General features: G+C 51.2%; 2 protein-coding genes across 2 annotated transcripts; both read left to right on the plus strand.

Moving 5' to 3' along the window:
- Positions 1-15,074: 15,074 nt before the first annotated feature.
- Positions 15,075-62,385, plus strand: ITGAM (integrin subunit alpha M; the record flags this gene model as incomplete). Its single annotated transcript, XM_081090309.1, has 31 exons — positions 15,075-15,102; positions 15,204-15,309; positions 16,271-16,321; positions 16,652-16,755; positions 17,056-17,126; positions 17,275-17,392; positions 26,405-26,535; positions 26,973-27,118; positions 28,234-28,387; positions 29,278-29,428; positions 34,948-35,021; positions 37,135-37,264; positions 37,494-37,636; positions 49,670-49,810; positions 49,902-50,111; positions 52,813-52,943; positions 53,022-53,185; positions 55,408-55,562; positions 55,653-55,784; positions 55,934-56,007; positions 56,227-56,368; positions 56,460-56,579; positions 57,392-57,471; positions 58,247-58,330; positions 58,689-58,764; positions 59,529-59,636; positions 59,813-59,896; positions 60,022-60,135; positions 60,215-60,316; positions 60,559-60,669; positions 61,330-62,385. 31 exons carry the CDS (start codon positions 15,075-15,077, stop codon positions 61,411-61,413), a joined length of 3,519 nt encoding a protein of 1,172 aa, XP_080946435.1. The 3' UTR covers positions 61,414-62,385.
- Positions 62,386-77,077: 14,692 nt separating this feature from the next.
- Positions 77,078-99,378, plus strand: LOC308518167 (integrin alpha-X-like). The gene is made up of 30 exons (XM_081089748.1): positions 77,078-77,123; positions 77,695-77,797; positions 78,650-78,753; positions 79,047-79,117; positions 79,256-79,370; positions 81,730-81,860; positions 81,954-82,099; positions 82,327-82,480; positions 82,785-82,935; positions 83,335-83,408; positions 87,209-87,341; positions 87,484-87,626; positions 87,793-87,933; positions 88,028-88,234; positions 90,115-90,245; positions 90,364-90,521; positions 90,625-90,779; positions 92,315-92,446; positions 92,533-92,606; positions 92,821-92,962; positions 94,693-94,800; positions 94,883-94,962; positions 95,050-95,133; positions 96,617-96,695; positions 96,797-96,904; positions 97,012-97,095; positions 97,328-97,441; positions 97,591-97,692; positions 97,958-98,068; positions 98,892-99,378. The coding sequence occupies exons 1-30, from the start codon at positions 77,087-77,089 to the stop codon at positions 98,988-98,990; spliced, it is 3,471 nt and encodes a 1,156-aa protein (XP_080945874.1). The 5' UTR covers positions 77,078-77,086; the 3' UTR covers positions 98,991-99,378.
- Positions 99,379-116,281: the final 16,903 nt, after the last annotated feature.

Below are 116,281 nucleotides of genomic sequence, written 5' to 3' on the forward strand. Positions count from 1 at the left end.
ACCACCCAGGGCCAGCCCGAGGCGCAGGCAAGCCTCAAATGGCAGCTGCCCATCCAACGCCCGAGGTGCAGGCAAGCCTCAGATGGAAGCTGCCCATCTGCCCAGGGCTGCTCGAGGCTCAGGTAACCAGGGCTGGCCAAGGCTTGTGCTGCTGGCAGTGGCAGCAGTAGAGGTGTGATGGGGTATAGCCTTCCCCTGATTACTGTGTCGCCTCCTGCCCCTGAGGGCTCTCAGACTGTGAGAGGGGGCAGGCCGGGCTGAGGGCCCCTCACTCCAGTGCATGAATTTTCATGCACTGGGTCTCTAGTATTCACATAATTAAAGTGCCAGAAGGAGAAAAAAGTGAGCAAGGGACAGAGAAAGTGTTTGAAGAAATAATGGGAGAAAACTCCCCTAATCTGGTGGAGGAAAAAATCACAAAAGTCCAGAAGGCACAGGGAGTCCAAAGCAAGAAGAACCCAAACAGGTCCATGCCCAGACATCATAATTAAAGACCAAGAGAGAATCTTAAAGGCAGCAAGAGAAAAGCAAACTGTTACCTACAAAGGAGTTCCCATAAGGCTGTCAGCTGATTTCTCATCAAAAACTCTGTAGGCCAGAGGGACTGGCATGAAGTATTCAAGGTAATGAAAAGCAAGGGTCTGAAACCAAGATTATATATCCAGCAAGGCTATCATTCAAAAATAGATGGTGAAATAAAGAGCTTCCCAGACAAAAAAAAGGCTAAAGGAGTTTATCACCATCAAACCAGCACTACAAGAAATGCTACAGGGACTGCTGAATGAGAAGAGGAAATTATCTCTCTCTCTCTCTCTCTCTCTCTCTCTCTCTCTCTCTCTCTATATATATATATATATATATGTATATATATATGTATGTACATATGTATGTACATATATGTATATATATGTACATATATATATATATATATATATATATAGAGAGAGAGAGAGAGAGAGAGAGAGAGACAGAGACAGAGAAGAAAAAATAGGCATACAGAATTAAAATGGCAATAAATAAGTACCAACCTTAACTGTAAATGGATTAAATGCTCCAATCAAAAGACATAGGGTAGCTGAATGGATACAAAAACATGACCCAACTATATTCTGTCTACAAGAGACCTACCTCAAGACAAATGACTCACACATGGTGAGAGTGGAGGAATGAAAAAAACTTTTTCAGGCAAATGGAAAAGAAAAAAAACTGGGGTAGCAATACTCATATCTGACAAAATAGACTTCAGAATGAAGGCCATCACAAAAGACAACAAAAGTCACTACATAATACTAAAGGGATCGATCTAACAAGTGAATATAACCCTAGTAAACATATATGCACCCAATATAAGAACACCTAAATATATAGAAAAACTTCTAGAGGACTTTAAGGGAGAGATTGACAGCAATACAGTTAGAGTAGGGGACTTTAACACCCCATTGACTTCACTGGATAGATCCTCCAGAAAAAGAATTAACAAGAAAACAGTGGCTCTAAATGACACACTGGATCATATAGATTTAATTGACATTTATAGAACACTTTAGCCCCAAGCTGCAGAATATACATTCTTCTCAAGTGCACATGGTCATTCACAAAGATAGATCACATGTTAGGACACAAAACAAGTCTTTATAAGTTCAAGAAGATTGAAATCATATCAAGCATCTTCTTAGATTACGAAGGAAAGAAATTAGAAATCAACTATAGCAGTGGTCGGCAAACTGTGGCTTGCGAGCCACACACGGCTCTTTGGCCCCTTGAGTGTGGCTCTTCCACAAAATACCACATGCAGGCACGCACGTACAGTGCAATCGGAACTTCATGACCCATGCACAGAAGTTGGTATTTTGTGGAAGAGCCACACTCAAGGGGTCAAAGAGCCACATGTGGCTTGCAGGCTGCAGTTTGCTGACCACTGAACTATAGTAAAAATACTCAAAAACATTCAAGCACATGGAGGCTAAATAGCATATTATTTCTAAAAAATATACTTTTATTGATTTCCAAGAGGAAGGGAGAGGGAGAGAGAGATAGAAACATCAATGTTGAGAGAGAATTATTGATTGGCTGACTCCTACATGCCTCACACTGGGGATCCAGCTCTCAATCAGGGCATGTGCCCTGACTGGGAATTGAACCATGAACTCCTGGTTCATAGGTTGACGTTTAACCTCTGCGCCACACCAGCCAGGCTAAATCGCATGTTATTAAACAATGAATGGATTATCAATGAGATCAATCAATAAATAAAAACTTCTGGAAACAAATGAAAATGAACACACAGCAACCCAATCTCAGCAAAAGCAGTCCTGAGAGTGAAGTTCATAGCACTACAGGCCTACCTCAAAAAACAAGAAAAATTAACAATATACTACTTAACTCTACAACTTAAAGAATTAGAAAGGGAACAACAAGAAAAGCCCAGAGTAAGCAGAAGGAAGGAAATAATAAAAATTAGAGCAGAAATAAATGACACTGAGACTATACAAACAAACAAACAACATATCAATGAAACCAAGAGCTGGTTCTTTGAAAAGATAAACAAGATTGATGAACCATTAGCCAGACTCATCAAGAAACAATGGGAGAGGAACCAATAAAATAAAACCAGAAACGAAAACAGAGAGGTAACAATTGACACCACAGAAATACAAAGGATTGTAAGAAAATACTATGAACAACTATATGCCAACAAGCTGGACAATATGGATGAAATGGACAAATTCTTAGAAAAATACAACCTCCCAAAACTAAATCAGGAGGAATCAGAAAACTTGAATGGGCCAATAACAACTGATGAAATAGGAGCAGTAATAAAAAAAAAACAAAAAACACCTCTCAGCAAACAAAAGCCCTGCTCCAGATGGCTTCACAGGGGAGTTTTACCAAACATTTAAAGAACTAACACCCATACTCCTCAAACTATTCCAAAAAATGCCAGAGGAAGGAACACTTCCAAGCTCTTTTTATGAGGCCAGCATTTTCCTAATTCCAAATAGACACTACAAAGAAAGAGATTTACAGGCCAATATCCCTGATGAACATAGATGCTAAAATCCTCAACAAAATATTAGCAAATTGCATTTAGCATTATATTAAAAAGATCACACACCATGACCAAGTGGGATTTATTCCATGGATGCAAGGCTGGTACAATATTCACAAATTAATAAATGTGATACATCATATAAGCAAATTGAAAGACAAAAATCACATGATCATATCAATAGACACTGAAAAAGCATCAACAAAATCCAACACCCATTTTTTAAAAAAATATATATTTCATTGACTTTTTACAGAGAGGAAGGGAGAGGGATAGAGAGCTAGAAACATCCATGAGAGAGAAACATTGATCAGCTGCTGCTGCACACCCCCTACTGGGGATGTGCCCACAGCCAAAGTACATGCCCTTGACCAGAATTGAACCTGGGACCCTTCAGTTCGCAGGCCAGCGCTCTATCCACTGAGCCAAACCGGTCAGGGACTAACACCCATTTTTGATAAAAACTCTCAGCAAAGTGGGAATAGAGGGAGCATACATCAACATAATAAAGGCCATATATGACAACCCTGCAGCCAACATCATACTCACTGGGCAAAAACTAAAACCATTTCCCCTAAGAACAGGAACAAGACAGGGATGTCTGCTTTTACCACTCTTATTCAACTTAGTACAGGAAGTCCTAGCAACAGTGATAAGACAAGCAGAAATAAAAGGCATCCAAATTGGAAAGGAGGAAGTAAAACTCTCATTATTCACAGATGACATGATATTATATGTAGAAAACATAAAGACTCCACCAAAAAAAAGTACTAGATTTAATAAATGAATTTGGCAATGTAGCAGGATATAAAATCAACACTAAAAAATCGATGGCTTTTTTATACACCAATAACGAATTATCAGAAAGTGAAACTAGCTTGGCCAGCGTGACTCAGTGGTTGAACATGGACCTATGAAGCTGGAGGTCACAGTTTGATTCCCGGTCAAGTCACATGCCTGGGTTGTAGGCTCGATCTGCAGTGTGGGGTGTGCAGGAGGCAGCCAATCAGTGATTCTCTCTCATCATTGACATTTCTATCTCTCTCCTCTTCCTTCCTCTCTGAAATTAATAAAAAAATTTTAAAAAGTGAGAAAGAAAAAATAAAGTGAAACTAAACAAACAATCCCATTTATCATTGCAGCAAAAAAAATTAAGATACTTAGGAATACACTTAATCAAGGAGGTGAAAGACTTGTACTCAGAAAACTACAGGAAAAAAGATAGAGGAAGACGTAAACAAGTGGAAGAATATACCGTGTTCTTGGATTGGCAGAATCAACATCATTAAAATGTTCTTACTACCCAAGACAATCTGCAGATTCAATACAATTCTTATTAAAATACCAACAACATATTTCACAGATCTAGAACAAATACTCCAAAAATTTATATGGAACCAAAAATAGCCACACAATATTGAGAAAGAAGAACAAAGTCGGAGGAATCACAATGCTGAGATATCAAGTTATACTACAAAGCCACTGTCATCAAAACAGCCTGGTACTGGCACAAGAACAGGCATTTAGATCAAAGGAACAGAACAGAGACCCCAGAAATTGGCCCACATCATTATTCTCAATTAATATTTGATACAGGAGCATGAACATACAATGGAGTTAAGACAGTCTCTTTAATAAATGGTGTTGGGAAAACTGGACAGATAACATGCAAAAAAATGAAACTAGACCACCAACTTACACCAGACACAAGAATAAACTCAAAATGGATAAAAGACTTAAATGTAAGTTGGGAAACCTTAAAAATCCTAGAAGAAACCATAGGCAGCAAAATCTCAGACATCTCTCATAGCAATGTGTTTACAGATACATCTCCTAGGGCAAAGGCAACTAAGGAGAAAATAAACAAATGGGACTACATCAAAATAAAAAGCTTCTGCACAGCAAAAGAAACCATCAACAAAACGAAAAGGGAGCCCACTGTATGGGAGAACATATTTGGCAATATACATCTGATAAAGGATTAATATCCAAAATATATAAGGAATTCATACAATTTAACAAAAGAAAGACAAACAATCCAATAAAAAAAAATGGGCAAAGGACCTAAATAGACACTTCTCTAAAGTGGACATACAGGTGGCCAAGAGACATATGAAAAAAATGCTCAAAGTCACTGATCATCAGAGAGATGTAAATCAAAACAACAATGAAGTATCACCGCACACCTGTCAGAATGGCTATCATCAACAAATTAATAAATGACAAATGTTTGCAAGGATGTGAAGAAATGGGAAGCCTAGTGCTGGAGACACCCTTCTGGAGCAAGACTTGCTTCAGTGGGGCTTTGGTGCTCACTGAGTCAGCCCCCTGAGTGTGTCCCTTATGGATCTGAGGAGTTGTAATCTGGATGGTCCACTCTGACCACTGGGTACACTGGATCTTGGATCTCTAAGGAGGTGCTAATTTAGCCTCTGCCTAAGGCTACCCAGCAGGAGCGATGGAGAGATCTGCAGATTCCTTTTCTTTGTTTAGAGTTTGGAGGTGCCTAAATGAGTCCCAGCTGTGAAGCAATGCAAGCTGCTGTGGGGCATTGGGCCTTCTTTTTGGATGTTCTGGGTCTCTCTGACCCAGCTGCAGTTAGTTAGGTAATTTTAGATTGCAAAGGGCTAGGGCATTCACATGCAAAAGCCTCTGCACACAGCTTGGGTGGGGCAGGGTCTCAGGGAATCAACACAGCAGAGCAAACAGCTATGGCTGATCCCCAGTCCTGCCCTAAGAGGACCTGGGTCTTACTGTTCTGTGGTAATCACTGCAAGTGCTTCTGAGAGAAAGCTGCCCCCGAGTTCTGCCCAATACCAGACAGTCCAGTTTCTCCCTGTATGAGTCTGGGTCCCCAGAGACTCGCCTGGAACTGGAGTTCAGAGCAGTCAGGAGCTTGAGTCTCCCTCCTGATTGAAAAAGACAGCTGTGTCCTCAGTTGCCGGCCCTTTCCGAGTGCGCCTCCATACCTCTGCACTTTACTTCCACTTTGCACCTTCTCTGCATCTCAGTGTGCTTTTCTCTTTCCTTCTAGTTGTAGAATTTCCACTCGGCCAGCCTTCCTGTGGTTCTGGATGATGTCCATTTTGTCTTTTAGTTGTTTTTTTGAAGTGGTTGTGTGAGGCAGCAATTTCTGGTGTTTACCTATGCCACCATCTTGGTTTTCTCCAACATTGTTTTTCTTTTAGCACTTTGAATATATCATCCCATTGCCTTCTGGTCTCCAAAATTTCTGATGAGAAATCTGATTGAGGATCCCTTGTATGTGATGATTCACTTTTTCCTTTCTGCTTTCAAGACTCTCTCTTTGTCTTTGTCTCTCAACAGTTCGATTATAATATGTCTTGGTATGGGTCTCTTTGACTTCATCTTACTTGGAGGTTGTTGGGATTCTGTAATATTTATACTTATGTTTTTCATAAAATTTGGGAAGATTTAAGCCATTATTTCTTCAAATGATTTCTCTGACCCTCTGTTCCCCCCTCTCTTCTTCTGGCACTCTCACAATGTATATGTTAGTCTGTTTGATGGTCCCTTAGGCTCTTTTTACTTTTCTTCAATCTCTTTTCTTTCTTTCTTTCTTTCTTTCTTTCTTTCTTTCTTTCTTTCTTTCTTCCTTCCTTCCTTCCTTCCTTTCTTTCTTTCTTTCTTTCCTTCTTTCTTTTCCTACTCAGTAACCTCAATTGTTCTATTTTTAATTTTTCAGACTCACTTTTTGGAATGCTCAAATCTGCCTTAGAATCCTTTTTGTAAATTTTTCTTTTATTTATTTTCTTTTATTGTTCACACAAAGAAAATTTATTAGCATAAAACAATAATTTGAGGAGTCCTGCTCACAGATAGTGACTATAGTGGCTCCCCTTACTATGGGTTCTGTTGGAGAGGGAGGGGATAACATCCTTAATCTGTCCGATCTTTATTCCTGAGCGAGCAAGGGCTCTGAGAGTTGATTTGGCCCTGGCTCAGGGGTGTGAATCCTATTTATTCCTGCAGCCTTGAGTTTATGTAGAGGCCAGTGATGCCCAGGTGTTTGCACCTCTGGGTCACGTTCTAAGCAGCCAACATGGCAGAATATGGAGAGGAATCATCTCATTCAGCCTTTATCTTCATCCTACCAGTCACATGGCAGATGGTTGCCTTATCAGAAAGATCAGTGACATGGGCAAAAGTATCATTGAAGGCTGCAAAGATGTGGAGAAGACTAAATATATTTTATTCTTCAACCACCTACAGTTTGAGGCTGATGACCTGTTCTTCCTTCTTTTCCTCCCCCTTGCAAGGTGCCATTTCTGTGTGTCTTCTCCAGACTCCATCACCAGAAGAATTTTTTATTTCATTTAGGTAATTTTCAGCTCTAGAATTCCTTTTGGTTTCTTTGTAGGTATACCTTTTATTGATATTTGTATTTTGTTCTTACATCATTTTCTTGACTTTCTCAATGTCTTCCTTTTTGAGCAGCTTTAAGAGCGCCTTTTTAAAGTCTTTGTCTAGTAGGTCTGCTATCTGGTCTTTCTCAGGAATGTTTTCTTTTATTTTCTTTTCCTTTGAATATACCATAATTTCATTTTTCTTTGTATGCCTTGTGATTTTTTGTTGTTGAAAATAAGATATTTGAATCTAATAATATACTAATTCTGGATATCATATTCTTCCCTTCCCCAGGGTTTGCTGTTATTTGTTTTGTTTTACTTTGCTTTTTTTTTTTTTAAAAAAAAAAATTGTTATATGCTAACTCTGTGTTAGGGATTAGCCTGAGATCTTAAGGTCTTAACATCTTAGGGTAGGTGTAGTTTACTTCTTAAATTCTTGTGTATGCTTTTGAATGTACTAGGTCTTAACTGTCTGGCTCCCAAAAGGGGGGGGGGGAGAGAAAAATGAAAGAGGGGAACAAATACACCAGTCATTTAAATCTCTTGAAAATTGCTTCACCCAGAGGTGAAACAACTTTTACAATGGAGGCGGGGACAACAATGGCTGTCTGTCTCTGTGTTTGGATCTCTGAGATAAAAGGTTGTAATCAACAGAGCACTGAGCCCCAATATTTTGGGGATGGGGTTGTACTGCCCGCTCTGGTTTCTGCAAGCTGCATGCAAACTGCTGTTGGATTGCATGCAGAGCTTCCTGACATGAGATTGGGGGGAGTGGGGATTGGTAGCTGCTACAGTGCTAAAAGCTGACATAGACTAAAATTAATTTTGAAGAGACTCCAGAGCTCCTAAATAGTTACATCAGACCAAGTCTGCTAGTACAATTGCGGTCTAGGTGGGAAGAAGGACTCCTGGTGCTTCCTAATTTCCCCAGAATTCTTCCTCTAAATCAATTATTCATTTCTTGGGAGGGGGTGGTTTCTATTATGAACCAGGCACTGTCCTGTGCACTGGAAATAGAATGATGAGCAAGACAGACAAAAAAAAAAAATCTCTGCTCTCATAGAGCTTATATACTCTGGTAGGGAAGTCAGACAATAGATAAACTAAATAAAAACAATAGACCTTCATGTAAGTGCTGTGAAAAAATATTTGAGTATCTGTAGCAGACACTGTGGTTGCCTCATTTATGTCCCATCAGTGTTCCACATTTTTTTTTAAAGTCTTATTGATTTCAGAGAGGAAGGGAAAGGGAGAGAGAGATAGAAACACCAATGATGAGAAAGAATCATTGATCGGCTGCCTCTTGCATGCACCCTACTGTGGTTTGAATCCACAACCTGGGCCCCTGACCGGGAATCGACCTCAATCACTGAGCCACTCTGGCTGGGCAGGGTTCGACATTTTTCTGCAAGCTGGCCTGGTTTCTAGCATCCAGTAGTACCTGAAACTGATTGTTGAGGGCTCTTTTTGGCCCCTGGAGCCTCCTCTGCTGTTGGGAGCCATTAGAGATATTGGCTTAAACAAAGCCATCTTAAGAACTATAAGTTTCTGGTTCATCCAGAAACTCCTAATTACCAGAAACCACCTGTGTCTTGCAAATTGGCCAACAGTTAAAGATAAACTACCCTCACACAGCCTCTAAATCACACATCTCCACTGATAAGCACACAGCCATCCAAAGCCTGCTAAAGCACACATCTCCGCTGATAAGCACAGCCATCAGGAGCCTAATAAATCTCTAGTAATAGGTTACTGCCCATAGACCCCTTTACCCACCCCCCGTCCCTAAAACAGTATATATCCTGCCGCTGTGAGAATAAAGTTTGAGGCTTGATCAGGACTTGTCTTGCCTCCATTTCTTCGTGTCCCTTGTTTGTCTCATTCTCCTAGGGTGTCTCTTCGTTCCCCCGTTGCTGTCCCGCGGGTCGGGACACTCTGCCTGGGTGCGGGGCAGGCTGGTAGCACCAGAGAATGAAGGCTTCACCAGGAAGCACTCCTTACCTAAGAGCTGATATGAGTTGTGGATAAGAATCTGGCCCCCTTGCCCGTCACTCAGGAGGATAATGCTGAGGCTGGCTCTCAGAGTTCCTTAATGATTGGAGCTCCAATCGTCCTTGGTAGTAACTCGTTTCATCACACATCTTTTATGGGTTCCTTCCTGTCTTCTCTTCACCACCAGTGCTTCCCCAAATAAACTACTTGCACTTGAATCCTTGTCTCGGGTCCATTTGTAGAGGAACTCAAGCTAAGATTTTTATCAAGAGTAGGGGTAGGGGTTGGGTGGAAGAGAATGACTGGAAGCCTATAGAAAGGTGCCCACCTGTCATCACTTGGTCAGGTGCACACCCCCTTGTTGGTTGTTGAGAAAGGCTCTGCAGGTTGGATAGCCATTCTGAGACGTTTTTCCTGGGCCTTTACAAATAGTGGGCCCTTGGGCAAGGAGGACCACAGTGTCTGAGCAATAGCAGCCTCCTGTGGTGATCAGAGTGTAAACGCTTTTACCAGAAAACCGCCAGCTTATCCACTAAACTGCTCCTCACATCCTGGGGTGTCCTCTCATCCTGGGCCCACGGCCTTATTTCTCTTTCCTCAGCCCTATTCCTGCTAAAGCCCTTTTCCTGCTAACACATACAGGTACTCTGTTTTAAACTATTCACTGGTGCTTTTCTTTTCTTTTTGATCATAAAATTCATTCATCTTTTTTGTATAAAAGCTTTACATACTAAAGATATGTAGGAGAAAACTAAAATCATCCAGTAGCCAGACTCAAGTTGACTACAGACTCTTTAACGCACCTCCCATTGAGATGTGAATCTGTGTTCCCTCTCTTTGAATGTGGATGAGCTCTGGATGGCTTGACTAATAGAATACGGTGGCGGTGACTCTGTGATGGCTTCCAGATCAGAACCTTAAGAGACTGGAAACTTTCAATCCTTGTCTCTTGGAGCGCTTGCTATTAAAATCTAACCATGGTGCTGTGAGAAGCCCATGACGCAGAGGTCACACGGAGGTACTCCAGGTGGTAGCCCCAACTGAGCTCCCTGTCTGCAGCCAGCACCAACTACTGGCAGTGCGAGCGACCCATTAGGAAAGTCTAGTCCAACGGAACCTTGGGTGACTCCAGCCCATCACTATCTCACTGCAACGTGAGATCCTTCAGTGGGAACTTTGAGGCCAAACAGTCCACAGGACCATGAGACAATAATAAGTTGCTCTTTTAAGTCACTAAGATTAGGCGTGCTTTGCTACACAGCAATAGATGACTGGGACACACCCACGACCCTACCATCCAGAGAGAATCCCTATTAACGTTTTGGGTTTCCCACACATGCATATTTTTGAACAGGTAATTTTTAAAACAAAAACGTATGGATTGTTCTTTTTTCAGAGAACAAACGTTTATTTGTTTTGGTTATTAAGAAAGGAGAACTAGAAAACCAAGATGGTGGCATAGGTAAACACCTGAGTTTGCTGCTTTGAACAACCACTTCAAAAATACAACTAAAATACGGAACGGACATCATCCAGAACCACAGGAAGACTGGCTGAGTGGAAATTCTACAACTAGAAGGAAAGAGAAAAGCATACTGAGACTCAGAGGAGGTGCAGTGCGGAAGTAAAATACAAAGGTGCGGAGGTGCATGCGGAGGGGGCTGGCGGCTGAGGACACGATTGTCTTTTTCAATCGGGAGGGAGTCTCAAGCTCTGAGCTCCAGTTCTGGGCGAGTCTCTGGGGACCCAGACTTATACGGGAGAAACGAGACTGTCTGGCACCGGTCGGAACTCGAGGGCAGCTTTCTCTTGGAGGCACTCTCAGCCATTGCCGGGACCTCTGAAGGCAGGACTGAGAGCAGCCATACTGCTCGCTCCGCCCGCCCTGTTGATCCCCTGGGACCCTGTCCGGCCCAAGCCCTGCACAGAGGCTTTTGCATATGAAAGGTCTGGCCCTTTGTAATCTGAAAAGTACTTAATAAACTGCAGCTGCCCAAAGGCCCCAGGGCAACTTGCATCGCTTTACAGCTGGCTTCTGCTCAGTAGCCTCAGGCAGAGGCTAGATTAATTAGCACCTCCTTAGATCCAAGAGACAGTGTACCCAGTGGTCAGAGTGGGACCATCCAATTACAACTCCTCAGATCCATAAGGGACACACTCAGGGGGCAGACTCAGTGAGCACCAAAGCCCCACTGAAGCAAGTCTTGCCCCATACGGATGTCTCCAGCACGGAACTTCTCCTGCCGTAGACACAGCTGATTCTCACAGCCAATTGGCCTGGTGGTCAATTCCTCCCAGTGTTACCTACAACAATCAAGGCTTAACTACAACAAGACTGTGCACACAGCCCACAAGGGGGTGCACCAAGAGTGTCTACCTCAGGTAATTGGGGAGGCTGAGCCACTGGGCTCTATAGTACACTTAGCACTGAAAGCCACTCTATTGACACAGCGAAGCATAAAAAATGCTGAGACAAAGAAACAGGACACAAATGACAGAAATTAAGGAAAGCAAACTACTGGATATAGAGTTCAAAACCACACTTTTAAGGTTTTTCAAGAAGTTTCTAGAAACTGCTGGTAAACTTAATGAGACCCTCAAGAAATCTAATGAGACCCTTGATGTTGTGATAAAGGACCAACTAGAAATTAAGCATACACTGACTGAAATAAAGAATATTATACAGACTCCCAATAGCAGGCTAGAGGATTGCAAGAATCAAGTCAAAGATGTGAAATACAACGAAGCAAAAAACACCCAACCAGAAAAGCAAAATGAAAAAAGAATCCAAAAATACGAAGATAGTGTAAGGAGCCTCTGGGACAGCTTCAAGTGTACCAACATCCGAATTATAGGGGTGCCAGAAGAAGAGAGAGAGCAAGATATTGAAAACCTATTTGAAGAAATAATGACAGAAAACTTCCCCTACCTGGTGAAAGAAATAGATTTACAAGTCCAGGAAGCGCAGAGAATCCCAAACAAAAGGAATCCAAAGAGGACCACACCAAGACACATCATAATTAAAATGCCAAGAGCAAAAGACAAAGAGAGAATCCTAAAAGCAGCAAGAGAAAGAAAGTCAGTTACCTACAAGGGAGTACCCATACGACTGTCAGCTGATTTCTCAACAGAAACTTTGTAGGCCAGAAGGGAGTTGCAAGAAATATTCAAAGTGATGAATACCAAGAACCTACAACCAAGATTACTTTATCCAGCAAAGCTATCATTCAGATTTGAAGGTCAGATAAAGAGCTTCACAGATAAGAAAAAGCTAAAGGAGTTCATCACCACCAAACCAGTATTATATGAAATGCTGAAAGGTATCCTTTAAGAAGAGGAAGTAGAAGAAAAAGGTAATGTTACAAATTATGAACACCAAATACACATCTATCAACAAGGAAATCTAAAAATCAAGTGAATAAATAATCTGATGAACAGAATGAACTGGTGATTATAATGGAATCAGGGACATTGAAAGGGAATGGACTGACTATTCTTGGGGGGAAAAGGGGTGTGAGGGGTGCAGGAAGAGACTGGACAATAATTGAGCACCTATGGATGAGGACAGTGGGTGGGGAGTGAGGGCGGAGGGTGGGGTGGGAACTGGGTGGAGGGGAGTTATGGGGGGGGAAAAGGAGGAACAAATGTAATAATCTGAACAATAAAGATTTAATTAAAAAAATAAATAAATAAAAGGAAAAAAAAGGAAAAAAGAAAAAACAAGAAAGGAGAACTAGGGCCAAGGGAAAATGTGTAGGAGATAAAATGAAAGAAATCTTTGTCTTGGGGGTTACATTAGCAGTCACATTCAAGTTCCAGTTTGGTGTTCCCTATATTTCATGATAGGACGCTCCCGTGTCTTTGAACCAGAAGCAGAAGTGACGGATGGAGCATGAGGACATATCCCAGGTGAGGCACCATTCAGCCACTCCTCTGCTGGTGGGTGTTGAGGCTGGTCCAGTGTTTCAGGATGAAAAGCAATGCTGCAACACACCAGCTCACACAACTGCTTTGATTGTACTTCTCAGCTATTTCTTAAGATAAATTCTTAGAAGTGAAAATTCCTGGGCAAAGGGTTTGAGTTATTTTTCTTTTCTTAAACAAAGTAATATAGGTCTCTCTGTGTCTGAGCTGTCCTTATGGATGGCTACAAAGGAGGGCAATTCTGGCTGAAGGGTGCTCCTGTCTCCTTGGGCAGGAGGGCAGGGCATTTTGCAAAGCGTGCTTTCAGGGAGACCCAGGGGGTGGCCTCCCACACTTGGGGGGCCCGTGTTAATGTGCAGAACACACGTTCCAGGAGGCAGGCCCTGAGCCTACTTGGCTCGCTTTTCACCATGCTTTCACAAGCCTAGAAGCTGGTGGGCAAACCACACCTTTGAAATAGTGACCTTTCTGGTTTGGGCTAGGAAGCTGGGGGGTGGGGGGAGGGAGCGGAGTGTGGCCACAGGAGGGAGGTCAAGGAGGCTTTGTACTCACTAAGCCCCGCCCTCTTCCTTTGAGTCTCTAGCATATTTCTGCTCCTACTACTTCTCTTTTTATGTCCTTCCTGGCTTTGGTGATGCCCACAGTCACAGGCTCCTGCTCCCTCCAGCCATGACTCCAGGAATCTTTCTCTTAACAGGTGAGCCAGGGGCCTGGGGCGGGGGGGAGGTGCTTAGGGTGAGGAGGAGGGGACCTTAAGAGTCTGCGAGTAGAGAGAAGAGGTGCAGAATACCAAGGGGTCAGATTGGAGAGAGACAAAGAGGATTTGGGGAAGGATAAGAGATTCACGAAGGAGCGGAGAGTAGAGCTAGACCAAGATGAGATGAGCAGAGAAGACTGGATGAAGGACTGAATCCGTAGGCTGTGCAAGGGGGTTGGCTGGCCCCTCTGCTGCACAGAGGAGGAACCTGAGACTAGAGAGGTGAAGCACAGCAGGTACTGGATGCTCTTCTCAGAGTGTTTCTTCTTGGATCCCACCTCACCACCACTTTGCCTGCAGTTCTGTTTTCTCCGGACCCAGGTCTAAATGTTTGTGGAATGACGGATGGATCAAATGATTTAAGTTTGTTTTCTTTCATGCCTGTGTTTTGTGGTGAACGAGCCAAAAACCGGGAATGAAATGCTTGAGAGTTGCATGGGAAGGAAATTGCCTAACCGAGATTTAGGAACTTGATCTTGGGCAAATCAGCAGGGTGGGAGCATAGGGTGGGGCTCAGAGAGGGGCGGGAAGCACCCCTGGTTGGTGGGCTAGGCCGGGGGTCAGCCACTGAGGTGAATGGGCATAAGTCAAGGGTTCCGCCACCGACATGTATGGCCTGTGAGCCTTGGGTTGCAGATGGACATTTATAATTGCTTCATGCTCGGGAACACTAATTTAATCCCAGTGAAGTGAGAAATGTCATCTCCCCCAAAGAATTCCCTTTGTGTCATTAGCAAATTTGTATAACAAAAAGTGTACTAAGTTATTATATTTTGAATCTCCTCAATGAAAAATCTGTGGGAATGCATTTGCTCTCTTGTATATGAGTACCTACCTATATAATACTTGTAAGTACATAACATACATTATATAAGTATATAATATACCCTACTTGCCTGTGGGCCCACAGAGCCTAACATTTTTACTATCGGTCCTTTGTGGGAAGAGGGTGCTGAGCTCTGGCCCAGGCTCTCAGAGCTGCATGTGGGAGCCCCACATCTTCGTGCTGGGTGGGGGTGGATCCCACAGGAAGACGCACGGAGCAGGAGGACGTACTGCTTCCTTCACTATGTCCTTCTCTCCTGACCCTCACCCTCTGTTCTCCCTCCAGCCTTGGCCTTATGTCATGGGTTCAACCTGGACACCGAAAACCCCGTGATCTTTCAAGAGAATGCGAGGAGCTTCGGGCAGAGCGTGGTCCAGATTGAGGGGTCCCGGTAAGGGCCACTGTGGAGCTCCCTGCCTCCCGCGCTTTCCCTCTAAGATGCATCCCTGAGACCCCCCTCCCCCATTTCCTTTGTTTTTTTAAATTTTGTTTTTCTTGATTTATATTCCGAATAGTTAATCCCAAAGAGTGCGATAGTGAAAAATCTCCCGCACTCCTTTCTCCCAGTTCCTATCCCAGGAGGGTTTAAACGTTTTGTTCCCAATTACAGTTTACATTCAATGTTATTTTGTATTAGTTTCTGGTGTACAGCAGATACCAGCATAGAGGTTAGATAATCATATACTTTATAAAGGGCTTTCCTGATAGTGCCAGTACCCGCTGGCACCACACACAGCTATTATATGTCTCTATGCTGTACTTTACATCCCGTGACTATTCTGCATCTACCAATTTGTACGTACTCTCTTTACTATTTCTAGCCAGTCCCTCACCCTCCTGCCCCTCTGGCAGCCATTAGTCTGTTCTCTGTTTCTGTGAGTCTATTTCAGTTTTGTTTGTTTAATTGTTTTGTTCTTTAGATTCCACATGTAAGTGGAATCATATGGTATTTGTCTTTCTCTGACTGACTTATTTCACTTAGCATAATGCCCTCTAGGTCTATCCATGCTGCCGCAAATGGTAGGATTTCATTCTTTTTTATGGCCAAGTAATATTCCATTGTATGTATGGACCACAATTTTTTATTCACTGGTCTATTGATGGGCCCTTGGGTTGCTTCTATAGCTTGGCTGTCATGAGTAAATAATGCTGCAATGAACATAGTGGTGCATATATTGTTTTGAATCAGTATTTTGGGGTTCTTCTGACATATACCCAGAAATGGAATCGCTGGTCATAAGCCAATTACATTTTAAATGTTTTGAGGACCCCCCCTCCATACTGCTTTTCACACCACTGACTCCGACCACATAACCCGTCCAGCTCCTGTGGCCACACGCTTCTCACGAAAGGCAGAAGTTTGCGGCCATCGCCCAGGTCAGCGAGCAGAATTCTGGCAGCCGGTTAGTGGGAAACAGATGCCCAGCTTCGTGCTGAGCAGCCGCCACCTCTGGGTGCCACGAGAAGAGCGAATTGAACCATTTTTAAATAACCTATTTGGTGTGTGTCCTTCCCACGCTGAGATTTAAAATTTTCCCACTTTTTCTTTGTTGAGCGTCCTGGCCCTAGGAATTGGAGAACCTGTGTGGATTGGCTCCCACTCCACCCCCCCCCCGCCCCCCCCCCGTCCCTCCCCCCCTCCCCGGTCAGGACTTCTTCCCTGGCCTCCTTCTCTCTCCACGTGTCCACTTCCTCGGGTTCCTGCAGCGACCTGTGCCCAACTCTCCCCGCAGGGTGGTGGTGGGAGCCCCCCAGGAGATAAAGACGGCCAATCAGACGGGAGGCCTCTACCAGTGTGACTACAGCACATCGGCCTGTGAGCCCATCCAGCTGCAGGGTGAGCCCCACCCCTCCCTCAGCCCCGGGGCCCTGCTGTGCATATCCCTGCACTTGCCAGGCATTCCCTTCGCTCCCTTTGTTCTGGGGGGAGGGTCTGTGGTTGGGGCCCCTCTCGGGTCAGCTCCCAGCCTCTCCCAGCCCAGGCACCCTCAGGCACTCTTTTCATATTCTTTTCCCACAACCTGGTGCCCCCTTGACCTGCCCGCGGGTGTCTCCCGGGTCGAGGTGACCCCTGTCCAGCTTCTCCTCAGGCCCTTTCCTCTCCTGAATGTGACCATGCACATGCCTGTCCTCTCAGTGCCCCCGGAGGCCGTGAACATGTCCCTGGGTCTGTCTCTGGCATTTGCCACCAACCCTTTCCGGCTGCTGGTGAGTCGCCCCTGGGTCACGGGAGTGTCTGAGGGGAGGCGTGGAGACCTGGGGCTGTTGGGGCTGGCGTCTTGCAGAGGATGGAGATGTTGGGGTAAAAGGACAGGAAGCAGGGGACAGCCCCTCCTACCTGCACCCTGCCTTCCAGGCCTGCGGCCCCACCCTACACCAAACGTGCAAGGAGAACACCTATGTGAACGGCTTCTGCTTCTTGTTTGGATCCAACCTGCGGCAGCCGCCCCAGAGGTTCCCAAAGGCCCTCAGAGGTAGGCTGCACTTGGTATAGAGGGGAGATGGGCAGCAGAGGCTGGAGGCAGGGGCAGCACTGGACTGGGGACTGCTCAGTCTGGAGTGTGACTTAGAAGTCTAGGTGTAGAAGGTTGAGAGAGAGAGAGAGAGAGAGAGAGAGAGAGAGAGAGAGAGAGAGTTGGGCGAAGTGCTAGGGTCTTGCACTTCAAGAAAAGTCCTGCGATAGCTGCTCATCTTTGTAAGGTGATATTCCACACATTGTCCTTAGAGGAAGTGCCTTGGTGAGGCCCCTACCCACCTCTCCAGCTTCTCTCCCATCCCTTCTCCCTCTGTTATGGGCTCAAGCAGCGAGATAGACCACTGACTCAGAATTTTAAATTTAAGAGCCTTTGTTAAGCTGGCCAGCTGACTACAGCACGTCCCTCCTGTAGGGAACTTCGTACTGCAGTGCCGACCGAGGGTACAGCAAAGCCTTTTATCTGCAACACTACAGAGTATTTAAAAAGAAAAAACAGCCCTAACCGGTTTGGCTCAGTGGATAGAGCGTTGGCCTGCGGACTGAAAGGTCCCAGGTTCGATTCCGGTCAAGGGCATGTACCTTGGTTGCGGGCACATCCCCAGGAGGGTGTGTGCAAGAGGCAGCTGATCAATGTTTCTCTCTCATCGATGTTTCTAACTCTCTATCCCTCTCCCTTCCTCTCTGTAAGAAATCAATAAAATATATATTTAAAAAAAAAAAAGAAAAAGAAAAAACAAACTGCAAAGCGGTTCATTAGCAGTTCCTGGTACTGGCAGGGTAAAAAGTTTTTTTTTTTTTTAATATATTTTTTATTGATTAAGATATTACATATGTGTCCTTGTCCCCAAGTTACCCTCTACCCCCCCACCCCCCGCTCATGCCCTCACCCCCCCGTTGTCCGTGTCCATTGGTTAGGCCTATATGCTTGCATATAAGTCCTTTGGTTGATCTTTCCCCCTTACCCCCACCCTCCCCTACCTTCCCTCCAAGGCCCGACAGTCCAATCAATGCCTCTCTGTCTCTGGATCAGTCCTTGTTCATCAGCTTATGTTGTTCATTATATTCCACAAATGAGTGAGATCCTGTGGTATTTATCCGCTCTCCAGTTCCATCCATGCTGTGGCAAATGGTAATAGTTCCTTTTTCTTCTTCCTCTTCTTAAAGAATACCTTTCAGCATTTCATATAATGCTGGTTTGGTGGTGATGAACTCCTTTAGCTTTTTCTTATCCATGAAGCTCTTTATCTGACCTTCTATTCTGAATGATAGCTTTGCTGGATAAAGTAATCTTGGTTGCAGGTTCTTGCTATTCATCACTTTGAATATTTCTTGCCACTCTCTTCTGGCCTGCATGGTTTCTGTTGAGAAATCAGCTGACAGTCGTATGGGTACTCCCTTGTAGGTAACTGACTGTCTTTCTCTTGCTGCTTTTAAGATTCTCTCTTTGTCTTTTGCTCTTGGCATTTTAATGATGATGTGTCTTGGTGTGGTCCTCTTTGGATTCCTTTTGTTTGGGGTTCTCTGTGCTTCCTGGACCTGTAAGTTTATTTCTTTCACCAGGTGGGGGAAGTTTTCTGTCATTATTTCTTCAAATAGGTTTTCAATGTCTTGCTCTCTCTCATCTTCTGGCACCCCTATAATTCGGATGTTGGTACGCTTGAAGTTGTCCCAGAGGTTCCTTACACTATCTTCATATTTTTGGAATCTCTTTTCTTTTTTCTTTTTCGGTTGGGTATTTTTTGCTTCTTCATATTTCAAATCTTTGACTTGATTCTTGGGATCCTCTTGTCTGCTGTTGGATCTCTGTAAATTATTCTTTATTTCAGTCAGTGTATGCTTAATTTCTAGTTGGTCCTTTTTCATGTCCTCCATGGACTCACTATACTTATTGAGGGATTCATTAAATTTATCGGCGGTTTCCATAAAATTCTTGAAAAACCTTATAAACGTGGCCTTGAACTCTATATCCAGTCATTTGCTTTCCTCCATTTCTGCCATTTGTGACCTGTTTCTTTGTCTCCGCATTTTGGCTGCTTCCCTGTGTTGATAGAGTGGCCCTGCGTGCCAGGTGTCCTGTAGGGCCCAGTGTCTCAGCCTCCCCAGTTACCTGAGGTGGACACTCTTGGTGCACTCTTGGTGCCTTGGTTGTTGTAGGATCACTGGGAGGAATTGACCTCCAGGCCAATTGGCAGTGAGAATCAGCTGTGTCTGCAGTGGGAGAACTTCTGTGCTAAAGACACCCTTCTGGGGCAAGACTTGCTTCAGTGGGGCTTTGGTGCTCACTGAGTCTGCTCCCTGAGTGTGTCCCTTATGGATCTGAGGAGTTGCAATCTGGATGGTCCCCCTCTGACCACTGGGTACAGTGGCTCCTGGATCTAAGGAGGTGCTAATTCAGCCTCTGCCTGAGGCCACACAGCAGGAGCCACGAAGAGGCTCAGCTGTGAAGCAATGCAAGCCGCTGCGGGGTCTTGGGCCTTCTCTTGGAAGTTCCGGGTCTGCCTGGCTCGGCTGCAGTTAGGTACATTCACATGCAAAAGCCTCTGCCGCAGCCTGGGTGGGGCGGGGTCTCAGGGAATCAAAGGGCGGAGCAAGCAGCTATGGCTGATTCTCCTCCCAGCCCTAATGAGTCGCGCGTCTCAGTGACCCGATAATTGCTGCAAGCATCTCTGAGGTAAAGCCGCCCTCAAGTTCGCCCGCTGCCCGACAGTCCAGCTTCTCCCCGTATGAGTCCTGGGTCCCCAGAGACTTCCCGGAACCCGAGTTCAGAGCAGTCGGGAGCTTGTGATTCAAAAAAACAGCTGCGTCCTCAGGTTCCACCCCCTTTCTGCGCGCGCGCGTGAGCCGTCGTACCTCTGCACTTCACCTCCGCAGCTCCTCTGGCTCTCAGTGTGCTTTTCTTTCCTTCTAGTTGTAGAATTTCCACTCAGCCAGCCTTCCTGTTGTTCTGATGTCCGCTCTGTCCTTTGGGGTATTTTTCAATTGTTGTGGGAGGCGGCAATTTCCCAGTGTTTATCTATGCCGCCATCTTAGTTTCTCTCTTCGGCAGGGTAAAAAGTTTACATAAAATTTACGAGCAGGGTCACACCTGCTGGGTTTAATCATAACATATTGCTTTTCTAGCGAGATAATTAGCAATTTTTCTCTGCCAGGCCCCTGCCCCTAGCAAACCTCAGCCACTGTGCTCTAGCCACACTGGCTTTCTTCTCCAAGAACCACACAAAACTGCCCCTGCCTCTGGGCCTTTGCACTCACAGTTCCTTCGGCCTGGTGTGCTCTTCCCCAAGAGTTCAGCTGACAACCCATTATCTTCATCTCAGCTCCAATGCCGCCTCTTCAGAGGCCTCCCCGAGTGCCCTTCAACCATCCCCGCGTGACGCCCTGCCACATCGTTGTCTGTTCTCACGTCTGCATTCCCATTTTCCACGTGCTTCTCATCTGTCCTTTCTTCTGGAATGTCGGCTCCAGGATAGCAAGGATGTTACCTAGCTTGTTCACTGCTCTGTGCTTTTGTATTTATTGCTTCATAACAAATTCCCCCTGAACGTAGCAGCTAAAAGCAACAAGATTCATTATCTTGCAGCTTCTATGCATCAGGAATCTGGGCGTGCCCCAGCTGGGTGCCTCTGCCTTAGGTTGCTCATGAGATGGGAGTTAAGTTGTCACACCAGAGCTGTTGTCTCATCTGAAGGCTTGACTGGGAAAAAGCCACCTCCAAGCTCACTTCAAGGTTGTTGCACCGAGGCCTGGGTCCTCGCTGGCTGGTGGCTAGAGGCTTCCCCTAGCTTATCACATGGACCTCCACAGCTAGCAGCGCACACCATGGCAGATGGCTTCCCTCAGGGGTGGGTGGATAAAGATTGAGAGAGAATAGAGAGCAGGCATCCAAGCAGAAGTCACAGTCTTTTCATACACTAATCTCAGGAGTTACAGCTCATAACTTCTGCAATTTCTTTGAAGTGAGTCAAAAAGTTCAGCTGAGCTCAGCCCGTATGACTCAGTGGTTGAGTGTTGACCTAAGAACCAGGAGGTTAGAGTTTGATTCCCGGTCAGGGCACATGCCTGGGTTGCAGGCTTGATCCCCAGTGTGGGGCATGCAGGAGGCAACCAATGAATGATTCTATCATCATTGTTGTTTCTATCTCTCTCTCCCTCTCTCTTCCTCTCTGAAATCAATAAAAATATATTAAAAAAAAAAAAGTTCAGCTGAGCCCTAGCTGGTTTGGCTGTGGGTAGAGCATAGCTGTGGACTGAAGGGTCCCAAGTTCGATTCCAGTCAAGGGCATGAACCTTGGTTGCGGGCTTGATCAGGGCCTATGTGGGAGGCAACCAATCAATGTGTCTCTCTCACATCGATGTTTTTCTCTCTCTGTCTCCACCCCTCCTGCCCATCCTCTCTAAAAATGGAAAAATATCCTCAGGTGAGGATCAACAACTCACTCACTCACTCACTCACTCACTCACTCACTAAAAGAGAGTCATTCTGCAAAATAAAAATAAATAAAAAATGAATAATAATAATTAGTTAAAACTCAAGAGGCGGTGACTATCTTGGAGGTTGCCTACCACACCTGGTTCCCCAAACATTTGTTGATGGAAGGAGAGGGAGCGAGCGGATCTTTTTTAAGCTGCTCTCTGCCGCTGCGTTCTCTCACTGCCTGGCCACCTTTTTGCTTGTCTCCAAGTCGGCTCTGGACCCAAGGGCAGCGGTGGCCTCCTGTTACATTTCTTTCCCTTGCGCTCGGTTCCTCTGCACTCCACTCTCACCAGATACCTACCTCCTTCTTCCCAGAGAAAACCACAGCTGCCAGGCCGGAACTCCCTCCCCGTCCCCCTCTCCTCGTCCAAATCCCCGCGAAGGCACTGTCTCACTGGGGTTAGGGGGGCCTTTCCGGGAGTGGGTCTCTCGTCTGGGCCTCAGAGGTTCTTCAATGTCACCGACCTGGGGCTCGTGTCGTCAATCACTCATTCCCTCCAGGACCTTCATGGTCTCCCATTCCTTTGAATGTAAACCTGCTGCTGATACCCACATCTTAGAAACCATCAAGGACTAAGATCTACACCAATAAACATAACCTCTCCCCTTCCTGCTCTCTGCCCTGTCTCCCGCCGACTCCCCTTCCCTTCACCAAACGTCTTCAGAGGGCTTTCCTGCTCCTTTTGACTCCCTCTCCCCCAGGTCCTGACTTCCCGCTCTGACATCTGGCTTCTGCCCATCGCGGTACAGACCGTACTCTGGCACATGGCATCTGTGACCCTGACTGGCGAGTGTCTTTTCTGTCCTCATGTTCACTGGCCTCTCTAAGGTGACCTGCAGACCCTCCTGCCCCGCACACCTCCGCCTCAGGTGTCCCCCCCCCCCCCCCCGCTTCTCCCCTGCAGGGGCTTCTGCTAAGCGTCATTGCCAGGCCATCTGCCCCGCCTGCCCCGCCTGCCCCGCCTGCCCTGCCTGCCCAGGGCACCAGGTTACCGTTTCCCTTCCTTCCCATGCGCTCTTCCTGCCCGACGCCTCACCTTCTGTGGCCTCAGCTCCCGTTCTCCCCTGTCTGTTCGGTCCTCACTCTCAGGGGCTCAGGACTCTTTGAAAAGCTATTTCCGTTTCCTTTAAGATGCACTTGGTTTGCAGTTCAATAGGCACTAAGGGGTGGACTGTGAGACGCTCTCCCTCTTGGGTCCCCAGTCTGCCGGGGTCCAACCACAGCAGGTCCAGGGGTTCCCAAAGGTGTAGACGGAGTCGGCGAAGAATATCCACCCTCTTCCTACGGTGGAGTCCTATCCATCCCTAGAGTGGGGCTTACCTAGGGGTCCCTGTTCGGGCGCCAGATGCTGGGGTCCAACCCCAGCAGGTCCAGGGGTCCCCAAAGGTGTGGACGGAGTCGGCGAAGAAGGAATGACACAGAGACAGCATTCAGTTGATCAGCAGCCTAGCCAGGATCTCTAGCAGAGTTCTGGTCAGGATCAAGGGGGAATTTGCCGGGAGCCAGTCCATGCTTGCTGTTTCAAGGGACCTGGCATATATGGCATACTGTTGTTAATATGTTTGCTCAACTTCTTGGCACTATGTGTTTTAACCATGGTCTCTGAGAAAGGTTGTTTCCCCAGGTAGGGATTTTCCCCTGAAGTTAGGGAGGGAATAAAACCTCTTAACTAAGTGCCAGGTGGGTAATTAATCACTTTAACTACGAGCAATCATGCTTAAGCTACATAATCTTTACTCCCTGGAATGGAGATAAGAAACGCCCTAACCTTTGAAATAGAGATTGATAGGATTAGAATCAACTGGTATAAATACAGGTGTAAGAAGACAGAACGAAGAGAGACAGAACCTAGGCACAGAACCTACACAGAACTTAGAAGGCAGAACCTACACAGAACCTAGAGACAGAAGAACTTCGCTGGAGAGAACATGGCAAAAGATCCTGGACAGATCCTGGCAACAGAACATGGCAGGAGAACCTAGACAGAACCTGGCTACAGAACCTGGATAGAACATGCCAAGAGAACCTGACTAGAACCTGGTGACTGAACCTGGCTGGAGAACCTAGAGAGGGAACATGGCTACAGAACCTGGCTGGAGAACCTGGACAGAACCTGGCTGGAGCACCTAGCAAGAGAACATGGACACAGAACCTGGTTGGAGATCCTGACCAGAACTTCGCTGGAGATCCTGACCAGAACTCTGCTAGAGATCCTGGCTAGGCTGCTGATCAACTGAACGCTGTCTCTGTGTCATTCCTTCTTCGCCGACTCTGTCCACACCTTTGGGGACCCCTGGACCTGCTGGGGTTGGACCCCAGCACCAGTCCATTTCCTTTCTGGAGGCAGCCCTGCTGCCTGTGTCTTGTGTCGTCTCTGGAGATACTCCCTGCCTCACAATGGTGGCCTGCTGGACACACTGTATGTGCCTTGATTGTTTTTAACGTATCTTTGAGATTTAAAAACATTTTTTTTCTGGCCAATTTTTGTATATATTCCATATAAACCTTAGAATCTGTTTGTTTACTAGTTTTTTTTTTAATTTCTTTTTAAATCCTCACCTGAGGGTATGTCTACTGATGAGAAAGAGAGAGAGAGAGAGAGAGAGATGTGAGAGAGAAACATTGATTGGTTGCCTCCTGGGGATCAAATCCACCACATGGGCATGTGCCCTGACCGGGACTTGAACTCACAACCGTTTTAGTGCACCGGGCGACATTCCAAGCAACTGAGCCACTTGGCTGGCGTTGTTTATTTTTAAGAATCCAATACTTTTTGGGTAATTTTTGTTTTTTAATGTCCTACAAAAAAATTGACATTTTTTCTTCTTTTAAAAAATTTATTTATTTTTTCAATTACTGTTGATATATATTATATTAGTTCCAGGTGTACAACATAGTGATTAGGCAGTTATATGCCTTACGAAGGGATAACTCCGATAAGTCTATTACCCGTCTGACACCATACATAGTTATTACAATACTATTGACTATTTTCCTTTGCCCCGCCTTATATCCCCATGACTATTTCTAGTGTACAGTTTCATGAATTTTAAGAAATGTATCTATCTGTGTGAAAACAACATAAACAGATGTAAAAGAGTTCCACTCCCCCCCTAAGAAAACCTTTGTGTCTTTATAGTCAGTTGCCTCCTCCCCGTCACCCTAGCCCCTGGCACTCACTGATCTGTTCTCTATCACTATACAGTTTGTCTTTTCAAGAATGTTACATACATGGAATCATAACCTTTTGAGTTTGCATTTGGGATTCACCCACATTGTTATGTGTGTCAGTAGTTCTTTCCTTTTTATTGCTGAGTAGTATTCCATTGCATGGATTTCCCACAGTCCCATTCACCAATTCATCCATTCACTCATTGAAGGGTGTTTGGGTTATCTCGAATAAAGCTGCTAAAAGTTTTCACTTCTATGGCAAGCTTTCTACAACATAAACACATCATCTCTCTTCCTTCCCTAAGGACCATCCGTGGCTCCCCACCGCCTAAGGGGCAAAGTCAAACTTCTTTTTGGGATAGAGAGGCTCTTTCCAACTGTTCTCTGCTTAATGTCATAGCCTCGTCTCCATCTCCATCAGATAGGTTTACCCCGGTAGTTCCATGTCCATTCCTGGGTTCTGCCAGAATTCTTTGAGGTCCCTCCCCTTTGTATCAGTCGGGGTCTCTACTGGAACAGGTGGCACACTCCAGTTAAGATAACTCAAAGGGACTGTTTGCAAAGGGACTAATTATAAAGATGTGGTAGGGTCTAAGCTACTAGGGACAGTCCAGGAACCCAGGGCCAGCAGAGCTGTCACCACCCCTAAGCTGATAAGGAGAGGGAAAAGTCACCAGAATCCAGAGGAGAGGAAGGGTGTGGAGCGGGCCTCCTTGAGAGGATGGGAGAGCTGCTGAGGGACACAGCTGGCTAGAGCAACCTTGCAGGGAGGGAGCCAAGAGGAGAATACTCTGATCTCATGTTTCCCCCTCCCTCCAGTCTCCTGATGAAGCTCCTAACTGGGCAAATCCAACTAGAAGCCAGAGGGTAAAAGAGCCCTGTTGCTCTGGACCCCGTGGGCCCATTTCTCCCAGGCTGCGGAGCGGAGTGGGGAGGGTAGAAAGTAGGTTTGGGGCTGAGGGCAGAAGGAAGAACATCCAGCATACCTTTATATGTGCTAGTCCTCCCCTCCTGCCCTCGCAACTTGTTTCTTCCTTTGTATTCCTGGCAAATTATTTCTCATTCTTCATGAGGTAGCTCGAATATCACCACTTTCCCTGACTCTCTTGGGCAGAATTAACCAATTGTTTTTCATGCAATTTGTCCACATTTTTATTTAAAAACTAGAGTCCTGGTGATCAGAATTCGTGCACGGGATGCGGGGGGCGGAGGTGCTCAGCCCAGCCTGCACCCTCTCCAATCTGGGATCCCTCGGGGGATGTCCGACTGCCAGTTTAGGCCCGATCCTGAGGAATAATACTAACCTATATGTAGCACCCAAAGCTGAAGTACTTAATCACGTCACACCCTTTTCCTTTGTCCAGAGTGCCCTCAGCAGGAGAGCGACATCGCCTTCTTGATTGATGGCTCTGGCAGCATCGAGCAAGAAGACTTTCTGCGGATGAAGGATTTCGTCTCAACTGTGATGAATCAGTTCACAAAGTCCAAAACCTTGGTGAGGGCCAATGGGGAGGTTAGGGAACAGCCCAAGCAAGGCTGCGAGGACAGAGCAACCAGGCCACCACTTTCCTCTCCTCCCTCAACTGCAGACTTTGACAACTGGTCAGTCGATCATGACTTTCTTCCATGACTCTCCTTCTTGCTCTGTCTGAATGCAGCCTCGGTATTCCTCCAACTCCCTGTGAAGTGGGCAGCTCTGACTGTTTGACAGGGGTTGGCATGGAGATGAAACCCCTGTGTCGTCTCTGACTGAGTTCTAGTACTGAGAGCAGATGGCAGGTCTCTTTCCTGGTGGGGCAGAAAGAGGGGGCAGTGTAGAAGTTGGACACCGGGGTGCTTTAAGATTTCTGCAGGGCTTTCTGGGAGATGGCTAAGCGGGGGGGAGGGGGGGAGAGGCATCTTCTTCAGTGTAATGCCAGGTCCCGTCCCCAGTTCTCTTTGATGCAGTACTCTGACGAGTTCCGGACGCATTTCACCTTCCAAGATTTCAAGGCCAATCCTGATCCGAGGCTACTGGTGGGGCCAATCACACAGCTGAACGGGCAGACATACACAGCCACAGGGATCCGCAAAGTAGTGTAAGCTCTTCCCTTTTTCCTTAGGATGTGGGAAGGGGTGATCCTCTTAGCTGGGTTTTGAAGGATGAGGGGAGTTGTTCAGGCAGGAGGGAGTAAAGGCTACTTCTGGTTGTGGAAACAGCAGGCTAAGGTGTGGAGGAGGGACTGTTCATGACAAAACAAGTTGTGAGTAAAGGTGGGAGTGAAGGAGGATGCGAGAGGAAGGCTGGAGGGAGGCTGGAGAGATACTTGAGGCCAGAGGGGATCCACGGAAGGTTTTAAACAGTGGGGAGATGGAACCATCACTCTTTTTGGAATGTTCCCTCTGATTTCTGTGAGTGTGTGTGAATGTATGTGTATGTGTGTGTGTGAGTGTGTGTATGTGTGTGTGAGTGTGTGTGTGTGTGTGTGAGAGTGTGTGTGTATGAGTGTGTGTATGTGTGTGTAGAGGCAAAGGTGGGGATGGGACAAAAGTGCAGGAGATAAGCTAGAGAGGTGTTGACGAAGCCCAATTAAGATTATTAAATATATATTAAAGCTGGCCATTCAGAACCGGCTTCAGGAAAAGATCTTTGCGATTGAAGGTGAGCTCTGGTTTCGTGTTTCTGAAACAGCCCCAGAGGCAGCCCTTCGCCCCGAAACATGCATTCCTCTTCAGAAACTAGAGCCTCCTGATCTGGTATCCTGACCCTCAGCATCAGCTCTTGCCGGGGTTCTTGTTCTGGCATCTATAGGGTGTCCCAAAATTCACGCAAGAAGTAATTTTGATAGAAAACACAGGTTTTTAATTAAAAATTGTAAATTTTTTATTGATTCATAAAGTATACAGTAACAAATATATATATATATATATATATATATATATATATATATATATATACTTTTTAATTTAAAAGGAATAATACTCAGTTAAAAAACTCACCCTCTGCAAAGCCTGGAGAAGCAGTGACCGTGTCTTCCAGCCACTCCTCGCCCCTCTCCTGCTGCCTTCACCCCAGCAGTCGGCTCAGGGGAGCCCCAGCCCGTCCTAGACAGGGCCAGCTGAGCCTCACCAGCGACTGCTGAGCCTGACCCCTCCTGCATCAAGCATATCTCCACCTGCTCGCACTTGACTTTTCCCTCCTCTCCCCGCACAGAAGAGAACTGTTTAACAGCAACAGCGGAGCCCGGAAGAATGCCCTTAAGATCCTAGTTGTCATCACAGACGGAGAAAAGTATAGAGATCCCTTGGAGTACCGCCATGTCATCCCCGAGGCAGACAGAGAGGGCGTCATTCGCTACGTCATTGGGGTAGGAACTGTGGCTCTCTGGCCTGATGCCTCTACGGAGGCTTTCTGCTTAGATACACCCTCCTGCGGCGAGCAAATACCAATAAAATCGAGGTGGGCGACAGTCCTGGCCAACCCCTATGTGGGTGTATCGGTGAACTACTGTCACAACGATGCTGCGCCAGAAACTCCCCCAGCCCAGTGGTAAACAGTGAGTGGGCCTGGAGGTGCTCTGGGCAGTGTTTCTGGTCTCAGCCAGGCTCACTCTTGCAGCCCCGCTGACCATGGCTGGGCGCTCTCCTGTGCCCTCTGCTGGACGGGATGGCGGGGCAGCAGTAACTGGGGCTTCTGCTCCATCTCACCCTCCAGTGGCCTGGCCTGGGCACGTCCTCATGGCGAGGGCAGCGAGGGCAGAGGAACAAACAGCCAGTGGAGATGTCGCAAGCGCTCTTTCAAGCCTCTGTTTGCATCGCACTTAATAGCAAGCATGTGGCTGACCGCAGAGAAGTGAGCGAGGCAGCCCACTCGGCCGGGAACAGGAGGGCACAGCGACGCTTTGGGGAAATGGCTGGGGCTGAGGAATGGGTAAAGGGTTGGGATCACCAGTGTAATCCACCTACCACAGAACCTTGTGTGATGGCAAGTGGGAAACACCTTCATGAAAGGAAAGGGCGCCCCTTCCTCGGGGGAGGCCAGCCCCCCCAGGGGGCAGCACAGCTCACAGACCAAAGGTGGGGTTCAGTCCCAGCTGCCCCCTTGACATAGAGGACAATCGCTCTCCTGCTTGGCAGCCTGGCCCAGGGGCCTCTGGTGCTCCCTCCTGTGACACACATTGCTTCCAATACTTGTCCTGCAGAATGCTCTGTGCCGGAATGTTCTTGGTCTGATTCGGCCTCTGTTCCTTGGTAACAGGTGGGCAAAGCCTTCACTAGCAAGGAGTCCCGCAAAGAGCTGGAAACCATCGCGTCCAAGCCGCCTCGCGACCACGTGTTCCAGGTGACCAACTTCGAAGCTCTGAAGACCATTCAGAACCAGCTTCAGGAAAAGATCTTTGCGATTGAAGGTGAGCTCTGGTTCTGTGTTTCTGAAACAGCCCCAGAGGCAGCCCTTCGCCCCGAAACACGCATTCCTCTTCAGAAACTAGAGCTTCCTGATCTGGTATCCTGACCCTCAGCATCAGCTCTTGCTGGGGTTCTTGTTCTGGCATCTATAGGGTGTCCCAAAATTCACGCAAGAAGTAATTTTGATAGAAAACACAGGTTTTTAATTAAACATTGTAAATTTTTTATTGATTCATAAAGTATACAGTATAGGGTTATGTATGGAATAGCACATCAGGTAAATGGCCTCCACGGCTTTGCTGGCACAAACGCAAAGCTGTGGTTTTCATTGGTCTTCATTGTCCCTGCTCCTGGGCCATAATTGGTACTTGGTAATGCTTATCAAATTGAAGGGATTGAAATCAAAGAGCAACAGATATTAGAATCTGATTCAATAAACCAAGTAAAATTGGCCTTTTATTTATTTTTTTGTTGTTGTTAATGCGCATGCAAAATTCAAATCTTGCGTCAATTCTGGGACACTCAATAGAAGGGTTCAGGAAATCTGAAGAAGGGGCCGTGTGTAACTTAGAGTCCAGAGATGAAGCATAATTTTGAAAGGCATATGGGGGTCAGAGGAGCTTAGCTAAAAGGAATTAAGATCTCGTCTCAGGACCCCATGCTTTTTATTAACATAAATTATCCCGAGGCGAGGTGGAGATATACACATCAAAGGGTCAGGGTTTCCTGTACAGAGTCCATTGTCAGAATGGAAGAATTAGCTTACGGCTGGTCAGGTGTTTGGCCAGTAGGAGGCAATAACATGTAGATTAAGATGCCCTGAGCTGTCTGGCAGCAAGCAATCCATCCCTTTTCAGGTTTGGGGAAATGCCATCAGCCATTCCCAACAAGTGACAACATATGTGACTCAGCCCTTTTGAGTCCCCAAGTTCCATCAACCTTTCGATGAAACTCTTGCAATTATGACATGCTGGAACTGGCTTCTGGCAAGCTCTCTCCCCGGTTCCTCCATTTCCAGCAACTCTGGCTCCACTTGGTCAGTTCCTTTGGATCTAGACTTTTTCCCCTCTAATTTTGCCGCTCTTGCCACAGGCTGAACATTTGGAGGGTGGGGGAGCCAAACCCCCCCCAGTATTTTTCTAAAAATGTGGATGTTGCCAACATTTGTCTGTTTGGTTCACTGCTGTTTTCCCAGTGCCTGGTGCATAGAGGGTGCTTGATAAAAGTTTTCTGAATAAAAGAATTTAAAATTGGGGGAAGGTTCACATACAATCTGGATTTATGGCTACTCTTGAAAAGCTGGAATATTATACACCTACAGGACCACATTCCCACTTGGCAAAAAGTGGCCGGAGCCCAAGAGCCACCATCCCTTTCAAAGGGGTGGGGCATATGCTTTCTCGTTTAACATAGCTCTCACCCGAGCCTCTCTTTGGTCACCACGTGTAAGGGATGAGTTGGGCTAAAGAGAAAACAGGCAGGTCAAGAGTTTAGATGACAACAGCTTGTTCACCACCTGTTCCAGCAGGTCCTCAATGGCCAAGGTTTCTAACCATCTGATTAGGTTTCCATGAACATAGTCCATGAATCAAGACACTGTAGTGAATGTGGCACAGGGATTTCAACTTCAGGTAAAGAGATGGCTTATGAGGAAGAGGCTTTAAGTAAGCCTGCTGGCCTGATGAACCCACTAGTTCTCCTATTTGGGTGGGAGTTTGTTGATAGTGACAAAACTTTCCTTTCAGGGGTTTTTCAAATAAACTTGCATTTATGATTGTAGACATGGATAGAGATTCTGATATGGCTGCTCTTAAATGGTCCGATTTAAACTGCTTACATTATATTTAAACTAGAGGCCCAGTGCACAAAATTCGTGCACTTAGGGAGGGGGGTCCCTCAGCCCGGCCTGTGCCCTCTCGCAGTCTGGGAGCCTTCGAGGGATGTCTGACTGATGGCTTAGGCCTGCTTCCTGCACTGCTGCGTAGGTGGGAGAGGCTCCTGCCACCGCCGCTCCACTTGCCAGCCATGAGCCCAGCTTCTGGCTGAGCCATGCTCCCCCTGTGGGAGTGCACTGACCACCAGGGGGCAGCTCCTGCGTTGAGTGTCTGCCCTCTCGTGGTCAGTGTGTATCATAGCGACCGGTCGTTCCGCCGCTCGGTCGATTTGCATATTAGCCTTTTATTATATAGGACTAGAGGCCTGGTGCATGAAATGTGTGCACTGGGGGGCGTGTGGTCCCTCAGTCTGCCCCCTCTCACATACTGGGAGCCCGCAGGGGATGTCTTACTGACGGCTTAGGCCCGCTCCCTGCTCCCCTTGGGGAGCGGGCCTAAGCCGAAGTCTGGACTCCCTTTGTGGGAGGCGACCGGGCTGATCAGGGGATGGCACCAGCCCCATTACCCTGCTGCTATAGCCATTTCCAGTCACCGCAGCCACCAAGGTGCTTTCATCAACATGGACTCTGGTCCCTTCACCATGAAAAAATGACAACTTTCTTTAGGCATTTTCAAAATGTGTCTTTCATAGGATATGACATTTCTTTATTATTATTATTTTTTTATCCTCACCTGAGGATATGTTTCCATTGTGAGAGGAACACTTTGATTGGTTGCCTCCTGCATGAGCGCTGACCTGGGCTCCAGCCAGGGAAGAGCCTGCAACCTAGGTACATGTCCTTGGTCAGAATTGAACCCAGAACCTGTGGTAGGCAGGCGGAAGCATTATCTACTGAGCCAAATCGGCTAGGGCAGGATATGATATTTCTTAGCCCCTCCAGCAGCTGACCTTCATTTTTTTCTCCAGGAGTGAGGTGGAAAAACCCTACATCACCTTCCTGGATTCTTATTACTCAAGTTACTAAGAATATTACCAGTGGCATACAGGGAGCTTAGTCAATGAGCGGTCAGAAAAGGTGTTTCCTCTGTAGTTCACACCCATCCACAGCTCTGCCCCTGCCCAGGCCTAAGGCCTTAGGCTGGGCACTGGGCCTGGGCAGGGGACCCCCACCCTCTCTGATAGCAGGCTCCACTCCTGCCCAGGCCAGAGGAGTGTTAGGCCTGGGCAGGGGACCTCTAGTCTGCTCCAATTGCCTTCCCAGGCCTAAGACCTCTGGCCGGGCGTTAGGCCTGGGCAGGGGACCCCCAGCCCTGTGCAATCGCTGGCTCCACCCCTGCCCAGGCCTTAGGCTTCTGGCTGGGGCGATCACCAGCTCCGCCTCCCCGGGTGGCTTCTGGCACTGTCCACCCCACCTCCCTGATCCCCATCTGCAGCCCGGATCCCACGGGTGGCATCTGGAGCTGCCTGCCCCGCCTCTCCGGTCCCCAGTCTGCAGCCTAGATCCTGTGGGCGGCTCTGGCGCTGCCCGCCCCACCTGCAGTATGCAAATTTAATGGCCATCTTTGTTGGGTTAATGCATACTCTTCTGATTGGCTGGTGGGCAGAGCGAAGGTATGGTCAATTAGCATCTTTGTTTTTTATTATATAAGATTGCCCAGTTAATTACTAATTATCTATTTAATTTCAGAGGTTAAAGCCTCAGGGGAAATTTCAGTGGCATGGTAGTGATTTATTTCTTAGGCAGCTCAGACACACATGCTTATCTGTGGCTGTGAATGCTGTACTTGTTTTGGTGAATGTTTAAAAAAAGAAAGAAACAAAAACCACTTACATATGTGTTTTATGTATATTCACCAAATAAACAGAAAACCCGCAATGATCTTTAGGTATGAATGAGTTTAACACAGGTTCTGACTGAGTCATGACTATGGGGATTTCCCCCAACATTTAGGAAAGTTTCCTAATGCAGAGGGAGAAATACACCATGGTATCCAGTGTTCTTTCTGATAAAGGAAGTGACTACAGAGAGGCTTTGTTCAAAGTGCCCCGTGCCACAGATGCAACCACCCAGCCCCTCCCCCAGTGCTCCTTCAAAGCAGACATCAAACTTGATTTTCATTAGAAGGTAGTTATTTCTTATGCTAACAAATAAAAAACCCAAGACCCACCATATTCATCTGTAACTATAACTAACTATAACCAAACTATAACTATACTATAACTATACCATAACCATAACTAAACTATAACTATAACCATAACGATAGCCATAACCAAAACTAAACTATACCCATACCCGTAACTATAACCATAACTAAATTATAACTATAACCATAACCATAGCCATAACCAAAACTAAACTATACCCATACCCATACTTATAACTATAACCATAACTAAACCATAACCATAACCAAACTATAACTATAACTATACTATAACTATACCATAACTAAACTATAACTATAACCATAACCATAGCCATAACCAAAACTAAACTATACCCATACCCATAACTATAACTATAACCATAACTAAACCATAACCATAACCATAGCCATAACTAAAATGAAACTATACCCATACCCATAACTATAACCATAACTAAAGTATAACCATAACCAAACTTTAACTATAACTATAACTATAACTATAACCATAACTAAACTATGACTATAACCATAACCATAACCATAACCATAACCATAACCATAACCATAACCACACTATAACTTTAACCATAACCAACTATAACTATATATGGAAAGCAATGCAATTATTGGGCTTCCTCTTTGGGACAAGAATGCCAAGTCAGACTCTCCTCATCAGAAGCAATTACAATGGAGGACACTTCCTATTTGACTCTTGCCAGCACCACATCCGCGACGTCTGCATCCTCTGTCTCATGAGAAACGTTGACTCCCCACTGTCTGTGGCACGAGTGGTCCTTCAGGGTCACACCTCTGCCAGCCACGTGGCTTATGAGCAGCAGCTCTTCTCTTTGATTTACTGTCATCAGATTCACTGCAGATAAAGATTTTCTTTCTGTACCAGCTTTTTGACAATGAAGAAATGCTGCCATGAGCTCTGGGCCACCTAAATGTCCTCCAGGTTCCCAAGCATTGTCAGCCTACGAGTCCCGAGGGAATGACCCACTGACCATTTGCTCAGCGTCGGTCCGATACTTTTTCCACTACAAATTCTTCAGGTTCTGTCTCTTCAACTTTTCACTCTTTCGTTTTGTTTTGTTCCCAGTTTTTGCAATGTAGTTTTATTGGAGACCGTTTTTTATGGCAGACTCCGATAGTTATCTGCACCGCAGAGCTGCTCTGGGCCCTGCCCACTGCAGTCCAGCCCCATCCTAAGGGAGGGGTGGGGACTGGCTACCATAGCATTTGAATTTCCAGCCCGTATTCCAGGCTCTTCTGCCTTCTTCTAAAATATATATATTTTTATTGATTTCAAAGAGGAAGGGAGAGGGAGAGATAGGAACATCAATGATGAGAATCATTGATTGGCTGCCTCCTGCACACCCACTCCTGGGGATTCAGCCTGTAACCTGGGCATGTGGTCTGACCAGGAAATGAACAGTGACCTCCTGGTTCATATGTCGATGCTCAACCACTGAGCCACGCCAGCCGGGCTCTTCTACCTTCTTTAATGTGAAGAGCTCTCCTCCTCACAGGTACTCAGTCAGGAAGTAGCAGCACCTTCGAGTATGAGATGTCTCAGGAAGGCTTCAGTGCTTCCATAACCTCCGTAAGTGTCCTTCGTTACGTTGTGGGGGTGGTAAGAGGAAGGGGGAGAAGAGGCAAAGGGGTTGGGGGCTCTTCTCTGAGATGGGTAGTGTTTGGGAGGCACCTCTTTGATGATCAGCAGTGGTCCTTTCTCGCTTCTTTGTCAACCCTGTCCGGTGTGCAACATAATGAGGCTATATGTGTGTACACTGGGAAACGAAATGGCCACCACAGTAAGTCTAGGTAACATCTGTCACCTCACATGGTTACAATTTTTTTCTTGGAATGAGAACTTTTAAGATTTATTCTCTTAGCAACGTGTAAATATACAATGCAGTATTATTAATTATGGTTGCCATGCTGTACATCACATCCCAGGACTTATTTATTTTATAACTGGAAGTTTGTACCCTTTGATCACCTTTATCCATTTTGCCCACTCCCCACCCACTGCCTTTGGTAACCATCAGTTTGTTCTCTGTATCTATGAGTAGTTCTTTAGATTCTATATATAAGTGAGAGAATATAGTGTTTGTCTTTCTCTGTCTGACTTTGTTCACACAGCCTAATGCCCTCCAGGTCCATCCATGTTGTCACAAATTACAGGATTTCCTTCTTTTTTAAAAAAATTTTTTTTTCTTTATTGATTAAGGTATTACATATGTGTCCTTATTCCCGCATTGCCCGCCCCCCTCCCCCCACTCATGCCCTCACCCCCCTGGGGTCTATGTTCATTGGTTAGGCATATATGCATGCATACAAGTCCTTTGGTTGATCTCTCCCCTTTACCCCCACCTTCCCCTGCCTTCCCTCTGGGGAGTGACGGTCTGATCGATGATTCTCTGTCTCTTCCTTCTTTTCTTATGGCTGAGAACTAGTCCGCTGTATCTGCCACACTTTCTCTGTCACCCATCCACCGGTAGACAGTTGGCTTCTAAGTCTTGGCTATTGTAAATAACGCTGCAGCAAACTCGGGGCGCAGCCATCTTTTTGAATTAGGGTTTTTGTTTCCTTCAGATAAATACCTAGAGTGAAATTCCTGGTTTGTATAGTAATTCTTTTTTAAATTTTTTGAAAAAAATTCCATACTGTTTTTCATAGTGGTTGCACCAATTTACATTCCCAGACAGTGCACGTCCTCACCCACACTTGCCATTTTTTACCTTTTTGATGACAGCTATTCTCACACGTGGGAGGTGATATCTCACTGTGGTTTTGATTTTGTTGAGTGTTGTTGTTGAGCACTTTTCATGTACCTCTTGGCTATCTGTATGTCTTCTTTGGAAAAATGTCTATTCAGATCCTCTGCCTATTTTTAAATCATGTTGTTTGTTCTCTTGCTATTGAGTTGTATGAGTTCTTTATCTATTTTGGATGTTTTACCCCGTTGTCAGACATATGATTGAAATATATGTCTTCTCCCATCCTATTGGTTGTCTGTTTCATTTTATTGATGTTTTCCTTTGTTGTGCACAGCTTTTGATGCAGTCCCATTAGTTTATTTTTGCTTTTGTTGCCTTTGCTTTTGCTGTCAAATACTACAACAACAACAACAACCCATCGCTAAGACTGATGTGAAGGAGCTTCCCGCCTCTCTTTTCTTCTCGGAGTTTTATGGTCTCAGATCTAATGTTCAAATAGTTAATTCATTTGGAGTTGATGTTTGTGAATGGCGTAAGATAGTGGTCCAGTTTCATTCTTTTGAATGTGGCTGTCCAGTTTCCCCTTCCCCATTTGTTGAAGGAACTGTCCTTTCCCCATTGTATGTTCTTGGCTTCTTTGTTGTAAATTAGTTGACCACATATGCATCGGTTTATTTCTGGCTCTCTATTCTGTTTCATTGATCTATGTATCTGTTTTTATGTCAATACCATACTTTTTGCAATATACTTTGAAATCAGGAAGTGTAGTGCCTCTGGCTTTGTTCTTTCTCAAAATGTTTTAGTTATTTAGGTGTGGGTTGTTTTTTTGTTTTTGGTGTGTGTGTGTGTGTGTGTGTGTGTGTGTGTGTGTGTGTGATTCCATACAAATTTTAGGGTTGTCTGTTTTATTTCTATGGAAAATACCATTGCAATTTTGATGTGGATTGTACTGAAGGTATAGATTGTTCAATCCCGTCCTATTCTCTTTCCCAGAATGGTCCCTTGCTGGGTGCTGTGGGCAGCTTTGACTGGGCTGGTGGAGCCTTCCTGCATATGTCAGAGGATAAAGTCACCTTCATCAACACAACCAGGGTAGATGCAGACATGAACGATGCTTACTTGGGTAAGTGGGGAGAACAGGGTCAGGATGTGGTACAACTCAACCTGATGTGGCTGGAACTGTCATAGGCCCTTGGGATAGGTTTAAAGACAGAAATTTCAAAATTTTATTTTAATTATGTTAACAAAGAGAAATACAGTGCGGGGTCCAGTTACCCCAACCTATCAAGCGTGGGCCTGCTAGAGGGGGCAGGGCCTACAAGAAAACACACTTCTCTTGATATCACCTTTAGGTTATGCTGCCGAAGTCATCTCACGGGGCCGGGTGCAAACCCTGGCCTTGGGGGCTCCTCGATATCAGCACACTGGCCTGGTGGCAATGTTCAGACAGAGCGCTGGGGCCTGGGAGGCCAACGCGATTATCGAGGGCAGCCAGGTGAGTGCAGAGCATGTGGGCCATGAATGTGCACATAGAGGCACCTGGGGACGGAGAGATTCCAGGGTGGCATTGCCAGGTGCCATGTAGGACAGAGGTTTATAAAGACACCTCAGAGGGCCTTGGGCTGGAGACTCACAGAATCAGCTTTGCATTTGAGAATACTCTCGCAACAATCTATCTATATATATAAAAGTCTAAGCAACTGGCTAACCATTTAGCCATCTGACCTGTGGCTATGATGCGCACTGACCACCAGGGGGTAGATGCTCAACACAGGAGTGGAAACCACAGGCATGGAAACATTGAACAGACTAATGAATCTCAGAGGGAAAGGAGGAGGCGGGAGGGCGAGAAGAGATTAACCAAAGATCTTATATGCATACTAGAGGCCCAGTGCACAGATTTGTGCACGGGTGGGATCCCTTGGTCTGGCCTGTGCCCTCTCGCAATCCGGGACCCTCAGGGAATGTCGGAGAGCAGGTTTCTGCCTGATCCCAGCAGGCCAGGCAGAGGGACCCTGCTGGTGAACAAATTCATACACTGGGCCTCTAGTAAATAATAACACAGGCCTGTACAGAGTTCTCTATGAGTTTACCTGTATACGGAGCTGGTATTTGACAGTACATAATCAATATAAGCATATCAGTTATTTGAGCATTGAAATAATTCCATATCTGTCATATTTCCCTGTGGTGGCCCCTGTCTTGCAAAATGGTCCCTTCCCCAGTACTTCTTTTTTTATTTTTAATCCTCACCCAAGTATATTTTTCCATTGATTTTTAGAGAAAGTGGGAGAGGGAAAGACAGAGAGAAGTATCAGTGTGAGAGGAACACATTGATTGGTTGCCTCCTGCATGCACTCTGACCAGGACTGGGGCCAGGGTGCAGCTTGCAACTGAGGTACGTGCCCTTGACCAGAATCATACCCGGGACCCTTTGTCCGCAGGCCAACGCTCTATCCACTGAGCCAAACCGGCTAGGGCCCCAGTACTCTTTGAACTCCTCCAGCAACTATGAAGTCAGAGAGGGCACCTCAGGGGACCTCTAGGACCTACTCTGGCTAGGACCCTGCTCAGAGCCTGAGCAGTCCTAACAGTTCCCTATTTTAAATATTACCCCTGCAGAAGCGGTGTGGTTGCATCTTATGTGGTGTGTGAGGCAAAAATCTTTAGTCAAAACCATCCTTGCAAATTCCTTAAATAGGACTATATCCATGATACTGTAGTTCTGTGTGTATTCCTTTAATCTTCATCTGTGGTTCTCTTTGGTCTGCAATTAATGCATCACGTCTGGATGAAACCAGTTTGCTCTGTACCAGAATGATTTTGTTGTAATTCTTTGTCAATAGTCAGATTCTTCATATGCTCTTTAAAAGTTTCACCGACACAGATTGACCATTGATGGCGCCAGTGCCTGACACACAGAAGGGGTAGGGTGGGGGAGAATGTGTGGCGATTCTAGGGAGTCAAGGGTGAGTGTGTTGCTACTTCTCTGTTTGTGTGTGTGGGGTCCAGAATCACAGGGGGAAGTCCAGCTGGTAAACTTCCTCACCACATGCAAATATTAAACATGCAAATTACAATCAAGAGTGATAAATACTTAAACTGAAACAGTCAAATGGGAGCAAGTGAGAGGGGCACCCACAGGAGAGCGTCAGGGAAGGCTTCCTGAAGGCAGCGCGGAGGGGGAAGCACTAGAGAAGTGAGGAGTGAGGAGAGGAAACGGTCAGAAGGAGACAGTGTGAGCTGGGAGTGTGAGTGTAGGGGAAGGCGAGGAGGTGGGAGCAAACGCTGAGGAGAAGGGTAGGAAACAGATTCATCTCAAATTTACCCCCTCCCTCCACTTTTACTGCCACAGCCTGGTCCAGGCCATCATCATCTTTCCTGTAGAGCCAGCTATAACCTTCCTACTGGTCTCCCAAAATCCCATGTTGCCTCTCTCTAACCCAGTGGTTCTCAATCTTCTGGCCCTTTAAATACAGTTCATCATGTTGTGACCCAACCATAAAATTATTTTCGTTGCTACTTCATAACTGTAATGTTGCTACTGTTATGAATCATCATGTAAATATCTGATATGCAGGAGGGTCTTAGGCGACCCCTGTGAAAGGGTTGTTTGACCGCCAAAGGGGTGGCGACCCACAGGTTGAGAACCACTGCTCTAATCCATAGAGGGAGGGTGAGCTTTCTTTCTTTCTTTCTTTCTTTCTTTCTTTCTTTCTTTCTTTCTTTCTTTCTTTCTTTCTTTTTTTTGCAGACGTAGTCCCTTATTCAATCTAGGCCGCCACAAAGACAGGCAGAAAGCGCAAGGACATCTTCCTTTCGCATCCCAATGCAAACCAAAAGAAAAATGAGCTTTCTAAGTGAGAAACCATGAATTAGTCCTCAGTTTAAGACCCTTCGTTGACTACAGACCAATATCCAGTAAAGATTTAAAAAATTTCAACAAAATACAGTTGACTCTTGAACTGTCTGGGTTAGAACTGTATAGATCCACCCCCACCCCCCAGTAAATACCATTTTGGGAAAATTTTTGGAGATTTGCAGCAGTTTGAAAAATTCACAAACTGTATAGCCTAGAAATATTGAAAAAACGAAGAAAAAGGTGTGTCATGACGCATGCAATATGTAACATATACAAAATATGTGTTAATCAACTGCTCATGCTATTGGTAAGGCTTTTGGTCGATAGTCGGCTATTAGTAGTTAAGTTTGCTGTGTGGATTTCATTTACATGAGAGGGGATAGGTCGAAACCCTTTCATTGTTCAAGGGTCAACTCTATTAGCAAATTGAACACAGTAATCTCCAAAAAGGGTAATAATACATCATGACCAAGTCTGGTTTATCCCGGGGATTAGGGCTTGTTCTACGGTGTTGCAGAAATTAAACTGATTCTAAATGGAAGAGCAAGGGACCCAGAATAGCCAAAATAATCTTGAAAAATAAGAATGAAGATCTCACTTATATGTGGAATCTAATGAACAAAATAAACTGACATGAAAACATGCAACAGAGTGAGTGAAGATCCTCAGAGGGAAGGGGGATGGGGGAGGGAAGAGATTAACTGAGGAACCTATATGCATACTAGAGGCCTGGTGCACAAAATTCGTGCACTTGGTGGGGGCCCCTCAGCCTAGCCTGTGCCCTCTTGCAGTCCAGGACCCCTCGTTCCTTACTGCCTGCCTGCTCGCTGCTTCTTACTGCTCGGCTGGCCGCTCCTTAGCACAGCTGCAGAGGCAGGAGAGGCTCCCGCCACTGCTGCTGCCCTTGCCAGCCATTGAGCGTCTGCCCCCTGGTGGTTCTATGTTCTATGCACATCATAGAAGTGGTTGTTCCAGCGTTTGGTTGATTTGCACATTAGGCTTTCATTATATTGGACAGCATAGTCCATGGACACAGACAATAGGGGGTGAGGACCAGGGTAAAGGATGGAGATGGGGAGGAGGGGTCAATGGGGAAATAGGGGACATCTGTAATACTTTCAACAATAAAGATAATTTTTTTAAAAAAAATAGAAAGAAGAATGAAATTGGAGGACTCACACTTTCTAATTTCAAAACTTTTAAAAAAAATCTTCACCCGAGGATACGTTTTCTCCATTTCCTTTTAGAGAGAGTGGTTGCAGGGCCAGGGATTGAGCCCGAAACCGGGGCACATTCTCTTGACCAAAATTGAACCCAAGATCCTTCAGTCCATGGGGCCGACGCTCCAACCACTGCTCAGGGAAAAACTTAACTACTGTTGACTGAAAAATATCAGCTAGGTATTTTGTCATCAAAAAGGACTTATTCATGAAAAAGGAAGGGTTGCAACCCAGTGCATGCAGACATGGCAAGCCAGGTGCACACTCTGGCCTGCGTGCCAAGGCGAGGGGTATTTATAGGAGGAAAAAGGAAGTTAAGGGACAAGGAAATCAGAACCTGAGCACTTTATTATAATCAGTTCTTCCAGCAGGGTCCTCCTGATTACACAGAGTGTGAGAGCTGTCATCAGCCCTAGCTCCTCCCATAGATCCTCCCGACCAATTATGTTTGCTTACAGTTTCAGTTAGTCTTATGCACTACAAGCTACAGTAATAAAGACAGTACAGTACGGTACTGGCATAAGGATAGACCTATAGATCAATGGAACAGAACTGAGAGTACAGAAATAAACCCATACGTCTAAGGTCAATTAATTTCTGACAAAGATACCAAGTTCATTCAATGGAGAAAATAATTTTTCCAACAAATGATGCTGCGATAAATAGATATCTGCATGAAAGAGAATAAATTTGGACCCCGTACTTCACAATATACAAAAATTAACTCAAAATGGATCAGGGACCTAAATGTAAGAGCTAAAGCTATAAACCTCTTAGAAGGAGCTATAGGTGAATTTTTGTAATCATGGATTTGGCAACCATTTCTTAAATATGACACCACAAGCATAAGAAATCAAAGAAAAAAATAGACAAATTGTAGTTCATCAAATTAAAAACTCTTGAGCATCAATACTCTATAAAGAAAATGAAAAGAATGTGAGAAATTATTTATATATAATATATCTGATAAAGGTCTGGTATTTAGAAAACAGTGGGGCAAAATCGGGTTACAGTTATGAAACACAGAGTTTACTCTTGTATTGTTATTTATTAATTACTAGAGGCCTGGTGCACAAAAATTTGTGCACTCAGTGGTGGGGGGAGGGGTCCCACAGTCTGGCCTGTGCCCTCTCGCAGTCTGGGACCCCTCGGGGGATGACCACCTGATGGCTTAGGCCCGCTCCCTGGGGAACTGGGCCTAAGCTGTCAGTCAGACATCCCTCTGGCAGCCCAGGAGCCCTCGGGGGATGTCCACTTGCCAGCAGGGAGCAGGCCTAAGCTACAGTCAGACATCCTTAGCGCTGCTGAGGAGGCGGGAGAGGCTCCCACACCACCGCTCTACTGGCAGCCATCAGCCTGGTTTGTGGCTGAGCAGAGCTTCCCCTGTGGAGCACACTGACCACCAGGGGGGCAGCTCCTTCATTGAGCGTCTGCCCCCTGGTGGTCAGTGTGTGTCATAGTGACCAGTCATTCCCAGTCATTCTGCTTTAGGGTCAATTTGCATATTACCCTTTTGTTATATAGGATAGAGGCCTGGAGCATGGGTGGGGGGTGGCTGGTTTGCCCTGAAGGGTGTCCCAGATCAAGGTGAGGGTCCCGCTGGGGTGCCTGACCAGCCTGAGTGAGGGGCTGAGGGCCGTTTTCAGACTAGTCACACCCCCTTCAGGGTGGGCGTCCCCGCTGGAGTGCCTGGCCAGCCTGGGTGAGGGGCTGATGGCTGTTAGCATGCTGGCCATAGCCCCTTCAGGAGGAGGTCCCCGCTGGGGTGCCTGGCCAGCTTGGGTGAGGGGCTGAGCATTGTTTTCAGGCTGGACATACTCCTTTCAGGGTGGGGGTCCTGCTGGGGTGCCTGGCAGTCTTGATGAGGGGCTGATGGCTGTTTGCAGGCTGGCCAAACCCCCCAGCGGAGACCCTCACCCCATGAGGGTGTGGCCATCCTGGGTGAGGGGCTGATGGCTGTTTGTAGTCTGGCCACGGCCCCCAGCCACCCAAGCTCCCAGTGGAGGCTGGCTGGAAGCAGGTATCTGAGATTTATTTATCTTCTATAATTGAAACTTTGTTGCCTTGAGCGGAGGCCACAGCCGGCCAGGGCAGGCGGGAAGCTTGGCTTCCTCTATTGCCGGGGCAACCAAGCCTCCTGCTTACTCCAGCTCCATGGCTGCTGGCCACCATCTTGGTTGGGTTAATTTGCATATAGTCGCTCTGATTGGCTGGTGGGCGTGGCTTGGGGCATAGTGGAGGTGTGGTCAATTTGCATGTTCCTCTTTCATTAGATTAGATTGCATTATTTTCCATACAAATAACTGTAAACCTACTTTTGCCCCACCCTGTATAAAGAACCCTTGAAAGGCAACAATAAAGGACAAATAATCTAATTTTCAAATGGGCAAGGATTTGAATAGACATTTCTCCAGAGAAGGCATACAAATGGCCAACAGGTACATGAAAAGATGTTCAACATAAACAATCATTAGGGGAATGCAAATTAAAAACACAATAGAGATTTCACTAGAATGGCTATTCATTGATTATCATTTTTAATTTTTTAATTATAGTTGACATGCAATATTATATTAATTTCACATGTACACCCCAGTGGTTAGACATTTTATAACTTAGTGACCATCCTGATCAATCTTGTACCCATCTGACACCATACATAGTTACTAGAATATTATTGACTGTATCCCCTATGCTGTACCTTACATCTCCATGACTATTTTGCAACAACCAAACTGTACTTAGCTCATGAATACATAAACAAAATGTGGCATATACATACAACGAAGTACTATTTAGTCATAGTTCAGCTGGTGTGACTCAGTGGCTGAGCACCGACCTATGAACCAGGAGGTCATGGTTCGATTCCCAGTCAGGGCACATGCCCAGGTTACAGGCTCGATCCCCAGTGTGGGGCATGCAGGAGGCAGCCAATCAGTGACGCTTTTTCATCCTATCTCTCTGTCCCTCTCCCTTCCTCTCTGAAATCAATAAAAGTATATTTAAAAAACTTTATGCTAAGTGAAAACAGTCAGTTACAAAAGGCCGCATATAGTATGATTCCATTCATCTGAAATGTCCATATTAGACAAATCCACAGAGCCAGAAGGTACACTGGTAGTTGCCAGGGGACAGAAGGAGTGGGGGAATCAGGAGTGACTGCTAACAGAGATAAGATTTCTTTTCAGGGTGATGGAAATGTTCTGGAATTAGTGGTGATTATACAGCCTTGTGAATATACAAAAACCCACTAAGTGTTATAGTTAAAAATGGTAAATTTTATGTTTGTAAATTTTATCTCGATTAGTCCAGCCAGTGTGGCTCGGTGGTTGAGCACCTATGAACCAGGAGGTCACGGATGCATTCTGTCAGTGCATGTGGCCTGGTTGTAGGCTCGATCCCCAGTAGGGGGCATGCAGGAGGCAGCAGATCAATGATTCTAATCATTGATGTTTCTATCTCTCTCTCTCTCTTCCTCTCTGAAATAAATAAAAATATTTATTTTTAAAAAGCTATCATGACAAAAAGGCAATCAATGTAATTCACCATAACAACAGACTAGAAGAGAAAAAAACATAATATTAATAGATACAGAAATATTTTACAAAATATATCCTTTTATTATGTTTAGTTCTCAGAAAACTAGGAACTAAAGGTAAAATCTTCAACCTGAGAAAGAGCATTTATAAAAAATAATTATAGCTGGCATCATATTTAAAACTAAGAGAATATCTCTTAAAATTGGAAAGAAAGCAAGAATATCCACTTTCACCAGTATTATTCAACCTCATACTATAAGATGTAGCCAGTGCAATAAGGCAAGAAAAAGTAAGGGGGTGGGGGTGAGAGGTTGGGGGGAGAAAGCATAGAGTGGAAAGAAAAAAAAAAGATTGTCTCTATTTGCAGATGACATGATTGTTTGGAAAGCTGCATGACAAATTCCAAAGAATCGACAAAGAAACTATTTTTTTAAAAAAATATATTTTATTGGTTTTTTACAGAGAGGAAAGGAGAGGGATAGAGAGTTAGAAACATCGATGAGAGAGAAACATCGGTCAGCTGCGTCCTGCACACCCCCTATTGGGGAGGTGCCCACAACCAAGGTACATGCCCCTGACCAGAATCGAACCTGGGACCCTTCAGTCCGCAGGCCAACACTCTATCCACTGAGCCAAACCAGCCAGGGCGACAAAGAAACTATTATAAGTAAGTTATTTCAGTAAGTTCTCAGGATACAAGATCAATATTTATAAACTAGAGGCTCAGTGCATTAAATTTGTGCACTCGGGGGAGATCCCCTCTGCCTAGCCTGTGGCCTCTCACAGTCTGGGACCCCTCAGGGGATGTCCAGGCCTAAGCCAGCAGTTGGACATCCTTAGTGCTACTATGGAGGCGGGAGAGGCTCTCGCCACTGCCGCTGTGCTCGCCAGCCGTGACCCTGGCTCAGGGATTCTGGCTGAGCAGCGCTCTCCCTGTGGGAGTGCACTGACCACCAGGGGGCAGCTCCTGTGTTGAGTGTTTGCCCCTGGTGATCAGTGCATGTCATAGTGACCAGTTGTTCTGCCATTCGGTGGATTTGCATATTAGCCTTTCATTATATAGGATAAGTTGTATTTCTATACTAGCAATAAACATTGGAAATTAAAATTTTACAAAGTACTATTTATCATAGCACCAAAGACTATGAAATGTTGTTGTGTAACTTGAACAAAAGGTATGCAATATCTGTATGTTGTAAACTACAAACACTAATGAGAGAAATCAAAGACCTAAGTAAATAAATATACTATGTTCATGGACTAGAAGACTCAATATTGTTAAGATGTCAACCCTCCCCAAGTTGATCTGTAGATGCAACATAGGTCCATACAAAATCCTAGTAGTTTATTATGCACCTAGAGGCCCGGTGCACCAATTCCTGCACGGGTAGGGTCCCTTGGCTTGGCTGACGATTGGCCCGATTGGAGCCAATCAGGGCAGCTGTTCAGCCACGGGGAGGGACTGCGGGAGGTTGGCTATGGGAGTGCACTGGCCAGCAGGGGGCAGCTCTTACATTGAGCGTCTGCCCTCTGGTGGTCAGTGCATTGTCATAGTGACCAGTCGACTAGTCGTAATGGTCGCTTAGGCTTCTCTATATAGAGATAATTAACAAGCTAATTTTTAGATTTATATGAAAAATCATAGAAAGTAGAATTTCCAAAACAGTTTTGTAAAAGAACTTAGATAAATACCATTAGGTATTTAGTGGAGGATTCATACACTATGGGATTTTTATCACTGCTAACTTGTACTTCTGTTCAGCACACTTGCCCCTAGAGAGAGCTGCCCTGCACCCTGCCTCTCCAGCCCTCACCCTGAGTTAGTGAATCTAGTTCCTCCTAATGTGTCCTCGGCACTTTTGAGCTACTGTCCCTATGCTGGAGCTTAGAGTCAGTGGGTTTGTGAGCAAGTGCATTTGTGAGTGGGTTGTTTAAGAGCAGCGTCTTGGCATTTAGCAGCCCTTTGTCTTTCTCCAACACAATCCCCACTGGTTTTCACAGCCTAATATTGTGGGGGCTTCTCTTCCTTGCACTGGTGCCCCAGGTTGGGGAGCCTAGTATGAGGCTGGGACCCCTCACTCCTCAGAGGAGACCTTCACAGACAAGATATCCCTCCCAACTCTGAATCGCCACACTGTGGGTGTTGGACCTGCCAATTCCTGTATTTTCCACTCCTCATGCCAGTCTTGACATGGCTTCTTCTTTGTATCCCTAATTATAGGCTTCTGTTCAGCTAGTCTTAAGGTGGTCACAATGATGCCTTTCTATAGTTTAGTTGTAATTTTGATGTGATCACTGGAGGAGGTGAGCACACAGTTTAGCTACTCCACTGTCTTGACTGAAAGCCTTTAGTCAGTTGATTTTTTAAATGGATTTTTTTTTTAGAGAGAGAGGAAGGGAGAGGGAGAGAGAAAAATATTGATGTGAGAGCATTACATCAATCAGCTGCCTCCCGCATACCCTCTACTGGGGATCAAGCCTGCAACCTGGGCACGTGCCCTAACCAGGAATCAAACCAACAACCTTTCAGTGCATGGGATGATGCCCAACCAACTGAGCTACACCAAACAGGGCTAGTTAATTGATTTTTTTAAAGGCACAAAGACAATTGAACGGAGAGTTAATGATGCCGGAGCTATTGGCGTGCATAATAAAAAACATGTATAATAAAAAACAAGAAAACAAAAACCTCTACCCATGTCTAATATCATATTAAGATGAATTTAAAATAGATTATAGAGCTAAATGTAGAATCTAAAATTACAATACTTTTGGAGGAAATCTTCGTGACCTTGTGTTAGGCAAAGAGTTCTTAGATATAATACTATAAACATAGTTTATAAAGGAAACATTGATAAAAAAAAAAGCCTTCATTAAAATGAAGAGTTTTTGCTATGTGAAAGACACTGTTAAGAGAATGAACAATAAGATACAGACTTGGAGAAAATATTTGTAAATTTTCCTTCTTTTTAAAAAAAAATTTTTTTATTGACTTCAGAGAGGAAGGAAGAGAGAGAGAGAGAGAGAGAGAGAGAAACATCGATGATGAGAGAGAATCATTGATTGGCTGCCTCCTGCACACTCCCTACTGGGGATCGAGCTGGCAACCCAGGCATGTGCTCTTGACTGGAATCGAACCTGGGACCTTCCAGCTAGGGCTTTCCTTCCTTTTTTATTACATATCTGGCAAAGGATATATCTAGAATATATAAAGCATTCTTAAAATCAACAATAAGAAGCAATCCCCCCAAAATATAAGCCAAATATTAGAAGAGACACCTCCCCAATGAAGATCTATGGATGGGAAATAGGCACATGAACACATACATGTTCCATGCTATTAGTCATTAGGGAAGGCAATTAAAACTGCAATGAGAGACTACTGTACATGTATTAGAATTGTTGGCATAAAATAAAAATAAACGGCAATATCAAGTACCGGCAAGGACGTGTAGCAACCAAAACACTCATACAATGCTGTCAGAATGGAAATGGCATGCCCATTTTGGAAAACAGTTTGTCAATATCTTATAAAGTTCAACATATAGTTCCAATGCCAGCAATCCCATTCTTAGGTATTTACTATTTACTTAGGAGAAGTAAGAACAGATATTTACATGAAAACCTGTATGTGAAGTTTCTAGTGGCTCTATTCATACTTGTGCAAAACTAGAACAACCCAAGTGCCACTCAGCTGGAATGGCTAGACAAACTGTGGTAGATATGAAGGCATACTGAGCAGAAATAAAAAGGAATTGATTACTGATACATGCAACACCATGGATGAATCTTAAATGCATTATTCTAGTGAAAGAAGCCACACCCAAAGGCTACATACTATATCATTCCCTTTATATAACATTTGGAAAAGGCAAAGCCATAGGGAGAGAAAGAGGTCAGTGGTTTGCATGGGCTGGTGATTGAGGGAAGAGGTTGATTACCGTGGGGGCATGAGGGAGTATTTGGGGGTGATGCAACTGATCTATATCCTGACCACGGTGGTGGTTAGATGACTGTGTTTTGCCAAAACTCATAAAGCTACACTAAGAAGGCTGAATTTTATTGTAAGTAAATTATGCCCCAATAAACCCGACCTAAAACAAACAAACAAACAAACAATCCTATTGATGAAGCTAAATGCAATTGTTGGCTGTCAGCATGGCCTGTCTCAACGCCAAGGGGCAGAAGTCAGTCTTGACGTCCCCTGCAGTTTTCCTTCCTAGAACCTGCCTCAGTTCAAAATTGCTGTAGACATGTCCCTGTTTATGTTACTATTCCCTCTGCTCCACCACGCTGCCCAAGAGCCCTGGAAGGCTCTGTGTCTCCAAACCCTTGTTTATTGAATGAATGAATGAATGAATGAATGCATGAATGAGTAGGTGAATGACTAAATGGATGAATCCTGTGGGTGAATTCTACACATTGACATTGAACATACTTTTGTGGGTTTTTAAAAAAATTCTTTTAAAAGGTAGACATTATTTCTCAATATCACACAAAGACATTCCTGTATTAATAGATATTTTTAATCCATGTTAGCTGATTCCTTATTAGCCAGACTGCCAACTTTGACACCCTCCCTCCTCCCCCCCAACTAAAAACTTCCAATGTATTGAAAAGATCTGTCTGCTCTTCCAGGCTTTTCTGTCTATATTTTCCAGTCCAACTTCTTTTTTGTTATCTTCATTATCTCCTTATAACGCTATTTGGGGTAAAATCCTCGCACTGCCCGTCACTCTGCTCCTCTCTCTGTCAGCGCATTCAAACGAGAATTTGCCGTCAACTACAGAGAGTAGAGAGGCTCACATCTGCTCCTACGCCGTTCTCCAGCCCAGCAGCCATGGTTTCTCTTCGCAGGGAGAACCCCCGACCTGCTTTAGGTGTGACCCTGGCCTCGTCTCTTTCAGATTGGCTCCTACTTCGGGGCCTCCCTCTGCTCCGTGGACGTGGACAGAGATGGCAGCTCCGACCTGGTCCTCATCGGGGCTCCCCATTACTACGAGCCGACCCGGGGGGGCCAGGTGTCTGTGTGCCCCTTGCCCCGGGGGGTGAGTGGCTGAGGAGGCCTGGCTGGGGGGGGCCTGGGTGTGGGGTGGAGGGGTTGCCCGGGTTGGGACTGGCACTGTTTCTGCTCTGCAGAGGGCCAGGTGGCAGTGCCGGGCCATTCTCCGTGGGGAGCAGGGCCACCCCTGGGGCCGCTTTGGGGCAGCCCTGACCGCCATGGGGGACGTGAATGGGGACAAGCTGACGGACGTGGCCATCGGGGCCCCGGGGGAGGAGGAGAACCGGGGTGCTGTGTACCTGTTCCACGGAGCCTCGGAGCCGGGCATCAGCCCCTCCCACAGCCAGGTGAGGCCCCCTCACTGTCTCCATGGTGACAGCAGACTCTTTGCAGATCTGTCCCTTTCTCGTTCAGTGTTCCCACAGCTGCCAGATTAGCTCTCCCATTACTCCTTCCAGAACCTTTAAAACTATAACGCGCTGCACAGAAACCTCAGACCCCTCCGTTCTAGATCAGTTCTTACTCAGCCGGAGGCCATGGGGCGCAGCGCGCACTGTGCGGGTGCGGGAAGGCTTGGAGGAGGGGTGCAGGCTGCACGTGCCCGGCAGCGGCACTGTCTTCCTCGCGGCAGGCAGCCGGCAGCCTGGTTTTAGGGGGAAAGCCGCCCTCTCAGAAGACCTTCCCATTGGCCGCCTCCCAGAATCACACAATTCAGGGGCTGTCGCCTGTGCAGTCACGCAGGGCCCCTCTCGCAGGAAAATCAGAAAAATTTCAAATTTACAAGCAAAGTTGAAAGAATTGTACAGTGAACACGCATATACTTACCTACATTCTACAGCGAACATTTTACTAGACTGACTTGGCCGCATAGCCATTCCCTCTCTACAGTCCCTCTATTTTCCAGCGCATTTCACAGTGAGTTGCAACACCAGTCCACGTCACCCGTAAACACTTCAGCACGTATATCAGGAACTAGAATTCAACATTCGCTTACTGTTATTCTTAAGATCAAATTTACCAACAGGACATGTTGCTTCTTTATCCGGCCAGTGACTACTGCCGAGTGTATGCCCCTGCTGTAACCCACCCTCCATCACCATCATCACCCCAGAGAGTTCCCTCCTGCCCCCTCTGGCCAGCTTCTGACCCCGCTCTGCTGCAGAGGGAACCACAGTTCTGGTCACTGTCGACCACAGATCAGCTCCGCCCACTAGACTTCCATAGGCCCAGTGTCTGCACAGGCTCCTGACTGCTAAGCGCCGCTCCTTGGCCACCTCTGTGCGTCAGGAGCCTCTCCACAGCGAGTGAGCAGCAGGATTATGCCTCTTTTCATTGGCGCCTGTTGCTTCTCTGTGTAAATGGCGTTTGAAGGCTCTTGTTTTACTTTATTTTTATCACAAAAGCTTTACATGCTTGAACAAATTTATAAATCGGAGGTAAGCAGTGAAAACCTTTACTTCCCTCCCCTTACCTGCACCGTAACCCACCCCGCAGAGAAAATCAAGGGAAAGGGAGGGTACGTTATGTGTCTGCACACGTGCACGCCTACCCCACAGACTTTGGAATGAACAAGAAATGCCTAAAGGACCACACTGTCCTAGAGTTGTACTGTCTGCGTTTTTACTTGCTTTCCCCTCTGACTGGGGCAGGGATGCTCGGCGTTCGGACCAGCCAATAGGCTGTGGGTTTCCCAATCGCCACAGGACACACAATTTCAGAACAAACTTCATCCCAACAGAATACAATACCTTTTCCTTAAAAAAATTTGAGGTATAATGTACACCCAGTAAACTCACAAACCTTACGTGATGAATTTTTATGTGTCTGTGAATCCGAGTAAGCAGCACTTACGTTAAGATACAGCAAATTTCCGGCACCTCATGCTTCCTTTCCGTTAACAAAATCACTTAAAAAATTGTGGTGAGATATACATGACATAAAGCTCATCATTTTAACCATTTTAAAGTGTGTCAGTAAAATTTCTTTTAATTTGGCTGTTACTCTTTCAGTGTTATTCTTGCACATGGACTAGAGAGTCAAATCGCTCTTTTTGAAAAAAAATATATTTTATTGATTTTTTACAGAGAGGAAGGGAGAGGGATAGAGAGTTAGAAACATCGATGAGAGAGAAACATCGATCAGCTGCCTCCTGCACACTTCCTAGTGGGGATGTGCCCGCAACCAAGGTACATGCCCTTGACTGGAATTGAACCTGGGACCCTTGAGTCCGCAGGCTGATGCTCTATACACTGAGCCAAACCGGTTAGGGCCGCCGCTCTTTTTAAAAAAAACATATTTTTATTGACTTCAGAGAGGAAGGGAGAGGAAGAGAGAGATAGAGACATCAATGATGAGAGAGAATCACTGATCGGCTGCCTCCCGTACATCCAGGCATGTGCCCTCATAGGGAATCAAACTGTGACCTCCTGGTTCATAGGTTGACACTCAACCACTGAGCCAGCCGGCCCGGCTCAAAATCGATTTTAAAGGCTGATTATGGAAACAGCAGTGTCCACACCTACACTCGACTTCCTCTTTATTTCCCTGGGTCTCCAGGAAGCACTGTTACTGATCCTCCATACTTCCCAACAACATGATTTTGCTGCTTCTTGCTTGTTGTCTTAGCATGGACTTCCCGTGTGGGAGGCCAGGCCTGAGCACTTTCAGACCCCCTTGGCCATGCCTTCGCATGCCTCCCTCCACCCCCACCTCCTGATATTTACACGATGATTTTGGTTAGATCAATATTCAGGGTTTGCATCATCCGGACCATGTAAATGAGATTCATGAGTCAAATAGAATGCTATGCCACTTCCTTCCTGTAAAACAATTTGTTTCCTAAAACCCCAGCTGACTAATGGAAACTTTGGGTGCCATCTCAAGACTGTGGTCTAAAGCTGAGTGGCTGCCCTGACTCCTTGAGAAATTATGGGAGATGAGACTTGAATGGAAATCGGACAATCTCTCCTTGGGTCACCTGGGGTAACTGAGTTACACACTTCCCTGCTCTTCCCTGCTCCCTTCCTCCCCTCTCTTTTCTGTTCTCAGCGGATTGCAGGCTCCCAGCTCTCCCCCAGGCTCCAGTATTTTGGTCAGTCACTGAGTGGGGGCCAGGACCTCACGATGGATGGCTTGATGGACCTGGCTGTAGGGGCGCAGGGGCACGCGCTGCTGCTCAGGTGAGACCCTCTTTCAGAGCATACCTGGTTGTCTTCCCTTTAAGGAGCAGCTTAAAGAGACCTCTGGTGTCTCTACAGGTCCCAGCCTGTGCTGAGGGTTGAGGCCACCATGACCTTCATGCCCACGGAATTGGCGAGGAGTGTGTTTGAGTGTCGGGAAAATACGGTGAAAGGCCAACCTGCTGGGGAGGTCAGAGTCTGCCTCCGTGTGCAGAAGAGCACAGCGGACAGGCTGAGACAAGGTGAGGCTGGGGGGAAGTCTCAGCAGGTTAAGTGGCTGGGGGCATTGACAGGTGGCTCAGCCTTCTTGGCAGTCCGGAGCAAAGTGCTCACTGGCTCCAGCAGCCTTCTCCAAGCTGGGGAGGCCAAGCAAACCCGATCGAAGAAGTGAGCCCGTGGCATGCTCTTACTCTCTCAGGTCTCCAGATAATTGGGGCCCCCCACCTGTGAATTAACTGGGATCTTTTTTATTTTTTAACTAGAGGCCCGGTGCACAAAATTCGTGCATGGGGAGGGGGGTTCCCTCAGCCCAGCTTGCACCCTCTCCAATCCGGGACTCTTCGGACATCCCTCTCACAATCCTGGACTGCTGGTTCCTAATCGCTCACCTGCCTGCCTACCTGATCGCCCCTAACTGACCCCCTTGCTGGCCTGATCGCCCCTCACTGCCTCTGCATGCCGGCCTGATCGCCCCCATCTGCCACCTCCCTGCCGGCCTGGTTGGTCCTACTGCCCGCCCCCCCCCCCCCCGCCAGCCTGGTCACCCCTTACTGCCCCCCCCTGCTGGCCTGGTCACCCCCAACTGTCCCCCTGCCAGCCTGATTACCCCCCTCATAGCCCCCCCTGCTGGCCTGGTCACCCCACACAGCCTGCTTGTTCAGTTGTTTGGTTGTCCCTCACTAACCCCCGTGCTGGCCTGGTCATAGGCAGGGGGGTGTGAGGGTTAATTTGCATATCACCTCTTTATTATATAGGGTGGGGAACTCTTTTAAAGGAAAGTTTGCATTGATGAAGCTAAACACAAATTCACAAAGTACTCAGACATGCATTTTATTGTAAGGAACTTGACTTATTTTTTCCACTTTTAAAGAGCGACATTGTGCTGGGGTGAGGATAGTAGTGGTGGTACTAGAGAGAAATAGGGGGAGTTCATAAAATTACGTTTCTAGCAGTAATCTTACTGGGCTGAGGTGACAGCAGTCAGAGTTTGGGGCAGCCAGCATGGCTAGAAATTGAAAGCAAAGTCTTGGAGATTAGAGGATTACAGAGAAAATACCCCCAAATCTACACAGAAATTCCTCTCAAGTCATTTGCAGGTCAGTACTCCAAGGAACTCAGTTGATGACAGCAACTGGAGACCTAAAGAGTTGAGCAGAAATTCAGCAGCTTCATGCTGCTGGGGAAATGGAGATTTAGGAGGAGCCTTTGTAAACAAATTGTTCTTTCTATTGGGACAATGTCCATTGAGTCCAGCAATCAGGAGAAACAACAGACCATAGAAATAGACCCACAGGTGATTCATAAATTAGAGTCATCAGACAGGAATTCAAAATGATGGAGAACCTCAGAAAAGACTTGAAATTCATAAAATAGAGTCAAATGGAAACGCTAGCCCTGAAAAACATGCTAACTGAAATTAAGAATTCAATAAATAGTTTCAATAGAAGATTAGAAGCAGAACAGAGAATTACTGCAGTGAACTGGAAGGTAAAGCAATAAAAATATACAGACTAACAGAAAGAGAGAAAAGGATGAAAACTATAGAAAGAAACCATTAGAGCATTAGAGATGTATGGGACATGGTGAAAGATCTAATAAACATTGATTGGAATTCCAATAGGGAGGGAGGGAGGAAAGGAGAGGGCGAGGGCGAGAGAGAGAGAGAGAGAGAGAGAGAGAGAGAGAGAGAGAGAGAGAAAGAGAGAGAGAGAGAGAGAGAGAGAGAGAGAGAGAGAGAGAAGAGAGAGAATAAGAAAGAAGCAACAGTTAAAAAAATTGTGATAAAGAATTTTCTAAAACTGGTGAAAGATATTAAGATTCTCTATCAAAGTAGGATAAATATAAAGGAAATCATACCATGGTACATTACACTGGTGTACACAACTTTATACACTGTACTAGATCAAGGCACAAACTGCTGAAGACCAAAGACAAAGACAAAAAGCTAAAAGCAGCCAGAAAAAACACGCAGTGTTCTAGTATGTTACAGATCAGCTGCCGTGTATTGAGCACCTACTGTGTGCAAACACTGTGCTATGTGCTTGGCAGACACTATTCCGTTTCATTTTCTCCACTGGGAAGGTACAATTATTGTCCTCCATGTAAAAATAAGGAATCGAGACTCAAAGAGGTCAGATAAGCTGCCCAAAGCCATACAGCTGGGGAGCAGAGGCGCCGGGCCTCCCACCTGCCTGTCCGACGCCCAAGCCAGGCTGCTCACCACCGTGATGCCCTGCCCCTGCAGGAGAGGTCCGGAGCACGGTCACCTACGACCTGGCTCTAGACTCCACGCGCTCAAGTCCCCGCGCCATTTTTGACGAGACGAAGAACAGCACACGCAGACAGACACGGGTCTTGGGGCTGAGTCAGATGTGTGAGACACTGAAGCTGCACTTACCGGTGAGCAGGAGGCAGCCACAGGGGCCTCCCAGCACAGGGGGGGTTTGGGAAGCTGAGAAGGCAGACCCCCAAACCACCACTGTCTCTCAGGACTGTGTAGAGGACTCAGTGACCCCCATTGTCCTGCGCCTCAACTTCTCTCTGGAGGGGCAGCCCTTGCCCTCCTTCGGGAACCTGCGGCCCGTGCTGGCTGTGGATGCTCAGAGGCTCTTCACAGCCGTGGTGAGTCCTGGAGGCGGGCCCTGCCGGGCGCGGGAGGTCCCGATGCCATCATGGTTGGAACTCATTTCAAAATTGTATCTTATTGTTTCATTTCACAGCGTTTCACCATTTCCTTTCATTTCGTGTCATCCTATCCTATTTTCTTGCAGTTTCCCTTTGAGAAGAATTGCGGCAATGACAGTGTCTGCCAGGATGACCTCAGCATCAGCTTCAGTTTCACCAAGTGAGTTTCTCTTCCTTGTCGCTGCCTCCCAGCCTACGCCTAGCCCTGGTGCTCGGCCTCCCCTGCCCCAGGAGCCGGCACAGCCGCTGTTTTGGCGGTGTCTGTGTGGCTGCCCACCCACTGGCTTCTCTCTCCAAGTGCCCACGCCTCTTCCCGCCCAGAGCCGACTTCCCACAGGGGAGCCCTCAGCATCTCTGGCCTGGCTTGTTCCCCCCACAGCCTGCACACCCTGGTGGTGGGTGGTCTCCGGAACTTCAACGTGACGCTGACTGTGAGGAACCAGGGCGAGGACTCCTACGGGACTCGGGTCGCCTTCTTCTACCCGCCTGGCTTGTCCTATCGGACGGTGTCAGGGGTGCAGGTAGCCAAATCCTTTCAGGCTCCCCCTGGCCTTCTTTCTGGGTCCCCAGGCCGTGGCTGACGTCACCACCTCTGCCTCCCTTGCCTTCCAGTCCCCGCAGTCATGGCGATCCTGGCGCGTGTCCTGTGATCCCGGCCCCTCCACCCAAACCAGGACCTTGCACAGCGGCAGCTGCACCATAAACCACCCCATCTTCCCAAGCAACTCAGAGGTCAGGCTGTGGACCCCGCTCACCTTTTCTCCTTCGTCTTCTTCTGCATTCCCTTCTTTCCCTCCTCCTCCCCCTCCCCTTCCCCACTTTCTCCTCCTCCTTCCTCTTATTCCTCTTATAAAGCTCCCTTTTGTGAGAAACAGCTTTATTGAGATACAATTCAAATACCACACCACCCACCCATTTAAAGCATTCCCATTCGGTGGCTCCTAGGTTGTTCACAGACTTGTGCGTCTATCACCTCGATCAATTTTAGAATATTTTCTTACCCCAAGAAACAACTCTGCGCCCCTTAGCCATCAGCCCCCGTTCCTATTTCTCCCAGCTCCAGGCAACCGCTAGCCCACGTTCCGCCTCCAGATCCTCCCATCCTGGACAGGTCGTACCAGTGCGTCCTATAGCGCGTGGTCCTCTGTGACCAGCTTCTTTCACGCAGCAGGTCTACAAGGATCATCCATGTTGCAGAACTTCACTGCTTTTGCCTGCCGAGGGCTATTCTGTTGGAGCAGGGTCCTCAAACTTTTAAACAGGGGGCCAGTTCACTGTCCCTCAGCCCGTTGGAGGGCCGGACTATAGTTTAAAAAAAAACTATGAACAAATTCCTATGCACACGGCACATATCTTATTTTGAAGTAAAAAAACAAAACGGGAACAAATACAATATTTGTATTTGCACGTGGCCCCGCGGGCCGTAGTCTGAGGACCCCTGTGTTAGATGGATGCACCCCCTTGACTTATTCATGCTTCCATTAAGGAACACGTGGTTGTTTCTTCTCTCCTATTCTTGTTATCTCTCCTTTCTCCAACTCCAGGTCACCTTTAACATCACATTGGACGTGGACCCTGATGCTTCCCTTGGAGACAGACTGCTTCTCAAGGCCAACGTGACCAGGTACAGGCATCCTCTGCGTTAGATCACGCCCACTCCCCCCTCCCCCCCGCACTGGTTCTTGCTTCAGCTCATTCATTCAACAAACACTGAATGAACACCCACACCCACCATGTGCCAGGCGTTGGGCCCGGTGCTGGTGGGACAGGGATGGACGAGACACTGAGGCTGCCCTCACAGAGGTTATCACCTAGTGGCAAAGGTAGGCAGGAGCGCTGGCGATTACCACACACTGAAATGGGCTGTCCTGTGTTCTCGGGAGCTGGGTGTTCAGAGAGGAATCCCAGAGAAGATGTGTTGAGGCTGTGAGTTGGCCAAATAAAGGCATAAATTGGGGGGGGGGGGGCGTGAAGACAGAATGAAGGAAGAGCGTACGGAGGAAGAGCCGGAGACTGGAAAGATCGGACTGTGTGGGGGTGTGGCCCAGGCACATGACGTAGGGCTTAGGAGTGGCTGAGATGTTGGCATAACTGAGATAGTGTCATAAACTGGCTGATGGGTGCTATGGGCACATTTGCAGCGTGACCCGGGCGTGACAAGGTCACATTTGCCTGGTAGAAAGACCACCCCCAGGAGGGCTGGGGCTTGGGGTGGGAGCAGTTTCGAATTCAGTGAGAAGAAGGCAGCACACACATCTGGGCAGTAGGGGTGGGCCTGGGCGAGGTGGAGGCAGGGGGTGGAGAACAGTGGTGGGTGGGATGCAGAAAGGGCTAACTTGGTGGCTGGTTTGAGGTGGAGGGAGAGGAAGAGAGAGAAGAAAAGCTCTGTCTCCCTTCAGTGAGAACAACTTGCCGAGAACCAACCAAACGGAGTTCCAGCTGGCGCTGCCCGTGAAGTACACGGTCTACATGGTGGTCTCCAGGTGCCGTGCCCAGAGCTCCCCTCCCCCTGCGCACGGTCTGGACGGGCCAATGAGCACCTGTGTGTGTCAGTCTGCACGTGTATGCCCATGTGCTCTGAGGATGAACATGCATGTGTGTGTGTACATGGGTATTTGTATGCATGAGCATGTGTGTGTGCACGTGGGTGCCTGTGCATGTGCGTGCACATGTGTGTGAGGCCCAGTCACACACATCACCCCTTGCACTCCATCCTGCTCGCACCCTCTCAGGCCTGCATTACCCATGTGCCTGTTTACCCCTTACACACGTAGTCCGAGACTCCCCTTCCAGAACATTCCTGATGTTCTCTCACTGGCTCCTTCTTCTTTCTACCATCAGCCGTGAGGTGTCCACCAAATATCTCAACTTCACAGCTTCAAAGAAGACCAGCCATGTTATAAACCATCAGTATCAGGTTGGGAGCCGAGAGGCCGGGCCGGGGTGCAGAATGGTGATGGGAAGCGTGCGTCGGGGGCCTGCTGTGTGCCAGGCTCTGTCTGCGCTCGCTGTCACTCTACACACATGCATGTGCGCACTGTCATTCCTCGGTCTCCGCGGGACGTTAGTTGCAGGATCCCCCCTTTGCCCAAATCCGCGATGCTCACGTCCCTTAGATAAATGGTGTCGTAGTTGCCTATAACCCACGCACATCCTGGGTCACTGAGGTCCCGGAGCAGTGTAAATGCTGTGTAAACAGCTGTTGTGCTGTATTGCTTAGGGAATGATGACAAGAAGTCGGCACGCGTTAGGCAACCGCCGCAGGCCTAGCTGCATAGCTCACATCAGCAACAACATAACATTTCCTTCGGGATATTGTCCTTCTGTGCTTTCACCACGACGCCCAACCCGTGGGTGCTGAGGGGCGGCTGTACACACACGTACACGATTCACTCATTTTACCTCCATAATGACTGCGACGGAGGCACCGCCCCGTTTACAGGTTGAGACACAGCTCAGCGAGGCTGATGACACGCCCGCGGCCTCACCACAGTGAGGATGAGCCGCTGCCTGGCACCAGCCCCGCTGGCCGTGAGCAGGTGTTTAAGGCCACACTGGCCGGCCTCCCAGAAAGCAGGTGGCGGGCGCTTGGTCACCAGGTGTCCCGGGCGGGTGGGGGCTGGGTGCAGTGACAGCCAGGCCAGCGCCCTCATACCCCGCCCCTGCCCCCGCCGCTTGCAGTTCAGCAACCTGGGGCAGAGGAGCCCCCCCATCAGTGTGGTCCTCTGGGTCCCCATCCGGCTGAACCAGGTGACCGTGTGGGGCGACCCAGACGTCGTCTTCTCCCCGGTAAGCTGTGGGCCCCGCTCCTCCCTCCACAGCCCTGGTCTTTCCTAAAATCTCCGTTTCCTCTGCTGGGTTTGGAGCCATTTCTGACCGTCTCTTGGGCCTAGGACATCTCCCCCTCCTTCGGGGTGCACCCAGGAGCCCTCACGTCTCCCTTCACAGCACCCCTCTTTCCTCAGAACCTGAACAGGACATGCCAGCAGGAGGAGAGGGTGCCCCCTCGCTCCAACTTCCTGGCTGAGCTGAGCAAGGCTCCTGTGCTGGTAAGAATGGGGCAACCCCAGCTTCGGGCCACGCAGACTCAGCACTGCCCCTGGTTGGTGCCCGGGGTGGCCCGGGGTGAGTGCTCTGCACCAGCTTCCCTAGTCCCCTCCTCCACCCTCCCCAGAGCTGCTCCGTGGCTGTGTGCCTGAGGATCCAGTGCGACATCCGGTCCTTCGGCAGCCAGGAGGAGTTCGGCGTCACCCTCACCAGCAACCTCTCCTTTGACTGGTACATCAAGGTACGCGGGGCCCGAGGCTCAGCGGGTGTGGACACGATGCTGCCCAGGCCGGCGCCCAGCTCTGCCTGTCTCTCCCCAGACTCCGCACAACCACCTGCAGGTGGCGAGCGCAGCGGAGATCCTGTTTGATGCCCGGAGGTTTGCCCTGCCCTCAGGACAGGAGGCGCTGGTGCGGGCCCAGGTAACGAACTGTCCGGGCCCAGAGGGGCTCCTGGGAGGGGGAGGGGAGTCTGGATTGTGGGGCTGTCTGGGTAAAGAGAGGGAGACTGAGAGAGGTGGGGAGGAGCGGGAGTGAGGGCTGGGGCGGGGGCACGGGGAGGGGTTAGTCATTAGGCCCAGGGTGCAAGGTCTGGCTGGGGGACCTCCAGAAACCCAGAGCCTGTCTCCCCTGGCGCGCCCCTCCCTTCCCCTTCCCTGCCCCAGACAGAGACCAAGGTGGAGCCATATGAGGTGTACAACCCGGTCCCGCTCATCGTGGGCAGCTCCGTGGGGGGGCTGGTCCTCCTCGCCCTCATCACAGCCGCTCTCTACAAGGTACCCCCTGGGCGCCCTCTGCCTGCCCCTCCCGCCCCCTCTCTGCTTCCTTTCGGGCTTGGCTGCCGCAGTGCAGCCGCTGGGCGACCTTCGGCAAGTCCCAGGCCTCAGCTTCTTCAGCTGTAAAATGGGAACACAGATGCCCATTTGGTGAAGGTAACTGAGTTAATGCGTGCAGAGCACTTAGAGTGCCCGGAACAGAGTGGCCACTGTATCAGGAGCAGCTCTCCTCCTTCTTTAGTATTTTCTTTTCTTTCTTTCCTGCCCCCAATGTTTTTAAAAATAGATATTTTTATTGATTTCAGTGAGGAAGGGAGAGGGAAAGAGAAATAGAAACATCAGTGATGAGAGAGAAGCATGGGCTGGCTGCCTCCTGTACGCCCCCTACTGGGGATCGAGCCGCAACCCCGGCATGTGCCTTTGACTGGAATGGAACCTGGGACCCTTCCGTCCGCAGGCCGACGCTCTAGCTCTAGCCACGGAGCCACACCAGCTAAGGCCCTGCCCCGATAGTGATGCCATCTTCTCCCTGCCCCCCTTTTCCCAGGTCCCTTCTATACTCTGACACACGATTCGTTGCATCTCTTGGTCCTTCTGTCTCCACTCGGGTCTGCACGGCCCTGGTCTCAGCGCCTTGACTCCCTTGTCCCTGCCCCACAGCTCGGCTTCTTCAAGCGGCAGTACAAGGACATGATGAGCGACGCCGCTCCGGAAGCCGCTCCTGAAGCTGCCCCACCCCAGTAGCTGCTCCTGCCCGCTGCGTGGCGTCTCCTGCAGCCAGCAGGACTCTGGCTAGACCAACGCACAGGCGGCTACACAGGCACGTCTGTCCATCTGTCTGTCCGTCCAGAGACTGGTGCTGATGTCTCACTCAGAAAAGACCTGCCTGGGTTTCCATCCTATTCTTGTTTGCGTGTGAGTGTGTGTGCGAGTGTGTGGGTTGTGTGTCTCGGATGTATGTCTCTTGCATGCGGGCCAGAAGCTTTGGCAAACCCTCGGCCACAGGGAATGCTCGAACCGCTCGTGTATGGGTGAAGGCACCGCTCAGCCTTCCTCCAGGACAGTGATGGCAGCTCCGGGAGGACCTGAAGGGGAAGCAACAGACGCCGTCCCTGCGGAAGGAAGTGAGGCCTCCTCCGCGGGCGAGCGCGCACCTGCAGAAGCCGGGACAGCCACAGCCCAGGCCGCCGGGGAGCCATGCTAAGGCCCGGACCTGGTCAGCCACAGCGTCCTGCCAAACCCACGCCACACCAGAGCTAAAAGCGTCCAGTAGGCAATGACACACCTCCCTTTACCTATCAGTTATTTACTATTTTAATGTTACTTTTATTCTTTGAATTGATCAACCTGTTCAGAGTATAAGTCAAAAGTCTCCCTTCCAGCCTCATTGCCCCAGCCATTTAAGTCACTTCTGAAGGGCAGTCAAATCGATGTGTTTTCGGGTCCCCTTCCCAAAGACTATGCACACACACACACACACACACACACACACACACGCACGCTTCTCACACAAATGACAGCACAGGTTATTTATCCTCTTCTGCATCATGCTTTTTTCATCATATAGCTCAGACATTGTTTCATATAAGACATTAAGTACTTAGTTCATTGTGTCATGAGTCATAATGCATTTAACCAGCCTCCTTTTGATATATTGGTCCAATCTCTTGTGATTAAAACGATGGTGAATTAATAAATTGAATATATGTCATTCTTGCATATGTGTAAAGATAATTTAAAGGATATATTCCCAGAAGTTTGCATTCTCCCAAAAGCAAACCCAAGATAAGAATTTCAGTGAAAGAACTGTGTTTAACAGCGGTATCAGGAAATACCAACAGAGAATAGAAGTCCCATAACCGAGGACTCGCAGAAGAAGCCACACTGAGATCGGTAGGAAGGGCAGAGACACAGAAAGGACTGGCCCTGCTTCCACGAGTGGCAGCCGGGATCCCAGAGTGATAGCTCAGCTGCAGAGGTTCCCCCTGGGGGGCATGGGGTCTCACCCCAGCCAGGCTCCCCAGCCCAGAACAGCAGCGCCAGGTACCCTCAGGCACAGGGATTCATTCATGACATCTGGCTGTGAACATCGGCAGGGATTCTGTCTGCCAGGGAGAGATGGGAGTCTGCTAGAGACACGGTGCCCTCTTAAAGGGCCAATGCACAAAATCTCATTTGCAGCCCCCCTCTCCCTCCCGCTCCCACGGGCCCTAGCAGTGGGAGGGCATAGCGGACTGGATTCATGTGAGGAGAGACTGGAGTCTGTGGCTCCGGGGAGAGAGAGCTGAAGGGACAACCGCTGGGAAGTCTGTGCTGAGTCCCTCTACTGCACCTCAGATACCATCTTTCTTGCTAGATTGTGAATTACTTAAGGGCAGAGATCATGACTGGAGCCTGTGTTTCCCTGTCATGGTGCCTAGATCAATACTCAAAGCCTTCCAGTCCAACCGGCTGTGCTGAGAGAGGCCCACGTTGCTGGAGACTCTGCCTTTATTTAAGGGGCCTCACTGTTCTGCGCCTTTACAGAGGGGTGAGTAGGGGCGAGGGAATTTGGGGAAACCCAGGCAGAATTCTCCTCCTGCGAGATTTTGCTAAGCTGGCGCCCGGGACCGCCTGGTGGCTCCTTTCCCGGGGACCGCCGGGCATTTGTCCAATTAAAACCCGGACGCACAGCAGTAACAGAGCCACTGGTCCCCTGCGGCCAATGCCTAACGCGTGGGGATCACACCCCAGCTGCAGGGACTCACCCCCGCGGTCAGGGCCGGCCATGGGTGGAGCTGGCTGGTGCTCCTGACTCGGGGAGAGGGCGACTTCCCGGGACCCGGGAAACTACTACCCACTGCAAATCAGAGACGCACAGAGGACGATTCAAAAACACAGAAGACAGCGCTGGCGGTTCCTTCCATCTCTGGGGCAAAGACAAACCAACAGAAAACACTTTTACACGCGCGGACAAACGCTGCTCAAGGGAAAAGCGATTCAGGCCGGGCAGGGCTGCGGGCTAGAGGCCTGGGCGCCGCGCCCGTGCGAAGGCTGTGCGCCAGGCCCACGCGGGGCGACCGGAGCTGGGCTGCGGCGCGCGGGGGCCGCACACCAAGGCCGCGGGGCCCACGCTGCGCCCGGCACCTCCCCTCCAGCAGAGCCCTTTCCTCCGACGCAGCGAACAGGAACGCGGTGGAGCTGCAGTGCGCAGCTGGGCCCGGCCTGGGGCAAGTGGCTTGGCCGCCCGCCCCCCTCTCCTCACATGCCAGGGTTGCGGGCTCAGTCCCCAGTAGGGGATATGCAGAAGGCAGCCGATCAATGATTCCCTCTCATCATTGATGTTTTTCTCTCTCTCCCTCTCCCTTCCTCTCTGAAATCAATAAAAATATATTTAAATTTTTTTTAAATGAAACTGCCCTGTGACCCAGCGATTCCACTTCCGGGAATATATGAGAAGAAACCTGAAATGCTAATTAGAAAGAACATATTCACCTCCACATGTGCCACGCCAGCACGGCCAAGGGCGAGCCTGAGTGGGGGCGGCTGAAAGGCTTAGAAAAGACAGACAAGAGAATGAAAGCCGGGTCTCGGTGGGACGCTGCCCACAAGCCATGTCTTTATTTTACAGCAGATGCCACGAGGCAAAGTAAGGGCGTGATCAAGATGTTTACAACATTCTCGTGGGTTTCAATCCTTCTCAACTACATGCACCTGAACTCTATCAAGCCTACATCACTCAGGCACGTGGGGCCATGTGTTTGGACCATAGGTTCAAGCTCACAACTACAGCTGTTGGCTATCATTGTGCTGGGAGGGCCCTGCCCTCCAAGCTGGGACTTGCACGTGGCAATGAGAGGACTGTGCCCTCTCATTAGTCCAAGGCTTGTACCTGTCCAAACACTGTAGCTGCTCCCCACATCCATGTTCGTAGCAGCGCTATGTACAATAGGCAAGATCTGGAAGCAGCCCAGTGCCCATCAGTAGATGAATGGACAAAAAGGCTGTGGTATATTTACGCAATGAAACACTAATCACCCATAAAAAGATGGAAATCTTACCTTTTGTGGCACCATGAATGGGCCTGGAGGGTATTATGCTCAGTGAAATAAGCCAGTTAGAGAAAGACAAGTACCATATGATTCCACTTATGCGTGAAACCCAATGAACAAAAAACACTAACAAAATAGAAACACACTCATAGATACAGAGAACAGATTGACAGCTGTCAGAGGAGAGGGGTTTAGTGGCTGGGTAAAAGGTGAAGGGATTAAGCAAAAACAAACCACCCAAAATCTGCACTAAAAACAACTCATAGACACAGACAACTGTATGGTGATGACCAGAGGGAAAAGGTGGTGGGGGGAGGCAGAGGAAGGTAAGAGGGGATAGATGGTGATGGAAGGAGACTTGACTTGACTTGGGGTGGTGAACACACAGTACAATATACAGACGATGCATTATAGAATAGTACACGGAAACCTATATAATTTTATTAACCAATGTCACTTCAATAAATTCAATAAAAATAAAAGAAGAAATACCACTAAGGGAGGGATGTGGACTGGGAAGAGAAGGCAGCCAGTAAAGGTGGGTAATCAAACGAAGCACTGCTGTGAGCCCCTGGACCATAACCCCACTGGGAGCAGACCATGCACCTGTAGCAGGTCGACCGAGGAGAGAGGGACGGGAGTGTGCAAACACAATTCCACACCGTCATTGGCAGAGAGCTGCTCTAGGGAGGGGGTGGGCGTGCCCTCCCTGGGGCCCCTGGCCTGCCTTGAGTGTGGGCAGAGTGGGTTCTGGGGCCAAAGAGAGGGATGCAGGGTGCTCCAGGGGGAAGTCCGACAGGAGGACAGCCCCAGGCAAGGCCCCGGGGATCCAGGCGGCGCACCAGCAGCACCTGCTACCAAGGGTGCTTCAGGTTAAGTTGGGATAACTGCTTCCAGGTAACCCTCCCTCCTCCGGGAGCACCCCGGTGCCCACACCCGTGTTTGTGCCGGTGCAGTGACCGTGACTCTGGCCTGGGCATGCGCCCTGTTTGGTTCTCACACCAGTGATGTTGAGTGGCCTCCACTGGCTATTTAGTAGCATTTGAATTTCACTTGCGAGCTGATGGAGGCTGAGTGGTCATACCAATTGCCTGAGGGCACGCAGGGAAAGGGGCCTGGAGCTGGGATTCGAACCCGGCTCTGTCTCTTTTCCCTCTTACTGTCCTGATGGCCTTGGAGGAATGGCCCGTTCCGCCCGCAGCAGGCACGAGGGAGGCGTGGGAGAGAGGCTGTCATTTAGCCGGTTCAGTGAAATACAGGAAAACCATGGCTTAAATGAACGTCAGTTCCAGTTGGGATCGGAAGCAGGAATGGCGAATTCTGCCCAGAGCGGGGAGGGACCCCTGGCTCAAGTCAGAGGGCAGCACAGCGAGGCCAGGGCGTGGGCAGGACTCCCTAAGCCAGAGTGAGGGGTTTCTGTTGTATTCAAAGCACTGGATGTCACTAGAGGGTGACGACTGATTGCAGGGCCCTGCGTACACTTGGCTGTGCCACACGCGTTGCCTTTCCATGGCTCTACACCATTTCTTCTCCTGACTGTAAACTCCAGAACATTTTTCTTTTCTCTAAGGTGAAAGCTGAAAGGGCTCGGTATCTCCAGCAGCCTCACTGACCGGAGAGGAGAAGGCTTCTGGGTGCACAGCCCGGGTCCCGGTGGGCAGCCGAGGGCTGCGGCTCAGAGCCCACAGGGGCACCTTTGCATTGGAAGCTGTGCCGAGTGCAGCCAGACCGGAGCTTTACAGGGCGTTAGAAAGGAAACCCTTTTAGTGACAGATGACCCGAGATGGCCACACGGGCACTAACAAGCCCGCAAATCGCTGCTGATGAGCAGCCAAGCCCAGGACAAGCGGCCCTGGGTTTTATCTTCGGGGGTTTCTTGCTTCAGAAAGAATAAATCCCTTCAGTGTCCAGTCTCTTTTTCTTACTTAAAATAGGGTTCTCATCCCGGCCACTGCGGCAGATTGTTACAGCTGTGACCCCAGGGAATCCCGCTTCCCTACACCCGCCCCTTTGCCAGGTGACATTGCGACCCCTCCCATCCGGCGGCGGGGGGCCTGTCTCCCTGCCTGGAACGTGGCTGCGCTCCTGGCTGCCTTGACCCGTAGGATGCAGGTGGAGGGGCGACCTGAAGCCCAGACCCCCAAAAGCACTGCGGCCGCTCACAACCCTGAGCTGACATGGGGAGCCCGTCCAGCCCCGCCAAGTCCCACCTTTCTCATCTCTCGGCACGCGCCCCTGAAATTCTGTGGCACCCCCAAAATACATTCTTTGCCATGTGACAAAAAATAGGTATACCTCTGATTCATTCACACCGGATGGATGGCTATGGTCGTGTTGGCTCTTGTCACTTTTTTCATTTGACAATCCGAGGGAAGAGGAGTCAGGTAGCACCTGTTTCCAGCATCCTTGCTGCACACCTTTTGGAAATCGCTGATCTAGCCCACTGGTGACCTTGCGGTCACAGGGCAACGGCGGAGGCTCCCTGCTGGCCGCAAGCACAGCTTCAGGAATGAGGTCCTGGTGGCTGTTCCAGCCCAGGCCAACCCAGCAGGAGAACTGCCCAGGTTGTCACCTCACAGAACTGTGAGAAATAGAAATGGTCTCAATCCGCGGTGTTTGGAGTGATTTGCTGTGCTGCAATGGATAACTCGCACAGCCTCCCAGTGAGAGAGGACATTTCCCAGCTTCCCTTGCAGCTAGGGATGGCCAGGTGGCTGGGCTCCGGGCCTAGGAGGTGGGCAGGGTTGGTGAACAACTTCTGGGTCGGGTCCTTTTGTGCTAGGGGCAGGGGCCTGACAAAAAAGAATTACTGAGTAGACTGAGGGACAGGGACCATGGGAAAGAAAAATGGCTAATTACCTCACCAGAAAAACAATGTGTTATGATTGAACCCAGGCAGATGTGACCCTGCTCGTAAATTTTATGTAAACTTTTTACCCTGCCAGTACCAGGAACAGCTAAGGAACCGCTTTGCAGTTTTTTTTCTTTTTTAAAAAATATACTTTGTAGTGTTGCAGATAAAAGGTCTTGCTGTACTCTTGGTCTGCACTGCAAGCTGTGGGCTCTTATGGGAAGGACACGGCTAGCAGTCAGCTGGTCAGCTTAATAAAGGCTCTTAAAATTTAAATTCTGAGTCGGTGGTCTATCTCGCTGAGCTAACCCATAACACTTTGAGAGAAGGAGTGTCCTCTTCTCCTTGCCCTCTTGGCAGCAGCTGGAGCACCAACGCCACGGGCAGCACTGCGGACCCTGCAGCCAGGCGAGGGCAAGCCCAGGAATGCCCGCCCGAGAGACAGAGGAGATGGAGGAGCAGCTGCCCCTCCCGAGAGCCGCTCCGCATTCACAGCCACGTCGGGGACAGGAGTGAGCGCTGATCTCGGCTCAGAGGTTGGTGCTCCAATCCCCTGGTCCAGCAGCTGCCCCTGCACTGTAGCTAATCCGCTACCTCCCGAACGTTCTGTTTCCCACTTGGTTCAAGAAGCTCAACCCGTGGCAAAGCCTGGAGGCTTCTTGATGGTCTTGCTACCCCAAGTCCTAGCATTTCAGTCTCCCCCTCTTATCACGGCCCTCGATCTGGCTGGCACCGGAATGGAGGGGCCAGGAGTGTCCCCCTTCATCCATCCTGGGGGCGGTCACAGGCTTCAGTTATGTTCTCCATCAGCAAGACCTTCCTGGTGTCCCACTTGGCCCAGTCTTCAAGGATTTGTCCTCAGCCTCTGAGAGCACGAGGGGAGGGTCCTACTCCTCCCCCCTCCCTCCTGAGAGATGACCCAGAGGGTGTGTCCTCAGGGCGCGGCTCCCCTTCCCCAGGGAAAGCTCAGGCTTCGGGCTATTTTTTGGAAACCTTAGTTGTTAACCCCCTACCGTTTAGAAAAGAGATCCCACACCAGCGACCTCTGAGCCAGCTTCAGCCTGCAGGCCTTACTGGTTTCGTTGATCTGATTTTGATTCGTTGCTGACATTGTAACATGGAGAGAGTTCTGAGAGAAATCCGGATTGATGGTGTCTCTTGAAAAAATGGGAGCGTGTGGCAGCGTGAGGCTCGGCTGGAGAGACACCAGGCAGGGCGTGGCTCTCCGGTTCACCCCCCAGCACCTGCCTGGGAGCCAGCGCCGTCCTGTGGAAGGTGACCGCCGAGGCCCTGGTCCATCTGGCCCTGCTACCGCTCCTCTTCACTTCCACTCCTGTCCCTCCCTCTCACCCTCGGCTTTCCCCATATTAAGGGGAACTAATCAGGGCCCTTTGAAAGCAAAAGGAAGCGTGATTGGTAATCAGAGTGGATTGTCAGGCCTGAACACGGCTTGTTGGGGACAGATGGAACGTATCTCTGGTCCCTACATTCCTCTCGCTTCCCAGCCTTTGCCCACGCTGTTCCCTCCGCCCAGAACTGCCTCTCCTCCTGCACCTGGATCCTGTCTCAGCTGGGGGTCGCCACCTCCTGACTCCAGCGAGGAGGAGCTCCAGGTGCCGCCCCAGTAACCTGTATTTCCGCCCCCTGCGACTGTCCATGCCTGCAGGGCAGAAACCCTAGGGCAGCATCTGCCACACAGAACAAAGCAACAGCTGAATATATGTGTTGAGTCAATGAATGAATGAATGAATGAATGGGTGGGTAGCTTCCTGTTCTCTACCAGAAGACAGGGCTCTCAAACATGTTTCCTTACAGCCCAACACCTTTCTTCTGGGCCATAGAGTATCTGACTGCATGTGCCTGCCTCACATGTTCTAAATCCCGAGGGACTGAACCTGCACCAGTGTGATGGGCAGACCACGCGTGAAAAAGGAAGTGCCTCTCTGGCTGGTGTGGCTCCGTTGGTTGGGTGTTGTTCTGTGCACCGAAGGGGTGTCGGTTCGATTCCCAGCCAGGGCACATGCCCAGGCTGTGGGCTCGATCCCCAGTAGGGGGCGTGCAGGAGGCAGCTGCTCCAGGTTTCCCGCTCACCTGGAAGCTTCCCCATCCTCTGCCTGCCTTCGAGGCTGACTCCTGCTGGAGCAAGCGCTGGGGCAGCAGCCTTGGCCTGGTCTCCTGGGGCGGGCCTCGCGCATGTTCACACTCTCTGATTCGGCCACTGGGAGAGAATTGTATATACAGGGCTACATTCGTTCCATTTTCTCTGCCGGCATTCTCAATTTGGCACAGACCTGGAAGAACAACTGCTGAAATCGGTCCCCCTTTCTGCCTCCTCCCCCTGCTGCCTGTGAATTACAGTTCTGGGCCCCTTGGCAGGCTGGGCTGAGTAAATACGAATTGAATGCATTGGCTGCCAGGCCCTGCCAGATATGCAGTTGCCTGTGGAGGAGAATCCTGCTACCAAGCCAGGGCTAAGCTATAGAAGTTGAGCAGGAGGGCCCAGCCTTGCTCCTCCTCTCCGGATCCCTCCTTCGCTTAATTCCCACTGGCATCCCTCGCCCAGCCCTCCGTGCACAGCCCCTGCCTGGCCCACGTTCCCCGAGACTCTCAGTGTCTGCTCTGAGCCCCACTCCACCTTCCTAGGACCCCTTGCCCCCTGCACCCCCCAGAAGAGATTAAGATGCAGCCAGATAGTCACTAGATGCGGTCTGTGCCCTCCCAGCTCCCGCTACTGGAGTAGCCCCATCTGCATTGTGGTGGCCATTGACGGCTCACAACGGCCCCCTTTTCTGGAGAATCATCCGTGCTGAACAGGAGCAGCTCTATCCCGGGGTGTGTGTGTGTGGTGGGGGGGAGTGGCCAGTGGTCAGTGACTGACCAACACAGCAAGTACTCCACCGGCCCCTGCCTCGAGGTGAGGTGGGACCCATTCCGTGTGTGGCTCCTGCTCCAGAGCTGCCCCTGGGCCGAGGCGGGAGCCCTCCCTCCCCATCTCAGTATCACTTCCCTTCTTCCCTGCTCCGTCCCGCGTCCCCATCCCCTTGTCCTCACAGCCTCCTTCAACACACTGCCAGCACCCGCCCCCAGCCTAGACAGCCAGACTAAGGCGACTGCATCCTAAGGAACTCTGGCCGTGGCCGCATTTGTTTTCCTTATAACCCTAACGCCGCCTGACACCGCGCCGCAGTGATGCGGTGCCTGTCCTGGCTGTGACGCTTGGCTGGAGTGCGTAGGTACTGGTGGCTGCCTGCTAGCGAACGAGTGAGCCAAGTCCCTCTTGCAGCAGCAGCAAGGCACCGCCTTTGCGTTTACAGACTTTCTTAAGGGCCCCGGCAGCACAATCTTGTACAGACTTGGAAAGGGGAAGTGGGTGTCTGTGTGGCAGGAGAGGGGTGCCCTGCCGGGGAGTGTAGCAGCCCCTGGTCAGCAAGGCCACGGCGGCAGCTTTCAGATTCTCCCAGGTGGCTCAAACCCAGGCTGCCTACCTCAGCTCACTGCGCGCCCGGGAGGGCAGCTTTGGGGGATGAAAAGGGCCCTGGTAACCCTTATGCTGGGGCCACACTGGTAAACCAGACCCACGGTTACCCTGTGTTTAAGGCACCATCAAGGTGGAGGGAACCATTTTTTTGAAAATGATACAATATTTGACATTGCCAGAGAAATAGTCAAAATAGTCACGGGAAGGAAAACGAGATGTTTGGGGCCCTCGCGTGCACCTACTTTTCCATCTGGGATTGCTTTCCTTTCGACTTGCAGAGCGGGGTCGGCAGGAAGTGGCCACCTGGGAGCAAGGCGCCCTCCGCCTGCAGCCGCAGCTGCGGGCCTGCCCGGCTCAGACAGGGGGCAGCTGCCCTCGCTTTCAGTGCCCAGCCAGGGCTCACGGATCCCTCCGCCTGCCCAGGGAGGCGCGTGCGATTCTCATGTTGCAGGAGAGTTTGCCCACGACCAGTGAGGGTGCGTGGCCTTGCGCAAGGTCAGGTAGGCTCCGCGCGCGGGCTCCAGCCTGGGTCTGCCTGCTCAGCTCTGCGGCTGCACCGCAGGCTGGGCTGAGGCGTGGTGGGGCCTTCAGATGGGACACCCGGCAGGAGGTAAGGCCTGTCACCAACACGCAGACCCACGGCCCCAACCCTGCCCTCCTTGTTTCTCCCTCTTCCCTCTCTCTCCCCGAGGCCCAGTGACTTGTCTCTACTTCCCCTTCTCTCCCCTGCTTCTATTTCATAGCATTTACATACATATGAAGGGCTGTGTTGTCATTCTGGCTTCGTCACTGGCCAGCTGTGGGAGCTGGAGCAAGAACACCCTTTAGCTGGCTCAGGGGCTTGCTGACGTGCGCGTCTGAGCCCGCTGGGCCCCTTCCTCTCGCCTCACTCGCCACCCACATCCACCACGTCCACATTGGCTGGCTCCCTGACGTCCTCCACTTGACTTATTTTAAAACTTCCTGATCTGTGATTTGTGCAATGGCTCAGCAGGCCTCAGGGCGTCTGAGCTGACCGCTTGGTCCACTCGCTTCAAATCTGTGCAGCTCCCCTTCCACCCATCCGTCTACCTTCTCACTCACCCATCCACTGCCCTACCCATCCTTCCACCCTCCCACAGCCCACTCACCCATATACTTGTTCACACACAATCCTTTCTACGCTCCCATCGCACATCCATCCGCACGCCCAGCAGACATGTAGGACCTAGTCGTGTCTGCTCCAGGTCTAACGGCCATCCTCGGAGAGACAAGGACAAATGAGTATGAACTGCGGTGAGAGGATGTCACCTTCTATCCGTCACTGAGGAAGGCTGATGCTGACTCCCTCCCTCGCCCTCAGCTTTTAACAACTGCAGCAGCGCAGCAGCTGTGGGCAGAGGAAGGCGTAGGGTCATTAGCAGTCAACGCTTCCCTGCCTTGGAACCTGCCCCAGCTGGGCAACCTGAGGCACATGACTCAACCTGAGTGTCCGCTGGAGACAGAGAAGTGAGACAGATTGCATGCAGCAAGAGGAGGGCTCGGGCCCGGGGGTGGGTGTGGGTGGAAATGGACTAAGAAATCCCAGGGTTGCTGCATACAGATTTCTGTTTTCTTCTTCCATGGAAAAGAAACGCCCCAGGAGACAGACTCCGAATTCTTCAGTTCCACGTCGCTCTGGCACGTCAGACCTGAATTAAACCAGCTTCTGCTAGTTTCTTCACCACCACCCCCGCCTCCACCTCCACCTCCACCTCCAATATGTGGCAGATCAGGTGTGCCCCCCCTCCCCCGACGCCCCCACCCGCTGGAATGGGCAGAGGAATGCCAGCAGAGGGGAAGGCTGTCTGCTCTCCAAACTCACCCAGACCTTCTCTCGGCCTCTGACCTCTTGCCACGGGCTCAGCCGGGACAGAGCTGGGTGTGCCTGATCCCGCTCGGCTGAGGAGATGGGTAACTTGGGTTCTGCCCCTTCCTCGCTTATATCATCCCCCCTCAGCTGCCATCCTTTCTCTGGAAACGTCCGTCATGATGCACTGAAATGGGGCAATGAGGTTTAGACACTCAAGATCCTGGCTGGAGCCTCAGTGTCCTCATCTGTAAAATGGGCGGGTTGAATTAAGGATACACCCCATTCTACACTTTGACGGTCTATGTTATTCTTGGCAAAGGAGAGGTGTATTACCTTGGTTTTTCTCTGAAGCATCATGGGGATGAAGCACTATCGTCCAGTATTCTTGTCTTGTCCACGAATGTGGACCCCAAGCCCGAGGACAGGGAGCAATGAACGCCCAGGACTGAAGGCTCCTTCGAGGCGGAGGCCTCCCTGGTCCTCACCGGTCCCGTACGCCAGCCCTGAGTCTTGGGCTGCTGCTGCGTCACTCGTCTCTCATCATTTATTCTCCAGAGTCACAGCCACCTCTTCCTCCTCTTCCTGGGTTTTCTGCCATCGTTTTCCTCTTAGAATTTACCAGCTCCCCTCCCCCCTTCCTCTCAAATTGTCTTCATCTCTAAGGCCTTTCCCAGCCACCTGGTGTCTGAGGCCTTCAGGGCTGCTTTCCTCCGGGCGGTACCGCCGCCCACATTCTTTATGCCCAGGCCCCTGAACCCCCACTGCGCTGCATGGCAGGCCCCCCACCGCCTCTGTGGCCAGATCCGGCCGTCCTCATGTCTCACCTCGCTGATGCCCGGCGGCTGGTGACACTGCTCACATCCTCCCTGGGCCGCCCTGCCAGGATGCCCTTCCCGCTCCCGGCTGCTCCCCTTCACGGACTCCCTCCTTCTCAGCCTCCGCAGGCGCCCACCCTGCTGCCAACATCGGCATTTCCCCGGGACTCGCCCCGGCACAGCCTTCTTCCCCCCTTCGCACTCCCACCGGATCTCATCCAGCGCCTCTGCAGGTGGCTCCCGCACTCATCCCCCCTTCGCACTCCCACCGGGATCTCATCCAGCGCCTCTGCAGGTGGCTCCTGCACTCATCCCCCCTTCCCACTCCCACCGGATCTCATCCAGCGCCTCTGCAGGTGGCTCCCGCACTCATCCCCCCTTCCCACTCCCACCGGATCTCATCCAGCGCCTCTGCAGGTGGCTCCCGCACTCATCCCCCCTTCCCACTCCCACCGGAATCTCATCCAGCGCCTCTGCAGGTGGCTCCCGCACTCATCACCCCTTCGCACTCCCACCGGATCTCATCCAGCGCCTCTGCAGGTGGCTCCCGCACTCATCCCCCCTTCCCACTCCCACCGGATCTCATCCAGCGCCTCTGCAGGTGGCTCCCGCACTCATCCCCCCTTTCCACTCCCACCGGATCTCATCCAGCGCCTCTGCAGGTGGCTCCCGCACTCATCCCCCCTTCCCACTCCCACCGGATCTCATCCAGCGCCTCTGCAGGTGGCTCCCGCACTCATCCCCCCTTCCCACTCCCACCGGGATCTCATCCAGCGCCTCTGCAGGTGGCTCCCGCACTCATCCCCCCTTCGCACTCCCACCGGATCTCATCCAGCGCCTCTGCAGGTGGCTCCCGCACTCATCCCCCCTTCCCACTCCCACCGGATCTCATCCAGCGCCTCTGCAGGTGGCTCCCGCACTCATCCCCCCTTCCCACTCCCACCGGGATCTCATCCAGCGCCTCTGCAGGTGGCTCCCGCACTCATCCCCCCTTCGCACTCCCACCGGATCTCATCCAGCGCCTCTGCAGGTGGCTCCCGCACTCATCCCCCCTTCCCACTCCCACCGGGATCTCATCCAGCGCCTCTGCAGGTGGCTCCCGCACTCATCCCCCCTTCGCACTCCCACCGGATCTCATCCAGCGCCTCTGCAGGTGGCTCCCGCACTCATCCCCCCTTCCCACTCCCACCGGATCTCATCCAGCGCCTCTGCAGGTGGCTCCCGCACTCATCCCCCCTTTCCACTCCCACCGGATCTCATCCAGCGCCTCTGCAGGTGGCTCCCGCACTCATCCCCCCTTCCCACTCCCACCGGATCTCATCCAGCGCCTCTGCAGGTGGCTCCCGCACTCATCCCCCCTTCCCACTCCCACCGGGATCTCATCCAGCGCCTCTGCAGGTGGCTCCCGCACTCATCCCCCCTTCCCACTCCCACCGGGATCTCATCCAGCGCCTCTGCAGGTGGCTCCCGCACTCATCCCCCCTTCGCACTCCCACCGGATCTCATCCAGCGCCTCTGCAGGTGGCTCCCGCACTCATCCCCCCTTCCCACTCCCACCGGATCTCATCCAGCGCCTCTGCAGGTGGCTCCCGCACTCATCCCCCCTTCCCACTCCCACCGGATCTCATCCAGCGACTCTGCAGGTGGCTCCCGCACTCATCCCCCCTTCGCACTCCCACCGGGATCTCATCCAGCGCCTCTGCAGGTGGCTCCCGCACTCATCCCCCCTTCCCACTCCCACCGGATCTCATCCAGCGCCTCTGCAGGTGGCTCCTGCACTCATCCCCCCTTCCCACTCCCACCGGATCTCATCCAGCGCCTCTGCAGGTGGCTCCCGCACTCATCCCCCCTTCCCACTCCCACCGGATCTCATCCAGCGCCTCTGCAGGTGGCTCCCGCACTCATCCCCCCTTCGCACTCCCACCGGGATCTCATCCAGCGCCTCTGCAGGTGGCTCCCGCACTCATCCCCCCTTCCCACTCCCACTGGGATCTCATCCAGCGCCTCTGCAGGTGGCTCCCGCACTCATCCAACCCAGACGTTCCTCCTGAGATCCAGCCCCACACGCCCAGCTGCCTCCCGGAGCCCTTCAGGCCCCTCTTACCTAACGCAACCATCACCACAGCATAGCCAGGATAACAGCCGGGGGCAAAGCTCTCACACAGGAACGCCAGCTCCCAGCAGCAATTGCCGGTGCATACTTTTAGTCTCACCCCGATTTTGCAGAGGAGGAAACTGAAGCAAAGAGAGGTTGAAAGAAGCCAAGCTCCTAACCACTGCGCTTTGGTTTCCTCAAAACCAAAGTTGGCCTGGCCCACGGCCCCTCCCCTCGTCCTGGGACCAGCACCACGGTCCTCCCGTCTGACCAGTCACCCTCCAGCCCATCCTCATGGCCACTAGCTCCTTCCACAGGCCCCCTTCATCTCCCTCCTGACTGACCTGTCTCCAGCCTCATGGGCCCCTTTCCCGCGTCCTAAAATAGAAACGTGAAGATCAATGCTTCCCTCCGCCCAGATAAAATCACATGCCTGAGGGGGCTTTCTGGGCTGGGCCTGCTTCCCCTTCTCTCCTCCCCCACAGCACTGACTTCATCCCTTGTTACTTCCCGCCACCTCCTCTCTGGCTTCCACCACCCATTTCCCCAAGCCCCCGCTGTCTCACGCCTCTTCCACATTTGGCCACCCCTTCCTAAACACGCTCCCCTGTAGTCACACACTCGCCTTCAATACTTCGCTCAAATGCGACCACCTCCAGGAAGCCTTCCCTGACCTGCCCCTGCCAGCCTCGGTAAGGTATCTGTGGTTACTGGGTTTCCCCTCAGAGCAAAGCCTTGCTGTTTACACGTTGCCTTGTCCACTGACCCCAGGGCCGGGGCTTGTGGTTTGGGTTTCCTCACTCTGCTAACAGAGGGCACATATCCTCAGCCTCCACTTGGGCTTGCTGAGTAAATGATGAACAAACAAGGAATATTCACTCCTTGGCCCAGAGGTTTCCAGGCCAGAAGTGGAGGGGTCCCCCAGAATCTCCATTAGGGCCCTAACCCCACCCTGACACCTGCCCCTTCCCCCTCCCCAGGTGAACTGAAGTTTCGAGGTCAGGGGGAACCTTCAGCTGGAACCAGGGGAATTGGGAGAGGTGGGCAGGGGATTGGCATCCACACAAGCCTAGATGGGTGGCGAGGCAAGGGGGGGCAGGTCACGCCATCTCCGCTCAGAACGACTCCTGGATGGAGTGTGTCGGCTGCGGGGGGGCCCCTGTGTCTGCTTTTGTCACACTCTCCGCCCTCCACGTCTGAGTCATTCTGACAACTTCCCTCTCTAGCTCCGGCCTCTTGACCACCTCTCTGCTCACTTGCTCCAGCGGTTCCCCAGTGGCGCAGGAGCTCGGGAGCCCACGTCTGACCTCCCCGTCATGAGCAGGACCAGGACAGCCCTTCTCCTGTTGATGAGTAAGCTGGGAATGAAGGGGGCGAGGAGGATGGGGTCCAGGGAGGGAGATCTGAGAATGCATGTGCCCTGGACTCAGACATCGGGAGAGGGATCTAGGGGTTGAGATCTGGAGTTTGTGGAGAGAGGAGATGGAAGGACCCATCTCGGGGGGTGTAAGAGGAGCCGGGAGAGAGGCCGGTGGCCCGGACAATCCAGAGATCCCTCAGGTAGGCAGGACCAGCTCACTGTGTGCTCTGTCCACAGTGCCCCTTTGGCCCCAACTTTCCCTGGGTCCCCCCTCTTTGGAGCCCCCAGGGTGGGGGTGGGGAAGGCGCACCTTTAGAGCGGGGGTGTAGCTTGGCAGAAACTGAGAGTTGAAACTTGCCAGCCGGCCACTGGGTGAGGCGCTGTCTCTGGGCCGTCTGAGGCTGTCTGAGAGCAGCGAGGCGGGGGCGGCCCACGCCCGGGTGGGCGGCCAGGAGACCAGGAGACACTGGGGCGCTGGGCCTAGCGAGGAGAGGGGGGTCAGGCCGGGGAGATGAAGCAGAGGAGGAACCTTCTTCAAAGCTTCTCTCTGCCCCCTCCTCCCAGGCGTGGCTTCCTCTCTCTGCTTCAACTTGGACATCGACAAGCCGACCATCTTCCCCATGCACAGCGCCGGGTTTGGACACAGTGTGGTCCAGTACGCCAACTGGTGAGGACCGGGGGAGGGGGTGGGGATGACTGGCCTCGGTCACCTCATCAGCTCCTCTTCCCGCACAGCGATATGCTCCTCCCCACCACGCCCTTAGGTCACAAGCTCTCCCATCTCTCTGGTGGGCCATTCCCCCAGGGCCGTGACGAGCTGGACTGAAAGCGGTGCTGTCTGGCCACCTCGATGATCAGAGCTCGCTAACATTTATTGAGCACTTACTCGGCGCCAGACACTGGGCCACCCACCCTTTACGTGGGTATGGATTTAGTCCTCAATTCAACAATTATTGAGCACCTGCTGTGCGCCTCAGGAGCCAGTCATACACCAGAGAATAAAACAGACAGAAACCCCTCCCATGCAGAACTTAAATTGTTATTAATCTCCTCTTGACAGATGAGGAAACTGAGGCACAGAGAGCTGGAGCACACTTGCTGGAGTGGCAGTCTGGCGTTAGTGCCCACACTACTTTTATTTTCTGTTAGTTTCGCGTGTCCATCATAGTGCTTAGACAGTTGTATAATCTATGAAGTGACCCCCCCTGATCATCCTAGTACCCACCGGGCACGGGACGTACTTACCACACAAACGTTGCCCACAGTCCCTATGCTGTGCTTCCCATCCCGCGACTATCCTGTGACTTCTCCTTCCCCTCCCCTCTTTCCCCCAGTCCCCTCGCCCCTCCCACCCGGCAACCCTCCGTGTGTTCACTGTATCTGAGTCTGTTTTGTTTGTGTGCATTTTGTTCTTTAGATTCTACATCTACCAGTAAGTGAAATCGCATGGTGTTTGTCTTTCTCTGTCTGCTGTGTCCACACTCTTAACTGCAGTGTTCTTTGTCCACCCCCCCCCCAGGGTGGTGGTGGGAGCCCCCCTGGAGATAAAGGCTGTCAACCAAACCGGTGGCCTCTACCGGTGTGACTACAGCACGGCCACCTGTGAGCCCATCCAGCTGCAGGGTGAGTCCCGGCCCCCCCTGGGACCCAGGTCCAGGTGCCCATGCTCCAGGGAGTCTGTGCGGAGCTCAGGGGGCCCACGTTCCAGCTTCAGCTCTGTCTGAAAACCCTCACCGTCAGACATGCTTCCCGGCCTCCCTACCCGTGGCCCTCCTGCACCCTCAGAGCTCCATCAAGAGCTGGGAGCCCCCTTCATGTGTCAGACCTCCTTGTCTCCCAGGGATGAGGCGACCTCTGCCCAGACTGTGCATAGCTCCTCTGTCCTGAGGGTGACCATCACCTACCTGTCCCCTCAGCGCCCCCAGAGGCTGTGAACATGTCCCTGGGCCTATCCCTGACAGCTGCCACCACACCCCCTCGGCTCCTGGTGAGTCGCCCTGGGTCACCGGAGCATCCTGAGGAGGGGTGGGGACCTGGGACTGCAGGAGTGGGGCTCTTGTGGAGGGTGGGGTGCTGGGATGGGACAGAGGCAGGAGCTGCCCCGCCCACCACCCTCTGTCCCCAGGCCTGCGGCCCCACTGTGCACCATGCATGCAACGAGAACATGCACTTGGCCGGGGTCTGCTTCCTGTGGGCCACCTCTTCCTGGTCAACCCAGAGGCTCCCAGATGCCCTGAAGGGTGAGTGTCTGGGCCCTGGGTGTTTCGAGGAGCCCACACACATCTCACTTGGAGGCGTAGTGGGGCCAGAGACACTCTACCAACGCAGGTCGAAAAGAGGGAACTGGCCTGGCTGGTGTGGCTCAGTGGTTGGGCATTGACCCAGGAACCAGGTCACAGTTCGATTCCTGATCAGGGCACAGGCCCGGGTTGTGGGCTCGATCCGCAGCAGGGGGTGTGCACGAGGCAGCCGATCAATGATTCTCTCTCATCATTGATGTTTCTCTCTCTCTCTCCCTCTCCCGTCCTCTCTCTGAAATCAGTAAAACCATTAAAAAGAAGAGAGGGATCTGGAAAAAGGTTTACTGGATTGTGCAGTGGGTCAAACACGGCGGGAATCACAGCCGCCTTCACAGCCTGCCCTGTGACGGCCACTGCAGTCTCTCCTGTGCCCTCGCCCTCTTCGAGGCCCTGCTCCATCTGTCGGATGGGCATAGTAACACCCGGTACAGAGCAACACCAGACGTCCAGGGCCAGGGCTTAGCACAGCGCCTGGCATGTGCTGAGGGCTCAGCGATTGCCAACTGCTATTGTTTTTAGAGAGAAGGGGGTTTATTTTCACCCAGTGTAGCTGGGATAGATATGACCGACTGGTTTGTGCAGCCAAGAAAGGGTGATGAGGGCAGGCAGTCTGAATGTGTCCGTGCATGATGTGTCTGTTCGTGTGTATGATGTGTGTACCTGTATAGTATATGTGTGTATTTGTGTGTGTATGTGTATGATGTGTGTATGTGTCTATTTGTGTGCAAGGATATGACATGTGTATGTGTGCATTTGTGTGTGTATGATGTGTGTTTGACGTGTGTGTATTTAAGTGTATGGTCTCTGTGCATTTGCATGTGAGTGTATGATGCATGTATGTGTATTTGTGTGTGTATGATTTGTGTGTGAGTGTATGATGTGTGTATGAGTATGATGTGTGTATGTGTGCATTTGTGTGTGAGTGTATGATGTGTGTGTGTGTGTATGATTTGTGTGCAAGTGTGTGTATGATGTGTATTATGTCTGTGTATTTGTGTGTGTGATGTGCATGTATTTTTGTGTGAGTGTATGATGTGTGTGCATGTGTCTTTGTGTGTGTGAGTATGTATGATGTGTGTATGCATGTGTGATGTGTATGGTGTCTGTGTATTTGTGTGTGATGTGTATGTATTTGTGTGAGTGTATGATGTGTGTATGTGTGTCTTTGTATCTGTGTGTGTGTGTATGATTTGTGGGTGAGTGTGTATGATGTGTGTGTGTGTGCGCGCACACAGGTTGAGCCACAGTCTGGTTTCCCAGTGCTGGTGGGAATGGAAAATGAGGAAGTGGAACAGTGAGTTCTTCACACAGCCCACAGCAGCCCAAGGCCCCGCCCTGGTTTCACTCTCACACTCAGGCCCTTGGGGAGGCCGGCATGGGCCACTGAATGCAGTGCCCCTTGCAGCACCTCTAGGCTCTAACTTGACCCACAGGCACTGGGCTCCCCAGGGAACACCCAGGATGCCACTCTCTCGGGTGGGAGGCCGCTGCGGCAGAAAGGGGAGCTGGGAGCTGGGCAGCCTCCTCTCCTGAGGGCAGACCCATGTTCACCAGGAGGGAAGTGGGGTCCTGCATTTAAGCGGAGAACAGAATAGGGCCAGTGTGTGGCTGTTGCCAGGGGTGGCAATAGAAGTATTTAACAGCCCTGGCCTGGTGTGCTCAGTGGTTAGATCATCAGCCCATGCACCAAAGGGTCTTGGGTTCGATTCCCGGTCAAGGGCACATACCTGGGTTGCAGGTTTGATCCCCAGCCCTGGTCAGGGCATGTGCGGGAGGCACCCAATCGATGTGTCTCTCTGACACTGATGTCTCTCTCTCTCTCTGTGTGTCTTTTTCTCTCTCCACCTCCTTCCCTCCCTTCCTCCCTCCCTCCTTCCTCTACTCTCTAAAAATCAATGGAAAAATATCATTGGGTGAGGATTAACAACAGCAATAAGTTAAAAAATTAACAAAAATACAGTTCAGCTCCGAACAGTGAGGAGAGAGCCTGGCCAGGCCTGGAGCAGTGGAGATGCGGTGGGGAGAGGCATGGAGGGCCAGGGGGTCGGCCCCCCCGAGGAAGAAGAGGGGAGCAGCTTCTCACCATCTGCATTGCAGGGCCTTCCATGCTTTTACCAATCAGGCTGGCTGCGCAGGTGTGAGCAGCCGAATCCTAGGTGCAGCCTCTTAGAGACTCCAGGAGACCGCGGGGCGCTGTTCCAGGCAGGGAGCAGGGAGGCCCCTGGGGGGGAGTTCTTGTTACCAGGAGGGTCTGGGCTCTGGGAGCGCCCGCAGAGGACCGTGCCACCTCCTTCCTCAGAGTGCCCGAGGCAGGAGCAGGACATCGTGTTCCTGATCGACGGCTCAGGCAGCATCAGCTCCAGGGATTTTGCCAAGATGCTGAAATTCGTGAAGGCTGTGATGAGCCAGTTCCAGAGACCCAGGGCCCAGGTGTGCCCGTGGGGCAGGGCAGGCATTGGGCAGGCCTGCAGGAGGGCATTGGGGCTCCGGGGAGGGAGGTGCCAGCCCCTGCTCTTCTCCCAGTTCTCCCTGATGCAGTTCTCCAGCACCTTCCGGGTTCACTTCACGTTCAAGGAATTCTCGCAGAGCTCAAACCCACTACGGCTGCTGGACTCTGTGAGGCAGCTGAACCAGTACACGCACACGGCCACAGCTATCCTGAGGGTCACGTGAGTCCTGACCCTCCAGTCCTCCAGGCGGCTCCCTTCCCCTGGGCCTCCTCCGGCTCCGAGACAAAGGGGCCCATGGAACTGAGATTCTGCCTGGTCTCCTCACCAAGGGGGGGCGGGGGTGGCTCTGGGCCGCACGCATCAGGCCTCCAGAGGAAGTCACCTCCTCGTTGCCGCCGAGGCGGAGGCTCTGCCCAGGCGCCTCTGGACCCTCCCCTTTCCTGCAGAGAAGAGCTGTTCAGTGCCCACAGGGGGGCCAGACAGGACGCCTCCAAGATCCTCATCGTCATCACGGACGGGGATAAAACAGGCGACAACCTGGAATATGAGGATGTCATCCCCCGGGCCGAGGCCAAGGGCATCGTCCGCTATGCGGTCGGGGTAGGATGTGGACGCTGCCCGCTGCTTCCTCTTTGGGGACTTCCCTTCCAGGACAGAACCCCAGCTCTCGGCTTCCACTGCCCCCGGGAGGAGGCTGTGCTAGCCTGGGGACCTGGCCCTCTGCCAACCTCCGTGACACTTTCTGAGCCTCCGTTTCTCTCCCGGATCGGGGGGAGGGAGGGGGACGGCGGGGCGGGGAGGGAGGGGTGACACTGGCCCCGATCACTGGAGGACACAGCGCCAGAGCGTGGCAGGCGCCGTGGGCTTGTCATCTGGTCACTGAGTCGGTTTCCTGTGGGGACAGGTGGGGTCGGCTTTTCAGAACGCACGCGCCTTCGCAGAGCTGATCTCCATCGCGTCCAGGCCCCCGCAGGAGCACATATTCAGAGTGGACAACTTTGATGCTCTGAGAGACATTCAAAGGCAGCTGAAAGAGAAGATCTTTGCCATTGAGGGTAAGTCAGAGCTGGCACTCGCTCTAGACACCTCATTCACGGGTGCCTTTCCTCTGGGCCCCACCCTCTGGGCACAGTCTCCACCATCAGACCCTGTTAAAGCTGGGGTGTCTTGCCCTGGCCAGTGTGGCTCAGTGGATAGAGCGTTGGCCTGAGGACCAAAGGGTCCTGGGGTGCAGGCTCCTCCCTTGCCCGGCCGTGGTTGGGGCGTGTGCAAGAGGCAACCAATCAACGTGTTTCTCTCACATCAGTGTTTCTCTCTGTCTCTCCCTCTCTCTTCCTCTCTGAAAATCAATGGAAAAACACCCTCGGGTAAGGATTAAAAAAAAAGCTGAGGTGTCCTGGCAAAGCCTGTCCCCCCTCCCCCCGCCCCGAACCCGAGTGCCCTGCCTCCCCCAGGTACCCACACCGTGAGCAGCAGCTCCTTCGAGTTGGAGATGTCCCAGGAGGGCTTCAGTGCGGTGCTCACGCCCGTGAGTGGGCCCTCCCGGCACCGGGGTGGGATGAGGGGGAACGTGTGGGATGAGGGGAAGCGTGTGGGATGAGGGGGAACGTGTGGGATGAGGGGAGCGTGTGGGATGAGGGGAGCGTGTGGGATGAGGGGAGCGTGTGGGATGAGGGAGCGTGTGGGATGAGGGAGCGTGTGGGATGAGGGAGCGTGTGGGATGAGGGGAGCGTGTGGGAGGAGGGCAGCATGTGGGATGAGGGGGAGCGTGTGGGATGAGGGGTAGCGTGTGGGATGAGGGGAACGTGTGGGATGAGGGAGCGTGTGGGATGAGGGGAGCGTGTGGAATGAGGGGAGCGTGTGGGATGAGGGAGCGTGTGGGATGAGGGAGCGTGTGGGATGAGGGAGCGTGTGGGATGAGGGGAGCGTGTGGGAGAGGGCAGCATGTGGGATGAGGGGGAGCGTGTGGGATGAGGGGTAGCGTGTGGGATGAGGGGAGCGTGTGGGATGAGGGAGCATGTGGGATGAGGGGAGCGTGTGGGATGAGGGGTAGCGTGTGGGATGAGGGGAGCGTGTGGGATGAGGGAGCGTGTGGGATGAGGGGAGCGTGTGGGAGGAGGGCAGCATGTGGGATGAGGGGGAGCGTGTGGGATGAGGGGTAGCGTGTGGGATGAGGGGAGCGTGTGGGATGAGGGAGCGTGTGGGATGAGGGGAGCGTGTGGGATGAGGGAGCGTGTGGGATGAGGGGAGCGTGTGGGATGAGGGGGAGCGTGTGGGATGAGGGGTAGCGTGTGGGATGAGGGAGCGTGTGGGATGAGGGAGCGTGTGGGATGAGGGGAGCGTGTGGGAGGAGGGCAGCATGTGGGATGAGGGGGAGCGTGTGGGATGAGGGAGCGTGTGGGATGAGGGGAGCGTGTGGGATGAGGGGAACGTGTGGGATGAGGGAGCGTGTGGGATGAGGGGAACGTGTGGGATGAGGGAGCGTGTGGGATGAGGGGAGCGTGTGGGATGAGGGGAGCGTGTGGGATGAGGGAGCGTGTGGGATGAGGGAGCGTGTGGGATGAGGGAGCGTGTGGGATGAGGGGAGCGTGTGGGAGGAGGGCAGCATGTGGGATGAGGGGGAGCGTGTGGAATGAGGGGTAGCGTGTGGGATGAGGGGAGCGTGTGGGATGAGGGAGCGTGTGGGATGAGGGGAGCGTGTGGGAGGAGGGGAGCGTGTGGGATGAGGGAGCGTGTGGGATGAGGGGAGCGTGTGGGAGGAGGGCAGCATGTGGGATGAGGGGGAGCGTGTGGGATGAGGGGTAGCGTGTGGGATGAGGGGAGCGTGTGGGATGAGGGAGCGTGTGGGATGAGGGGAGCGTGTGGGATGAGGGAGCGTGTGGGATGAGGGAGCGTGTGGGATGAGGGGAGCGTGTGGGATGAGGGGTAGCGTGTGGGATGAGGGGAGCGTGTGGGATGAGGGAGCGTGTGGGATGAGGGGAGCGTGTGGGAGGAGCGCAGCATGTGGGATGAGGGGGAGCGTGTGGGATGAGGGGTAGCGTGTGGGATGAGGGGAGCGTGTGGGATGAGGGAGCGTGTGGGATGAGGGGAGCGTGTGGGATGAGGGAGCGTGTGGGATGAGGGGAGCGTGTGGGATGAGGGGGAGCGTGTGGGATGAGGGGGAGCGTGTGGGATGAGGGAGCGTGTGGGATGAGGGAGCGTGTGGGATGAGGGAGCGTGTGGGATGAGGGGAGCGTGTGGGATGAGGGGAGCGTGTGGGATGAGGGAGCGTGTGGGATGAGGGAGCGTGTGGGATGAGGGAGCGTGTGGGATGAGGGGAGCGTGTGGGATGAGGGGAGCGTGTGGGATGAGGGGTAGCGTGTGGGATGAGGGGAGCGTGTGGGATGAGGGAGCGTGTGGGATGAGGGGAGCGTGTGGGAGGAGGGCATCATGTGGGATGAGGGGGAGCGTGTGGGATGAGGGGTAGCGTGTGGGATGAGGGGAGCGTGTGGGATGAGGGAGCGTGTGGGATGAGGGGAGCGTGTGGGATGAGGGAGCGTGTGGGATGAGGGGAGCGTGTGGGATGAGGGGGAGCGTGTGGGATGAGGGGGAGCGTGTGGGATGAGGGGAGCGTGTGGGATGAGGGAGCGTGTGGGATGAGGGAGCGTGTGGGATGAGGGAGCGTGTGGGATGAGGGAGCGTGTGGGATGAGGGGGAGCGTGTGGGATGAGGGAGCGTGTGGGAAGAGGGAGCGTGTGGGATGAGGGGTAGCGTGTGGGATGAGGGGTAGCGTGTGGGATGAGGGAGCGTGTGGGAAGAGGGAGCGTGTGGGATGAGGGAACGTGTGGGATGAGGGACCGTGTGGCATGAGGGAGCGTGTGGGATGATGGAGCGTGTGGGATGTGGGAGCGTTTGGGATGAGGGAGCGTATGGGATGAGGGACCGTGTGGGATGAGGGAGCGTGTGGGATGAGGGAGCGTGTGGGATTAGGGGTAGCGTGTGGGATGATGGAGCGTGTGGGATGTGGGAGCGTGTGGGATGAGGGAGCGTGTGTGATGAGGGAGCGTGTGTGATGAGGGAGCGTGTGGGATGAGGGAGCGTGTGTGATGAGGGACCGTGTGGGATGAGGGGAGCATGTGGGATGAGGGGAGCGTGTGGGATGAGGGAGCATGTGGCATGAGGGGAGCGTGTGGGATGAGGGGAGCATGTGGGATGAGGGGGGCGTGTGGGATGAGGGGAGCGTGTGGGATGAGGGAGCGTGTGGGATGAGGGGAGCGTGTGGGATGAGGGAGCATGTGGCATGAGGGGAGCGTGTGGGATGAGGGAGTGTGTGGGATGAGGGGTAGCGTGTGGGATGATGGAGCGTGTGGGATGTGGGAGCGTGTGGGATGAGGGAGCGTGTGGGATGAGGGACCGTGTGGGATGAGGGAGCGTGTGGGATGAGGGAGCGTGTGGGATTAGGGGTAGCGTGTGGGATGATGGAGCGTGTGGGATGTGGGAGCGTGTGGGATGAGGGAGCGTGTGTGATGAGGGAGCGTGTGTGATGAGGGAGCGTGTGTGATGAGGGAGCGTGTGGGATGAGGGGAGCATGTGGGATGAGGGGAGCGTGTGGGATGAGGGAGCGTGTGGCATGAGGGGAGCGTGTGGGATGAGGGAGTGTGTGGGATGAGGGGGAGTGTGTGGGTTGAGGGGGAGCGTCTGGGATGAGGGAGCATGTGGGATGAGGGGGAGTGTGTGGGTTGAGGGGGAGCGTGTGGGATGAGGGAGCGTGTGGGATGAGGGAGCATGTGGCATGAGGGGAGCGTGTGGGATGAGGGAGTGTGTGGGATGAGGGGGAGTGTGTGGGTTGAGGGGGAGCGTGTGGGATGAGGGAGCGTGTGGCATGAGGGAGCATGTGGCATGAGGGGAGCGTGTGGGATGAGGGAGTGTGTGGGATGAGGGGGAGTGTGTGGGTTGAGGGGGAGCGTGTGGGATGAGCGAGCGTGTGGGATGAGGGAGCATATGGCATGAGGGGAGCGTGTGGGATGAGGGGAGCGTGTGGGATGAGGGAGCATGTGGCATGAGGGGAGCGTGTGGGATGAGGGAGCGTGTGGGTTGAGGGGGAGCGTGTGGGATGAGAGGGAGCGTGTGTGATGAGGGAGCGTGTGGGATGAGAGGGAGCGTGTGTGATGAGGGAGCGTGTGGGATGAGGGGGAGCTTGTGGGATGAGGGGGAGCGTGTGGGATGAGGGGGAGCGTGTGGGATGAGGGGGAGCAGGGAGGAGGTAGGTGAGGGCGGGTGTCAAGGGTGGGCGCCTTGGGGTTGCTGTCTCTCCTGCTCCCCGGCTCAGCCCCAGACCTTCCTTCCCAGGACGGATCAGTTCTGGGCGCTGTGGGGAGCTACAGCTGGTCTGGAGGTGCCTTCCTGTACCCCCCAAATAAGAAACCTCCCACCTTCATCAACATGTCTCAGGAGAATGTGGACATGGTGGACTCCTACCTGGGTGAGAACAGGCTCTGGCTGTGCGGACAGGGACAGGCGGGAGATGAGCTGCCTGGGGGGTGGAGGGGAGGGGATGGGGAGGTTGCATGGGGGGGTGGTGGGGGTCAGGGGGTGGCCTTTAAGCTGAGGCCCAGCCCCCACAGGTTACTCCACCGAGCTGGCCCTTTGGAAGGGGGTGCAGAGCCTGGTCCTGGGGGCCCCCCGCCATCAGCACACCGGGAAGGCCGTCATCTTCACCCAGGTGGCTGGGCAGTGGAGGCCGAAGGCTGAAGTCACAGGGACCCAGGTTGGGTGTGGAGGACCAGAGGGTGGCGGGCTCTCCAGGGAGGAGGGAGCAGACGAAGGGGTTCGGGGCTCGTGGGGGGAGGTCCTGGTGCCAGGGAGAGGCGGGACCTGGCCAGAGGGTGCCCTGCGCTAGGGCAGGCAGGGTGACATGAGGCTCTGCCCTCCAGATTGGCTCCTACTTCGGGGCCTCCCTCTGCTCTGTGGACGTGGACAGAGATGGCAGCTCCGACCTGGTCCTCATCGGGGCTCCCCATTACTACGAGCCGACCCGGGGGGGCCAGGTGTCTGTGTGCCCCTTTCCCCGGGGGGTGAGTGGCTGAGGAGGCCTGGCTGGGTGGGGCCTGGGTGTGGGGTGGAGGGGTTGCCCGGATTGGGACTGGCACTCTTTCTGCTCTGCAAAAGGCCAGGTGGCAGTGCTGGGCCATTCTCCGTGGGGAGCAGGGCCACCCCTGGGGCCGCTTTGGGGCAGCCCTGACCGCCATGGGGGACGTGAATGGGGACAAGCTGACGGACGTGGCCATCGGGGCCCCGGGGGAGGAGGAGAACCAGGGTGCTGTGTACCTGTTCCACGGAGCCTCGGAGCTGGGCATCAGCCCCTCCCACAGCCAGGTGAGGCCCGTTACAGATCCTGTCACTCTGACTGCCTTCTCCTTGCTCCTCCCTGTCTTCCACGCTGCCACCTGGAAAAGTCTGTCACCACCTCTGCCCTCCTCTGCCCACCGCGGGCGTCTCTAGGCAGCGAACAAAATCTGTGGGGCGTGAGAAATGGAAAGGTCCGATGGAGACTTGACTTGATACTTGGGTGGGTTCTCCGCCCAGGACTTTTAATCCCCCGGCGGCTTCAGGAGCGGCCCAGGCCCCGCCAGCCAGCCGTGTGAGAGATGAGGCCTGGGGTCTGGAGGAGCCAGTGAGTTGGCTGGTCCCGGTGGGTAGTGGATCAGGAATGGTGATGAGGGCCGTTCCGGTCTCCTGCTTCTCACCACTGCCCAGTCCCTTGGGGCCCCGCTGCCGGTCACTTTGGGCCTGGCTGCTCAGCCTGCCTGTCCACGCACCCTTCATCTCCCTGGAGACCACACGACTTCTTTCCCTGCTGCCATCAGTAATCCTGCCCGATGCCCATCCAGACAGGAGGCCCCGCCCAGGGGGTCAGGGCTCCCTCAGAAAGGCGGCTGCTTCCCTGGCAAAGTCAAGGAAACCCCAATAAAAACAGGCCAAAGGGCCAGGAGACACTTCTCCAGAGATCATCTACAAAGGACCAGCAGGCACATGAAAAGGTTTTGAACATCATTCATCATCAGTCATCAGCAAATTCAAACCACAGTGAGACACCAGTTCACACCCATGGGGGCGGGGGTGGGGGGCGGGGGCGAGAATAGGGAGACGGGAAACAAGTGTGGGCCGGATGCGGAGGCTCGTGTACTGCGGGGGATGGGACCCGGTGCAGCCTGGCAGGTCCTGAAAGGTGCAGCAGAAGGTATTGTATGACCCAGCAACTCTGCCCGAGAGAACTGAAAACACGTTTACACAAAAAGTTACAACAAATGCTCATATAGCATGATTCACAACAACCCAAAGGCGGGGACAGCCCACATACCCATCGACGAATGAGCAGATAGACAAATGGGTGTGGCCAGGCAGTGGAATAGTATTCAGCTGCATGCAGGAGCGAGGGACTGACACATCTACAGTATGAATGACCTTGAAAACATTATGCTGAGTGAAAGAAGCCCACACAAAGCCCACCTAGAGTTTGGTTCCATTTATATTAGCTCCAGAACGCGGCGGGGTGGGGTGGGGTGGGAGGTGGGGCGTCCACAGAGACAGAACATAGGTTGTTGTCAGGGGCTGGGGAGGGAAATGAGGGACTTAGGGGTGACTGCTCAGGCATATGGCTTCTTTCGGGGGTGATGAAAATGTTCTAAAGTTGATGTGTTGGTGGTCACACAACTCTGTGAACACCCTGAGAACATGGAGTTGTGTACTTTAAAAGGGTGCATTGCACGGTGTGTGAATTGTGTCTCAGGGATGTGGCCGTGGTCACGGCTCACCTGTCTGTGCTGAGCTCCTCAGCTGTCCACGCTGGTGACAAGAAGCCAGCCCGCCCAGGCCACTGCCGTGAGGGTTACATGAGTTAGTACATGGGCGGCACGTAGCACGTCTATGGCGGACATATGCATATGTGCCTGGCACGCAGTAGGTGCTATGTTATCATCAATTACTGTGGGGACAGCTTAGCAACAGAAGGGGTTTCAAAGAGCTTGGAACTTTAAGAAGAGGGCGAGGGGCTGGGCTGAGAACCCAGCGGCCCGCTGTGGCCCCGAAGCTCCTTTCTTTTGCTCTGGTCATCGTGGCTTTGTAGGCCCTTCATGGTGACATCTTTTCACGCCTCACCCCTTCTGTCTCTCACCTGCCTACCTCCCCCTTTCTCCTGTTGCTCATTCCAACTCGTTTTTCTCACCCCAAACTGGCTTGCCCGTCCCTCTCGCCAGAGGATCACAGGCTCCCAGCTCTCCCCCGGGCTCCAGCACTTTGGACAGTCGCTGAGCGGGGGCCAGGACCTCACCCTGGACGGCCTTGTGGACCTGGCCGTGGGGGCCCAGGGGCACGCACTGCTGCTCAGGTGAGAGCAGCCTTCTGCAGTCACTCCCCAGACGGTCCCTAGGTGTACCCAGGACACCCGTCCCCTCACCCACCCCAGGTGGCCCTCCCGGGACCAAAGGCTGGCATTCTGCCCACAGGACCAGACCTGTGCTCAGGGTGTGGGTGGAGATCCACACAGAACCCACAGAGATTGCTAGGTCTGTGTTCGAGTGTCGGGAGAACACAGCCTCCATCCGGGACCTGGGTGATGCCACAGTCTGCCTTCATGTCCATGAAAGTCCCAGGACCCGGCTGGGTGAGTCCTCTCTGGCCCAGACTCCGGTCTCCGGCCTGGCCCCCTGCCCCCTGGGGAGTTCCTGGTTCTCTCAGCCTTCCCCACCCTCTACTTCCCCCTCTAGGTAACCTCCAAAGTGATGTGACCTTTGACCTGACCCTTGACCCTGGCCACCTGAGTCCCCGAGCCATCTTCAAGGAGACAAACACTCGGCATCTGAGCCGCGTCAGAGTCCTCGGTCTGAGGCAGCACTGCGAGGGCGTGAAGCTGCTGCTCCCGGTGAGGGTCCCGGGCGCTGGGGACGGGCGATGCTGGGGCTGTGAGGGTCCCGGGGCGCTGGGGACGGGCGATGCTGAGGCTGTGAGGGTCCCGGGGCGCTGGGGACGGGCGATGCTGAGGCTGTGAGGGTCCCGGGGCGCTGGGGACGGGCGATGCTGGGGCTGTGAGGGTCCCGGGGCGCTGGGGACGGGCGATGCTGGGGCTGTGAGGGTCCCGGGGCGCTGGGGACGGGCGATGCTGGGGCTGTGAGGGTCCCGGGGCGCTGGGGACGGGCGATGCTGAGGCTATGAGAGTCTCGGGGTGCTGGGGGCGGGGCGATGCTGGGGCTGTGAGGGTCTCGGGGTGCTGGGGACTGGGCGATGCTGGGGCTGTGAGGGTCTCGGGTTGCTGGGGACGGGGCGATGCTGGGGCTGTGAGGGTCTCGGGGTGCTGGGGACGGGGCGATGCTGGGGCTGTGAGGGTCTCGGGGCGCTGGGGGCGGGGCGATGCTGAGGCTGTGAGGGTCTCGGGGTGCTGGGGATGGGGCGATGCTGAGGCTGTGAGGGTCTCGGGGTGCTGGGGGCGGGGCGATGCTGAGGCTGTGAGGGTCTCGGGGTGCTGGGGACGGGGCGATGCTGAGGCTGTGAGGGTCTCGGGGCGCTGGGGGCGGGGCGATGCTGAGGCTGTGAGGGTCTCGGGGTGCTGGGGATGGGGCGATGCTGAGGCTGTGAGGGTCTCGGGGTGCTGGGGGCGGGGCGATGCTGGGGCTGTGAGGGTCTCGGGGTGCTGGGGGCGGGGCGATGCTGAGGCTGTGAGGGTCTCGGGGCGCTGGGGGCGTGGCGATGCTGGGGCTGTGAGGGTCCCGGGGCGCTGGGGATGGGGCGATGCTGGGGCTGGCGGCGGCCAGGCGGGGAAAGGACCAGGTGTGTTCTGGTCCTGGCGCTAGCTCGGCCCAGCAGGTCACCTCGCATGCAGGAGGAGCTTACCATTTGTTAGCCAGATAAGTGAGTGGATTCGTGGCTGAGTGAGTGAATGAATGGAGGGGTGGGCTGCAGCTGCCAGAAGTCACACAGCTGGATTGCAGAGCAGCGCATGGCTGTGTCAGAGAGCTAGAGCGGTGGGCCGGGATTCTTGCATCGCGCCGTTCCTCTGAGACAGACCCTGTCCTAGGTGCCAGGGACACCACCCGGACAACAGAGTCCACGCCCAGAGGGTGCGCAGGGAAAGAGCAAAAACAATCAGGTTCCTAGGTAACAGGGTCAGGTAGTGATGAACGCTGTGACGAAGCCAGGGAGAGAGCAGAGGGTCTGGGCCTCTCCGAGCAGGGAGGTTGCAAGGCCCTGAACAGGCTGACCTGTGGGAGGCTGGGGGAGGGGATCAAGGCAGAGGGCAAGCCCAGCAGAGGATCCTCAAGGTGGAATCAGCAGTGAGTGTTTCACCAGCGCAGGCGACAGGCCTCACTGTCACCCCATCTCAGGGATGAGGAGACAGGGCACAGCTAGTGATGGTGAGGTGCTGTCCTGAGCCTCCTGCTCTCCCCCACGGCCACCCTGTAGGCTTGCGTGGAGGACGCGATGATCCCCATCACCTTGAGTCTCAATTTCTCCCTGGTGGGCCAGCCCATCCCTTCCTTTGGGAATCTCCAGCCTATTCTGGCTCCGGACACCCGCAGACACTTCACGGCCTCTGTGAGTCCTCGGGTTGGGATCTTTGGGGGGCAGTGGGGTGTGGGCTCCAGGCCTTGGAGAAACCCCCACGTCGCCTTCCCTCTCAGCTCCCCTTTGAGAAGAACTGTGGGGACGACCATGTCTGCCAGGACGACCTTGGCATCACCGTTGACGCCTCTGGGTGAGCTTCCACCTCCTGAGACCTGCCCTGGTCTCCCAGCCCCTCTCCTGGGACCTAGAGCTGCGGCCTGGCTCTCCCTACCATCTCCATCCTGTGCTCAGAAACTAGACATCCCAGGCCCCGGGGACCCCACCTCTCCACTCTGGGTTTCGCCCCCAGACCATTTCTAGCCTTGGTCATAGGCCCATCTCCTGCCCTCCACCCCCACCCCCAGCTTGGAGACCCTGGTGGTGGGGAACACCCTGGAGCTGAACATGGGAGTGAAAGTGTGGAATGAGGGCGAGGACTCCTATGGGACCACAATCACCTTCTACTACCCGCCAGGCCTGTCTTACCGGCGGGCGACAGTGAGCCAGGTATTATTCCTTCTGGGGAAGCAGCCAATGGCTGGGGATCAGCAGAGACTCCTGTTCAAAGCTCAGGCTGGGGCTGCCGTTGCTCAGAGCCTCTCAGAAACCCAGGGATCCGGGCTGGTGCTGGTCGGAGAGACACGGTTGTGCCATCGGGGGCTTGCTCATGCTGTGCTCAACTCCGGGCATCGCGTTTTAAGGACACCGACTATTAGGAATGAGTGCCTAGCAGGCTGCTGATGTGGAGAGAGAGGGCACGCTGCCCTAAACGTTTTTGTATTCCACAGCATGTCAATATTCTTCTTTTAGAGGAAAACCTACCTCAACCTTCAAATATTTTAAACACTGCCTTGTAGAAGCAGGGGTTAACTTTATTGGTTGCTCTAGATCCGGTCTTGGCCTGCGTTTTCTCTGAAGAGCTGGAAAATAAGTATTTCAGCTTTGTGGGCCATAGCGCGCCTGTCACATCCGCTGAGCTCTGCTGGTGTGGCGTGAAAGCAGCCATTGGCGAGACGTACGCGATGAGCGCCAATAACACTTCCTCTGTGAAAAGGGGTGCTGGGCTATCGTTGGGCAAGACCTGCTCTGGAGGACGGAGCTAGGGCCAAAGTGAAACAGATTTTCAACAAAAATTTTACGAAAAATGCTAAACATTTATAAAAGTAGGGAGTAGATCAACAAAGCTCTCAAAAACATATCACCCAGATTCAATAAATACCAACATTTTGCAATATTTATTTCAGCTGGCTCCCCTCCCCACTTGCTGAAATATTTTAAGATAAATCCCAGACATCATGTCACTCCTCTCTCTTCCCCCCTATAGTTCTGCTCTGTCCCCACAGCCCACATGACCCAATACCATTATTGCATCCAGTGAAACCAGTGATTCATAATAGAATTTCCTTAATTGGCTCAAAAATATCTTTTTATACCTGATTTGTTTGAACCAGCATCTAAACTCGGTCTATGCATTACGTTTGGCTGGTTGGTCTCTTATGCCTCTCTTAGGCTAGCATTCCCAATGGGGTCATAGTTTGGTTAACATTCAAAGGAACGCACTAGAAATGGCGAGATCCGGCTGCCCAGGGGTGAGTGCCCATCACTGGAAGTCCTTCTGGACACACCAACCAAATGCAGCATGCGGACCTTTGTTGGGTATTTGTTTTTAAAACGAGCTGTAAAGTAGCATCTTTGGAGGCAACCCAGGAAGCCTGCGCGTGCCCTGCCTACTGGCCGACCTTACGGAGTTGTTGCTTATTTTGCCGGGCGTGAGTTGTTCAGTCTTGCGGTTGGTGGTATATATTGAAGTATTTCTGGATGAAACAATGTGATATTCGGAATGTGCTTTCAATTCCTCCGAAAAAAGGTGGAGAGGCAGCTGAATAAAACAAAAGTAGAAAAAATGTTGGCAATTGAAGCTGAGGGATGGGCATATGGGGCTGGATTTATCTAGTCGCTCTACTTTTGAGTATGTTTGAAAATTTCCATAACAGAAAGCCTTTTTAAAATAACAATAAATAAAAAGGGGGAGAACTTTAATAAATCTGAGATTTCTACATTAGGAAGAAATTTGACCAGATAGTGTCTAAGGATTTTTTAAAAACAAAACATCATCTTAGGGTAGATTCCAGAAAACTGTCACTCCGTCATGGAGTCTCTTTGGGACATGCTCTAACGAGCGCCCCCCTGCCCTTGCCCCTGCCCTTGCCCCTGCCCTTGCCCCTGCCCTTGCTTAGAGCCGGCCGCCGTCACGCTCCCTGCAACTGGCCTGCGACAGCGGGAGCCAGGACGCCTGGAGCACCCGCTGCAGCCTCAAACACATCATCTTCCGAGAGGGAGCTCAGGTCTGTCTCCCACTCCCCTGCCCCCACCCAGCCTCAGCCTCCGTGACCTCCGCCTCCAACCCCACGCCTGCCTCTCCCTCAGGTCACCTTCGTGGCCACCTTTGACGTCTCCCCCAAGGCCATGCTGGGAGACCGGCTGCTGCTAACGGCCAATGTGAGCAGGTGAGCAGGGCCAGGCACAGGTCCGCGCCCCCTCGCGCCCCACCTCCTCGTCAGGAGCACCCGCCAATGCTGCTCCTCTTCCTCCAGTGAGAACAACTCCCCCAGGACCAGCAGGACCTCCTCCCGGCTGGAGCTGCCGGTGAAGTACTCCGTCTACATCGTGGTCAGCAGGTGCCGCACCGGGACCGGAGCGGGGTCCTTCCCATCACTCTGACGGGGCTGGGGATTCTCAGTCCCTGCGGCCCGAACCCCTGGGATATTTAGGTTCTCCCACCACCCTCTCCCACCACCCTCTCCCACCACCCTCTCCCACTACCCTCTCCCACCACCCTCTCCCACCACCCTCTCCCACCACCCTCTCCCACCACCCTCTCCCACCACCCTCTCCCACCACCCTCTCCCACTACCCTCTCCCACTACCCTTCCAGTCCTTAGCTGGCAACTGCTGGTAGCACTTGCTCCTCAATCCTGAGTGTTTATGGTGGGCTGGCTCTGACAACAGTAAGTGTGGCGTTACCGTTACTTACACGCTGCATTTAATAGCGGTTATAGTTCTCAGAGGCTTTCTCCAAAGCCCCAAGATTGCCCTGGATTCCGTAAGAGATGTGAGAGACATAGCTGTCTTCCAGGTTCTCGCGGCCTCTCTGGGAGCGAGGCTACCCTGACCTGAAGCAGAGTCTTACCAAGGGCCTCTCTGTGGTCCCGGGGCCTGAGGCTTTGTGAGCTTCTAGGAAGGGGTAGAGGCTCCTGTCAGGGGAGGCCTCAGCTCAACATTGCAGGGGCCTGCGGCATTGGCCGTGGCCCTTGGCATTTGGGTGGGACAGTTCTCATCGCAAGGAACAGATTTACACCTTGAAGGGCTGTTAGAACCACTCCTCCTCCCTTCCCCTTGGGAAGGGTAGGGACAAACACCCTGCCTGCTCCCGGGGAGATGGGGGGCGGTCAGGGAAAAGCTACAGATGTCGCCCAAGAAGGGGTGGATGATGAGGGGTAGGCGCCGCCCAAGGAGAGGTGGATGAGGTGTTTGAAACTAGGAGGCTGTGAGCAGACACCTCCCTAGCATTTGCTGTATTTCAGGCACAGTGATGTGGGTGCTTTCCATAAATTCATTCATTTGACTTCAACAAAGATTTATGGAGCCTCTACTATGTGTAATCATCACCAGACATAGACCCCTGCCCCGTGGAATGTATGCACTTGTGATATGGAACAGGCCGTGGGATGTAGCCTGGGCACGCTGCCCTGATACGTCCACCCGCGTGCCTCGTCGGCTGCCCTCCTCCTGCCCAGAGCTCCACCCTCTCCCCCGCACCTCACGCCAGGCTCTGGGCAGCCAGCGGGTGCGGGGTCCGAGCTTGTCTGCAGGAGCGTGCACTGGGGCTGGCACACCTCACGGGGCACCCACAGGCAGGCAGCCAGGTGTGACCTCTGCAGATTGCCTCTGTCCCTTCACTATACCCCTGCCCGGCCCCACCTGGGCAGTTTCCTCTGTGGGCAGCTTCGGCGGGCAGCCAGCCGGGCGCCCAGGCCCGCTCCCTAATCTCCCCATTCCTCAGGTCAGCCACACACCTCATCCGGGACAGCCAGGGCCCCACTGAGCTGCTCGGGAGGCCCCCGGGGAACTTCAACCCCCGCATGCCTCTTCTCTCCCCAGCCACGAAGAATCCACCAAGTACCTCAACTTCTCGGCCTCAGGGGAGGAGGGGAGCAGCGTGGCCCAGCTCAGATACCAGGTGAGTGAGGGCGGCTCAAGAGCAGGGGCTGCGGCCCAGGAGCCAGGGAGCAGGGAGGGACGCGGCCTTGGCATGCTCTGCCCTCGCTGCCCTCTGTGCAGGTGAGCAACCTGGGGCAGAGGGACCTGCCTGTCAGCATCTACTTCTCGGTGCCTGTGGAGCTGAACCAGGCGGCGGTGTGGACAGAGCTGGAGCTCCTGCACCCCCAGGTACCCGAGGGCCGTGTGTGGCTCCCCCCCCATGCCCTTTGCCTGGTTTCCCGTGCCCCTCCCACTCTCTGATGTCCCCCTGAGACACCTGCTCTCTGTCATCCTAGGGCCCATCTATGAACTGCTCTTCAGAGAGAACAGTGCCCACAGAGGCCGACCCCCGGGCCCACATTCAGAAGAATCCCGCGCTGGTGAGGAGGACTGGCTGCCCCCACTGAAGCCACACCTCAGAGGCACGGAGCTCAGGAGTCCGTGTGACGTTCAGAGGGATGTCTGCTGAGCGGCATTCCTGAATTCGGATGTGGCCCCTCCTTTAAATCAGACACGTTAATGCTGTCTGCTGCCTTCACACGCACACACACACACACACACACACACACACACACACACACACTCTGGGCTGATCTACTTCTCTGCCCCCAGGACTGCTCCGCTGCTGCCTGCTGGAGGTTCCGCTGTGACCTGCCCTCCTTCGGCACCCAGGAGGAACTGGACTTCACCCTGAAGGGCAACCTCAGCTTCGGCTGGGTCAGACAGGTGGGTGGGCCCAGCGGCAGAGCCCGCCCCCAGCCTCCGCCTCCGGTGGGCCCTGGATGTCTGTGCCCGGCCTCAGTGGAGAGCCAGGGCATTTCCCTGACCCTGAGCTTTCCCCAGAGCTAGCTGCCAGCCCTCCTGCCCTTTTGCAGACTCTGCAGAAGAAGGTATCAGTCGTGAGTGTGGCGGGAATCACGTTCGACAGATCTGTGTATGCCCAGCTCCCGGGCCAGGAGGCGTTTCTGAGAGCCCAGGTAGTGACTGTGTGCTGGCAGCAGCCAGGTTTGCGAGCGGCTTCTGACGCTAAATCCGTGTGCCGGGTGGGGACTCACAAGGCTGGAGGGAGGGGGTGAAGATCCCTGGGGGGGACAGTTGTCCCTAAGCCCCTGAGGGCTTCTGTGGCTCAGCCCGTGGAGTCTGGCCCAGGGAGGCCGGGGAGGAGGTTAAAGGTTGGAGAGGCCGGGAGGAGCCGGGGCCGCCAGAGGCCCGATGCTTTCTGATGAGGTCACCTCCTTCCAGATGGAGGTGGTGCTGGAGAAGCAGGAGGTCCACAACCCCGTGCCCCTCATTGTGGGCAGCTCCGTGGGAGGACTGCTGCTGCTGGCTCTCATCACAGCCATACTGTACAAGGTGCGTGCTCGCCTCCTGACCCCCCAGCACATGCTCCCACTGTTCACAGCATAAGACAGCGCTCCCCTTGGAGTCGGCGCACGTTCTTGCTCAGTCACTGCATGCGAGAGAGCCTCTTCCACCTCTGACATCAGCAGTCCCCAGCTGTCCCCCATGTGTGTGTTCCTATCTGTTCTCAGGCTTCCTTTAGTCTCTCTCCCTTTCTTTCCCACTCACCTCTGCCTATCTATATTTCTCTTGACAGCAAATCTATCTATATATATAAAAGCCTAAGCAACTAAACAACCGGTTGCTATGACGCACACTGACCACCAGGGGGCAGACGCTCAATGCGGGAGCTGCCCCCTGTTGGTCAGTGTGCTCCCACAGCGGGAGCGCCGCTCAGACGCAAGGCCCACAGTGGCGTGAGCCTGTGGTATGCACAGCGGGGCCAGGATGAGTGGGAGCTGCAGGCAGGAGTGGCAGGCGGAGTTGGACTGCTGGTTTTGGCCCGATCCCTGCAGGCCATGCTGAGGGATCCCACTGGTGCATGAATCCATGCACCGGGCCTCTAGTTATAACATAAAAAGCACTGCCCTGGGTTTGATGTGCATACCACCATGGATTCTTTCTGTGATTAGGCAAGTGCCTGGTCCACGCTGGGTCTTGTTTCACATTCTAAAGGTAATTACCCGCTCACAGAACTGTGGGCCAGTCTAACTGTCAGTGTTGCCACTGCACTGCTTGAGCATCATAGGGGCTCCTGAGTGGCGGTCCCTCCCCTTCCCCATCACCTCTTTCCCCCTCTTCCACCGACTTCCTTCCTCTCCTTCCTTCCCTGCAGGTTGGCTTCTTTAAACGTCAGTACAAAGAGATGATGGCGGAAGCAAATGAACAAGCTGCCCCAGAAAATGGGCCACCGGGCCCCCAAGGTGGCCAATGAGAAACTCCCTCCTGTTCTCTTTTGGACTTGCTCTGCCCTGAGAGGCTTCCTGGCCCTTTTACTCTCGCCCGCCAGGCTTGAGGGGGAACAAATGTCCCACAGGAGGGAGGCTGGCACCGGGCTGCTTTCTCTCTTTGGAGGATGAAGTTTATTTGCACAAAGCGTCCTGCCTGGGAAGGGCCATTTGTCTTGTCAAAGCTCCAGATGGAAACACCAGGCAGGATCCCTGCCCTGCCCCCCAGAGCACTTGGCCTGAAATTTCTACCTGGAAATACACGGACCATAGTCCCCAGCTCCAATCTCCCTTCCCCGACTAGCCACCAGTGATCTCGCTAAAATGCAGTATTGTTTTTTGTGATTAAAAAAATAAAGAAATTTATTGGGCTGATGTTGGTTAATAGGATCACGTAGGTTTCAAGTGTACAGTTCTGTGATACAAGATCTGTGTATTGCATGGTGTGCCTACCACCCAACGTCAAATCATCTTCTGCCACCATATATATTAGGCCCCCTTCACCCCTCACCCCTACCTCCTTCCCTCTGGCAACCACCTAAGATCCGGCCTTGAACAAGTCACTGGTCCTCATGCATCTTCAGTGGCTCCCCCTTAATCACAGGGTAGCAGCTAAACCACTCAGCTGGGTGTCGGGAGCCAGCTCCCTTTCCAGAGATGGGCTTCGGAGCACATAGCATGAGGGTCTGTGTTGCTCTGCCACCCTCATCTAGCCAAGTGCTGGCAGTATCGGTCTCGGTTTTGTCTTGGGAATCTCAGTCCAGATTTCCCGAACGAAGCTGGGAATGAAATGCCTTCCATTAGAATTTGTAAACTTGGCTGCTAGCGTCGGCCGGCACTGCTGGCCTCGAGGGAAGGGTGCCCTGCCCCAGGAGGGGTGGTGTCCCCAGTGCCACTTCAGCTCACCCAGCTTCAGGGTCTCTTTGAGGCTCTAAAGATAGCACATGAATAAATGCCAGAACATACTAGTAATTATAAAAATTGCACATCCCATATAATAAAAGCCTAATATGCTAAGTGTTTGGTCGGCCATTCAACCAATCAAAGCATAATGTGCTAATGATATGCTAAGGCCGCTCAACTGCTCGCTATGACTGCACTGACCACCAGGGAGAATACGCTCCGACCGGTAGGTGAGCTTGCTGCTGGGGTCTGGCCGATTGGAACTGCGTGAGATGGGCCAGACACGCCCTGGAGCCCTCCCGTAGTCCCTCCCCAGCTGGCCAACCTCCTGTGTCCCTCCCTGGCCCGATGGGATCCCTTGGCTTGGCCTGCGCCCTCTCACAATCCAGGAACCCTCAGGGGATGTCAGAGAGCCAGTTTTGGCCTGATCCCACAGGCCAGGCCGAAGGACCCTGCTGGTGCAGGAATTCCTGCACCGGGCCTCTAGTTTTAAATATTTGCATTAACAAATTAACACTTTGAACAAAAAGATGTATGTGCCTTTATTGGGAACCATGTCAAAGATCTAAAATTAATGCCTTTTATGGATGTGAGTCCTGGAAATGACACTCATGCTGTCCCCTCATCATGGTAGATGCCAGCCAGCCCTGAGGCCTGGGGCCAGGACCAGACAGTTAAACAGGTCAGTGTTATAAACGTCCCTTATTGGAGGTAGCCTGACCTCTTCATCTGCTCACTCCATTCGCAGGGATGTCACTGATGGGAAACGGATGGGGCTGAGGGGGAGGGGTGGCAAGGAGAAGGCGCAGCGCTTCGTGGCTACTCTTCCCTCTGGAGGGAACCAACACGCAGATGCTGTACAAATCCTGAGAGGTGTGGACACTGTTTGCATGTGGCTAGTGATCGGGGAGACCCTGAAGTCCTGTATCAGGGACCTGCTGCCTCTGATAAGGTTATTATTGTGCCACTCATCTCGGCATGGAGCTCAAAGTGGTGCCTGGTGCTGAGCTGGGAGCCAACACATCCCTGCCCGAGAGAGATCCCACTGTTGCTGCCACCACAAGGTGCTCAGGCCTGAGGATCTTTTAATTGGAAAAAAAGAAGGGGAAGCAGCTGATCACGTGACCTGAGGAAATGCTAGAAAGTGGCCCTTTCCCTCCACCCAACGATACCCTCATCCACCGTCTTCGGGTCCAAACTCCTTTTGTATGTGGAAGCTTTGGAGTCTCCAGAAGGGTCAGTTATCATACAATAGCCTCATGGTGGGCTCCAGGCGAGATTTCACTGGAATCTGGCTTTAGAGTGCTGTTTCTCAAAGTGTGTTCCACAAACCACTGGTGGTCTCGTCTCCACTGATCTCCTATCTGCCAAGGCTTTTTATTTACTTACTAGAAGCCCGGTGTACAAAAATTTGTGCACTGGCAGCAGGGGGGGGGGGGCGTCGAGGGGGCGTCTCTCAGCCCAACCTGTGCCCTTTCACAGTCTGAGACCCCTCGGGAGATAACCACCTGCTGGCTTGGGCCCGTTCCCCTGGTGGCAGATGGTACGCCCGATCCCGTGGTGCCTTCCCCATCTCCCCCAGTCGCACACGGCAGGCCTGGATCCCGCGCTGGGGTGGGCGGCGGCTCAGGATCGCGCTGCCCTCCGCCCCTGCCCCAGGCCGGGAATTGTGCTGCCACCAGCACAGGGCGGTGCAGCGGGATCTGCCTGCAGTATGCAAATTTAACGGCCATCTTTGTTGGGTTAATTTGCATACTCTTCAGATTGGCTGATGAGCTTAGCGAGGGTACTGTCAATTAGCATCTTTGTCTTTTATTAGTGTAGATTTATTTATTTCCTCACCCAAGGAAATGCTTATTGATTTTAGAACAAAAGGAAGAGAGAGAGAGAGAGAGAGAGAGAGAGAGAGAGAGAGAGAGAGAAACATCAATGTCTACCAGTTGCTTCCTGTATGTGCCCTGACCAGGAATTGAACCCCAGCCTTTTGGTGTACAGGGCAATGCTCCAACCGAGCCACCTGGCCAGATCCTAAGTGCTACGTTTGAGAGAGGGAAAAAAAGCAAGAAACGGAGGGTCCAAATGATGCCATAGGAAGACCCTGAGCTCACGTCCCCCAAGGACAGCAAGTCTACAGCTGTGCAGGGATCACTTCCCCTCTGAAAAGACCTGGGAAGTGGATGAACTGCTCCTCCTTTACAACAGAGAGAAGGACCACATCGCGATGGGAAGGAGAGGCAGAGACATGCTGTTGCCCAAAACACTCCACCCCTGGCGAGGACTCATGGTAGGGCGGGGTCTCACCAGTGCCGGGCCTCTATCAGGCTCAGCCCTTGGGATCCGCACCAAAGCGACAAGCCCCAAAACACCTGACTTAGAAAACCAATGGGGCCACAGCGTTAGAGGGAGCTAGCTGAGATTCTCCCTGTAGGGGGCTTGCCTGTGGCCTTGCTCGCCCCAGGACCCAGTGCAAAGCAGAAGTTTGAGACGCACTCAGGCTATACTTGAAGGAGGCTCATTTGCTAATCTTAAAGCATCTACGCAGGGCCAGGGGACAGCTGGCAGTCTCTTCAGAGGCCAAGGTGCTGTGGGCGCTGTGGCTGTCCTCTCCGCCTGCCCTGCCAACACAGGCCGGTGAGCTGGCACAGGCACCTTCACTGCCTTGGGCTGCTGTGGCGCTCCCTCGCCCACTGGCTGGCACCCGTGAGCAGGAGTGATCACGGCAGACTACGGCCCCCTCCCTGAAGCTGGCATGCACCAGACGAGACATTCTCCAGCTGCGTCACCCAAGCGTGAGGGTGTGTGCAGCCAAGGCAGGCTCCTGCTGTCTTTCTGACGATTGTAAGCCCATCCCACCCCCTACACTCTCTCACCGCTTTGTGAAAACCAGTGGGCACATGCAATTCATGCAGGAGATGCCCCTTGGTCACCGGCCTGGTGGCCAATGGGGCTGGTGCTCCTGGGCTCCACAGGACAGCGATGCGCAGGGAGGCAGTTCTTGGCAGCCTACCAATCAGCAGGCTGACACGCTCCCCCCGCCCCCCATCTCCCTGTGAAAAGGGCCTATTGACTTACCTGTAGCGTCAGCCCAAGAATAAGCTTTGTTCCCACACACCTCGAGGCTGCAGAGGTGCTCCCAGGGGCATAAGCAGGAGACCCCGTACTGCACACCCTTTGGCCTCGCTACTGCTTGATGATGCCTCCCAAAAGGAGCTTATAAACTCACCTGGAGCCCCGAGTTTAGCAACTGTCAGCCAGGGGACACCTCCAGATCTCCTGGCTTGGGGACTATCAGGGTTTTTTATTGAAGCCACACAGAAGTGTGTTTATTTTCAACTTTAAAAACTGCTGCTTCGTCCTCGCCAGTTTGGCTCACTGTATAGAGTGTAGGCTTGCAGATTGAAGGATCCCAGGTTCGATTCTGGTCTAGGGCACATGCCCAGTTTGCAGGCTTGATCCCCAGCAGGGGGCATGCAGGAGGCAGCCAATCAATGATTCTCTCTTATCATTGATGTTTCTTTCTTTCTCCCTCTCCCTTCCTCTCTGAAATCAATAAAAATATTTTAAAAGACCACAACAAAGAAACAAAAAACTCTGCTGCCTGAGGGCCAGCTTCCAATCAGCCTGAAGCTAAGTGCCAAATGAGGGCCCTCACCTTGGAATACTGACCAGTCTTGGCACATCCTCCATAGTGGGGGACTAATAAAAATAAACCAAGCTGTTTAGACAATCACAAGAGTTTGAGAGATAAGCAAGAGCTAGGGAAAGGTTGAAAAGTTTCATCACCGACACAAGGCCACTTCTTCAAGACAGAGAGGTAGCTATTGCACCTAACACGTAGAAGAATCTTGAATATCCACACCAAGACACAATATAAGTTAAAGATAGAGAATCATGAGAGCAGAAAGAGAAAAACAACTTGTTACATGCAAAGGAAATCCCATAATGCTATCAGAAAATTTTTCAGCAGAAAAAAAATTTTTAATCCTCACCCAAGGATATGTTTTATTGATTTTAGAGAGAGAGGAAGCAGGAGAGAGAGAAACATCGATCAGCTGCCTCCCGTACACACCCTGACCAGGGATGGAACCCGAATCCTAGGTATGTGCCCTGACCTGGAATCAAACCTGCAACCTTTTTGGTGTACAGGATGACATTCCAATCAACTGAGTGACTGGGCCAGAGCACAGCAGAAGGTTTGAAGGCCAGAAGGGAGAGACATTACAAAGTGCTGAAAGGAGAAAACTTCCGCCAAGAATACTCTACCCAGAAAAGTTACCACTCAGAATTGAAGGAGAGTTAGAGTTTTCCAGACAAGCAAATGCTAAAGAAGTTAATCACCACAAAACCAGCCTTACAAGAAATGTTAAAGGGACTTCTTTAAGCTAAAAAATAATGGCACTAATTAATAACAAAGGAAACATACAAAAGTAAATTATCTCTGGTAAAGGGAATATGTAGTAAAAGTAGTGGGATAATCACTGATAAAGCTAGTATCAAGGTTAAAAGACAAAAGTAGTTAAATTAACTAAAACTACATTAATTAGTTAAGGGATACATAAGAAGATGTAAAACATGACATCCAAAAAACCAAAATTTATGGGGAAGGAGAGTAAAAATCTAGAGTTTTGAAATGTGTTCACATTTAAATTTCTATCAACTTAAAATATGCTGTTATATACATGGCATATAGTAGATAAAAAGAAATCTAAAGTAAAGAAAGTAATTAAACCACAAAGGAATAAGAGAGAAAAAGAGAGAGAGAGAGAGAGGAATGACAAAAACAACAAACTGGCAATAAGTACATACCTACTAATATTTACTCTAAATGTAAATGGACTAAATTCTCCAATCAAAAAACACAAAGTGGTTGAGTGAATTAAAAAAAATAAAATGCATTTATATGCTGCCTACAAAAGACTCACTTCAGGAGAACACACATAGACTAAAAGTTAAGGAATGGAATATTATATCCTATGCAGGTGTGAATGAAAAGAAAGCTACCATATGGCCCAACCATCCCACTGTGAGGTATCTATCCAAAGAAAATGAAAACACAAATTTGATGCACTATATGCAGCCTATGTTCATTGCAGTGTTATTTACAATAGCCAAGATATGGAAATAGCCTAAGTGTCCATCAATGGAAAAATGGATAAACAAAATGTTACACACACACACACACACACACACACACACACACACACACAATTGACTATTACTCAGCCATAAAAAAAAGAATGAAATCTTGCTATTTGTAACAACATAGATGGACCTGGAGGGGATTATGCTAAGTGAAATAAGTCAGTCAGAGAAAGACAAATACTGCATGATTTTACTTATATTTAAATATAAGAAACAAACCAAACAAAAAAACTGAGTCATAAAGCGAACTGATTGGTTGTTGACAGAGAAGGGGAGTTGGGAGGGCAACCTGGGTGATGAGGATCAAGAGGCATAAACTTCCAGATATAAAATAAATAAGCCATGGGTAAATAAGTAAAGTGCAGCATGGGGAATATGGTCAACAACAGTGGACTAACTTTGTAGGGTGACAGATGGTAACTAGACTGATGTGGTGATCATTTTGCAATGTATACAAATGTCTAATCACTGTTACACACCTGAAGCTAATATAACATTGTATGTCATTATACCACAATAAGAAAAAGCAAGAAACAGTTTAAACCCACACATCTCACCCATTTGAAACTGGTGACTTTCACAGAAATCCCACTATATTTTCAATAATTGTGTTCTTAAAAGTCGTCGATAGGTCCCAAGGTCTGCAACGGTCCCTTATCTAACATGCAGGTGGCAGGTGTGATTTTTCACATAATTTTCCTTTGTGTGTAACTGCTTACATTCATGATATTTGCATTTTCAGGGCTGCTGTTGTATTATATCTCCAACTAACAACACGGATCAATGGCTCAAAAATTATTCATTGAAGCATAAAAGTTGTGATAAAAATAAAACATTGCTGCATCTTAGAATAATGTCATGAGATTAATTCTGAGTGAGATTCCAGGGTGCATTTAGTTCTGGGATGTAGTCATGCAGGGATGAGTGTTTGTGAGCCAGAAAATTACAATAGGTCAGGAAGATACCATATCATCTGAAAAGTAGTCCCATATCTGTTTGCTCTTAGGCTGTGGTCCTTTAGAAAACTATGTCAAATAGCAGCATGAAGCTAAAAACATTTTTGTGACCCCTTAGATAACACAACAGATTTCTTAGAACTACAACATATTGCTTTCCTATCCAAAATCAATTAATTTTATCATTAAATACACAGGAAACAGAAGAACGGCAGTGGCATAAATCAAAGTTGCTTTTACAGAAATAGCACGCACACGTCACATAATTTCCAAAAAGCTTAAAAACCAGTGGTGAGGTTAATATCTGTTTTGGAAGCTTGCTTTTTTTCTGCAATTAACAGACTTTAAACAAACAAAAAAACAAAAAAACAAACAAACAAAAAACAACCTTCACACAAGATGTCCAGAACACCAATAATGAACCATCAGAAAGGAGAACTAAGAAAACAATCCCATTTACAGTTGCATAAAAAAACCCCAAAACCTAGGAATAAATTTAACCAGGGACATAAAAGACTTGTACTAAAAAAATTGTAAGACACTGAAGAAAGAAACCATGAAGATACAAATAAGTGGAAGCATGTACCGTGTTCATGAATCAGAATTGACATCATTAAAATGTCCACACTACCTGAAGCAATGTTAACTTCAACCCAACTCCTATCAAGATACCCATGGTGTGTTTCACAGAACTAGAACAAATATTCCAAAAATTTATATGGGACCACAAAAAAACCCTGAATCGCTACAGCAATCTTGGGAAAAAAACCCACAAAATTAGAGGAAACACGCTATCTGAAATCCAACTACTCCACAGGGCCACAGTAATCAGGACAGAATGTTACTGGCGTAAAAACAGACAGATATCAATGGAACAGAACAGAGAGTCCAAAAATAAACCTACGCCTTTATGGCCAATTAACACTTGACAAAGGAGGCAAGAACAAACAATGGGCAAAGTAGCCTATTCAATAAATGGTGTTGGGAAAATTGGACAGATATGTGCATAAAAGTGAAACCAGACCACCTCTTACACCATACACAAGAATAAACCAACATGGGTTAAAGATTTAAAGGTTAGACTAAAAAAACATAAAAATCCTAGAAGAAAACACAGGCAATAAAATCTCAGACATTTCTCATAGCGATATTTTTTCTGATAGATCACCTTGGGCAAGGGAAACAAAAGAAAAAATAAACAAATGGGACTACATTAAACTAAAAGGTTTTTGCATAGCAAAGGAAACCATCAATAAAATGAAAGACATCCCATGGAATGTGAGAACATATTCATCAATGATACATCTGACAAGGGGCCGAGTCGGGACCCTTCAGTCCACAGGCCGACGCTCTATCCACTGAGCCAAACTAGCTAGGGCCATATCCAAAATTTATAAATAATTTATACAACTCAACACCAAAACAAACAATCTAATTAAAAAATGGGCAAAGGACCTGAATAGACACTTCTCCAAAGAGGACGTACAGATGGCCAATAGACATATGAAAAGATTCTCAATGTCACTAATCATTAGAGAAATGCAAATTAAAACCACAATGAGATATCACCTCACACCTGTCAGAATGGCTACCATCAATAAATCAACAATGTGTTGGCCAGGATGCACTGTTAGTGAGAATGCAGATTGGTGTAGCCACTGTGGAAAGCAGTACGGAGTTACCTCAAAAAATTAAAAATTTAACTGCCTTGCCTGGACAGTGTGGCTCAGTGGTTGAGTGTCATCCCATGCATCAGGAGGTCACCGGTTCAATTCCAGGTAAGGGCACATACCGGGGTTTGGGGCTCGATCCCCAGTAGGGGGCATGTAGGAGGCAGCTGATTAATGATTCTCATCGTTGATGTTTCTATCCCTCTCTCCCTCTCCCTTCCTCTCTCTGAAATCAATAATAACATATATATTTTTTCCCAATGGAACTGCCTTATGACCTAGCAATTTCACTTCTGGGACTATATCCAAAGAAACCTGAAACACTGATTCTAAAGAATACATGTGCCCCTATGTTCATAGAAGCATTATTTACAATAGCCAAGATTCAGAAGCAGCCCAAGTGTCCATCAGTAGATGAGTGGATAAAAAAGCTGTGGTACATTTAATAATGGAATGCTACTCAGCTGCAAACAAAAGGAAAGAAAGAAAGTCTTACCCTTTCGACAGCATGGATGGCTGTGGAGAGTGTTGTGCTAAGTGAAATAAGCCAGTCAGAGAAAGACAAATACCGTATGATTTCACTCATATGTGAAATGGAATGAACAAAATAAAATAACTAACAAAATCGAAACAGAGTCGTAGATAGAGAACAGACTGACAGGTGCAAAGGGGAGAGGGGTTGCGGGGCTGGGTGAACAAGCTGAGGGGATTAAGCAAAGAGAAAAACCACCTCTTAGACACAGACCACAGTATGGTGGTTACCAGAGGGAAGGGGGTGGGGGCGGTAGAAGCGGGGAGAGGGGGAATAAATGGTGATGGAAGGAGACTTGACTTGGGATGGTGAACACACAATGCAATATTCAGACGCTGTATTACAGACTGTACACTTAAAACCTATATAATTTTATTATCCAATGTCACCCCAATAACTTCCACTAAAAAAACACACCTTCACACAAGATGTCCCGTATACCCCCGGCTCTGTGTCACAAGAGCAATTTGCCTTCACTTGAGAGGGGCAACAATGGGACTGGCAAGTGCCTCCCAGGCTACCCGCACGGCCCCACCAGATGTTGCAGGACGGCCGCCTGAGGTCTGTGCCCGGTCTCCTGTGCACAGCAGGAAAACGGCTGTCAGGTTGATGAGACCACGTGAGCCTGTGAAGACCCGCCTCTGCTGCAGGACGTTTGGGAGGGGAGGGGGGTTGGGCAGCCAGCCCACGGGAGCTCCAGGCCCAGGCACCACTGACTTGTTTTTGGTGATTTAAGACACATTGTCCCAGACGCTGTGATTGATGAGGGGCAAGCCTCTCAGAACGTGAAAGACGTGTAAGCCTTTGCAGGGGGGTGTGGGTCTGGAGGACGTTCCTTCCCCACCTGGCACAGAGCCTCCGTCCCTTCTGCTGCTGGTGAGGAAAGGGCATGTGTGCGATGGGGATCAGAGCAGCGAGTGCCTTTGAGCAGGCAAAGTACTGGAGAGGCAGGTGGACGGTCTGGGCATCTCCACGGAAGCTACCATCTGAGTTAGCTGTGTCTGTGACTCCAGGAGGTAAGGGCTGGGCACAGCAGACAGCAGGAGAGAGGACCCCAGGATTTTGGTCCCAGCTCTGAGCATGGTACCCAGCACCGCTCCAGGCAGAGGCTCCCAGGAAGGAAACCGTATCATGGAGAGAGCTTCTCTCCCTCTCTAGGGCTGGGCAGGCATATGTCTCATTAGCCACCTCTGCCGTGGCTCAGACCCCACGTTGACTATGTGGCATTTCCATTTGCTCCCTGTCCACCAGCCCGCCGTCTCTGGAAGTGCAGGTGCCACTCGGCCCTGTAGAGTGTGTAGAGCCTCCAATGCCCCTCTCTGTTCCTGTGGCAGCAGCCCTGCAGCCTGTAGAGAGGGGATGAGGCGAATTCCCACTGACGCCTGGTACAGAGGTGGGTCTAGTCCGGGCAGCCAGGCCACATGGACCACTGTCGCTATTCGGCCCAACACTGACACCATCTGGATGGAAACAGGAATGAACCACAGCATCGCAGGGGATCGCTCATGAGCTCTGGCTGTTCACCCTCTGCACTGACAGTTGGGCTGTTCTAAAGGATCTGACCCTATGCCTTGGACCATGGGAAAGTGGGGGGTGAACTCTCATGAATGAACCTTGTAAGGTCAAGATTTTTGGATGGAGATTTGGGTTCACCTGTAAGAGTCAGCGGCAGTCCTGTCTGCCTGTCACGCCCCAGCTCATAAGGAGCTGACCCCCCTGGCCAGCAGGAAGCCGGTGCCCCAGCGCAGGTGTAGCCCGAGCAACAGACCCTTCAGTAGCCACAACAGACTGGGGGCAGGGAAGCATGGCCACAGGGCACCCAGATGGGGGGCATATTGCCAAGAGCGCTGGATCTCCCTGATGTACAGTGACTTGGTTAGTGCCTTGGTTTTTAACAAGCCTGAGCAACTGGCAAAGGAATCTGGGGCTGCCCCCTGGAGTCCTCACCAGAGGAGGGCTTGGTGAATTGACTACACTGGCCCGCTCCCCCTGCGTGAGGGTCTGAATACACCTTGGTTTGCGTGGACGCTGCATCTGGCCTAACTCCAGCTTCCCCTGTCACCGTGTACACCAGGCTGTCACCATGGGGGGTTGGAGATACTGAGGACCACGGGTGGATACCCTCGCCAACAGGCAGTGCTCCAGAGTCCCATTCAAAGGTCCTGATACGCAAGACTGGGCCGCAGAGCGTGGCATCGAATGGAGAGTCTACGTGTGACCCGCAAGCATCGGGGTTGGCAGAAAGGAATAAGGGAAGATTACAACATAGATTAAATTACTAACATGAAAAGCCCCCTCGGCTGGGGACTAAAGAACTATCCCAGTACATTTGGTCGACCAAGCAGGAGGGTCCATTGCCCCACGTGCAGACTGGGGGCCCTGCCAAGACACCCCACACCGTAAAGGTGAGGAAGGCGCCCAAGACAGCCTTGCTCCCACGCTCACAGCAGGTCACGTGCTGCGGAGCACACCCAGGCCCGTCACGCCCGGGAGCGGTGTTACGGACTAGAATTTGCAACGGGATGTCCCGCCGGGGTGGGTGGGTTACTTTGTACCCCTAAGTGCCCTGCGTGAGGGGCAGCTACCCAGTCTCCGCTGGTTCCCCGCTGTCCTGCTGCAAGCTGACCTGTGGCAATGCATTAGCCCCGGGAGGGAACTGCCCGCACACCCCCTCGTGGCTGACGGTGCAGCCTCCCCTGGTCAGCATGAATGGGACGCAAAGCAGGTCAAGTCCTAAACCTGCAGCCACCTAAGCTTTAGGCCACAAGGGTAATTCTTACGGAAGAGGAGGCCCCGATGCAAGTTCCAGCCCTATACCCGTCGTTTTGACTTTTGACTTCTGCTGCTCCTGTGGGGTCCGGGCACAGGATGGGCACCTGGTGAAAATACCCTTCCCCGGGCCCACTCCCTGCAACAGAACAGTCCAGCTCTTGGGTATGTGAGCAGCTGCTCCTCTCCGGCTGGTCAGGATTGACCGAGTGGGAGCCGCCGCCCCACGGAGCGGACCAGACGGCTCCAAAGCAGTACATTCAGGAGGAACAAGCCAGGGCCAGTCCTCTTGATTCAAGGCAGCCGGGAGAGAGCAGCGTGTGGTTGAGACCACCTGGGTGGTCCCGGGACTGAACCCCGTTAAGGCCTCTGTAGATACGTAAGATCCTGGCAGGTGGGGTGGCCCCGCATGTGAGCCCTCTGACCTGTTAAACCTGCACCTCGCAACCTGGATGGTCTGCCTCTTTCTTCAGTCTCTCCACGCCCACAGCGTAGGCGGCGGGGCTGGTTTCAGATTTTCCAGGGGACCCCAAGGTTGCAAACCAGCCCAATGTCTCCCCCCATCTTTCTACATCAAGGAGGTAAGCGCCTCAGATACTCCCTTAGACCCCATTGACCAGGAGTGAGTTAAACTACGTCCCCCGGCTTCACGGAACGCCGAGCAAGGGGGCACCTGCCTTTTGCAGGCTTCGTGTCAGAGGGAGCTGCGGCCGCCAGGACGAGGGTGGCAGGGCCACCCCCCTGCCTGGTGAATGTCACGTGGGAAGAATAAGCTGCGGGCAACGCTCCTTTATCCAGGAACAGCTCGGGCGCTGGGTAATGTCAGAGGTCTCCACGGGAGCAGCGATGGCGAGTCAGTCACTTTACACGGGATTCGGTCACTGACCCAGGCTTTCGTGCAGCGCAATGCGAGGGAGAAGCGCTTGATGGGTTTTGTTTATTGCTGACCACCGAGGAGCAAACAGACGTCTGGTTGTTGGTAATGAATGGCCGCCCTGCGCGTGGCGGGAAGGGGTGGCATCACCGCTGGGGGAGCCTGGCCCCCAGGGGCCGGTCTGCGCTCACTTCATTTGCAGAGGGAGCGGGCAGGGCAGCAGTGCGGGTCCCACCTTTTCAGTGTTGACTCGGGAGAGAATTGTGAATCTGACCCAATATGGCCACTGGCTGTTCTGTATGGAGAGGTAGGCAAGTGGGAGGCCGCTCTCATACTGAAGGCATGTCAGGGACAAATGCGGCTGCGTGAGATTTTGCTTTTTATTTCAAATTGTGACAAAATACACGAAACGTGAAGTTTGCCTTCTCAACCATTTGAAGTGTACACTTCAGGCGTGTCAAGTACATTCCCTTCGCTGTACGACCAGCACCACCGTCCACTCCAGGATTTCTTCAACTTGTAAAACTAAACCTCCGCACCCACTGGAAACCGCTCCCTTTGATCCCGCCCCCAGCCCCTGGCAACCGCCATTCTCCGGCCCGTCTCTGTGAATTTGAGGACTCTCGGGACCTCAAGTCAGGGGAATCTAACAGTGTTTGTCTTCTTGTAACTGGCTCATTTCACTTAGCATCATGTATTGTTCAATTACTTTTTTACATATAACTGTAATGGTTCTAAGCACCTGAATTCCAATGGGGGTGTGTGTATGTGTGGGGAGTGGGGTTTTTTTTCCCATCACCGAGCAATTCTTCAGCACCAGCCGGGTGTTCTACAATTCAGCTCAATTCGGACCCTCTCCACCCGGACACAGCGTCAGGTTCTGCAGGTTCAGGGCTCAGTCCTGCTAGGCTGCCCCACTAGATGTGGGTTGCAAGCCTGGGCTGCATCACCTGTGCTGTGACTCGCTGGCTGTAGACTGAAGGCTCCACCGACCCTCGCTCCTTGGCTTTGGCTAATTCACTAGAACAGCTGACAGCACTCAGAGAGACATATTACTGTGGATGGCCAGTGTAGTCTGACTCAGGAACAGCTCGTGGAGGGGACGCGCAGGGCAAGGTTTGTGCAAAAGGCCCGGAGCTTCCGTGCCCCCCGAGGGGCCACTCCCCACAAATCCTCCTGAGTTCACCGCCCCGGACGCTCTCTGCCCCCATCCTAGTGGGTTTTGTGGAGGCTTCCGCACACAGGCCCTGCTGATGAAGTCACTGACGTTGGTGAGTGAAGCACTCACTCTTCAGCTCCTGCGGCAGGAAGCTGGGGGTGGGGCTGAAAGTTCCAGCCCTCCAATCACATGGTGGCTCTGTGCAACCAGCCCTCACCCTGTTTTCAAAAGTCACCTCATTAGGGTAACAAGAGGCACATTTATGTACTGCTCTTGCCATGGACCGAGGGCCTGCTGCCCTGTGTGTGCACAGGAGCCAATGCTATGACATGGGCTTTTGAGGGGGGAAAAAGGAGAAGAGGTTATTGCTAAGTTGACCAGCAAGGAGGAGGCAGAGCTCAGATCCAGGGCTCAGGCGAGTTTTAGGGGTGATGGGGAGCAGGCTGGTGTTCGAAGTGCTGGCAAGGCCGGTTTGATGGCAGAGTTTTGGAAGTTGGCCATTTATGATAAAGGGGCTCCAGCACTGGATCTTTCTGGACAATGGACCCTTCGCTTCTGAGAGGGTTCCGGCCTTCAGGTTCCTTCATGTCCTGGTCCTCTGGTTCCATCATGGTGGTGGTGGTGGTGGTGTGTGTGTTGGGGGGGAGAGAAAAGAGGGGTTTTGTCCTGGGTGCACCTGGAAGTCAAAGTTCTCTCCTTTTTTGCAGACTTGGGCCGCATGACTGGCAGTTTTGGCCTGTTGTCTCTGAAAAGCAACTCAGTACCTTGTTAGAAACAAGGACCAGTTTGAGCTGGTTCTGCAGTTATACGCTTAGGACTTAGGAAATTCCAAGAGTTTTAGGAGCTCTGTGCCAGAAAAGGGACAACGACAAAATATATATTTCTTATTATAAGTGGCAATATCACAGGCTTTAAAAATACTTGGTGAGGCGGCCCTTCTCCTGAGTGTGGAACCCCCGGGGATACCCAGGAGGAGGCACCTCACTTACAGCAACTGCTGGAGGGGGCGGGCCGGGCGCCTTCTGCACCCAGCCTGGGAGAAAGACACTTCCATGCAGCCCGTGGTTTTTGCAAGCACTTGCTTGTCTTTTTTGCAATTTGACCTTAATGTTCTTTAAAAATGACTGGGCAACAACAGTCTTTTGCTGAGACAAGTGATAATATAATTGAAGCAAAGGTGGAAATCTTTACAGGGGCCGAGTCAGCAAAATGCTAGCCTTAAGCCTTGCTTTTGAAGGGAAGTCCCAAATTAGAGATTATGTGTGAAAGGTGATATCATTCAAGGTCGTGTCTATTCCATGCGGTACGGTGAAGATGAAGAAATGAAGAGATCTTTAAGTTTGGGGGTTTAGGAAAATCATTAAAAAATTATTCTGAGCCCTGGCTGGTTTGGCTCAGTGGATAGAGCATCGGCCTGCGAACTGTAAGGTCTCAGGTTCAATTCCGGTCAAGGGCACATGCCCGGGTTGTGGGCTCAATCCCCAGTGGGTGACTTGCAGGAGGCAGCTGATCCATGATTCTCTCTTATCGTGGATGTTTCTGTCTCTCGCCCCCTCTTCTTTCCTCTCTGAAATCAATGAAAAATATATTTTAAAAAATTATTTTGAGCCAAAACCGGTTTAGCTCGGTGGATAGAGCATTGGCCTGCGGACTGAAGGGTCCCAGGTTCGATTCCGGTCAAGGGCATGTACCTTGGTTGCGGGCACATCTCCAGTAGGAGGTGTGCAGGAGGCAGCTGGTCAATGTTTCGCTCTCATCGATGTTTCTAACTCTCTATCCCTCTCCCTTCCTCTCTGTAAAAAATCAATAAAATATATTTTAAAAAATTATTTTGAGATTCTGACACAGAGAGAGGTTCACCGATCCACGGAACTGCTGAAAGGGTGCTGTTTGCAACAGACTCCTTAGCACAAGAGGGAGAAAGCTGTTGTTCAACTTGGCCTGGATCGTGTTAAAGGGCAAAATTCCACCAAGCACCCTTGGAGATCCAATGGGCTTTGCTAAGCGACTCATGAGTCAAGCAGCACCCCATCTAGCACCCGAAGGGCGGTTTCCTTGGGAAGGTTTTTATGGGAAGAGGGTGTGGCAGAGAAGTTAGTAGTAAAAGAAAAGGAAGGATTCTTTTTAGCCAGGACTTCTTTCCAGGCAGCTTGTCTTCCTTGCGGGTGGGTGGAGGAGGCCCCTGTCACAGATGACCTGGCTGGTGCTTAACCAGAAGGTCCCGGCTGGTTAAGTGAGACTGTTTCTGGGAGAGGTTGCACCTGCAGTCATGTCAGGCATTCACTCTACGTTTGGTGTCATGGGCTTTTAGCACAAGTGACTCGATTGGGGGCTGTGGTTTTCTCTCCAACAATAATCTGCAGGAAGTAGGAATGTTCGCCTCGAAGCCTGCAGTTGCAGTCCCCGGCCCAGTCCTTGCCAGGGCACCATCAATGCCCCTCCCAGCCTCTAACTGATCTCTTCTGTCCATCGAGTATCAGCTCAAGTAACTGGGGCTAAAATTTTTGTTTAGAAAGCTATTTTATATTGTCTACCCTTGGCATTTAACCTACATTTGAAGTGTTAAAGATAACTGTCATAAATATATGCTTAACATAGTATGCCACGGTTAGGGATTCTGACATATATTTTCACCTTCTAAGTCTGGGCTCTTATATAGCGGACCTTTTTTCATGTTGTTACAAAGCATCTATTTATGTTTAATTGTGTGATACTTAAAGCACACAGAAAATTACAGAGAGAGAAAATAGCAACCACACATTTACCTGCCCCTCCCTGATTTAACAAATGCTAAAATATTCAGTGCTGAATGTTAAATTTAAAGAATGCCAGCAGTGTCCTCCCCGCCCCACCAGAGGCGGTCACGCTTCTGACTTCGATCTCCGTGGGCTGGTGGCGCCTGCCCGTATGAAAGGACTCGTACATTGTGCCTCCGGTTCCTGGCTTCTTTCGCTTCTGACACTGTTGAGACTCACCCATGTTGTCACATGTATCTGTGACTTACTGCTCACTAGTAAGTCCGTGTGTATGAATTTACCAGTTTGGTTCTACTTCTTTCCACAGCACCCTGGCCCATGTCCCTCCTGCCCCTCCCCCCTGGATATTTTAATATTTGTTAAATCTGGGAGGAGTAGGTAAATGTGTGGCTGCTATTTGTTCTCTGTAATTTTCTGTGTGCTTTAAGTATTACATGATTAAACATAAATAAATGTCCTGTAACGTTAAAATATATGAGAAAATCCCTGACTGCTGCATACTATTTTAAGCATATAT

Source organism: Myotis nattereri, assembly GCF_964212035.1.
Source record: "Myotis nattereri genome assembly, chromosome: 4".
NCBI lineage: Eukaryota > Metazoa > Chordata > Mammalia > Chiroptera > Vespertilionidae > Myotis > Myotis nattereri.

What these genes read in the sequence shown, in the direction of transcription:
- LOC308518167 (XM_081089748.1), top strand. Translation starts at nt 77,087, where the DNA reads ATGAGCAGGACCAGGACAGCCCTTCTCCTGTTGATGA. An exon ending in TGAGCCCATCCAGCTGCAGG is followed by an intron (nt 78,754 to 79,046) that starts GTGAGTCCCGGC and finishes CTGTCCCCTCAG; the next exon opens with CGCCCCCAGAGGCTGTGAAC. An exon ending in TCACAGCCATACTGTACAAG is followed by an intron (nt 98,069 to 98,891) that starts GTGCGTGCTCGC and finishes CCTTCCCTGCAG; the next exon opens with GTTGGCTTCTTTAAACGTCA.